General features: G+C 43.1%; 2 protein-coding genes across 10 annotated transcripts; one reads left to right on the top strand and one right to left on the bottom strand.

The window, feature by feature from the left end:
• Nucleotides 1–3406: 3406 nt before the first annotated feature.
• Nucleotides 3407–37347, top strand: RDX (radixin). 3 transcript variants are annotated; one of them, XM_081199364.1, is made up of 15 exons: nt 3407–3756; nt 10680–10796; nt 13700–13777; nt 20433–20516; nt 20887–20982; nt 23676–23950; nt 24823–24906; nt 25414–25560; nt 25841–25937; nt 26517–26680; nt 28342–28472; nt 30966–31126; nt 32274–32366; nt 33072–33317; nt 34749–37347. In XM_081199364.1, the coding sequence occupies exons 3-15, from the start codon at nt 13766–13768 to the stop codon at nt 34911–34913; spliced, it is 1755 nt and encodes a 584-aa protein (XP_081055490.1). In that variant the 5' UTR covers nt 3407–3756; nt 10680–10796; nt 13700–13765; the 3' UTR covers nt 34914–37347. The 3 variants fall into 3 exon arrangements, with proteins under 3 accessions (XP_081055490.1, XP_081055489.1, XP_081055491.1); XM_081199363.1 differs by lacking the exon at nt 10680–10796; XM_081199365.1 differs by lacking the exons at nt 3407–3756; nt 10680–10796; nt 13700–13777; nt 20433–20516 and adding an exon at nt 22583–22620 and having other exon boundaries at nt 20891–20982.
• Nucleotides 37348–44273: 6926 nt separating this feature from the next.
• On the bottom strand, nt 44274–93233 carry ZC3H12C (zinc finger CCCH-type containing 12C). Of its 7 annotated transcripts, none has more exons than XM_081199351.1 (7): nt 93160–93233; nt 85701–85863; nt 64547–65310; nt 53749–53888; nt 52370–52604; nt 50708–50814; nt 44274–50092 (listed from the first exon to the last, which is right to left on the bottom strand). In XM_081199351.1, exons 3-7 carry the CDS (start codon nt 65236–65238, stop codon nt 48696–48698), a joined length of 2571 nt encoding a protein of 856 aa, XP_081055477.1. In that variant the 5' UTR covers nt 65239–65310; nt 85701–85863; nt 93160–93233; the 3' UTR covers nt 44274–48695. The 7 variants fall into 7 exon arrangements, with proteins under 7 accessions (XP_081055477.1, XP_081055476.1, XP_081055478.1 ...); XM_081199350.1 differs by lacking the exon at nt 93160–93233 and adding an exon at nt 93072–93145; XM_081199352.1 differs by lacking the exon at nt 93160–93233 and adding an exon at nt 92929–93039.
• Between the last annotated feature and the right edge of the window lie 50946 nt (nt 93234–144179).

Here is a 144179-nt window from a genome sequence, read left to right on the forward strand (position 1 = left end):
GCAACCTCCAAGTTAGATTTGGTATGTGGCTTCCTGCATTGTCCTTGCTACTGCAGTCTTGCTTCAGTGACCCTATCTCCCTGTCCACATTCTTCTCCCCAACTTTTCATTTTCTGCATAAGGTCACACTGTAGGTCATTTGTGAATTGTGCCGATTAGGGTTGGACGGATCTGTCCCGTTTGATTTCCTTGTTTTTCTAATCTCTTGTTCTCCACATTTCTGCATCAGTTTATTTATTTATTTTGAAAAGGTCCTCTCAATTTCATGAATAAGGAAGCCCTAAATATATGGTTTAAAGTCCTTTACCATGGGAGTTTAATTCCCTTTTATTAGAGAAATGAAAAAGACTCATTAAAATGTCTAATATATACTTGCTCTCTCCACCCCTTTTGAGCATGCAAGCATCTTCATAGCCATAGCCACATATCTGTCAGTGATTTGCCCTGACTAATTTTAAATGACTTTAATTATGGAGACTGTGCAATTTCCCTAGGGACATTATTTCCATAACCGTATGCTTCCTCACAATGAGATTTTATTCCCCCCCCCCTGCCCCAATCACAGATCTTTTTCTTCTTGCTGCTTCTTTTAATTGGAAATTCTTCTCTGTTCTTCCCTCAGCCTTTAGAAGACTGCCAGGGGCAAGTTATATTAATAGCTCCTGCGTGTTTCAGAATGGGTAACTCAATTGGCTCACTCCTCCCTTCGTACTGAACTCTCTCTCTCCTGCTTGACTGTGACTTGAACTGTACTTTCATCCCAAACCAAAAGAAAACAAAAGGAAAAACTTGGCTTCCCCCTGTAGTACACTGCATCTGTGTGGTTGCTACCCCTGGGAAGAAAAAACAATACACAAAGGACAACATTCAACACTGGTTGTGTACAGAGTTTTAATTTTTCTGGTTCACGGGAAGTTTAGGTGACAGGGGAAATGAAGGGTGAAGCCTGCAACAACTCTTGTTTTATCTCTGTCCTGAGCAACAAGGAAAGGAGGGGAGTAAGAAAATTTCAGTAGCTATGTTGCATGGTCTGTACAGCATGCCTAGCCATACCACAATAAGTGGTGGCTACAAACACTATCTTCAGTTCTTGCACTCACAGGGGGTTGTACTGCATGACCTTTAAAGTTTCTATTAACTCTACAATTTATTTTGATTATTATGTATTGGATTTCTTAGCATATATCCAATTTCTTCACCATAATGTCCCAGGCCAGGTTACAACAAGCTTGTTCCCTCTTCCACGTGACAGGCCTTGAGATATTCATATCATATCTCCTCTCAGTCTCCACTTTTCCAAGCCAAACATATCCAGCTCCTTCAACTGTTCCTCATCAGGCTTGGTTTCCAGACCCTTGATCACCTTGCCTCTGCACACATTCCAGTTTGTCAACATCCTTCCTAAATTGTGGTGCCCAGAATTGGACGCAGTATTCCAGGTGCGATCTGACCAAGGCAGAATAAAGAAGGACTATTGTTTCCTTGAACTGAACACTATACTTCTGTTGATGCAGCCTAGAAAAGCATTAGCTTTTTTTTTTTTTTTGCTGCTGCATCACACTGTTGACTCATGTTAAGCTTGGGGTCCATCAAGATCCCTAGATCTTTTTCACATGTACTGCTAGTAAGCCAGGTGTTCCCCATATTTTATTTGTGCATCTGGTTTGTCCTCCCTAAGTGCAGAACCTTACTTTTGTCCCTATTGAAGCACTTTCAATTATAAAAATGCTGTTCTGGCTGTTTGTGTGCCAGTATTGGCACTTTCCTTAATGTGTCTGGGCTAATAGCTTTTTCTGATCCAGTTCTGTTAGCTCCACACGTTAAAGCTCTGCTAGTCAACACAATCCCATACTTTCAATCCTTTGTTATTGTATGTAGAGCTGTATTTATTGGTGGCTTTACCTAAGATAACCTTGTTCATGTAGAGAGTGATTGTTTTGATAATGGTTACTTGCCAGTGTTTCTTAATTTTGCTAGGACAAAATTATGTGCATCTAGCAGAATATTTCCTGACAGTTGGGGATCAAATGATTTGCATATCAAACATTTACATACTTGGCCATCTTTAATCACACAGATGTAAGACTGCTCACAAGGCAGCAATGTTCATCATGTGGAAATGGCTACAGGATTTGTACCCTTCTGATTTTATTTGTGTATAAATTTAAAAGACCCCTTTCTACAGCATATTTGAGGCAACATACAAATACAGTAGTACCTCTGGATGTGAACGGGATCCATTCCGGAGCCCCGTTCGCATCCTGAAACGAACGCAACCCACGTCTGTGCGTTGCGATTCGCCGCTTCTACACATGCGCATGACATCATTTTGAGCATCTGCGCATGAGCAAGCAGCAAAATCCGGAAGTAACGCATTCCGTTACTTCCAGGTCGCCCCGGAGCGTAACCTGAAAACGCACAACCTGAAGTGACTTCAACCCGAGGTATGACTGTAAACATACCCAACAGGAATAAAAATAATAAAACAATTAAGATGACAATAAAAAATGGAGGAAATCCATTGTGTCCAATGGACAGCAGAGTTCAGACATGATGGTAACCCATGATTAATCAAAAACAAATGAAATTTGTGTGCACGCCATCATCTAGCCTTTCTGCAACAGCTCCTGCCAACCTAGCAGTTCGAAAGCATGTCAAAGTGCAAGTAGATAAATAGGTACTGCTCCGGCAGGAAGATAAACGGCGTTTCCGTGCGCTGCTCTGGTTCGCCAGAAGCGGCTTAGTCATGCTGGCCACATGACCCGGAAGCTGTACGCCGGCTCCCTCGGCCAGTAAAGCGAGATGAGCGCTGCAACCCCAGAGTCGGCCACGACTGGACCTAATGGTCCCTTTACCTTTATGCATGTGTCCCTTAATGAAACATACAAGCTTTGCTTCTTGACTCTCCACAATTTTAGCCAAATCTTAGCATCCTGTAGCTTCCTGGAGCAACAGGTTAAGAAAGGCCAGGGTCCCCCTCCTCGGCTCCAGCAATTCAAGCACCGAGTTCTTTCCAACTTATCCACCGGTTACTTGGAAGCAATTCCCATTGAACCACGTGGGACTTAGCTCCTGAGTAAACATGCACAGGATCCGGGATGTATTGGTGTGTAGGTGGCTGCAGCCTTACAAAGCGGGACCCAAGACCCGCTCCCACGTGACCCTGAGCAACGGTCCTTCTCGCGCGCCGACCTTTACCGCCAGCCGTTACTCACACCATCCCTCCCCCCGTCGCGCGCGCGTCTCCTCTTCTCCCAAATTCAGCTCAGGGAAAACCAGCGGCTTCACCCTCGCGGAAGGCGCATGCTCCCCCGCTTCCGTCCGCGCATGCCCGGTAGGGAAGCGGAGGCGCCAAGAACTCTGATAGGGTGGGGAGGGGGAGGGAAAAGGAAAATTCTAAACCGACGGCCGCCGCCATATTGCGGAGCTGTCAGCGGCCACTTTCTGGCGCTTCTCCGGCAGCGAAGCTGTAGCAGCACCAGCGAGGCCCTGACGGAGAGGAGGAGGAGGGACGGGAGCGAGAGCGCGCACGAGTGCGCGCACCTCATCCACGCTCGGAGCGGCCCTGCAGCGCCTCCTGGCCGGCTGCGGAGGGGGCTGCGCGGGCGCCGTCGTGGTGGTGCGTGTGTGGCTCCCCGTCTCCCACCTCCGGCCCCGCCGCCGCTTGGGACCCAATCCTCTTTCCTGGAAGCAGAGAGGAAGAGGAAAGCGAAGAGTTCGCCGCCCCCGGGCTGCCTCAGCCTCCGCAGCCGCCAGGTGAGGGAGAACAGCGGGCTACTTTTCGGCCGACCCCGGCGGTGCTGCTTTGCCAGGCCTCGCCCTTTCCCTCTCGCGCTCCCTCGCTTCATCTTCACGCCTCACACCTGGGGGGCAGAAGCTGAGGGAAGACCCCCCCCCGGCGCGCACTGCCGGCTCCTGCGCAAGCTTAACGGGGATGTGGGCGGTGGGAATCGTAGTTCCGAAACACTGTTTATGTTTGTATCTGAGGGAGAGAGAAACTCTTCGCTTCCCTTCGCCCCCCTCAGCAGCGATTATTCCTCGTCTCTCTCTCGCCCGCCCCCCCACCCGACAGCGATTCAACTCACTCCCCGCCCCCCCAAAAGGTATTTCCTTCCGCGGGGACTCCCGACTCCTTCTCCGCTTCTCCGCCTTTTTCTCCTCCACCCGCCCACTCCCCTCAGCCCCTGAGGAAGGAAGGAAGGGCTGGCGTGAGAGGGTCACTGGTCCGGGAAGGCGTAATCGTTCCATATAAGTGTGTGTATATGTGTATGCATGTATATGTCTTTATATGCATATATATGCGTGCGCGCGCGCGCGTATATATGTGTGTGTGTACATACACAAACACAGAAGGTTAGTGTCATATGCTGCAGGCTGCCTCTAATGTTTACATTTCCAACTAACGGCATTTTACAAGACCACCTTCGCTGCTGCTGATTTATTTCCTTTGTTAGCAAAAAAAGGGAAAGGGCAGGCAGAGCAGCCCGGAGCGTGTTTACTCTGTAGTAACCTCCCGCTCCCACAAACGCACGCAATCTCAATAGGGTTTACGATCCCTGCCTGCTTAGCGCTGCTTGAGGGTTGCAGCCGAACAACCTGAACTTAAGCACGTTTGCGTGGAATTAATTTCTGTTGGATATGCTTGGTTTAAGGGCAGAATGTACAATCCGGAGCTGGGGAGAAAGTTGCATCTCGGAAGTCAGTTGTGGGATCGGGCTGCAAGTCTTTTAACACCCCAGGCTTAATGCACATCTGCTTGTAAGGAAGCTCTGTTGGAATTATTTGCGGGGCTTATTTCCCAGTTAAGCTTGTTTAGCAAATTGCTGTACGAGAATAATCGAGTGTCGTCGTCGTCTCCGTCCCCCCCCCCCCACCGCATGTGTAGTAATAGTGGTCGGTATTATTGGGGAGAGAATAGAAGAGATGGGGCGGAAATGGGGATTGAACTTGAAGCTTCTTCTGTCATGCGGCTCAGCTACTTGTTGCGAACGGGGACGAGTACATTTTTAACACGTTCCTCATGTCGGCAGCTGCCAAACTTCTACCCAACCCCTTGCCTGTCACCGTTTCAGGAGGAGGGGGAAAGTCCATAGAAGCATGCAGCAGCTGAAGGAAATGGTGACTGCTGGAGCGCTGCAGAGTCAGAAATGATCACCAGTCTCCATATGCCCCCCTTTGCCCCCCTTATTCTTCCCATTCTTCCCGGTACAGGTTGAAATTTGGATCCTAGAATCAGACCTCAGCTAGCTGCCAGTAGACCAAGAATCTGGAGAATTTGAAAGTATTCCAGATTGAAGTGGGGATGATGAAGCATTTTAAAAGTAATTAAATGCAAAAGTTCTGCAAAATCCAACACAAACAGAATTTTAGCCACAGTATAGCTCACCCATGCGCTAATCATGTGTTCATGATAAAAGCACCCATAATAGACAAATAAAGAATGACATCATATGAAACTGATCCAAAGACTGATGCTGTCCATTGTTGAAAACGAATCTACTTTTTCGTGTTTTTTTGCCTTTTTAATGTATTAATTTACATAACGAGCACAATAATTGTATTGTGAGTTATTTGGGTCAGTGTTTTATGCAAATCTCCTTTATGGTGGTAAGCTTATGAACAAAGTAATTAAAGTTAAAAGTTAAGGCTTGAGAACTTTGGCTGTAATTCTCCACATAGGCTGCCTAAGTCCCTTTGACTTCAAGTGCTTGCAGTGCTGCAGAGCTTTAAGACTGCAATTCCCTTATTAAGAACAAGTGAGCATCAGTACTGGATCAGATCATGGGCCAAAGTAGATGATATGGTGGCGCTGTGGGTTAAACCACAGAGCCTAGGACTTGCCGATCAGAAGGTCGGCGGTTCTAATCCCCGCGATGGGGTGAGCTCCCGTTGCTCGGTCCCTGCTCCTGCCAACCTAGCAGTCCGAAACCACATCAAAGTGCACGTAGATAAATCATAGAATCATAGAGTTGGAATAGACCACAAGGGCCATTGAGTCCAACCCCCTGCCAAGCACCATCAGAGCACTGCAGTCCGTGATCTAAGAATCCAAACTGTTCCTGTTTACACCATTTGCGAAGCCAGCTGTTCACTTCCACTATTTTCCCCTCTCTCCCTGGGCCACGTCGTTCAACTGGGAGGACAGATGAGATGACAATTTGTGCATTTAATTGCTTCAATTTCCTGCCCAGAGACTTGTAGTCTCTTTTGATCTTCTGGAGGCTATTGCTTGCAGTGTCATTGGTTCCCACATGAACCAAGAGGAAGGGGTATTTGTCAGTGGGTTTTATGATTCCTTGCAGTCGTTCAGTTACATCTTGGATCTTAGCCCCGGGGAGACAGCACACTTCCCGAGACATCTTGTCAGGCCCACAGATCACTGCTTCTGTTCCCCTCAGTAGGGAATCCCCTATCACCACTACACGCCTCCTCTTAGGTTTGGTCGGGGTTCTTCCGTGAGCTGTCCGTTCCAAGGTCGCCTGCACATTCCCTGAGGACTGACTTTGCTGCTCGTCTTCATATACCTGATCGGCTGTAATAGGGAGAGATCCTCAAATGGAGTCTGTTCTTCGTCTTCACTGCTAGGGGAGAGGACTTCAAAGCGATTGTGTATTTCTAAACAATCAGAGCGAACCCTGGGCCTCCTACTTCTTTGAGTCACGTTTCTCCATATATCTGGCACCTGTGTTGGTGAACTAGCCTCCTTCTCAGGGGTGTCCCCTGTCGTCTCCTTGGTGGAGACGGTGTTCTCTGTTGCTTCCAAGAAGAGCTCCAGCTCCTCCCACAGCTAATCACCTGACTCAGCAGAAACCCTGCCCCCTCTGACCTTTGCACAGGGAGAGCAGCTAATCAGCCGCAAAGAAACACACACACAAGAAAACCCTTTTGCTCCTCCTTCAGCTGCTGCCCTGCAAGCTCTGATAAGCTCCTCCCACCGCTAATCACCTGACTCAACAGAAACCCTGCCCCCTCTGACCTTTGCACAGGGAGAGCAGCTAATCAGCCACAAAGAACCTAGGATACCGCTCTGGCGGGAAGGTAAACGGCATTTCCGTGCGCTGCTCTGGTTTGCCAGAAGCAGCTTAGTCATGCTGGCCACATGACCCGGAAGCCGTACGCGGCAATAAAGCGAGATGAGCACTGCAACCCCAGAGTCAGCCACGACTGGACCTAATGGTCAGGGGTCCCTTTTGTTGTTTAGTCGTTTAGTCGTGTCCGACTCTTCGTGACCCCATGGACCAGAGCACGCCAGGCACTTCTGTCCTCCACTGCCTCCCGCAGTTTGATCAAACTCATGCTGGTAGCTTCAAGAACACCATCCAACCATCTCATTCTCTGTCGTCCCCTTCTCCTTGTGCCCTCCATCTTTCCCAACATCAGGGTCTTTTCCAGGGAGTCTTCTCTTCTCATGAGGTGGCCAAAGTATTGGAGCCTCAGCTTCACGATCTGTCCTTCCAGTGAGCGCTCAGGGCTGATTTCCTTCAGAATGGAGAGGTTTGATCTTCTTGCAGTCCATGGGACTCTCAAGCGTCTCCTCCAGCACCATAATTCAAAAGCATCAATTCTTCGGCGATCAGCCTTCTTTATGGTCCAGCTCTCACTTCCATACATCACTACTGGGAAAACCATGGCTTTTACTATACGGACCTTTGTTGGCAAGGTGATGTCTCTGCTTTTTAAGATGTTGTCTAGGTTTGCCATCGCCTTTCTCCCAAGGAGCAGGCGTCTTTTAATTTTGTGACTGCTGTCACCATCTGCACTGATCATGGAGCCCAAGAAGGTAAAATCTCTCACTGCCTCCATTTCTTCCCCTTCTATTTGCCAGGAGGTGATGGGCCCAGTGGCCATGATCTTCGTTTTTTTGATGTTGAGCTTCAGACCATATTTTGCGCTCTCCTCTTTCACCCTCATTAAAAGGTTCTTTAATTCCTCTTCACTTTCTGCCATCAAGGTTGTGTCATCTGCATATCTGAGGTTGTTGATATTTCTTCCGGCAATCTTAATTCCGGCTTGGGATTCATCCAGCCCAGCCTTTCGCATGATGAATTCTGCATATAAGTTAAATAAGCAGGGAGACAATATACAGCCTTGCCGTACTCCTTTCCCAATTTGGAACCAATCAGTTGTTCCATATCCAGTTCTAACTGTAGCTTCTTGTCCCACATAGAGATTTCTCAGGAGACAGATGAGGTGATCAGGCACTCCCATTTCTTTAAGAACTTGCCATAGTTTGCTGTGGTCAACACAGTCAAAGGCTTTTGCATAGTCAATGAAGCAGAAGTAGATGTCTTTCTGGAACTCTCTAGCTTTCTCCATAATCCAGCGCATGTTTGCAATTTGGTCTCTGGTTTCTCTGCCTCTTCTAAATCCAGCTTGCACTTCTGGGAGTTCTCGGTCCACATACTGCTTGAGCCTTCCTTGTAGAATTTTAAGCATAACCTTGCTAGCGTGTGAAATGAGTGCAATTGTGCGGTAGTTGGAGCATTCTTTGGAACTGCCTTTCTTTGGGATTGGGATGTAGACTGATCTTCTCCAATCCTCTGGCCACTGCTGAGTTTTCCAAACTTGCTGGCATATTGAGTGTAGCACCTTAACAGCATCATCTTTTAAAATTTTAAACAGTTCAGCTGGAATACCATCACTTCCACTGGCCTTGTTATTTGCAGTGCTTTCTAAGGCCCATTTGACTTCACTCTCCAGGATGTCTGGCTCAAGGTCAGCAACCACACTACCTGGGGTGTACGAGACATCCATATCTTTCTGGTATAATTCCTCTGTGTATTCTTACCAACTCTTCTTGATGTCTTCTGCTTCAGTTAGGTCTTTACCACTTTTGTCCTTTATTATGGTAATCTTTGTACGAAATGTTCCTTTCATATTTCCGATTTTCTTGAACAGATCTCTGGTTCTTCCCATTCTGTTGCTTTCCTCTGTTTCTTTGCATTGCTCGTTTAAGAAGGCCTTCTTGTCTCTCCTTGCTATTCTTTGGAAATCTGCATTCAATTTCTTGTATCTTTCATTATCTCCCTCGCATTTTGCTTGCCTTCTCTCCCCCGCTATTTGTAAGGCCTCGTTGGACAGCCACTTTGCTTTCTTGCATTTCTTTTTCATTGGGATGGTTTTAGTTGCTGCCTCCTGTATAATGTTGCGAGCCTCCACCCATAGTTCTTCAGGCACTCTGTCCAGCAAATCTAAATCCTTAAACCTGTTCCTCACTTCCACTGTGTATTCATAAGGGATTTGGTTTAGATTGTATCTTACCTGTCCAGTGGTTTTTCCTACTTTCTTCAGTTTAAGCTTGAATTTTGCTATAAGAAGCTGATGATCTGAGCCACAGTCAGCTCCAGGTCTTGTTTTTGCTGACTGTATAGAGCTTCTCCATCTTTGGCTGCAGAGAATATAATCAATCTGATTTCGATGTTGCCCATCTGGGGATGTACATGTGTAGAGTCGTCTCTTGTGTTGTTGGGAAAGCGTGTTTGTGATGACCAGCTTGTTCTCTTGGCAGAACTCTATTAGCCTTTGCCCTGCTTCGTTTTGATCTCCAAGGCCAAACTTGCCAGTTGTTCCTTTTATCTCTTGATTCCCTACTTTAGCATTCCAATCCCCTACAATGAGCAGAACATCCTTCTTTGGTGTCACTTCTATAAGGTCTTGTAATTCTTCATAGAATTGGTCAATTTCAGTTTCTTCAGCACCAGTAGTTGGTGCATAAACTTGGATTACTGTGATGTTAAAAGGTCTGCCTTGGATTTGTATCGAGATCATTCTATCATTTTTGAGACTGCATCCCAGTACAGCTTTCGCCACTCTTTTGTTGACTATGAGGGCCACTCCATTTCTTTTACGGGTTTCTTGCCCACAGTAGTAGATATGATAGTCATCCGAACTGAATTCGCCCATTCCCGTCCATTTTAGCTCACTGATGCCCAGGATGTCAATATTTATTCTCGCCATCTCATTTTTGACCACATCCAACTTACCCAGGTTCATGGTTCTTACATTCCAGGTTCCTATGCAATATTTTTCTTTACAGCATCAGACTTTCCTTTCGCTTCCATGCATATCCGCAACTGAGCGTCCTTTCGGCTTTGGCCCAGCCGCTTCATCAGCTCTGGATCTACTTGTACTTGTCCTCCGCTCTTCCCCAGTAGCATGTTGGACACCTTCCGACCTGAGGGGCTCATCTTCCAGCGTCATAACTTTTATATGCCTGTTGTCTTTGTCCATGGAGTTTTCTTGGCAGGGATACTGGAGTGGCTTGCCGGTTCCTACTCCAGGTGGATCACGTTTGGTCAAAACTCTCCACTATTTACCTTTACCTTTACTATATAGTGTGCCTGCTTTTGTTATTTAAATAGCAGTTGGGAGGAATGTAAGGATTGGTAAGTAAGCATGGAGTTTAAACCCTTTCCTCCTGTATCATGCCCCCCCACCAGCCCCTTCAACTGCTGTTGATACTTACATTGATTTATTTGTGAAGATCCCAGTTCAGATCCCATTAGTATTTATGTGTTTAGTGTATTTTGCCTCAGTACACCTCACTTTACAAATTGTTTTGCTATTTTGTTGCCCATTCACCCAGCTTGAAGAGATTGTTTTGGAGTTCCTCACTGACTGCTTGGTCTTCACTGTCCTGAGTTATTTGTTTTCACCTATAAATCTCTGTTTTCAAATAGCTTATGAATGTGTTAAATAGCACCAGTTCCAGTGCTTCTTGGGAGACCCCAGTGCTTGCTTCACTCCATTGTCTGATTTTTCCTGCCTTTGCTCTGAAGTTTACAAAGGCATCTTTGGTGAGGAACTTCAAAGCTTTGTAGAAGTCTTATAGTCTTGTTTACAAGACTACTCCTGGTCCCATGTTATTTATTATACTTCTTGCCTGCCCTTCACTGTGAGGTCCCAGGGCAAGTTACAACAATTTAACAACAGGATATTAAAAACAGCTAAAACAAATAACAGAAGAACAGTAAAAATAATAAGGGTGGATCTTAAAATAGATATATTGGATTTCAAAGGCCCAGGTAGACATACTAAAAGTATTCTAAAAGTCTGTCAGGCATGATTTTGTTTGCAGAAAGCTGATCCTTGTCAGTGTAATAAAGGTTTCTTCAGGGCACTTTGCATGTGGTGCCTCTGTAGAAGGTCTTAACAATTTTTGTTCTACATACCGTATTTACTCAAATCTAATGCTCACCTTTTTTTGGTCAAATTATGTTGCAAAAATTAAGGTGTGCATTAGATTTGATGGCACATTTACTTTTGCCAACAAATACGGTACTTTTTTGGGTTTCAAAGTTCAGAAAATTGAAGTAAAATTGGGAATATAAAATATTTTTCTTATTCTGGTTAAGAAAACATAGTTTGTAGGAGTCCAGAGTAAGGAATTGAAGAAAATGAGCTACCAGCACTAATTTGCTGAGTAGCCAAGTGATGCAGTCTTAATATGCTTAACCTTCTTCATTCATAAACAGAACCTGGTTTATAATTTTATATTATGTAACAGATTTTAATGAGCCTTTTGTGAAGTACTTTATCAATCTGAAGCTGGTTTGGAGAACCTTTTTCAACCTGAGAGCTGCTTTCAGGGGGACATGGGGGGGAGAGCTGCATTCCTGTGGTAGGTTTAGCCAGAGAGGTGAAAGTGGATGCAGCAATGGATGTGAGTCTGACCTTTGTACAGAGACCATCCTACAGGCAGGCATTGGCCAGAGGTTTATACACACCCACCCTTACGACAAAAGGGGGGGAAATTGCGGGCAAGGGTTCCCTTCCTGTGTACCTGGCCATTCTGAAGTTTGATTTTGTGTATCTGATGGCATATTTGGTATGAAGGCAGGAGTGTAAGTAGAATAAATACTAAAATAGAGAAGAAAACCATTTTGATCTAGTTCTTGGTTCTGATCCTGCCCATTTGTGACAGTGAGTGAGATTTACTGGATGTGTGTTGTCTGCTTTTTGAACCCAAGTCTGTAGCATGAGACAGAGCATCTTTCTTGTCCTTCCTGAAGGCAAGTTAGCAAAGTTTGCTGATGACACCAAGTTGTTTGGGGTAGTTGCAATCCTTCAAATACCACAAATTGCAAAAAGAACCAAATAAATTCTCTACATAAAGTTGTTCTCAAGTTTTTAAAATACAGGTTTTGGCAAACTACCCTCTCTGATTGAGTAAAAGAGGTTTGATTTCCCCCCCCTTTTGCTAGAATGAAACTGCAGTCACATCTCTTCTAGACTGTTTTTCCAGTGTATCTTCAGCTAGATCCCCCATCTTGTGTGTGTTTTTAAAAAAACACCTATAATAGTAATAATAATTTTATTATTTATACCCCGCCCATTTGGCTGGGTTTCCCCAACCACATTGGGTGGCTCCTAACAGAATATTAAAAACACGATAAAACATAGACATATTGTGGTGACCATAACAAAAAGGCGCCATTTGGTTTCTAGCTTTTATATTTCAGTTTCTAACATTGATTGTCGTTTTTATGGCAGGCAGTGCAACATCCATTTTTTAATGTTGTGTTTATTGTAGGTATGTGTTTGTTTTTTGCTTAAGATATTGTATGTCGCTTTGAGTTGCCATGACAAAAAAGTGATTAATAACTTTAATAAATAATAATACTAAAACAATTTATTAGCCTTCCCATGCTCATGAATATTTAAGATAAAAAAAGATTCAACAGACATAAAATGGTTGTCTTTTATAAATAATAGGCTTTTGGCAAACATTATTTGGAAATGTCTATTAAAAATAGCATTTTCTGTAGTTTGTAAAATGACAGCTGATGAAGAGTTCAAGGGCAGAGGAATGGATTTTCTGCCTTGATTATAAGATGCTGCATCCTTACATCCACAATGTGTAGTGGATTGAATACATATAATGTAGGTCACTCTTCCCCCAACCTGGTGCCCTCCTGATGTGTTGGTCTACAGTGACCATCAGCACCCCCATCAGCATGGCCATTGGGTAGGAATAATGGGAGTTGTAGATCAAAGCATCTTGCAGACATTAGGTTGTGGAAGGCTATGGTAGAGCAAGGCACATTGTACAAGCTGGATATAGACACTTGAATATGATGATGCACTAACTCAACAGTTTATTCCCATCACTTGTAAGACAGCTAAGACTGGGGTTGGGATGGGTGTGGTGGGGGAAGAAATCTGCTTCTATAGCCTGTCTGGCATAGTGGCTGTCAAAGTGTTTGGTACTGGATTTGTTTAGTTTTTATTAACATTAATTTGGAAGCTCCCTGTGTGATTTTCAAAACTGAAAGATGGCATATAAATGTTCTAAATAACTGCTATTATACTTAAGTAATAAGTAGATAGTGTAGATTTCCGGAAATACCATAGAATTCTTCCAGCAGCCTTTGCGTTTAATCTTTACGTGGATCTGTCCAGCTTCAAACAAAGAAATAATAATTTGTTTTGGTGCTCACAAGCAAAATGTTAGGACCAAGTGCCAACTGTAAAGACTAGAATTTTCTCTTTGTACATGTCTAATTAAGCACAGTCTTCTGAAATTTTCATGCACCAATTAGTTCCTCTCCTTCCATGTAAAATCAATGTAGCTATGCAAAGCAGATGCATATGTATATACTTAACAGCATATTGAACATTTATAGTATTAATGGGCCACTTATCTTATTAGTGAAATGTGAACTGCATGTAGTTATAAATAATTACTTTGTTTCAACAGAAAAGTACAAGGATTGTGGTACAGCAGATGATTTAACTGAACCAGAAACACAGAAAAGGGGGGAAAATGCCGAAACCAGTAAGTAATCTATTTCTTGTACTTGATTGGCTTTCAGCTCAGTGTGTTGTCTGCTACTCGTAGCAGATGTTTTTGTAAGGTAATAATCAGTGGTATTTTTCTAGAAAAAGAGGTGTCCGAACTCACAATGAACGCCTCCCTTATACAGTGGTACCTCTGGTTGCGAATGGGATCCATTCCGGAGGTCCATTCACAATGTGAAAAGCCCGCAACCTGAAGTGCCGTATCTGCGCAGGTGCGCGGTGCAATTTGGCTCTTTCGCGATTTAGCGCTACTGCGCATGCCCGAGCGACAAAACCCAGAAGTAACCCTTTCCCTTACTTCCAGGTTGCCGCGGCATGCAACCTGAAAAAAAGTAACGTGAAGCTAACATAAGATGAGGTATGACTGTAATGGCAATGGCACCCACCTGAGAAGTGCCAGAACTCAGCTCCAGTGAGTTCCGGGTGAAAAAAGCCCTGCTAATAATTACTATTAATTACTGCTGCTGCTATCTTTTCTCTCAGTTGATATATAGAAACATCATAGGAGACTTCCAAAGGGAGGCTGTAATCATAGAATTGTAGAATTGGAAGGTACCCTGAAGGTCTCCAGTCCAATCCCCTGCAATGCAGGAATCTCAGCTAGATCATACATGACAGATGGCTGCCCAACCTCTACTTAAAAAGCTCCACGGAAGGAGAGTCCACTACCTCTTGTGGGAATCTGTTCCATGGTCAAACAGCTCTTACTGTCAGAAAGTTCTTCTTGATGTTTAGTCGGAATCTCCTTTCTTGAAACTTACATCCATTGGTTCAGGTCCTAGCTTCTGGAGCAGGAGAAAACAAACTTGCTCCATCTTCCATGTGACAACCCTATAGATATAGGAGAAGAGCTATCATAGCTCCTCTCAGTCTCCTCTTTACCATGCTAAACATGCAGTCACAAACCAGATGACTATGGGAAGCCTGCGAGAAGGCACTGAACTTAATGATGCATGGATCTGTGTATGTTTTGTTTGGTTTTCTAAATGATTAGCTCTTGGTCAAGATTTGTGTTTGTGTGAGAGGGAAAATTATTATTTATTGAGACATAATTTTCTGTAGCTATGGGGTGGTGGTCAATTAAATCTTACTTAGGTCCATTAATTTCAATAGGTATACAGTACTAACTTAGTCACACTTATTTACTTTAATATGTCTGCCCCGTGTAAAACTTATTTTAATACCACACTATGTAATCTGATGAAAAACTACCGTACTACTTGGTATTTTGCAACTACTTCCTATGCTGCTTCTTGGCATTATTTCTGATACCTATTTTTTGTTTCTACGTTTGCTTACGTGCAAGTCTGGTTTGATAATATTCTTCCATGCCTATGGCCTTGAATAACTCATTCTGACTGCAGCTTCATTTTCTATATATTTAAAAGGCAGTTGAACAATATTATTGTCTGGGTGCCATAAAGGCACTTTTGTTCTAATCTGTAGCTATAAAGGAGTCTTGCTGTTGTGTAGAGTACAGTCTTGTTTTGTTTTCCTTATTTAAGCGTATATCCAAATATAGTGAGCTAGTTTAGAAAGACTTGTATTCAACCTGATGAACTGTAGTGATGATGCATGGATCTCTGATGAAGATTGCTGCAGTAAATGTGTAGCTTAGAGTGTAACACTAGTAGCACTGCCAGGGTGCAATGAAGTGTGCAGCTTTCATGAGTATGGTGGGTTGTAGCAGCTGTACATTTGATAATCTTTTACAGTTTGTGTGTGCCTGCATAAGATACAATCTTTTCCTGATCTGCTTTCCTACCTAGCATCATTTAGAGCTGGGGTGGGGGATATCTTTTGGTCTGAGGGCTGTATTCCCTTGTGGTCAACCATTCAGGGAGGGGACCCGTGCCAGTGGTAGGTAGGACAAGAAGCAAGAGCAGGTTAACTTTGTACTGTAGGCAGTGGTGATTGGTAACATTCTGACTTGGTAGGGCTGCAGTTTTTAACCTTGCTGTTTTCATCACAATGATTTTCAGACAAGAGTAACTCCATGCCTCTTGTTTAAAAATTAAGCCATACCACATAACATCAGTTTTTTTGATTCATGTAGATTACACCTACACATCCATTGTAGAAAACAATAAGACCTAAACACAGAAATATGTTAAAAATGCGAGGAGCGCTTGCTTTCAGTTGCATTCGGTTTCCTCCCAGTCAATTTAAGTTTTTCTCTAGATTAAAATAACACCTCTTCTCTAAATTAAAAGATCAAAGTATTAAATTAATAGACAAAAATGATGTGTTTCATTTGAGCCAGTGTACATAAGAATGTACCCTGTAATGCATGGCTCAGTTTTGAAAATATGAAGTAATAATCTCTGTTCAAGTGCTGAGTACATCACACCAGAGTAATCATAATCAGCCTCTTATATCTGACATTAGGGAGAATATCTTCCAGGTTTAGGAAATGAAGTGAAATCAGTGTGATATCCAGAGAGGCATAGAGCCCAAACCTTTCATTTTAGAAATACAGTGGTACCTTGGGTTACATACGCTTCAGGTTACATATGCTTCAGGTTACAGACTCCGCTAACCCAGAAATATTACCTCGGGTTAAGAACTTTGCTTCAGGATGAGAACAGAAGTTGTGCTCTGGCGGCGCAGCAGTAGTGGGAGGCCCCATTAGCTAAAGTGGTGCTTCAGGTTAAGAACAGTTTCAGGTTAAGAACGAACCTCCGGAATGAATTAAGTACTTAACCCGAGGTACCACTGTACACTGACAAACCCACAAAAAGCAAGCAAGAAATAATAGCAGTAGCATTTTCTTTCATTCTACATTCAAGCACATTTGTAATTATTGACAAATAATGTTTCTATTGCTATTAAAGGAGTATCAGGATCGAGGCTTGAAGGGCTCAATCTTACCTGGCACTATAAGTTAAATAAGTACTTCTGCATTTTTCAAAGGATTGTACTATTCAGTATATAACTTTTCTGTACTAATTCAAAGCAGAATGTTCAGAATCTAAATGTCCTACCACGTGTCTGCATTTTGTGTTTTGTCTGGTATGTTAATCATTTCCGTTTGAGTCTCAACCATACACAAAAAGAATATTTAAAGCGCACAGTGCCTTCTGGAATGCATGCATTTAAAATGAATTCGCATGCTCCTTAAATACATGCTAATTAAGTCAAACAACCCAGTTATTAAAATTAAAAATCCTTTTCAGCTTTAGCAGTGCATCTGTTTCCAAATACTATGTTACTTGTGCACATTAGATAAGTGTTTATATCAAAAAGCATTGCAATTAATGTAAGCCAACAATTAAATGCATCAGTTAATCTAGGATTTCTTATGAATCCTGAAGGCAGAATATCACTCTTTGATAAAATGAATTGTACTAGAAAGCAATAGTGCCAAATATGAAAGATTATTTCGTGTTATAAATATTAGCACACAAGTGTTCAAGGGAGAATCATTGGCCTGATTAACACATAACTATGGTTTATTAAGCAATGAGTAAGAGTTATGTCTCAGGCTAGCAGTTTAACTAAGGTTTATTAACTATGGTTAAAGGACATTCATTAATCAAGGTTTGTAATTGTGTTACAAACCTTAGTTAAATTTAACAGTAACTTATTGTTATGTTTGAATACATCCCACCTCTTAACTATGGTTAAGGATTCATCAGCGTTCCAAAGCTACAGAGCCGCAAGTGAAGGGTGACAAAGAATTCAAACCACTCTCAAGGTTCAGCTGCTCTTGTTGTTGCTTTTAACTTTTCTGTGTCACAATGAACCAAGGTTTAAGTGATCATCTGTCAGATACCTCAACTTTAACTATGGTTCCTGCAGTTGTCAATCTTTTTGTATCAGTGGGCACATTTTGAATTTTGAGAGCATGCTGTTGGCACTAGTCACAGAATGACTGGCCCAGAGGCATGTGATAACACAAAATAGCTGTCATGGTGGGCATGACATAAAACAAAATTAGAGAGTATAGTCATTGGGAAGTTTTCGGCTTAACTATTTCATGCTAGAAAGGGCTTTCCTTTTTGAATTTCTTACTTCACTTACAGAAGGGAGCAGCTAGCCTACCTCATTTAATATAGATTACTTATAAGGATATGTGCACATTCTGTTTCGTAACCTTCTTTTTAGGAGGTCTAGATACTTATTATTATTATTTTAAAATGAAAGCTCGGTGTCTGGGGGCCCTCTGCCCAGGGTTGCCAAGGGAGATCAACACAAGCCATGGTGCTTGTGGGTACTGCATTGGTGACCCTTGGTGTATATTAACTACAGGCAGTGACTATTTTAGGTGCGTCCAATTGACACATGAACTCTGACATGTGGGTCCTTTTAGACACGGAAGAGGGCAGAACGGGGGTGTGATGGGGCATAACAGAGGCGGGGCTCAGTGGGGTGAGTGAAGTGCTAAGAGAGATCCACAGCCACTCACTGTCTTAATTTGCACAGAGGCAGTTGCTCAATTTTAGTAGGTTGCAGGTGCAGTTTACTGGGCCCAGAAAATACTGTTGACACCTCATAGCTGTAAGCCCTGATTGCCAGTTTTATTTCCACCCCCCTCTGAACATTTGCCTAAATTTGAATCTGTATATGTATATTAGCTTAGCACATGAAAAAGTTTTTGTCATAGGTCTATGCTCCAAATGTGTTAGAAACAGCAATGCTTCTGTAAAGAGTAGATAGGTAGCCGTGTTGGTCTGCCATAGTCAAAATAAAAAAATTCCTTCCAGTAGCACCTTAAAGACCAACTAAGTTAGTTCTTGGTATGAGCTTTCGTGTGCATGCACACTTCTTCAGATACGTGGTATCTGAAGAAGTGTGCATGCACACGAAAGCTCATACCAAGAACTAACTTAGTTGGTCTTTAAGGTGCTACTGGAAGGAATTTTTTTATTTTGACTTCTGTAAAGAGTTCAGAATGGGAGAGCACAGTAGGGCTTTTCTGTGCCCTTCCACTGACTTGAATACAGCCTATGGCCTCTGATACATACAGCAAGAGGGTTGTAGTTAAAACCATGAAGGCTCTGAGGTATGCACAATAAAAGGTGTCTTTGGGTCCTGGTAGCAATACTGCTGGGTATTATAAGGTCAGCAAAAAATTCCTATGCTCCTGTCAGAATAGAACAAAATATTTATATCCTCATGACTGTTGTGAGACATTCTGTCGGGAAAGACAGTCAGCTTACAAAGCTTATGCTAGTCTGCCAAATTACGTATGACATTTCTGTGGTTGTCACTGAAGGAAACCTATTCCGATAACAACAACTGAGAACCATATTGGAGGCTGGGCTTAAAAACTCCCAACATGTTGCCATAGTTCAAAGAGACAATGTACGTACAGTGCATACATGCACCCTGCTAGATCATTAGAGACAAAGGCATCTAATTTACAATGGGGGCAGAACCTTGATGCTCTTTGTACAACACAAATGATCTGTTTAAGGCAAGCTTCTTTGACTTCTGCTCCTAGAAAGCAAGTCATCATTCTCAGCTAACTCTGAGGCAAGCTAATCCTGGAGTGCAGCGAACGTGGACTGTGCCACTTCTCTCTAGTCATTTACCACTCCATTATCCTTACTATTTTATCTCATTCACTGAATTGCCATTTTAACTAAAATGTATGGCTTGTGTATTTGCCTGTTTTTCAAGGCATAGAATGTCCTTTTTTAAAGTTATCTTTAAAATCTAAGCATCTTTTTCCAGATACTTTCTTGGGCTGCCATCTATCTCTTCAGAGATTAAAATTGGCTGTAAATCACTCCCTCAGAACGCAAAACAGAGATATTATTCACAATTTTTAAACTCTTCCAAGCATAAGATTTTGTGTTCAGTGCTTGTTGGAGTACCAGGGTTAATATCCCAAATGATATTATGATACAGCAATCTAGTTTATTGTCTACAATTAAAGCTTCTTTCAAGCTTAATTTCAGTGGTGGGAGGGGTGAGCAACCTGCAGGTAGCAAGAGTGACTGAGTTAGTGACTCATGCCACAGAGGATGTTCATTACAAATCTGAAAGAGTTGGGGCTATCCTTTAGAATGAGTTTGGATAGATCAAACAGATACAGTGAGTTTCCTGGTGACAATGGAATTTAATTGTTGCATACAGTGGTGCCTCGCAAGACGAAAAGAATCCGTTCTTTGATTCTCTTCGTCTAGCGTTTTTTTTGTCTTGCGAAGCAAGCCCATTGACGGATTAGCGGATTAGCGCTATTAGCGGCTTTTAGCGGCTTATCTGCTGATCGGATCAGCTGATAAGCGGCTTAGCGGCTTAGAAAGGGGGGGGGGAGGAAAAAACCCCAGCAGGAACTCGCAAGACATTGTCGTCTTGCGAAGCAAGCCCATAGGAAATTCGTTTTGCGAAGCACCTCCAAAACGGAAAACTCTTTCGTCTAGCGAGTTTTCCGTCTTGCGAGGCATTTGTCTTGCGGGGCACCACTGTATCAGGTTGCAATTTTTAACTCCTGGCAAAGGTCACAAAACTCTGTGTTGTTTTTAAAAAACTTTTCATTCTTACCAGTTCTTAGTTTGGTTGTTTAACTTTTTATTTAGTTACATGGAATGTGTAAGATGTTGTGTCAGTTTATAATTTGGCACAGTAATGCTGATCAAAGTATGAAATTCTATTTAGACTTAATACCTTCTTGTTCTATGCAGATTAATGTAAGAGTCACCACAATGGATGCAGAGCTGGAGTTTGCTATCCAGCCCAACACAACAGGAAAACAGCTTTTTGATCAGGTAATCGTCTTACTATGGGCTGATTCAAACATGACATAGCAAACTGTGACTTACACTTATTGTACAGCTAGTCATGGATCCTTGGCTGATAATGCTGCACCTGTAGGTACTAGTGTCCTGGTTTAGACGTGGCAGGCTTTTACAATGGGAAGTTGGGAGTCACATTTTAACCAGCACTTGCTGTTGCTATCTGCAACAAAATGGCTTACTGCTGTGGTCATTCTTGCCCTTTAAGAACCATATTGCTGTGAAGTTGGCCAGCCATTTGCTTATTTAGCTGTGGCAGAGCTTACTACCACTCCCCCCCTCATTGAAGGGTTAATCATGAAGCTTTATGTGACTAGTATTGATGTCATTCTTCTTTTTTAAGGTTGTAAAAACAGTTGGCCTACGGGAAGTTTGGTTTTTTGGACTACAGTATGTAGACAGCAAAGGATACTCAACTTGGTTGAAGTTGAACAAAAAGGTAATGTATAATTTGTTTTATTTAAAATAATTCAATTTGCAATGAAGGAATGGTAGGTGGTGTTAAAAAAGTATTCTAGTTTAGATTTCACTTTCATTTAGAATAAAGATGCATGTACGTCCTGTGATGTTAGTTGACCAATTTGACATCTTCAGTTTAGATTTATTTTTTCTATTTTTTCTTCAGTAGAATAAGGATTTTTAGTGATTGAACTGATGTACTCTGTTAAGACCATCTTACAAGTCAAGATAATCATATCAAGATTACAGTGGTGCCTCGCAAGACGAAATTAATCTGTTCCGCGAGTCTCTTCGTCTCGCGGTTTTTTCGTCTTGCGAAGCACGGCTATTAGCGGCTTAGCGGCTATTAGCGGCTTAGCGGCTTTAAGAAAAAGGAAACAAACTCACAAGAACTCGCAAGACGTTTCGTCTTGCAAAGCAAGCCCATAGGGAAATTCGTCTTGCGGAACGACTCAAAAAACGGAAAACTCTTTCATCTTGCGCGTTTTTCGTCTTGCGAGGCATTCGTCTTGCGAGGTACCACTGTAGCTTGACTTGTAAAATGGCCTTCACAGAGTACATCAGTTCAATCACTAAAAATCCTTATTCTATTGAAGAAAAAATTGAAAGTCAGATGCCCATTTTCTTTTCTTTCTTTTTATGGTGGCCAACTATAAACTATAAAGAAGCCCTGCTCTGAATGATTACATTTCTAAACTGATTGATCCATTTTTTTCTGTTTATATGGAGAATTTAGTTCATACTTGAAATCTTAAGAGGTTTCTGGATTTGTTTCCCATAGGGTGGTATTAATATTTGTGATGATGCACAACAGGGAATCAGTGTTAGAAACTGAGATATGAAAGCTTAGAGCTAAATGGCACCTGAAACCAAGGTTATGGACACAACAACGGAATGTCTAGGCGCACTTTTTATAACAAGAATACAAAGCTGAAAATGAATGAACTGCAGCTAAAATATTACATTCATTTTTCACATGGTCTAGTCCTTCCCCTGCCCACCCCGCTAATAATATTCTTAAGAGGGTCTCTTCACCAGTCTTCAGAGTGTAGCTGGAAGTGGGGAGGCAGAAAAAGATCCTCCTTTCCTTCTACTCTGCAGTTTTAATTTGAAATCTTAGGTGCAGTACTGTGCCCACAGCTCAGAAACAGCTTGTGCTAATGAAATTCCCAGTCACAAAATGTGCCTAGAACAATGGGAGTTTCGAACACTGCATGGAATACATTGGAAGTGGATAAGTTATAGAACCCACTTTCTTTGTCTCCTGTAGAAATGTTTTCATTCAGATCTTAGTCTTGCTGAGACTGACCCTGGGAATTTATCAGAGAGGGTGCAGCTTCACATCTGCCTGATGTGTCTCTGCAATCTGGAAGAGCTATGTTCTAATAAGTGTGGGATCAGTTTAATCAAATATTTCTCCCTGCAGTGAGAGGAGCTGAGGGTGGAAACAGAGTTTGGACAGGGATCTCCTGTGGGTGTGTTTGAAGCCAGGTAGAATAACGTCTGTTCAGGTTCTCTGAGTTCTTTCTACTTTGCTCTAAGGCAATAATTCTAGTTGTTTTTGTCTTTCAACTCATTAGTTCTTTTGAGGCACTTGAGATGGGGTGCAGCAAAAATGGTAAGAGAAGGGTTTGACATTCTTCTCTCATACGTTACAAATTATTCTAATGCAAACATCACTGGTTAGTGCTGACAGGATTGCAGCCCTGTGCAGGGGCTTCTGCGGGATTTTTTTTATAGAGGGAGGGGCAAACTGGCTGGTTTCTCACAGAAAATAAGAAGAATAGCTCCAGTACATTTTATCTCATGCCAGGTTCAAGTTGCTCTTTTTAAATGAAAGCAGAGAAATGTGAGGTGATAGCTCATTAAGTGTGGGGGGGACATTCCCCCTTGCTCCCCTCTAAAGATGAGCACTCTACTGAGAAAAACAGGATGGGAGGCATCCACTAGTTTGGAAGAACCCCAAAGTTTGCCATAGTTTTTTTTAAAGGAAAAGTTTGAACCGAGAACCCACTGATTGTCTTTTGGGGGGGGGGGGTTAGTGGAATGGGAAATCCTGATGTGCTATTTATGAAAAAGCAGACCACTTGAATATATACTGCAACTATTATTCCTTTTCTTGCATTGTTATCAAACATTAGGATTTAAAAAATCTTTTTGTGCAGTTCTTGGTAAACCTCTCAGATACACACAGACACACACACACACACACACACACACACACACACACCGAAGCTTGCCAGATATCAATTAGTGCACTTTACTTGAGAAATCTGGTGTACATGATGTTCATTAGCTCATCAATATCTGGCAATCCTGTGCAAGAGACTTTTTGCAGATAAACTTTTAAAACCACTGCTATGTTGTGTACATCTTTGAATGCAAGGTTGATTTTCCTAAATCAGCCTGCTGTGTAGGTCTTCAGAACTGAATTTGTATAATGAAAATTGGAGTAACACAGGGATACAATAAGGACTTTAAATGGCTTTATGTAGCCTCTGAAAGCTGTCATGTTTTCCTAATTCACAATTAATTATTTAGATGTCTGTGTGAATCACAAGTCCTTCAATGTTGTGCTTCCTAGAGTTGAATTACAGTATGTAACAACTGGTGACTAGATTGCTTTCCCAATACTCTCATATTCTCTTTACCCTTCTGCAAACTCCTTTTCAGGTAACACAGCAAGATGTAAGGAAAGAAAATCCTCTTCAGTTCAAATTCAGGGCAAAGTTTTTTCCTGAGGATGTGTCTGAAGAGTTGATTCAAGAAATAACCCAGAGACTGTTTTTTCTGCAAGTAAAAGAAGCCATCTTAAATGATGAAATCTATTGTCCTCCTGAAACGGCTGTTCTGCTAGCTTCTTATGCTGTTCAAGCCAAGTATGGAGATTACAATAAAGAGATACATAAGCTAGGATATTTGGCCAATGACAGACTTCTTCCCCAGCGGTAAGAAACTTATATGGTGCATCAAAAGTCTGGCAAATTCTATGGGTACAGCGTATAATTTTAATATGAAAGCTTGTCTGGTGGCCTACACCATTGGTCTTCAATTTGGAAATTTAAAAATATGCATCTCCATCCCAGAAACTGGGGGCAGTATCCAACTAAAGACTTCTGCTACTGCAAGGAATGTTGGCTGAGCCGTGGATGTTCCCCTTCTTCTCATCTCCCTGTGTGGCCTCTAAATATGTTCCTGGGGTTCTTATGACAATCCTGAGGAGATTTATGGGGTGTACAGGGAGAGGAGAGAGCAGGGAAATTCCATTGCACAGCTGAAACTCCTCACAATAGTGGAACTTGTTGCACTAGTTAGATACTACCTGATTTTCTTAACTAGCTTGACTAGTAGCATAAGTCAAAGTCCTGCCAAGCCAGTTGTCAGATGGGCAAGCCCCATTCTAGCATTCACACCTTAAGTACAGAGTTTATGATTTCTTTTGTTGTTGAAATTTGTTGGCATTTTTTAAGGAGTTGAATACAATTGGTGCTACACACATTGTTCTTGTTTACTGTTGCTGTTTATAATTAGTTTTGTTTCATTGTGGTCTTCAGTTTAGTATTTTAATTTACTTAACTGTTTTTTAATAGTTGTAAGCTTCCCTGCAGGCTGTGAATACAGGGAAAGGGCAGAGTATTGCAACATACTCGAATTTACTTCTTGTAAACCGCGTAGAGGTTTTGCTACAATCAAGTGGTGTATAAATTTTGTTAAATAAAAATAAATTTAAATCTAGAAAGGTGCCGCTGATTGTAACTTTTGTGTAAAAATAAAATAAATAGTAGGGTACTCTTTTCATGATTATTCTTTATTTTGACAGCGTTTTGGAACAGCATAAATTGACAAAAGAGCAGTGGGAAGAAAGAATACAAAACTGGCATGAAGAGCACAGAGGGATGTTAAGGTAAGTTCCCCGGTATAGTTAGCCCGTCTCTTTTGAATTTAGCTTGCTTTTAATTAATTAATATATCCTACAGACAGAAGAAGTGCTGGTAACTGAAACATATTACTCCAAAGAGCTGTTTTAGCTTACTTCTGTACATAACTAGCTTAACTTTTTGCTACTTTTCCCTGCTTCTGTTTTAAATCTATCACAAAAATATAAATAAAAGCACAGTGGGTCCAATCTATTATGTAGTAATCGACCTCTGTTAGGGCTACAGTTCTATCTGCATATACTTAGGGGTATGTCCCATTGAAATTGGTGGGACATCCAAATTATAATGTATAGAATTGGGCTGTAAATCCGATTGGAATCAATGGATGAAAGTGCACAGTTAACCCACTTCAGACTTAGTTGAGGATACAATTGGTAAGATTGGGCGCAGGATCCTTACTACTTCTGCCTATACAGTGACTATAGAAGTTTGCATTTTATCTGGTTATCAATTATGTTCTTTTCATTGATCAGGGAGGATTCTATGATGGAGTACCTCAAAATTGCACAAGATTTGGAAATGTATGGAGTCAACTATTTTGAAATAAAGAACAAAAAGGGAACTGAATTATGGCTTGGTGTCGATGCTTTGGGTTTAAATATTTATGAACATGATGATAAGTAAGTAATATTAAAACTGTTTCAGTATTCCTGAAGAACTGTTCATGGATCACCCTCCTTAATAGAGTTCGATGTACATTGTTTTTAATTGTGTGCTCTTCGGAAACTGAGCTGTAGATGTTATTGTGGGTAGAGAAAAACCTGTTAAATGAGTGGTCCTGCCTGTTGGACAGAGGTAGATAAAATTGCACACTGTCCTTTCACCCTATAACTTAAGTTTGTTTTACTGTGGTTGTTCACAAAGTGTGTGTGACTAAGGATTATTTTGTGTTTGCTAAAGGTTGACTCCCAAGATCGGCTTTCCTTGGAGTGAAATCAGAAATATTTCATTTAATGACAAAAAGTTTGTGATAAAACCCATTGACAAAAAGGCCCCTGTGAGTAAATATTTTTAATTCCTTTTTTAGACCTGAACTATCAATATAGGACACATCTGCAACCCCTTCCTCTCTAGCTCTTAACTCTCCAAAGTTTGGAGAGTAGTTTCTTGCTTAACTAATGTAATGTTTGCTAATATTTGTGTTGAAATTTCTCACTTACATTGTTTAATTGTTCGCTGTAGGGTTGGAGCTAATCCATGCCTGGAATTTTCTTTTCCCTGCCTCCAAAGTACATAACTTTCAAAATCCTGTTTGAGTTTCCTCTGCCAGCCTGTTACAGTCACCAAGTTCAAAAAACCTTTTAGAGTTTTTCCCTCTTTCGTTGGGATTTAATCATTCTTAATGCTTTGGTGTCAGTTCTTTCACTGATCACACCTAATTCCAAGTCATTTATTGATCGGTTCTGGAACAGCTAATGACTAGTCCCAAAGATTGCTTCATTGGAAGTGAAAGTGTTACGCTATCTATTTAAGAAGTTAGAATCTCATTAAGAAGAAGCTAAGAGTGTCCATATTCCTAACAAGCATGTGTTCCTAGAACATAAATGGGATTTCAATAACTTAATTTTTTTATTAGGATTTTGTGTTTTATGCACCACGTCTGAGAATTAATAAGCGGATATTGGCACTGTGTATGGGAAATCATGAGCTGTACATGAGGAGGAGAAAGCCAGATACAATTGAAGTTCAACAGATGAAGGCCCAGGCTAGGGAAGAAAAACACCAAAAACAGATGGAGAGGTATGATGTTGACAACTGGGTATGAACAGTAGTTGGAATTCTTTTGTCATTCATAACTTCAGACAGACAAACAAAAACACTCTAGTACATGTGACCTAGAGGCAGACTTAAGGAGGAAAAAGTATTAAGTTCTATTTTTGCCCTCATGGACAGAATTCTCTAAAAACAGATAGTACTCCTATTAAATCAGTGCCAGTGGTGGAAACTGTTGTTGTCTTGGTATCGTACTTTACACATGGATGCACACCAGTTCTAAGCAATGACAAATTGGTTTCATGAATTATATATAGAGAAAGAAAGGGTGTTTGTCAAAACCCCTGGTTTTCTTTAGCCCTGGGTAGTGTCTAGGAAAGCTCATGTCCTTATCCAGCTTTGTGTCACAATTGGATTTGTCCTCCAGCAAAGTTCACTGACAGCAGGCTGCCTGCTTAATTGGACTCTGCTAGAGTACTGATGCTTTGGGGAAAAACAAGCGGCATGTACTGGCATGTTTACCGCATGTTTCCACAGTGATTTCAGAAGATTTGCACTAAGTAAACTAAATAGTAACACTGCAGCTGCTGTTAGTGAATGCAGACAAATATGTAATTGCCACTTGGATGTTACCATGAGTTAGCTACTATATACTGCCAGTGTGCAAAGAGTCTAGGTAGAGGTGAGGAGCAGATACTTAAGCGTCACAGTTTTGGGTCAGTTTGTTTGTTGTCTTTTAAATTGTTTTGTGAAGTACCTAATATTGTGTTATCCTACGGGTTACTACCTGATAGATTGAAGTTTTGTAGGTACTTGATTGACGTGTAGAACATAAGCACCCTGGTGGATCAGACCAATGACTCCTCTAGTCCAGCATTATGTACTCACTCTGGCCAACTAGAGGCTCATGAGAAGCCTGCAGTTTAGAAGCCCCTTTATCACATACACAGCCCAACAGGACAGTGACAATAACCCACCAACAGCATACAAATCAATATGGCTAACCTGATCCAAAACACCCACCCACCTCACCCACACATGAAAACAAAGATCACCACAGCCAATCGCAAGCAAACAATCACACCCTAGGCCAACCTCAACCTCTCTCACCACCAAAGGAACATAAGTGAACAACACAAACAACGCTGACACCAAACTCTACATGCATTAAACATAATAGAAACACCGCCACCCGACCCCACCCCTATCCATCCTCCCTCCCTCCACCCCCCTCTCTTTTTTCTTTTTTCTTTTCTTCTCCCCCTAATGCCTCAGCAAACGAAACGGATCTGTAAAAATGTTACAGGGGGAAAAAAAAATACGAGGCACTACACTTCTGTAAAACAAGAAAATCCTGAATAAAATATATATTAAAAAAAAAAAGAAGCACCATCTTCCCCTACTTGATGCTGATCTTTAGCTAGATTGTTTGCCTATTTTGTTTCATTCCAGCTTTCACCTTGTTTTTTTTAGACACTTAGGATACAACTTTGAGATCATCTGCCAGAACAAACCTTTTATTTTTATTATTGCTGCAGGGCTTCCACCTAGCATATCATGTTGTGACTTGTATTGTGAGAATAAATTTGGCATGTTTGGGTAAATGGATTTTGATGGAGGCACTGTAAACTCAGAATGAAAATCACTTGCTCCTCTGCTATGTTGATGTTGGCATTTATTTAATTTAGGGCACAACTAGAAAATGAGAAAAGGAAAAGGGAAATAGCAGAAAAAGAGAAGGAAAGAATAGAGCGTGAAAAGGAAGAGTTGATGGAACGGCTAAGACAAATTGAAGAACAGACAATGAAGGCACAAAAAGGTGACCATGTTCATCACATCTATTTCCTTCAATAAATATTAAGTTTGTGTGTCTGTTAGGTTTATTATGTTACATTGCTTATTACACATCATGTAAGGAAGTTAGCAGCTAGCTTAACAATACACTAATTTAACTTGCATCATATTTTAAACTAGAGGCAACTCTCAAAATACGTGATTTTATGAAGCCAAAACCATGTATAGTCAAGACACATTGGGTTCAGTGGCGGGTGGGATTGCCAAAGTCTTTTTTCCCCTGAATGTCTGCCCCCCCCCCAAAAAAAAAACCATTGGCAAGCACATAAAACTGAATGCATGCAACTTAAGTGAACGTAAGTTGTGAGTTACCTGTACATTGTTGTGTCCCTTTTTCCTTTGGTTCCTTTTTGCTTGAGTGCAGTTTATGGACAGTGGCGCACAGACCTTATGTGACATTGTGAAGAGTACAAATTTGCAGTGTCTAAACCTTATTGCGGACCGTCACTTTATAAGAAATACCAGCTTAGATTAAAATCAAATTCAGTTATGTAGTGGTAAATCATTTATATTCTGCCACTAGGTGTGCAGTAAGCTTTAGTTTCAGAACTAGCTGTTGGCTCTGTCAGGAAAAACAGATAAAGGAAATGAAGGGAAGAAGCATGCAAAAAATGTAATAGATATAAACCCACTTCCATAGTGAGGTGTTCTATTTTACAGTCTGCTAGAAAAGTACAGTTAAATTGGATTTACTTCAGACGTGTTTCTGCTCTTTAAGGTTAAAGTCTTTATATCATTAAACATAATAGCTTTTGCAGGATTTTGCATAGATTTCTCTAGCGCAGCCAATTACTCTTTTTGTGCTTCACTTTCTGAATCATAGCACGGCTATTGAATGGAGTGACTTCTTGCAGTTCCTAACATTTTAATGTTCTTTCATCTCTTTTAATAGTTTGCATTAAGACACTGAAGGCAGTAATTCCCACACTGGGTGCTCTGTGAGAACTGCAGTGTGCTGCAACAAATAAATGATGTAGTGAATGCACCTGGGAACCCAAAGAACTCACCCACAAAAGCCAAATGCATACTATGGATGTGCCCAAACGATGTCAGGGAGGGGATCTGAGTGCCTAAGGCTTATACTTTGCACAGTGCAAGTCAGAATACTTGGGAAGATTACAAAAACCTAAGTCTCCCAAAAAAATGTAAATGAGAAAAACGCCAAATATCTTAAAGCTTTTTTCCAGAAGCATGTGCAAATCTAGGGCCTTTAAAATTAGACACAGACGCCTGAGAATGGGAACTTTTTTCACGCCAGACTAACTGTTCATTTAGCCTAGTACTGCGTATTTTGACTGATAATGGCACTCCAACATCCCAGAAAGAGGGCTTATCATCTGCTTCATTTGCCTGGGATTGACCCAGGGGCCTTCTTGTGTGCAAAGCATGTTCTCTGAGCTTTCGTCCTTACTGCTATGGTTTGTGTGCCTACTGAGCTATCACGGCTGCCATGTATTTGGGAAACTGGCTTGCATTTGAGCTTTCTTTGGCTTTTATACCTGATGCTTTTATAATTCCTCCTGAGAAAAATGTGAACAGTTTTGATGGTTAGTGGATTTGTATAAGAGCCAGTTCTTTCAGTCTGGACAGTAAAGTATTGCTCTGTTCTCTTGAATATCTATAAAAGAAATTAAGTGAAATGCATCCTTTTGCATCCTTTCACAGGAGTAAGTTCCTGCCAACGTGGTCAAGTGGAGTAAACATTGGAATATTCCATTACAGTGGTACCTCCAGTTGCGGACAGGATCCGTTCCGGAGCTCCGGTCGGGTCCCGAGGTTTCTGCAACCGGAGATGCCGCTTCTGCACATACTCACAGTGTGTAGAGCACTTCTGCCCATGTGCGCGCAGTGAAACCTGGAAAAATACTTCCGGGTTTGCCGTGTACGTATCCTGAAGGATACGTAACCGGAAGTAGAGGTACCACTGTACAATGTAAAATTGACATTAGATTATAATCTCATGTGTTGGATGGCCATCTTACATGCATGTTTTAGTTGAGATTCCTGCATTGCGGGGGGTTGGGTACCTTCCAACTTTACAATTCGATGATTCTATAATTCTGTGTATGAGTTGCAGTGTAAAAAAAGTTGGAAGACATGTAATCCTAGGTCTGTTGAACTGGGCACAAATCAGGATTGAACTCTCCTCTCCATTGGTTTATGGCTGGGAAATTCATTCCTGCTTGGTTACTACCTCCACCAAACTCTGCTGCGAACTGCCTCTCAGAGCTGATCCATGGGGTTTAAGATGAAGATCTGCCCACTGGGTCAAAAAGGTTTCCCACCCTTGTCCTAGGCAATCTCCATTGAAAGCAATTGAGACCTTCCGTTCTTATTCTTAGAAAAATAACAGAGAACTCTTTAATATTCAGTGTTGGAAATATTTAGTTTTATTGACTTGGTGTAACACAGTCTGGCTGCCTTTTATTTATCTGATCTTTTCTAAACTTCTGCATAGAATTGGAAGAACAGACGAGAAGAGCCCTAGAGCTGGATCAGGAGAGGAAGAAAGCAAAAGAGGAAGCAGAGCGCCTGGAAAAGGATCGGAGAGCTGCAGAAGAGGCAAAAGCTGCTCTGGCGAAACAGGCTGCTGACCAAATGAAAAATCAGGAGCAGCTGGTAAGACGTTGCATGTGCCTGATTATGTTAGGATGTATTGTTTTCAAGGAGTTTGTTAAAATTCTGGCATCCAAAAAGGAAACGGTATTAAGAAAACCATGCAGGTTCATAATTGCATGATGTCATCTAAGTACAGTGGTGCCTCGCAAGACGAAATTAATCCGCTCCGCGAGTCTCTTCGTCTTGCGAAGCACGGCTATTAGCGGCTTAGCGGCTATTAACGGCTTAGCGGCTTTAAGAAAAAGGAAACAAACTCACAAGAACTTGCAAGACGTTTCGTCTTGCGAAGCAAGCCCATAGGGAAATTCGTCTTGCGGAACGACTCAAAAAACGGAAAACTCTTTCGTCTTGCACGTTTTTCGTCTTGCGAGGCATTCGTCTTGCGAGGTACCACTGCACAAAAAAGGTAGATGCATGTACTTTCTCTCCCCGTATAGCTATGTACTGTGCTGTGGGGAGAGAAAGGTGTATATTGCATTTTGAGTCAACAATCCACTAGGTTGCATCCAAACCAAAGCACACATAACAGGGCAGGTAGAAGCTGACTTCTCTCCACTCACCAAGGTTGCCTCTCTCATTTTGGGGATCCCCTCAACCCTTCTTGCTATAGCCCACCACTTTTGGCAAAGTACCCCGACCTTAGGGGAACCTCTCCGACCAGGTTGTGGGGGGGACTGAGGAAGTCTGCTTCCACCAACTCCATTACATGTCTCTGGATCCATTCTACCATCTTGTTAATATTAAGTTCAGATATTCCTTAAACCACCACCATTCAAATGGTGGCACTATCCTTATGAAATACTTTCTCCAAAGGATGCCCTCATAACTATTTTTTCCCCAAGTTTTGGAGTCACATGATAACCAGGCTCATTTTTTTAAAATTTATTTTTATTATATTGCTCTTGGTGAATTAACTGGTCAGTATTAAGGGAATATTAAGTGGCTTGGTTAATAAGAAAATAACCAAACCACCAAAGTGGTTTGGTTATTTTCTTATTTGTCTAGCTATTTTAGTTTTGAACGGTTGCCTGTTCGTTATACAAAGCTTATGAAAAGGTGACTAAGATTTCTTTACAGCTTCATCTTTAATGCAGACCAATACATGATGTTGCATTAGAGCTAATAACTTTTTCTTCTTACTTCCTAGGCGGCAGAACTTGCGGAATTCACTGCTAAGATTGCACTTTTGGAGGAGGCCAAGAAGAAGAAAGAAGAAGAAGCTTCAGAATGGCAGCACAAAGTAATTATTTTTAATGTACTAAAGCTGGGATTTGTGAATGGGCAAAGCATTCTGAACTGCATGCCAGAGCTGAGAACAAGGCATTTCCCAGCATCGGGTGCCAAATTCTCTGCTGGAAAATGCTTTTTAAAATCTTCTGCATGCTTACAATACTCCTTGCCCCAGTGTGAGATGAGAGCAATACTTGGACTCGCATATGTCCTGTGCTTTCTACTTATCTCTGGCTAGAAGGCAGATTGACTTGATGGAATATAGATTCATCCAACCCCAGGAGGTAAACAAATGTCTTCATGAGCTTATCTGTACCTACTTCTTATGCTTTTCTGAAATCTCATCCTAAATAGGTATCCTACTTTTCTCCTAGAGACAGGGAAAGCTGTTAAGAGTCTTCTGAAAATGCTGTTTGGGCTAATCATTTTAATGAGTACTTGGGGTCTAGGGATGTATCACAGTTCCTTTATATTAGTTGACTGCAGCTGACTTGGTATTCAGAAAGGGGTGCGGAGCTGCTTGAGTTGACTTCTGGTCTTCTCTTGAGACTTTCAAAGTAATTTTAAGCATATATTCTGTGGCCCGTAAACATGTTAAAGGAATGACAGGCTAAGTTGGTTCAATCTCATTGACACCAATCTCATTAAAGTATAAGGCTGGGAGATTTTGGTTGTTTGCGGAGCGAGTTGACTAATCCTCATGACTACCTTTTAGGCCTTTGCAGCCCAAGAAGATCTGGAGAAGACCAAAGAAGAGCTGAAGACTGTGATGTCTGCTCCTCCGCCACCTCCTCCGCCTCCCCCTGTAATTCCTCCCACGGAAAATGAACATGATGAACAGGATGAGAATAATGCAGAGGCCAGTGCTGAATTGGCTTCTGATGGCGTTGTGAATCACAGGAGTGAGGAAGAGCGTGTAACAGAAACGCAGAAGAATGAACGTGTAAAGAAACAGCTCCAGGTAATGAAGAATTACAGAGGCATATAACATAGGCCACAAACCAAAAAGCTCTCTGCTGGTTTGAGCATGCTCAACTTTGCTTTGCACTGTAGTCCCCTGCAAAGCTTTTGAAATGACTCCTATTGATCCCATCTTGGTGTGGGTGTGAGGGGACGTTCCTGCTCAACTTGCAGAGGAAGTCATTTGGTTCAGTGGGCCCTGGGCACAGTACATACTGCTTTGCAAAAATTCATAATATATCCCTCCACACATCTAGACATTCTCCTTCCGATTAAAAGAAACATATTTTTGTGGTGTGGCCTGTATTTTGGAAAATGCAGTCGGGAGAACAGTGTCGTTCAGTTTGTCTCTTGTGCTGCTTTACAAATTTTGTTTTGGAACTAGGTACTGCAGCCCCATGTGAAAATAACAAAATGCTCATAATGCCCAACACAAGCAAGTTCCTTTATATGCAAATTCATACCACAGAGCGCAAATGTTGCTTTTATTCTCTTTGGATTTTGAGCATTAAGCTAGTTAACACAGCATTTTGAAAGCTAAGATCAGATTCCATCTTAATTGAAGCTCTTGGAGGGGGCCATTCTGCTGAGCTTCCTTTCCAGCGGCCTTTAGGCCCCTTTAATAATGCATGAAGAGACCATTTACTTTGGAAGGCAATCAGAACCAGTAAGTGAGTTTCCTGGCAATGCTGTTGTACAGATCATCATTCTGAAGGCTAAATCCATACAATACAGAAGCAGATGATTCCTTCATCTGATAGGTAAATAAGTTAGTTTAGTAGAGCATGATGGGTAGTCAACTAAGGTGTCCCATCAGAGCAAGAATTTCTACTTCTGTAACAAGACTCCCTCCCCCCTTTGCAGTCTCCCTTCCCAAATTTGTGCCAGAGGATATGGGGAACTTCTAGAACAGATTTTGGGACACACAGGAGGATTGGGGGGGGGGATGCTTTGTTGTGCAAGTAGAAATCTTTGCACTAACAGAATGTTCACTAAACCCAATGTAATTTAAAAAAATAAAAAAAGCTTAACCTGCCTATGTTTTGCTGTATCATAGGTTGGCCTGAGCAGTGAATCTGGCAAACAGTGAACACAAAAGTTAATGCAATATGTCTGCTTCTCTGTACCACGTTATGTCCCCTTCTGTTGCAATTCTTTCTAAGAATATGTGATTGAGGAGCTATACATGAGAGACTGATAACTGTTCTCCAGAAAAAAATATTCCAAACCTTGTTTTAAGTTGAATTTACTGAAAATAATCCACTAAAGGAACAAGAATATATCATCTCCCATTTTGCACATGTATACCCCTTTGTTTTATGTATGTATACATTCTGGCTGTTTGGTTGGAAGATTAATCCTGTACCGCAAATGAAATGTTGAACTTGACAGAACTGGCAGCGTCTAAACTGGCAATCCTTTTGTTCCACAGGCCCTGAGTTCCGAGCTGGCCCAAGCCAGAGACGACACCAAGAAGACCCAGAACGATGTCCTTCATGCGGAGAACGTTAAAGCCGGCCGCGATAAATACAAGACTCTTCGACAGATCCGGCAAGGCAATACGAAGCAGCGCATTGATGAATTTGAAGCAATGTGAGAGCTGTTACTTTGCATATATGTTCTTCATTAAGCTTGAACCACCAGCAGAGAAATGCAGGCCTTTCTGAAAGGAACACACCCCACCTTGCCAAAGCATTTATACCAGTTTGTGGTTAAAACTCATTTCATGAAAGCCGTTCAACAATAAGGCAGCCTGTCCGCTCTGGCTCTCTGGGAGAGGTGGTGGTCACATCTCCATGATCTCATATCATGTGGTTTTTTTTATTCTTTGTCCTCTGGAGGAGTAGCACCATCTTATTCTGACAAAGCTGTTAACCTAAACAGGAATGATTTGAAAGAACACTAGCTTTTACCTTATAACTGGCCACAGTTTTTGGCATGGGTGCACTTTGGATTTTTCTTTTCTTTTTTCACTTTAGTGAATTTGCAAGAACTTGCTTAATTTATCAGGGGTTACGGGGTGTTGTTTTTCTTCTGTTAGGTGGAGTTCTTTGGTGTTTCACGTCCTGTCATCATTGATGGTTTTCTTTGCCTGCCTGTTCACAAAGGTCTAGATGGCAGGTAGCTGTTCCAGCATACCTTTTTTTCCCCTTAAAAAAAAAGTGGAACATTAAGTCTTTTGCTTATAGGTCTGTTTTGCTGAAGTCTTCAGTTTTTCAGATAAAAGTAGGAAAATCGAGACACTCTTTAAGACAGGGATAGGTAACCTTTGGCCCTCCAGATGAACTACAACTCTCATCAGCCCCAGCAAGCATGGCTAGGAAAGATGGGAGCTGCTTAGTTCAATAGCATCTGGAGGGCTCAGGTCCCCCACCCCTGCTCTGGGTTCTCCTTGCATTTTGTAAGCTGTCATATGAATTGCAATGTGGGAAACCTGGACCTTTCTGGCAAGGGAGCATATGAAAACATCAGTCCCATGGAGGGGACACTAGCCTACCTCACTACGATATGCATGATGACTGGTCTTTCAAACACCATATAGAAACGCAAACTGCATTATGCTAGGTTTCTGCATAGCTAAACACTACACAAATCTAGGAGCCTTTACTCTTTAAATATTTTGTTCTATTGCAGCATAGATTTGTAGTATTCAAACGGTGTTCAGCTGCCTTTTTGTTGAGTAAAATTCTGCACCATGTATCTTCCATTTTTTTTAAAAAGTAACCTGGAACTGGTATATGATCCACTCAGAGGGTGTGAAACATTTGAGCATGTTTTCTGGGTCTTGGGTTCCTTTGTACTAAATTAACGTTGCTCTGAGGCTCGTTTCTTAATGAAGTCTGCATAAAACAATGCTGCCTTGTACTTGCTTTGAGGGCCCACTTCCACATCAAGGTTGTTCCTTCCATGATAACTGAAGATGCAAGGGAATTGCGCATATATATATATATATATATATATATATATATATGCGCTTTTCAGGGAGTCCAGTCATAGGAATTGTGGCAGAACAGGGGCAGATGAGTTGTATGAACAAACATTTAGGCTGAAGTTCAGCATACAGTCAGGGAATATTGAATGTATGTTTAGAACCATTGCTGAATCACCCTTATCTAATGCTCTTTGGGATGATTAGTTGGCATGTTGACTTTTGAGGACCATGTTTATGAATGAAATTACGCACCATTTTTATAACTCTTTAATTAGTAGTTGGGAGAAAGCCCTGCTTTCCCTGAGGATGGTTCAGCTAACCTTTTGGTATTATGCACTCAAAATTTACACTTCCCTATTAAAAATTGCCATTTTATTAAATATCCTTTAATAAGGATTCCTTATTGAACCTTCTTGAGGGTTGTCCCCCACCCCACCCTTAAATTTAAGGGAGATCTTGGAGAGAGGACATCATGAAAGGAACACAGAGACACTGGTAGCTGATTTTCCTTGCACGGGTGTGCAAAAGCTGTGCACATGCTCAAATGTTTGCCCTGGGCACTTTTGCTTGCAGTCAGAGAAATTGGGCAGATGCCTTGCACATTTTCATGCAGCAAATCATGAGACCTATATGTCCAAAGTGTTCAAAATATTTTGCCATAGCAAATGGAATGGAGTGTATGGCTCTTCCCTGAAATGTGTGTTCGTGCATTGACAATGCCAGACTATCAGTGTAAGGGGGGGAAATACGAGTTAGATTTGCTGTTCATAATATACAATGTATAGATTAGAGTTTAAAATGGATCTAATCCATATATAAAACTGTGTGACTTTTTTCTAAGCAACCAGGAATTAACATCTGTAATGAGGTTTTTCACTGTGAACCAAGTGATGGTGATGGTTGTCACCAACTGTTGAGGAAACACATATTGATGCAGAGGCATTAAGAAAATAACTTGGTGAAGGAATTTTCAACACGCTTCCCCTCTTCTTCCCCTCCCCTTCTTAGCATCTTTTGTGTTGTAAAATTAAGCTACAGTTAATAACACCTATTATTTTGGATAACATTCATTGGCTAACAATAAAGAGACTACAGTTCATTCTTCTGAGATCCATTGTTGTTATTTAATCTCATCTTTCCAGAGAAAAATTGTTTGGTTTTGCTGGGGGGGAAAATCACAATTTGCTTAAGACTAGTGAATGGATGTCTGGAACACAGATGACAAATCTTATAATGGAAATTATTTAAAATGTAAGCAGAAATGACACTCCTATGGAGGGAGGGGGCACTAACTGCTCACTACAGATTGAAGGGAAAAGGGTGATTGCAGGTTCAAAAAAGAGGAATCACTGGCACAGAATTGCTGTTGAGGACAAAGAGCTTATTTAGGCAACAGGTGCTCATATGACAAAAATTGAGGTTTTTTCCTAGCTGTATGCTCCAGCTTTGTGACATGGAGTTGCATGAGTAGCGTAAGATCTCACAGCTAGCATCACACACAGATTTGAGAGGGAGCTCATTTGAATATCATTGACTTAATGTTGCATATAAAATGGGACTTCACTTGTTCGTTGTTTTTTTAAGCCGTGTAATTTGAGAAATCAAGAATGCCCAAAATATTTTTTCCTTTTCATATATGCAAGCCGGTCTGGAACATAGGAAGTTGCCTTGTACTTACTCTGACCATTGGTCCATCCTGCTCAGTATTTTCTACACTGGCTTTGCAGAGCACTGTCCTAGTTGCAGAGCACTGTCCTAGTTGGAGATTGAACTTGGAACCTTCTGCATGCAAAGCAGATGCTCTATCACTGATCTGTGTCCCGTCTCATGCTCGTCTGTTTTGTAATACATCAACAATTCTCAAGTCCTTGCAGTCCAAGTGCACAAATTAAAGCTGTTCACCATAGTTGTGACTTAATTCTGTTCCCCAGGTAGTGTGCAGGAGGACTCCAAAGTAGGATTTTTCCACTGCCTAGGAGATGCAGGGGGAGCACAGGATGTAAAGCTGAATACTAGGAAGTTCCCTAAGGCTGCTCCAGTCCTGTCCTCCCCCCTGCTTGTTTGCAGAACAAGCAGTCCATTTGGCTGTCCTGCACTGATCACTGAGCTAGCCAAGGCATTGGCTTTTATAGCTGAGACTCATCTTGGATTCATTGTAGTTCACTGCCAGGGCCCCGGCTGGTGGCCAGCAGTAGCAAGGCAACTATTTGGCTCAGTCATTGGACAAGAGAGAAGAAATAAATGAGGCTGAAGATAATGGTGATGATGGAGGTTGTAGCACTAGACTAGGTTTTCCACAGGTCGTCTTCAAACAGAAAATCACTACACATACAAAACAGGCATGCATACATTTTTATGGCCCTTTGTGCAATGTATTTGTTGTTTATCATTGTGGACTGTTGTGTGTAGGTTTTCGTTGTTCAGATCCTGGCTCGTCAACCATACACTGCATTTCACACACGTTTTCCACCTAATGGGATAAGATGCATGTTCTCTGCCCCCCTTTCCTCGCCGAAATAGAATCAAGGTAAGGCTGAAGAAATGTCCAATGTATATTTTATGTTCTGAGTTTCAGAAGCCCTTTCTTTGGGCGGAATAAATATTCTGAATCCACTAGGCGCTTTCCTACTGTTTATATTTTGAGGTGGAAAAGTCACATTAAGATGACTTCTCCCACTATTCCCAGGGGGAAGCAAAAAAAGAGGGCGGGCGATGTCAATTCATTACCAGGAAAAGACAAGAGGTGAAAAAAAATGATTTATTCATAAAACAATGCTGATTTTCTGTTTTGCCTGGTGTGTGCAGTTGGTTACTCGTAGTTGCTTTGCTGGACAGGGATATGCAAAATAATCTGTGGGCAAAGCATACATCCCACTCCATTTTCAGTCCTGCTGGCTCTGTGTTGGACCTCTGCTCTGTTTTCCCTTGGGGGCCATTTCTTGCAGTGTGGATGTGCTTTCACAAAGCCCCTTGCCTTATTGAAAGCAGCAGGGATCGGCTTTGTCTGCAGTGCACCCCTTCTATTTCCATAATGATGCCCACCCCATGCATCATTTGTCTTCTTTTCTTTTCTTTTTTGGCCATCGTACAGAGACGCACCTGCTTTTCAGTCCACAGGATGCCTTGTTGTAACACTCGGCATCCATTACATCAGTTTTAAGCCCTCAACATATAGTAGGTCTTTCGGGAGAGAGACATTAAAGTGAAGCAGCAATATGCAGCTCTCTATGCGTAATATAAATATAACCGTGCTTTCCACCTATTAAAGTATGCACAGTCTTTTGTGCTAGCAGTGTTTCCATACAGCTGCTACAGTGTTTAAGAGGAAACACAGCAAACGATAACCAGCAGATATTCAGCAGGTATTCAGCCCCACCACTAAGGAGGAAAAATCCTTTTCACATTCAGGTGGTCTCCAATGTGTTGCTTCCACGTGCCAGGATACTAGTGTTAAGAGACTGTGGCTCTTCAAAATGCCGTTTTAAAATCACTTTTCATAGGGCCTTTAGGAAAGCAGACGTGTTCTTATAGAGCTGTGTCCAAGAGATGTTGTGCAGGCAAAATGGAGCTCTGGACAGGGCATAGCGATCAGTACATTGGTATGACTGATAGGGTGCTGATGTCATGAACTAGCACCAGAAGCTGCTATATCTTGGTGCCCCTTTACCAGCCAATTGCTGCCATCAACAGAAACAGCAGAGCTTTTGAGAAACGGGGCAGAGTCAACAATGATCTGATTGTCAAACTGAACTTTTTTTTAGGCAATAAGGAAAGTGGAAAACAAAAGGGTGAGTACTAAAAGAATAGTTATGGAAGGCCTCAAAACTTACCAAACTTACTCTGTCATATTTAGCTTTTTGCCTGCCCATAGCTCGATCAGTGTTTTTGTTGCATTTATAAGGTTCGAGGTTCAATCTGAGTTCTGCCTTTTTTAAAAAAGGGTTTTGAAAACTGGAAAATACCCTGAATAACAACTGTCAGCATACCAAACTGCTAGCTAACCTTCAAGGCACTTTAAATATTTGGCAAGGACAGTCAACTGTTGGTTTGTGTGCTAGTATAGCACCCTATTCAGGTTTTTCAAAAACTTTTGGAGGGGGTCCAGGGCTGTAAGTGCCCACCCCACCCCCAAATCCCCACTGGCTCTGCTGCCAACTGTTGCACATTGAGGTCAATGTGGTTGGTCTTTGAGCGTGTTTAGACTCCTCTGCAACAGAGTTTTCTGCACCACTGGGGCCCTGATCTCCGGGAGGCTTCTAAGGGCATTTTCCTGAATGCTTGAAGAATCCCCTTTGAGACCTTTGGATTCAACTCACAGAGGTTAGAGGTGAAGCTGGTGCATTCTTTGAACATGTGAGTAGGGCTTATGGTAGCTCCTTGCGCTCATTAGGCTAGTCAAAGCATAGGAGAGCCTTCCAAAAGTCACACTTTTATTGTTAGTAGTATTGCTGATGTTTGGCTGCATGCCAAGTCAATGCACATTTTAGCTGGAATGCAGTGTCAATTTGTGAGCTCTGACACCCTCTTGATTTCAATGGGACGCCCAAGTGCATGCAGAGTTGCCACTGCTGCCAGATAGGCCTCACAGTCTAAACTTCTTCACTCTTCTTCTGAAAAGCAAAATTTGAATTTCTTTTGGAAACAACCCCTCTCTTTTCATTCTAGGCGCTTCTGCAGCTATAAATGTGGTGGGTGTGGCTCTTTTCTGTTTCCTTATTAAATCTGCTTGGTTTTTCTTCTGTGTCTTTGTGCAGGTTACAAAAGTACGATCTCTTGCAACCCTTAGGATAGAAACTTATTCAGGAACAGCTGAAGAACCGGAGGTCTATCCAGGCCTGCCTCTGTTATTTGGGAAAGTTTACAATCCTTTAAACACACAAGAGGTGCAAAGTATATGTCAACTTTCTTGACTGAGAGCAACTCACGCTTTGGAGATCTCTTGGTTCAGTTCTCGTAACTGGTTTTTTTCCTAAGCGTTGGATCGGGGGCTTGTTTTCCCCCCCTAAAATATGGCTGTGACTATTTCTTCAAAGGCTGAAGAATCAGAACCTTTGTTTACTATGCAGCTATAATGCAAATCAATATAGCAGACGGCAAACTGTTCTTTAAAAGTGGGATCTTTTAAATATTCTCTGCATGAACCCTGGCAGAATCAGAAATGTAAAAGTAACTGCTGTTTCTCTTGCCTTTACATTATTCATTTTTACACATTTTATATTAAGCCTTGATGGCATATAAAAACCTAAATCAACATAATTTGTCAAAGGCAAAGGAATTTTTTTAGAGTTTTCCTCTTAAGGTGCTACAGCCGATTGATTCCCTTCCTCACTATCGCTCAAATGGGCATTATATGCATATTGCAAATTGTCTCTACCTATGTACTTGAATAAATGCATCTTTGATGCTTGTGTGCCTGCTTGGTGACTTTAATTCTTCCTTATCTGTAGCTATTGTGCCAGGAGTGGGAAACCTACAGCCCTTCAGATGTTGTACCCCAACTCCCACCAGTCCTAGCCAGGGATGTGGGGTTCGTTCATCAACATTGAGAGGGCCCCACGTGACCCATTCCTGTTACGCAGTTGCTGGAAACCTTGCTGTGTATAATTGTCCAAACCTCAGCAAGTGACAAGAGGCAAGGAGATGACTCAGCTTGTAACATTCACTTTCGGCCTCTGCTTGTGAATGGTCTGCCCCTACGCGAAGGAGTACAATTACATGAGAGCCAGAGCGGTGCAGCAGCGTACAGATTGAAATGGCTTTTTGAGCAGAAATCTCTGGCCTGCCAATCTCTCCAGGGAGTGAATCATTTGTCTTCAGCTTTGTTTCCTCCAATATGAATACCTCGGCATCCTTCAGGCAAGCCACAGGCACAACCACAGTGCTAGAATATATTCCAGCCACACAAAAACATTGGGTGGCTGGCAGGGTGTGTGTGTGTGTGTGTGTGTGTGTGTGTGTGTGTGTGTGTGTGTGTGTGTGTGTTAAGGAGCAAGGCTGCAGAGGATGTAGGGACAATCCTGAGGCCACTGGGCCTTAGATTCCTCACCCCTGCTGAAGAAAAAGCATAGCTTGCTCCAAGGTCACACAATGAGTCCATGATATAGTGCACTTCATATATGTCAGCAGCACACAAGAATGAAAAAGTGATCTCTCTAGCCTAAGGTGCTCATATAGGATCTCCTACTGCATAGTTCACCTCTCATCTGAAATGCTAGGATATACTTTTTGCTACTAAAGAAGGGGTGGGGAGAGGCTGAGTGAACGTGTCAAAGAATTTGACCTTAAAATGATCCAACTTTCTACTAATATCATGTAAAGTGTTTAAAATCCTTTTAACTCTGTGGAATTTCTCTGAGACAACTCAAGCAAATAGTTCTTACGATTTCATGCTGTTCTGGAGAGAGCATCAGTATGAAATAAGGAGAGTCTAACCATGAAGGGAGGGGGAAGCTAATTTTTAAAATATTTTTGTAGAATCCATATACATGCTTTGCAATTTTTTTTATTTTTGTCCAAGAATAGAATTCATGTACATGCTTTGTTTATTTTTGTAATGCCCATGTACTGCTTTATTTGATGTGAATAGCCACAGTTTAAGAACAGCCAGTGAAGAGTACACAATTGCTGCACCAAACTTTTCATAGACATGTTGATCCTCTTTTTTTACAGATATGAGTTTCCAAATAGACAAGATCCCACCAGTTCAAATTGAAGGGAATATGCAGGGACGACAATGACGATGACCCCCACCCAACCCCCCCCTTAAGAACACTTGTAACTAAAACATCTCATCATCACCAGAAGCAATTCCTTACATTTAGCTCCAGGATAATTGCAAAATGCCCATCCAACTAGGAATACAAGTAGATGGAAAGAAAATTCAAACTACTGCTATACCACATAGTTAAGTATTTTAAAGCTGTACAAATACAAAACTTCAGTAAGTGCGAAGGCTATTATTTTGTAATCTTGGGGAACTTTGTTGGGCTTTCTTCTAAACATTATCTCCCCCCCCCCCCAGGCACACAACATGTACATTCCTAAGGTCACAAAATGTTCTCCCATAAGCGTATGCTATAGCCAATGCCCCAAATGTGAATACTGTTGATAATCGTGAAGGAATTCTGATAAATATCACATGCCTCTGAAAGTCCAGTAAATGTTGGTAAACATCCAAAGGTCTCGAGTTATCAACACCTCAGTAGTGCAATTCCATAATTCTGAACGACGATGTTTCAAGTCTAATTAAAGCTCTATTATCAAGCAAAGTTTCATTTAGAACTGATGAATGCAGATCAATCTGCACTCAGAATAAGGGGTGTGGGTGCGTGCGATATCGTGAACATTTCTGTCATTTACAAAGCATGAAAAATGCAAATCACTTTTTGGGTTTTAACCCTTTTAAGATGTTTGGCCAAAAAGGTTTGTTTTAAAACCGTCTATTAAAATATGTACTTCCTTTCTGCTCTTCCCCCAGTTTTAAAACAGAAGACCAAGTTCTCCCATTATTCTCCCTCAAAATGTTAGGATCAATAAATTTCCCAGATAAATACACACAATATATCAAAATAAATATTCCCAAAAGCTATTTTTAAAATACAGATGAACAATCCGATTAACATACTGGATAGTTACCATTCCAATACTACTAAGAAATATCCACTCAGATTTATCCAGATAGTTTCAAAAACTTAAACTGTATCTTCTCTAGGAAGGTGGGTTCAGAGGCCACAGCAGTGGTTGGCAGCGAATACTCTTATTTGAGACGCAAAGGGGCAGAAAGATCTCCCAAGAGAGGATGGATATGGGGCAAAAAGAAAGTCAAATCCTTATGGGAAGCAGGCACGAAGAGGCAGGAAAAAAGAATGTGGAAAGACTGAAAAGGAAAACAGAGGAATGAAAAGTCTGAGAGTAATAAAAACAGCAAAAGCCATAAAGACAGAGAAACAGCAGGAGGTGAAAGAAATGGTAGGAAGGGGGAAATTTAAATAAAAGGCAGAATAAAGGCACACAAGGAATGAGTCCTTAATCACGTTCCATTTTAATTTACACTTAAAATGCAATATAACACATACAACCTTTGTGTTGTCTCTCAGAAGAGACTTGGGAAGGATTTAAACTTGCTAACTCACCAGGTGGTGTAATCATGGATGCTGCAGAAATTGCCACAGTCTCCAAAGATGCCACAAACCCCCTTATTTTGAAAATTCACATAGTGTATATTCTCATTTCTTCTGAAAAGAAAAACTACTGTCTTTTAGACTGGGAGAAGACAGCAGGACTGGAAAACGAAGGGCTCCACTTTCAGAAATGAAGCCCATGGACCTATTCATAGTGTCAGAATTTGCTAAACACGCACACGCAAAACCAAAAGGAGTTAAACTCTCGTAACTTTGGAGTCATTTTAGAAGGTAAAAATAAAATAAAATAGCCAGACGTTCCAAACATGTTAATGAGATGCATGCACAAAATGGCAAGGAGTTTAACCTTGCCATCATAGGTAGATCTAAAAGGGGTTTCTATGTGGTTGAGCATGATATAAGTACACTGTTTAATTGCATTCATGCACACACATGATTTTGCCCATAAAGCCAAAACCCTGAAATGTTTCCAGGTAAATTTTCCATCCCTTCTGTTAAGTACTTCCAAACAATAGTGATGATAACAATGGCATAAAACTCAGCTCAAATCTGGACTGAGCGAACCAATGTCTGTATGTTGCAATAAATTAAAACAAAGCAGGTATTTGACCTCCTAAGATCATATATCACATATTTTAACTTCACAGTTATAACACCCTCTGCACATGGGTGCTCTGCTTGCTTTCCAGTTCCATCACCATCCCCTGAAGACGCCTTCCCCAAAGAGCAAAATGCCTCTGCCAGTGTTGTCCCTTCCCCCATATACGAGTAGACATGCTTTTTCACTTACACTTGGTGTGCAAATTTGGATCCAACCCAAAAGTTGCATCAATAAATCAGCATAAAACAGACCTGACATCTTCCTAGCATTTCCCTTTTCCATGTTGTCCTACAGTTGCTGCAAACTATTACCATATATATTCTACAGAAAACCATCCCAGGAGGGGGAGGGTGGCTGCGGGTCCCGAGTTTTGGAACATCAAAGGAGAAAGAGAGCAACTTAGAAGAGCCAAGGTTCACAGGAGGTGGTGTGCATAAAGCAACGTGGTTAAAATGCGAAGCAGCCGTGCTGCTGCCTGCATGTAAGAGCTGCCCAATGACTCCAGTTCTTTTGGTGTGTGCAAAACAACATGCTGCTCCCTGGAGAAGCAGATAAGCAGTTTCTGAATCCAGAAAGGCTTGGCTACCGGTCATAGTCAAATCGACGGAGACAAGTTAAGTATCCGCTTCAGAGATGGCACAGCTGTGGATATACCTGGCCAACCATTTGCTTTCAGGGAAAGGACATACGGAGGACAGGAGCTTTGAGTCCTCCAAAGCCTGGGAGCTCCTTGTAAGGTAAAAAAGCACACATGCAAAGTTCTTGCAGCAGAAAACAGTGCGTTTTTGTTTTTTACATCAGCTTTTAATGGAGCCCTAGGAAGGCCACAATAACAAAAGACCAGATATCAACACTGAAGGAAGATGCTGAAACAGAGCTTCCAGGAGTTCTGGGATCTTCAGCCCAGCAAAAGTCACAAGCTGCACCACACATTCACGGAGGACGCTCACTTCACATTGTAGTATACAGTGCAGGATCAGGCTCCACGCCGCAGTCAGACATAAACATGTAAAATACGGTAAGCCGGCCAACAATAAATACGAAATGGTGCCATTCCAGAAGACAGGAGTTCTGCATTCTGCAGACACTGGGTCAGGAAGCCACCGATACTTCAGAAGGAATATAGAAAGTCAATACAAGTTCAAGGTTACAGTATAAGCTATAAACAACACACAAAATGCATGTGGAAACTGTCCACCGGAAGCCCACCGCGATGAACGAGATCTGCTTTGATGCAAACCACATTCGTTTAATGGAGGGCTTACGCAGGAAGAAGTATGCAGCGTACAACCCTCTCCATTTAAAACACATTCCGTATAGACAAGAAACAGTGGAAGAAAACAGACAGGGCAAGAAGTTCTCCCCAAGGGGAGACGGAGGGAGTGTTAAGACAGTACCCAGAGGAGGGCAGCTGAATTGACAGAACTGAGATCCTGTCTCACTAGTCAACAGTGAAAGCTGTGTAGAAGAACAGTTCCTGAATTAAAGTAGCTGAACATGGTTCAGATTATTGGATACATCTATAAGCACAATGCTTTGCAGGAGCATTTACTGTATACCAAAATCCTACTTCTCGCAACACACGGTGTTGCACGAGTAGTGAAAAATGTTTTCCTATTCAAAAGGTGCTTGGATATTCTTTTCAGGCAGCATTTTATCATTATTTTTTTATATATGATCTCATTCAACGTGGTTTAAGAGGAGGAGGAGGAGGAGGAGGAGGAGGAGGAGGAGGAGGAGGAGAAGAAGAAGAAGAAGAAGAAGAAGAAGAAGAAGAAGAAGAAGAAGAAGAGGAGGTATATTTAAATAGGTGGGTGGGGAAGAGAGAATATTGTTTACAATAAGAACCCAACTAATTGCCTATATGACTGTTTAGGATTTGAAATCTACAGGGGTTTTCCCCCCTCTCATTTAAATAAGGAATAAAATGTTGCCCAAAGTCTAAAATTATCTTTACACATTTGTGCGTGGTTTTTCCTTTTCCTTTTTTTTTAAAGTTAGATCTATAAATCAAAATAATTATCATAGTTAAAGATACAATTTGTATCAACAGTAAAAGGTAACTTTCTGGTTCTAGAGGGTCTTCAAGTTGCAGCTGTGCGCCTGGTTTATCAGCAATAAGATGATAAACTAGAGCAGCCTTTGCAAAGATGGTGCCTTGCAGATGTTTTGGACGTGCTGGCTGGGGCTGGAAGTACAAAACATCTGGAAGGGGCCAGGTTGCTGAAGGCTGAAGTAGGGAAACATCACATTAGGTCACTCTGCAGGGAATCCTAGTGTGTAAGATTACGCTCACTATGTATAAGTTACTGCCTGCAAGATCTACTACTATTCTATCTATGCAAGATTACATTTTAGAAGAGCTAGCAGAACCCACGACTTAAAAACCAGAAATCTCCCTTACTAATACTAGAAGAGACGGTTCTGTCTGCTTCTAAATCTATGTTGTTTGCAGAAAGAGCCATGCCTGCACAATACAGCAGGCCAGACAAACTAACTTTGAGAACATCTACAGTATTTTACAAAAAGGATGGACTGTTCTCAGTTACAATGCTATATTATACTATAGTGCAGTTTATAAAAAAAATGTTGCATATCGTCAACACAACATAAAACCTTCTCAGGCCAGCCTTGATAAATAGCATGAAAAATACACAGTATCTTATATACAAAAAAAAATTGCATTGAGAACAATTAGTTTCATTTAAAAACAGGTATGAAAAAAACCAACACATTTTGTCCAGTATACCTGTGCATTAATCAGAAGAGCAAGAGACACGACAAAAACAAATCTCAGTTTCTGGCTCATGAAAGTGTGGATAAGTTGCCTAAACTGATATATTGGTAGCCTAATTCTAGACAGTGTGAGTTGGATGAGCGCAACATCTTCAAAATCTGCATCTAAGGCTTTTGCCTTCTACATAATAAATTAATCATGGCAGATTTCTCCACCAGTGATTGCTTTTGCGTGCACCAAAAATTAACAGTGATAAACAAATAATGTCACTTAAAACCAAAAACCAACAAAAAAGTGCCATACTATAAAGTACTAATAATAATACACTGTTACCCATTTCAACATTAAAACTGGTAACTCAAAACATTGTTTAAAAAAATAGTCAGTGCTGTAAAAGACCTTTGTTTTCTATAAATAAAATGATTATAGCAAAAAGATCACACAATAAAATAACTTAATTGCAATTTTTAAAAAGTTCATAATAAGCTTAGCTTGGGGGAAAAACCATTTGCTGGGTGCATAAAATCCTCTTTAGTTTTCTGCAGCTTTTTTTTTTTTAAGAAAACTTTTTTTGCACTCTGAAGGACAAAAACACCCATTAATTTAATAAACACGTAACGACGTTATAAAAAGTGCTGCATATAAAACCCCCCGATGCACCAAAGAAACCTATTAAGAGACCACAGATATAATAATATATTAAACTGGAAGGATTCTTATCCAGTCATGAAATATTCTTCAAAAATAAAAAATAAAATCCAAGTGAGAATTTAAATTAAAACCTGCCGTTTCCAACATACGGGGTTGCACATACAGATTCCATGGCACAGTTATTTCACATAAATGGATTACTATATAACCTCCTTGCTGAGAAGGAGATCACACGTGCTATTGTAGCAAACCTCCCTCAGCGTTACAGCTGAAACGGAACTATTAAGACACCGCAAAGATGCATCTTCCTCATGTCCTCAATAACCGAGCTGAGATTTCTCCACCAAAATGGCGGCAGCGAGTTGCTGAGCGTCCGTCATGTGAGGGTTCCTCTTCATGACGATCCTCACAAGGTCGGGAGGGAAAATGTTGCACAGGTTGATGTAGACCTTCTCTCGGTTGTCCTGGTACCGCGGCGGGTCCGGGGGGATCCCGCAGTACGGGATCCGCCAAGGCTGATCCTGCTGCTCAGGCAAGCTTTGGAAGGCAAACTGCTCATAACACGGCTGGCTGGGGTTGGTGGGCAAGGAGTAAGTTTGGCGGTAGCCGTACGCGTCAACCCCGTAGCCTTGCCTGTCCCAGCTGCCGAGTCCGTCTTGGCCGGAGTACGTTTTCCGTTGCCTCAGCGGGGAATTATCGTACAGACGCGAGTCCGAGATGCTGTCTACTCGGGTGGACACGAGGGCTCTCCCCAGGTGCCTGCCCTTGGAGCGGGGCGAGCTCTGGGGAGCCGGGTAATCACCGGGGCAGCTGGACCGAGCGCCGACGGCGGGATGCTGGAGGTGGACCGCCATGTAGGGAAGCGGAGATTTGTGGTGGTGCTTTGGTTCTTCGTGACTGTAGCTCTGCACCCTGGTCAGCGTCTCGTGGTAGCCCTGCAGGAAGGGCTGCGAGCTCAGGTGGCCGTGGGGGTGCATGTGCTGGCACTTCAAGTTCTCTTCCAGCTGGGGGTCGGGAGAGCTCATGTAGGACCGGTCGCTGTAGCCCATGTAGGAATCGCTACTGCCGCAGCTGGTGCTCCCTTCGCTGCTGCAGTCGGAAGCTACCGAGCTAATCCTGTAATCGGTGTCCAAAGAGAAACGCCTTTCGGGACTTCGCGGGCCAGAGATGCTTAGGTTGGAGTATGCGTTCAGCATGGAGTAGTAGCCGGCGTCCACAGGGGAGTCACATTTGGGATACTGCTCATAAGGCATTGGCGTTCCGTGGTTTTTGGTTGCCATCAACACTGGAGGATACGGCCCCTGCGCTCTTTGATCCTGAGGTGAGAAATGAACTCCGGAGGGAAGGCCGTTGCTCAAAGGTGCAAGACTTTGGGGTTTTGCAGCAGCAGAGTTCGGTATACTAACTAGGGAAGGTACAGACCTGGTTTCCAACTTGTTTTTGGTGGGAAGCTTTTCCTCCAAGTCTTGGTAGACCTGAGTCCTTATGCTAGGATCCGACTGCCTCTTTGGAGTGGCTCGCTTGAGATCCGAAGTGCTATCTATCTTAGTGCTGCAAGGGACGCTGTTGCTCTTCACCAGACCTCCTTCGCTAGCAGCTTTGGCAGCTGTGCTCCTGGACATGGCGCGAAGCTCGTCCGCTACTGACCTCTGAGGCTGATTTCCTCTTTCCGGGTGGTAGTATTTGCATTTGTGTCCATAAGTGCATTTCTTCCCTGCAAATTTGACGTTTGGAGATTTAAGTGAGCAAGTGGGGGGGGGGGGAGAAAGAGATAATGTGATTCTACACCAGCATGAAGACAAAAGCGACTGAAAATAACACTGAATCACAGGTCAAGGATGCTTTCAGGATAGTTAAACGTTCTGCAGTTAGATAAGATGTGTCATCAATAATACCAGCTGAACACAGAGTGTGTGTGTTTATACACACATGTACACAATTTCGCAGCAGCACCATAAAGCATATGCTGGTCTGTTTGTGGTTTATTATTCTGATTTCTAACTATGTAGCCACTATATTGCAGGCTACTATTATTCTCCCATTTTCAAAATGAGGAACTCATGTTGTCTTGATCAGGCAGGGATTTAAATTTAGGTCTGGGGAATATTATACGCTCATGATCACAATGCCACAGTTCCAGAAATATGCATTCCAACTCTGGGAATGTCTTTCAGCAAAGCCAACAGGACAGGAACCTATTATTGAAAGGAAGTTGTAACAAAATTCTGCAGCAACGTTTTACAAAGACACGTTTTACACAGACCCAAACAAGCAATTGGGTCTTGTTTCTTAGAATATAATTAGTGTTTAGTAAGGAAAAAAAAGTTACCATATGGACATGGTTGCTTCTTATGTTCTGGTACAATAGGTTTCTTCCTCAGAAAATTATCCAGGCTTGGGCCATGGCGGCCAAGGGGGTCATCAGGAGGCATAAATCTATCAAGATATATACATATTTAATAATTAAATGAACAAGGCATTCAGTAACCCACATTCTCGGTCTTAACATCTGAAAAGAATACCACTTTCTATTTCTAAATAGGATATTAAGTATTCCCAGATTATTTCAGATGCATTCCATATATTGTTCTGGAAAACAAAACAGCCTTGTAAACTAAAGCTGCAATCCTAACTCAATTTACCCGGGAGTAAGCCACACTGAACTCAATAGGACTTATTTCCGGGTAGACATGATTAAGACTATGTTTTAAGACTGAAACTCTAGCCTCACTCAATTAATTCACAAAGCCAGGCTACTCTAGCTGCTAGCGTCATAGCATTACATATTTCCCCCTTAAACTCAGCTCCAGCTTGTGGATCTCTACGCAGAAGACTTTTCAAACGGTTAGTTTTCAAACCAAATGTCAAATGTTAAGGTTACTTAAAAAACCTAACCAGTCAGCACTATTTAGAAATCTTTAAAACAGAGGAAGCAGTACTTGAGTCGAATGTCATAGCAACCTACATTCATGAAGCCTCAGAAGGAGAAAAGGTCTCATCAGTTTGAGAAATTGTTTTCCAAGACAGCCTTTGCTAACTTGGTGCAGTCCACATTTTTTGGTCTGGAGGGCGAGGCTGGCAAAGGGTGTTCTAAGACATTGATCCTATCTTTGTTTTAGAAGCAGCCATGAACATAGAGTCATAAAACTAACATTTACACTGTAGACCCATTGAAATTAATGGACCTAGTGTAGTTACGTTCATTAATTTCAACGGGTCTGTTCTGAGCAGGTAATCGTTGAATAAAAGTAAAGGGTAAAGGGACATCTGACCATTAGGTCCAGTCGTGGCTGACTCTGGGGTTGCGGCGCTCATCTCGCTTTACTGGCCAAGGGAGCCGGTGTACAGCTTCCGGGTCATGTGGCCAGCATGACTAAGCCGCTTCTGGCAAACCAGAGCAGCGCACGGAAACGCTGTTTACCTTCCCGCTGGAGCGGTACCTATTTATCTACTTGCACTTTGACGTGCTTTCAAACTGCTAAGTTGGCAGGAGCAGGGACCGAGCAATGGGAACTTACCCCATCGCGGGGATTCGAACCGCCGACCTTCTGATCGGCAAGTCCTAGGCTCTGTGGTTGAACCCACAGTGCCACCCGTGTCCCTTGTTGAATACATGAATGCAACTATTTGCCAGGGGGAAAAGGGCTGCTTTGGTTCATGTATCAAAAGACCACTTGCTCATACCACAGTAAAGAAGTGATTTGAATTGGAATAGGTGAAGAAAGATTAGAGCTGCAACTCTATATGTAGCTACAGAAATTTTCAGTGGGACAGGGGTCTCATCAATGCTCTGCATGAAAGGAGAGCAGGCTGCATTTTTATTATTGGAAAAAGCTGACCACCACCAAAGCACAAGATCCATTAAGCTTATTGCATGTGCAGAAATGTTACCAGGTGTGCATGTATGCCTATAAAATCCAGTATATGCTCCAAGTCCTGAGGTCAATTATTTTCCAGCAAGATTTTTTTAAATAAAAAAACTACAACTTACTTGTCATTTACAAATGAATACATCAGCAGCCGTTCATCAATGAACTTCTTCCATTCTGGCTTTTCATTTGCAAGATCCCTGTAGTTATCGTTTGACACAATTATGCCATCCGACTCAAAGGCCAACTTCACTATGAACCGGTCGTCATAGCACACCACCCTTCTCCCCTGAACACGGCGGGATGGGGTGAACACCAAAATTTTCTCTTTCTCTAATTTACGCAGGATTTCTTGGTCTAGTTATAGTAAAGGGAGGAAAGCAGAGCACTGAGGTCAATGCTTTATTCGGCCTACAACTGAGCTCTGTTACAAGAGAGCAGATGTTCAGAGAAGAATGACTTAACAAAAGCACTTCTGAGTCTGCTGGAAGAAGATGACTAATATTCAGCAACACATTAAAAATATATAAACATAAATTACATTTGCCAGGATCTACAGTCATGCTTACACTTAGGAGCAAGGAATACTGAAGTTAATTCTAGTAACACATATTAAACAGGGGTTCTTGATTTCAAAGATACTTAACAGAAGAACAGAAAAAAGTTTCCCATTTAAAATATAATTAAGCACAAGCTATGTTTTTAAAACATATAATTAAGCACAAGCTATGTTTTTAAACCAAATGTCTATCAAAATCAGGATTTCAGCATCTTCCCTCTCCCAATAATACAATCTTCCCAGAAAAATGCATGCTAAAGAATCTTTGCTCACCTTGTGTATACTGAGTGTTAAAGGGAGGAGTCTAAAATGTATTGGCATTATGTGCATACCCTTTTCCAAGGATTTATGATTCATAATCATGATTTAATGAAACTCAAATACAAGAAACAGAATAGAATCCTAGGACTAGAATATAAGGCTTTTCATTCAAACTTTGGAAGCAAACTGAAAATAAGATGGCCCAACTCTGAAAAATGTTCAAAAGGACTTGGACAAGGTTTCAGTGCAAGGGCCTTACATAATTAACAAGCAGCTTTTGAGAGGCTCTACAACCCTGCACAGACTCATTCATATGAATTTTTCTCTGTACAAGCAATATGTTACAGCCATAAGGAGAATGAATTATTGGCCACTTTACATGTTTATTTATTAGCCTCGCAGTACTTTAGCAGGGAGGCAAATCGCAGGATCAGAAGCAAGGTAGTGATATTATTTCATATGGTGTCTGGATTATAACTCACAGCTCTATGGCAAAATGTATGAGGCCAGCCTGATGTGTATTCCATGCAAAATACTGTGCACTCTGGAGTCCCACAGCGTTGCACTCAACTTTTATTCAGAGCAGACTCACTGAAATTAATGGTTAGTCTACTCTGAGTAAAAGTTGGTTGACCAGCAAACCTTTTCAAATCAAGCTGCTGAAGGCAGAGCAAAGTATACCTGTGATGAGAGCATCCGGTCGGGACTGTTCCTTCCTCCATGCCGGCACAAACACCGTGACATCTTTGTGGCCTCTTTCCAAAAACCAGTCCACCGCCAGTTTGATCCCCCGACAAGAGAATACTTCTTTGTTTCCATGGCTGAAATAAACATCCCCAAAATCACCGTCCTCCTGTATTACAACCTTCACTTTTTCCATATGAATATGAATGGAATATACCAAATACATGGGATTATTATGTTTGTTTTATTAATTTACGAATTGCCTTTTGCTTAAGTCCCAAGGGGATTTGCAATCATACAATAACACCAGCTAAAAATAGGTTTAAGAACTGTATAAATAACCACCCAAGGCATAGAACGTCCAGATGGAAAAGCCTGATGAAACAAAAATGTTTCCAGTTGCTTCTGGAAACTATAAACAGTGGCTGCATTTTGTATCTGTTGGAAGAAAGCAGGGGCAGCCACAATGCAGTTCCTGCTCCAAGATGCTGTGGAGGACTCTCCTGCCCAAAGCAGTGACCTCTTGGATACTTAAAGGATAAGGTGGGTCTCTCAAGTAACCCAGCCACAAGCTGTATCGAACCTGTACAAGACAGCTGAATGGCTTGTAAACAATAAGTAGTGTACATACTGCACAGCCAATAATATTAACCCGTAACAACTGGCCTTTTCATTTCAAAGTACCTGGAAAATGTGTCTCCCCAAAAAGCAGCTCAATTATCTAATAAAGACTATGCTGCTTACACAACAGATACTAAAGCTCTGAATGTCAGCGTATGCAGAGCCCAAGTCACCTTGACTAGCCACAGATATCTGAAAATGGGACACATTTACCTCTCATGTTAAACCAGAAACATGAAGCCTATTTCACACCAGCTGGTAACAACTCAGAAAGAGAGCAAACCAAGCCACACACGCGCGAGTTCCTCTCACACAGCTGCACCAACTTGGAATTAAAACAGAAAGCAGGGAGTCCGGCGGCGGTCAGGAACATACATATGCTTGCAGAACAAACTATATTTATTAGAATCCAATAAATTTTATTTTGATCTTATGTCCTCAATATTCAAATCTGAAAAGATGACATCTGAGTGTTGCACAAAGTTACATTTACCTCACGGTACAGCCATAGCTTTTGTGAACTGCAGCCACGACCTGCAATTACCAAGGTGACGTGGTCGGTGGCAACTCTCACAGAAAGGGCAGAAATGCTGTGTAGCTGCAAACCCCTGCAACAGTTTTATCAGGATATTCCTCTATGATCACATATTTCAATATGGCTAAAATCTGGTTTGGATACTTCCAAGCGATTATGCAAGTTTGTCCTAATAAAACCTGGGGTACAGCTATATTAGAGCCATTTATAAGTGGGTTATGGGTTGCCCTTGGGAGAATACTGTGCCCTTGGGGGGGGGGGAAATGCCTTGCTAGTACGAAAGAGAGCCAGGGCAGTGTAGTGGTTAGAGTGTTGGACTAGGACCTGCCAGACCAGGGTTTGAATCCTCACTTGGCCACCAAGCTCACAGGGTGACCTTGGGCCAATCACTGCCTCTCAGCCTAACCTACCTCATAGGGCTGATGCAAGGATAAAAACAGGGAGGAGAACAATGTGTATCACCTTGAGCTCCTTGGAAGGAAAGATGGGGTAGAAATGTGATTAATAGTAAATAAATGAATACTAACATCTTGGTGGTCTTTTTTCCAGAGCCAGCTCATTGGCAGTTCATATCCCAACAGGATCATTCCTCATTTCCAGGGACGAAATATTTACAAGAGTCTTTCCGTGACCCGGCTGCCATCCTTCACCTCCCTCAAGGAAGAGTGTGGCTTTCCCCTCAGCACCAGAAGTCAAGGAGCAGGCCTTAACAAGTTAAGAGAAAGGGCTGCAGCTCACTGGTACAGAACACACTTTGAATGAGGAAAGGCCCAGGGTCCAGTGGCTTCAGACAGGGCTTGGAGACTGAAATATACTTGGAGTCGAGAGTTCTGAATCCTATTGTTCTAGGACCAATCAGACTGCTGCATTTTGGATCCTATTCAACTCAGTACATAACAGAGTCTCTTGTCTGAAATCCTGCAGAACCATTGCCAGCCAATATTGAGCTAGATGCAGAAATAGTCCCTGTGTTCCCACAAAAATAGTAAAGGTGGCATTTTCAAGAGTTGCTTATATGTCTTTGGACAGCTCAAAGAGCAAATAATGGAATATATACTACCTGTGCATGTTTCTGAGAGAAGACTCGCATACCTCAGAACAGCTCCTCTTTGAAGCAGGTGTGCACTTCACAACTCCAATATTTCATATACTTCTTCAGAAACAGCCATGCTTACCAGAAGCACACTTCTATCCTTGGAAAGTGAATGTGAGAAGCATCCTTGCAAACAGAGGTTCTTACGGATTTGGGTGTTTTGGAAAAAATAGCAGGATGTAATACACAGAATTCCTTTTTAAGACAACATTCAGCCAGTATATGGAAGACAATCTTACTCGGCTACAAGTGATCGCCGAAGAAGAAGAAGAAGAAGAAGAAGAAGAAGAAGAAGAAGAAGAAGAAGAAGAAGGTGGCATAAGCGCTCTGTTCCCTTACAAAGTATTTACTCAGGCTTCAGTTAATTTCTTCTTTCTAGTTTAATGACACATCAGTTTAAATGATCTCTCTTGTTGAAGTCACTTTCCAGTCCACACATACAAATTCTGAAATCGGGAAGAGCGGCAGGACTGGGTTCCTTGATGTGGGGGCCACACATCATTAGAAAAAGTCAGAAGTATATAAAAAGTTATTTATCAAGACAACACCAACAATACATTCCCAAAAGCAACCATGCTTTAAGTTTGGAAACATCTTTAGTGTACACAGAACAGGGATGTTGTTTTACTCCCTTTGTAAGTTTATTCCTTTCAACCAACATATCAGAAAAGAGAACTCAGCAAGCCAATTGCTAATAACTGCTAGCAGGATATCTCAAATGTTATTCATGCTACCCAGGCTCTTCAAAAGGAAACTTCCCATTAAAATTATGGGATCAGAAAAAAGCTGGGATGTGTGCTAACTTTAAAGCACCCATCCAAAGTAGTTAGAAAGGTACAGCTTAAAATCCTAAAAGATCTGTTCTGAAATGCAGTCTATGATCATCCCAATATGTGCTAATATATGTCTACTTTATATTGACCATAAAGTTCTCATTTGGGAGGAGTTCAAGCAATATCAACTATGCAAGACTTCGCCAAACTCCAAAGAATAAGGGACCAAGCTGGCTTTTTTATCATTTGAAGGGGAAGTTTTATTTTCAAGGAATCATCAGATAGTTCTGTGCTAGAATACATGAAGCAACTATATCATCTGCACACCAGAGAAGCCTACCAATTACTCCATTCCCATTGGCAAACACCAATAATTTATTACAAAAAAAACTTTATTCAGATCCACTATTTTTTGGATTTTCACTTTGCTGTGAATTTTCTTTTGGGTTTTATAGTTGCTTCAGGTTTAAAGGTGCTGATTTGATTTATATGGTAATTATAAAGGGTGTTCCACTTTACTCAGGGTACACCCACTGAATTTAATGGACTTAGTCACGTTCATTAATTTCAATGGGTTTACTCTTGAGTAAAATTTAGTTGACTACCACCCGAATTAATTCTAAACCCTTCTTAAAAATGCTTCATTGTAACACCCATGGAACCAAAACCATTCCTTCAGAAAACATAGGGCATAACCCAAAACAAAGTCCACATACTTTGAAATGAATGCACTATTCCTGTAAAGGCTGCATAGTGAGTTTTGGTCCTACGTTTCCTTTTTAAAACCCGCTACTTAGTTCTAGCTTTCATAAAGTACAAAACCTAATCTGATTGATACAGTATTATGACTGTAAAACAGTGGTTGTCTAAGGACATGGGGAGCCACACGGGTGTGGCAGGAAGATTCATGGACAACCAAAGAAACGTTTGAACATTTCAGTGTAGTAAAGGTAAAGGGACCCCTGACCATTAGGTCCAGTCATGGACGACTCTGGGGTTGTGGCACTCATCTCGCTTTATTGGCCGAGGGAGCCGGCGTACAGCTTCCGGGTCATGTGGCCAGCATGACTAAGCCGCTTCTGGCAAACCAGAGCAGTGCACGGAAACTCCATTTACCTTCCCGCCAGTGGTGCCTCGCAAGACGAAATTAATTCGTTCCGCGAGTTTTTTCGTCTAGTGAATTTTTCATCTTGCGAAGCACGGTGTCAGAAAAGTTTTGGAAAAGCTTCAAAAATCGCCAAAAACCTCAAAAAAGGCTACCACACCGCGTTCTATGAGTTGCTCCTCGAAGTCAAGTCGCAACTGTATTAAGGGTGTTAAGACGTTCTCGTCTTGCGAAGCAAGCCCATAGGGAAATTCGTCTTGCGAAGCAGCTCAAAAACCGCAAAACCCTTTCGTCTAGCGAGTTTTTCGTCTTGCGGGGCACCACTGTACCTATTTATCTACTTGCACTTTGATGTGCTTTCGAACTGCTAGGTTGGCAGGAGCAGGGACCAAGCAATGGGAGCTCACCCCGTCACCTGGAGTCGAACCACCGACCTTCTGATCGGCAAGTCCTAGGCTCTGTGATTTAACCCACAGCACCACCCGCGTCCCTATTTCAGTGTAGTACTGTATTACCATGTATTACCAACATGGTTTTTTTTTATTTGTAGACTTTTCAAAATGAGAGCAAAAGCATCAAGCGATATTGAGGACAATCCTAGCTGTGATCCAGAATCATCTTTCAACAGAGTGCTGGAGAATATCTTGACTATTCTTCTACAGTTCTCCATGCCATGTTGTTGTGAACAAGGATTTTCAACTCTTGACAAATATGAAAGATCAGAAAAGAGAAAGGCTCCTTTGTGTTGATGAGGTGAATTTGTTTGTTTCAAATTAGGCCTAATATAAATGAGATTACCTGGCAAAAGCAAGCTCACGCCTCTCATTTGAGTTTGTGTGCATACTTAAGGGACACAAGAGGCTTGTTTATAATTTTATTTTTGGAATGAATATTGTAGCTGCATTGTTTTATACTTTCTAGATCACATTATAAAGCAGTTGTGTTCTATGTTACCAATCAAGCACTGCAAGGAATTGTTTCTTTTTTGTTTTCCAGTGTATTTCTTATCAATAAGAAATTTGGTGTGGGGCGAGCATATTGTTATTCTGAAAGCGCGGCTCGGAGGGAGAAGTTTGAGAATCACTGCTGAAAAGCCTTGCTGGCTTAGAGCTGGAACTGAAGTCAAGGCTCTTGCAAAAATCACATCAGTGATGAGTCACCCTCGTTCTTTGTATCCAGCAAAATGCACAATTACTTTGAATTCATGCAATTAAGTGTCAGTCATCTGCAGCTGTAAAGAGAAAGTATACCTGAACGGCGAGCAGCTTAGCTCTGAAATATATTGCCACTGATTTTATATCTGTGTTTCCCCCATGACTTGTACCTATGAGATGTTATGGCAAAGTCACGATTATTTGGGCGGGGGGCGGGGAGTTATTCTTTTGGCAGCAATGGGAACAAAAGGCCCTTCTTTGTACCCTGAGCTAGGAAAACAAATGTCATGGGGATGTAAAAGTCGATTACTTTAGCCACCAGCAGCTTCTTGGAAATGGGAACATGTCACTTGACATAATTGGATGTACTTTTAAAAACAAGCTTAGCGTGGTTCAGTACTCCGAAGGCAGCTATAAGGTCAGCTCAACGAAAGCCTGATTCCATTAAAGGCAGTGGGGAGTCTGCAATTACCTTCACTAGGATCTTAAGATCAGTTCTTTATCCTTACTACAGGGCTTACTAAAAAAATAATTTGGTTGTATCAGCTTCAGCATTCCGGCTAAATGTCAACTATACATTCAATTCACATAAAATTGTCCTTTTAGCAGATAAAAGATATTGGGTTACCGTATTTTTCGCCCTATAAGACGCACTTTTTCCCCTCCAAAAATGAAGGGGAAATGTGGGTGCGTCTTATGGGGCGAATGCAGGCTTTCGCTGAAGCCTGGAGAGCGAGAGCGGTAGGTGCGCACCAACCCCTCTCGCTCTCCAGGCTTCGCGGACCTCTCCTCAAGCAGCGGGAACGTTCCCACTGCTTGGGGAGAGTTGCCGGCATCCCGAAGCCTGCAAGCGCTGATCCCAGCACGTGCAGGCTTCGCGGATCTCTCCCCAAGCAGCGGGAACGTTCCCACTGCTTGGGGAGAGTTGCAGGCATCCCGAAGCCTGCAAGCGCTGATCCCAGCACGTGCAGGCTTCGCGGATCTCTCCCCAAGCAGCGGGAACGTTCCCACTGCTTGGGGAGAGTTGCAGGCATCCCGAAGCCTGCAAGCGCTGATCCCAGCACGTGCAGGCTTCGCGGATCTCTCCCCAAGCAGCGGGAACGTTCCCACTGCTTGGGGAGAGTTGCAGGCATCCCGAAGCCTGCGCGCGCTGATCCCAGCACGTGCAGGCTTCGCGGATCTCTCCCCAAGCAGCGGGAACGTTCCCACTGCTTGGGGAGAGTTGCCGGCATCCCGAAGCCTGCAAGCGCTGATCCCAGCACGTGCAGGCTTCGCGGATCTCTCCCCAAGCAGCGGGAACGTTCCCACTGCTTGGGGAGAGTTGCAGGCATCCCGAAGCCTGCAAGCGCTGATCCCAGCACGTGCAGGCTTCGCGGATCTCTCCCCAAGCAGCAGGAACGTTCCCACTGCTTGGGGAGAGTTGCAGGCATCCCGAAGCCTGCGCGCGCTGATCCCAGCACGTGCAGGCTTCGCGGATCTCTCCCCAAGCAGCGGGAACGTTCCCACTGCTTGGGGAGAGTTGCAGGCATCCCGAAGCCTGCGCGCGCTGATCCCAGCACGCGCAGGCTTCGCGGATCTCTCCCCAAGCAGCGGGAACGTTCCCACTGCTTGGGGAGAGTTGCAGGCATCCCGAAGCCTGCAAGCACTGATCCCAGCACGCGCAGGCTTCGCGGATCTCTCCCCAAGCAGCGGGAACGTTCCCACTGCTTGGGGAGAGTTGCAGGCATCCCGAAGCCTGCAAGCGCTGATCCCAGCACGTGCAGGCTTCGCGGATCTCTCCTCAAGCAGCGGGAACCACCGCTGGGCTCCCACGGCTTGCAGAGAGCTGCCTGTTTGGGGGCTGGGGTCGGGGGAAGCTCGGGCTGCCCCAGCCCCGCGCCTGGGGGGGGGAAAATAATTTTTTCCCTTTATTTCCCCCCCAAAAAACTAGGTGCGTCTTATGGGCCGGAGCGTCTTATGGGGCGCAAAATACGGTATATTCGGGAGTGGTTCTGCATGTTGGAGTACCCAATTTATGCCAATTCGCCTCAACTAGTTACGCCCCCCTCCCAAGGCTGTTTCGGGGGTGGGGGTAGAATGCCAAACAGCTTTTCCCAACATGCTGCCCTCAGATGTTTTAGCTTACAGCTTCCATCAGTCTTGGCTCCAGTATGGCGGATCATCAGATAAGGGAGATTGTAATCCAGGCATCTGAAAAGGACCAAGTTGGAAAAGGATACTCCAGAACATAGCAGGAGGGTCACAGTGGAGAGTTACAGCAGGTAGGTGGGAGCGGTGAAAACTGGGTGCCCCAACTTGCCAAAGCACTTTCCATCTGGGCAAATCCACCAGTGGATGCCATCCAGTATTTCATTAGTGGTTCTTTGAGCCGTTCCAATAAATTAAGAGGCAGGCTAGATCAATTTGGTGGTGGTGGGGAGTGAAGTTTTCTAGTTATATATAGTACGTAGCTTTTCAGAAAGAGTGTCAATTAACATTCTGCTTCATCTACCAGATCCTGGAATTCCTTAGGGAACTGTGCATAGTCAAGGTTGCCATGCTACAGGGTGAAGAAACCTGAATTAAGCACCACAGGTGCTGGGGGGAACGACATATATGAAACCAGGAGTTGGTGTCTGAACATTTGGATTCTAAAACACAATATGCTTCTGCATAATGTCTATATCTACCAGTGTATTATGGGACAAAATTACTATGAGAAGAGCTGTAGGCCAATACACCTGCTTGGGAACTCTCCAAGTTTCCTAAGCTGTCCTCCTTTCCTAACCTCTTGATGTTCCTTCAGTGTGAGACTTGCAGCTGCTGACCTGACCTCACTGCCTCTTTTCCTTCATGCCTCCCTCAAGACAGAATACACTCTCAAATCTCTCTTCACCTGAGCTGCAAGAGCAAGCAGAGCTCAAGCCATCTCCACCTTAGTTACAAGGAACTGGGGATGTTTCCTATCAACCACATATTTGCCAGTAATAGATGTAGCTTTCCCATTTTACCAAGTCAGAATCTCAGTTTGATTGTCAAGCATGCTCTCCCTGCAGGAAGTCTGCACCAAACTCATCTCTGCTGAGCTTTTAAACGCCAAATAAAATCCAAGAAGAATATGGAAACAGTCACAAGTGATTAGTTCAGTACAGTCTAATATAATACTTTGAATACATTATATGTCATAAAAACAGACTGGGGACACTTTTGTGATGTATAAATTGGATCTGCTATATTCATCTATCATCCTATCATCGTATTTCCTGACATTTCACATTCTGTTTTGCACATCCCAATAGTGGTATAAGGAGCTTTGTTGAGCCAACATGGTTAGCTCAATATTTATACGTGCGCACGTACATTTTCCCTTCTGTATTCGCCCTTGCAGTACTGTTAAAAAGGTAAACGGACCCCTGACCATTAGGTCCAGTCGTGGCCGACTCGGGGATTGCAGTGCTCATCTCACTTTATTGGCCGAGGGAGCCGGCGTTCAGCTTCCGGGTCATGTGGCCAGCATGACTAAGCCGCTTCTGGCGAACCAGAGCAGCGCACGGAAACACCATTTACCTTCCCACTGGAGTGGTACCTATTTATCTACTTGCACTTTGACGTGCTTCCGAATTGCTAGGTTGGCAGGAGCAGGGACCGAGCAACGGGAGCTCACCCCGTCGTGGGGATTCGAACCGCCGACCTTCTGATTGGCAAGTCCGAGGCTCTGTGGTTTAACCCACAGCGCCACCCGCGTCCCTACTGAATATCTGCCATTACTTTGGATAATCTTGTGCATGCAAAGAATCTTAGTTCGGTTTTCATTCTATTAAATTTCTGCTCTCCCTGTTAAAATACAGAAAACCCCACACGGAACGTGAGACAAGTCTGCTGAATCAAGCAAATGGCCCATTTTGCTCAGCCTCCTGTTCTCAGAGGGGCCAACCAGCTGCCTGTGGGAAGTCTGCAAAGCTGGACATGAGTGAAACGGCCCTACACCCAACTGCAATTTCCAAACTTGTATTAAGAGACATATTGCCGCAGACGGTGGAGGCAGAACATAGCCATTGTGGCTAGTAAATGTTGATAGCGAATAGCACTGCCCTCTTTGAATTTGCCTACTCCTCTTTTAAAGCATTTGAGTTGAGAGCTACTTCATAGCTTAAGGTGCACTGTGTACAGAAGTACACAATTTTATCTGCCTTAAGTTGTCCAACAGTCAGCTTCATTGAATGCCCAAGAGTTCTAATGTTGAAACCAAGGGAATCTCTTCCTCAGTTCTGAATACACTTTTGCATGGAAAGGCAAAGAAAGCTCTCATGTACGGCTTTCCAACACAAGGGGGATTCAAAATAACCATCTCCGAGAGAATGCCTACTCTCTATAGTGAAATATAGCTTTCCTTATGCTTTCTCAAGTGGTATATATCTCCAGCCATTAACCATTCAGGCATTTTTCACAGTGCAACTCTATACATGTCCACCCAGAAGTAAGTTGCGCTGAATTAAATGGGGCCTGCTCCCAGGTAAGTGAGAAAATGATTGCAGTCTAAGTCTTGTGAATGTTTTAGAGGCCCTTGGTAGTTTAGGAGGTAGGTTTCCCCCCCAAAATGAGTATAGGATTGAGTTTTATTGCTACTTTTGTGTTTTTGGACTAATCTTGTGTGATAACAGTAATGAAATTTATATTTTTCCCTTCTACAGAACGTGTGTATGGTCTAAATGTTTGAGGATGTCTCCTGTGCACTGCTAATACTATGCTTTACACCAAGCTTTTGTTTGCTACTGTGACACTGAAGTTGATGAAGGACTCAATAACCTCTCATATTTTTCAGCAAGTTTTATCGTTGGAATTTTAAACTCTTTTTAACAGGTTGTAGCTCAAGTTCATGAAGTAATGGTGCATATTGCGATTTAGCAATGTAAATGTCTGCTTACTATTCTGTTTGTTTCTTACTTGATGGGGGAACTATTTTGAGTAGATTATACTCTACCTATAGATAAAAGTAAAAAAGGCAAAGGACCCCTGGACGGTTAAGTTCAATCAAAGGCGACTATGGGGTGTGGTGCTCATCTCGCTTTCAGGCTGAGGGAGCCGGTATTTGTCCACAGACAGCTTTCTGGGTCATGTGGCGAGCATGACTCAACGCTTCTGGTGCAATGGAACACCGTGATGGAAGCCAGAGCGCATGGAAACATCATTTACCTTCCTGCCACAGTGGTACCTATTTATCTACTTGCACTAGTGTGCTTTCAAACTGCTAGGCTGGCAGTCTACCTATATGCAGGGGTGGCCAAAGCAGTGCAGATGTTGGAATCAGAGCTGGAAGAAGGGATCCGCGTTTGTCAGAGCACCAACTCCCATCAATCCTGGTTAGCATGGCTGATCGTCTGGGATGAGGGGAACTGTAATCCAACACCATTTGGAAAGCATCACATTGATTATCCCTGATCATGTAACGTCACGAGTAACAGAAGGGCAGTAATATGCTCACCTGTTACAACTCAAACCCCAAAAGACAACGGCTATCACTCCACTGTAACATACCTCATTGCCACATTGCTGCCATCAATAACTATAGGTCTGAGGTTATCACCATCCACTGGCACATCTTCCGGAAGCGGGGAGTCAGATCTCTGAGACTCAACAGAATATGCTTCTCGCATTATGCTAGCGTTAATGTTACTTACACTCTGATCCGTCTCAGTTTTATTTCCAAGTTTGACAAGTTCTCCCAATATATCATTGATTAAAGCATCAGTACCAAGCTTATTCAGGACAAGTTGAACCTGTTCCTCAGAATAACCTAACTTAAGTGCAAACTCCAGTTTGGTTTGATACTCTTTCACCACGTCAGGAGGTTTCTTCAGTTCTTTAGACCCTATCTGAGCTTCCTCCAGCTTAAGGTCTTGCAAGATTTCATTGCGCTTTAATATATGCGGTTCTAAACAAGGAGACCTGCACAGTGGTCTGTGAGTCTTAGGTAAGAAGCATGATTCTGGTCCAATTATAGCTGGTCGTTCCAATTCATTATCGGAATTTGTGCTCTCCTCAGAATCACAACTGGAGCTTCCAGTTTCTTCAGAAGTCTCCTTGTTAGTATCCTCCTTCCTAGAGTTAACTTTATCCATGGTTGGTTTCTCTACCATTGACCAAGGTGCAATGGCACTTATTTGAGTCTCAGTGCTGTCCTCATAGAGGTGGCCTAGGTCATGCCTCAGGTGATCCTTCAAGCCCATGAAGCTGCTGCATGTACTTGACTCCACTTTGTTGGTTTTCCTGTATTCCGGGATATAAAGTATCCTGTATTCCTAAAGAAGAAATAATAACGTTAGAACTAGGGATTTTCTTTCCATTTGGAACTTGTCTTAAGATTTAGATTTTTGCCTTCCTAAAGGGAGATTCAAATCACTCTCTTTTAATCACCTCCTGGTGAGATCTATTTGGAACTCAGCTCTGTGAAAGGTCCAATACATACTTGTATCACAGGCAAATATTAAATTGTCAAGGTTCCAAAATGAGTTTGGCCAAACTAGTGCTGGCCTTTGACCCTTGTAAAGGTTTTCAAGCAGATGTCAAGGCCCCAAGTCAATAAAGCTCTTTTGTTTCAACAATGAGACAGCTCAATCATACTGTACTTTAAATCAAGAGGACTCAAAATCCTTACGACATATTACCAGTGAGACAGAATTTACTAAACATTTAGATTATTATAGTGCAGCATAAATGTCCAAATACATATTTATCGGCAAATATGAATTTTCAGTGCTTGTCTGAGTTATTATCAAGTCATATCAATTCCCGTCACACAGTTTTAACTGCCATTACAGGACTGCAAATATGTGACATTCAATGTTTACCACCATTCAGGTTAGGAACTCTGGCACACTATATCACTCTCATCTATAAATAAGCTGGGAGTCTACCTCACCCATTTTTTCCTATTTAGCATTTTCTATAAATCTTCTGATATGGATGTGAATTATACCAATTTCCAGTGTCCGGCCAAGATTCTTAGGAGCAAAACCCAGGATGTTCATCAATTGTCTGCTCTTAGTTTTTATGGAGTGTTGAAGTTATTTCAAGCATTCATGCTATATTAACTGACAAGATCTAGACTATGGTGCAGGAGAAAACAAGAGGCACAAGAGTAGAGCAGGCAAAACTACAGGTGGAATATCAAGGATGCCAAGTGTTCACAAAATTCCAGAAGTCTGACGCCACAAAGCAAGGAAACAAGACATTTTACCTGTATTTTTTTTAAAAAAAATGGTTTGTTTGTTTTTAAGTAAGAATTCTAATACAAAAGCAGAACAATTACCACTGTCAGAAAAATACTGCCTTCCGCAGTAAGTCAACATTTGATGATTTAAACACACCAGGAAGTCTAAGCCTACAGCACTTCAAGCAGGGAATATTTGGGAATAAAGCTAAACCAGTGGTTAAGAAGGCTGCAATTCCAAGAGCTGCTGTGAAATCTTCATTTATTTTAGCAAGTAGTCAACAAAAGGCTTCAACTCTGTACACAAGATGGAACAGGACTGCAGACATCAAGACACCGTGTGCCCATCCCACCTGATACAACGGGTGGGATGTTTGAATACACAAGCATCTATGCACACTGATTGCTTTAAAATGGACCCTGTTTAAACGTATAATGCCATTTATGTGGCTGAACATTTAGATAAAAGAAATGCTTTAAAGACATCTGTCTCAATCCAGAAATGGCAATAAGTGCAAAGGAAGTTTGGACTTGGTGAATACTCTTCCAGATGAAGTCCCATGTGCTGTGTGGAGAAAATCCTTGTAACCAGAGCTCTCTCTCTCTCTCTCTCTCTATATATATATATATTAGTGTGAGTGAGTGAGAGAGCAAGGGCAACAGTACTTATTCCAGGAACTCCCTCTCTCCTCAACAGGTGACTAACACTTCCGTGCTTGATAGTACCTACCATCTGTTTGGCACAGGAAATCGTCACATACAACAGCCTGTGGATTGAGGCCAATAATAGAGAAGAAATATATTTTTATTATCATAACACAAAGTTAGGAAATTGCTGTCTAAAAATGAGTTCCAAAGGATGACATATTTTTAAAGGTATAGCCCATCTTCTGAAAACTCAGGATGGGTAACAGTAATTTTTAAACCACCATACATTTCTGTCCCCAAAGGACTAACAATCTATGTAATTTAGAGGATTTTTTTAAGGGGGGGATCCAAACAGTTATAATTAAAATATTGATTTGGTTAAAGTTAACAAGATGCACAATTTGTTCTCATTTCAGAATTCATTTTTACCCCCAATATTTCTTTGTCCCCTCTCCTCTCAAAGTCATAGGTGCTTCTCACTAGCTTTTAAAAATTAGTTCTAAAAGCTGCATCATGATGCAAAGTTAATATACCTAAAGCAAAAGTTAATATACCTAAAGCAAAGTTTTCCATCCTAAATATACAGTTTCTCATTTAAAAAGACAAAAGCATTTTTACTGTCCAATCTGTTTTAATCTTACAAAAATAACTTTTTTCCATTTTCTTGGAATTCTTAATTTTGTTTAATGGATGCACAACTGCAGTAATACCTGTTAAGAGGATATCAATGTTAGTAAGCCCTAACAGGCTTGATTTTATAAAAATAACGATCTCCATGTTCATTCAGACAGTGCTGCAGTACAAATACATGGTGAATTCAGGAAGCCGAGCTGAACAACGTTGTGATTTACTAACTGCTGCAATTCACTCGTAGCCCCATCGCCACTAACAAATCACAACAGTATCCTAATGAAAGAATACAGTTCAAAACCCACACTTTGGCGGCCTTCATAAAACTACCACCAAAAAGTATCTTAAACAAGAAAAACCTATGGAAAGCTATGTTGCTTAGCAACCAGCCTTTCGTTGCTAGGATGCACTCCTTTAACAAGCCATCATGAATGCTAGCAGAGTGCAAGAATAATTTGGTATGAACAAAGCCTACAAAAAAAAGACGGGGACTTAAGTGCGTCTGGTATACCCTCGGAGAACAATGCAGCTGCCAAACCAATCTGGAAGCTCCGACATCATTGTTCCATAAACCCTGCAATCTGCTCTGACTGGAGGAAGTATATTTAATGGGCAACACTTTTAAGATTGGCTGGAAAAAAGTTTAGGTTGGCTCATGTATCGCAATAGTAATACACTGAGATAATGGCTCACTCGCCAAACCCATGCGCTGCAAAATGCTTCCTGGGCACTGAAAATAACATCACCTGGAAGCAACTACCATTGGTTTCCATTGCAACCCATTTAAGGTGTAAGCATTTTTCATCTGATCCAGAGTAAAGTCAGTTAAGAGATGCGGACCAGAAAAGCCTATTTTAGAAATAAACTTTCACTGGAATTTTCAGCGTTCGGAAACTTTCTAAGACAATGTGAAATGGCTACTAAATGAGGAAAGAGCATGGCATTTACAAATTCAGCCATTGCATACAAGTCATATATCTCCACCCAGGCATTACAAAGAGGGCTTTTTATAATTAACGTGCAACTGTACGCTTAATATACCTCAAAGTCATACTAGTAACACATTTGACAACAGAACTTAAGGAAATGTAATGGACAACATGCTTGTACTCAGACACTTCGGAACATTTTTTTGAGGAGATAAGTACTGATTAACAGCTAACAAACCAACACAAATAGAAAAGCATAGCATTTTATTCAGACATTAAGAACAACCCCTTTTTGTGCAGCAGAAGCCTGCACATGTTTACTCAGAAGTATGCTCCACTGATTTCAATGGGATTTACTAGGAAGTGCTAAGTATTATAGCCTTAAGGTAGTTATCTATTGAGAGTCCACTGCAAATAAAACTTAATGATGCCATGGCTTCTATTTCCCAAACAGCAATCCCACTGGTACATCTCTATTCCACAGCTGTGTATTTTATCTCTTCCAAGAAATCTGCAGCTGTAACTTTACACAAGAAATTTGCAGCTGCACATCCACAAGATGTTAGTCTTTGGAAACAATTTCTGATGCATTCTGTGATATATATGTATGTACATTGCCTCCAATGAAACCTTAAGTCACAAATGAATGCAGTGGGGTCAATTACCCATATACTGAAAAGAGGGGGAGCACTTGTCCAGTCATGTCTTGAAAGTGGCCTTATTGGGATTAACTGAAATCCTGACTTGAATTCACAGGGATGTGCACTAAAATGATTACTTAAAATTTAAGCCCAGTTACCAGGTTTTATTTACATTTTTGCCTCTTGAGTCAAGAAAGGCAAGTGCTAATCAGTATGTTGGAAAGTAACAACATCAAGTAAGTTCATGGATATATGTGCCATAACTGCCTGGCTTGTCTATTGCTTTTCAGTAGTAAATGTTCCCACTAATCAACAACGCTAAGAATATTAGTATACTTTAAATGACATGTTTTGCTGGGGAAAGGAGGGATCGCTCAGGTTATGCATGATTAAAATAGCCAAGACATTGTAACAATGCAAATCAAAATAATAAATATGTAATAAATATCTGCTGCAGGACTTTATGTATTTAATTACCATTGTATTTCAGAGAGTGATGCAGACAACAGCTCTCACTCTAACAAAGGAAGGATGTCCCGTTGAACAGATTGGTTAATGCTCTAGGGCAACAGATGTCTACTGGAACTGCAGGAGACCAGCAACTGGTGGCCTGCCCATCTTCTGAAAACTTTCAATAGACTTATGCATATGTTCACACAATAGGGCATTTGGTAGAAATGCAAACTCTTTTTAACCCTTTCAGGTGTCCCCTCCCAGAAAGATATCTCTCCCCCCCCCCCCCGAGGAACTCTGGCATTGGCTCAAAGATTAAAGTGTTAAAAGTGTTCTTCAGCCTAGTATCTGAGCCCAAAATATAAAACAGCCTGAACAGCAAATCAAAACCACCTGAAAAAAATCAACACACACACACACACACTATATATATGACACTTACACATACACATACTCTACATCCTCCCTGCACCTTCATGAAGCTGGACTAAATTCTTTGACCATAAAATAATTTATGTTGTCACATGAAGGTTAATTTAATTTATCACAAAACCATCCTTTCAACACAGGTAACTGGTGTTCTTCCAGCTGCTCATTTTTACTAAGGATAATGTTTATCGAGTCAGCAAAATGCTACCAAAAAAATAATCAAATTCACTTCTAATGAAATTTTTTTATTGCCCATTAGCTATGTACAAGCTTCTGGTAATGTGTCACTCTTGTTTCTCTTACATTTCTTCACTTGAATGAATGAGATTTAAAATAACACATTTTTTAAATGCCAATTTTTTTGAAGGGGGGATTGCAGCTTTTACAGCTCCCCCCCAAAAAAAAATCCCTTACACATATTATGCTTCTTTTATTTAGGAACATACTGATGGGTCAAAAGGAGTAAAAGCGTTTAATCCCTGGCAAAGACAAGTCCAAATACTTACGTTAACTGGAAAGTACAGAGATATTGAGGCGGGCAATATTATTTTTTTTGCAGCAGGTCCAGAAGCAACTCCTTAACACGATTTCAGCTGCAAACTTCCAGGCAGGCAAGCAGAACAATGAATGGTTGACCAGATGGAATAGCAATGTCTTTGCTTAACCTATTACCGAGCAGAACAGCAACCAATCGGAGGCCAGGAAAGGCTGACAATTAGTTGGCCAGGCAGATGCAAGGAAAAGCCTCCCCACCCTACGTCAGGTTTGTAGGTTTCTAAGAGAAGCAAGTTGATGTCATTCTCAGGGTCTGCCCCGGGCAGCATGTGTATTAACGAGGGGTGTGCAGCAACAATAGGCCATACAAAAGAGACTAGCAGGCAGCTGCTGTATGAGAGGCAGAGTCATTAGGGAGCAGGCTGCCAACAAGAAACACCTGGCCTGGGCAGACTTCAGCTTTTCCTCATTGTTTCTAATTCACGAAACAAAGAAAGGGAATTATTTTTTATATAGTAAAAGTTGCAAGGTTCGACTAGAAGAGCTCAAAACAAAAAACACAGCCCACGCCGATCATAAAGGACTTTTCGCTTCTATTATTGGGGGAGGGGGAGCGCAACAGTACCCAGAACAGCGGCACAATTATACCTGCATTCTTCTCCGGCTTAAAAAAAGAAAAGAAAGTAAAAAAGTAAAAGTAAACTCAAACAGGCAGTGGGAAAAGCACTCAGAGTATTTACGTGCGGAATTAGTGTTCGATTTCCTGAAGCATTTGTTTCTGTGGTTTCTTGAAAAGCCTACATAACTGCAACGCACAAGGGGCTAGGTGCATCTGAGTAGCAATGGAACCAGGAGCTGACAAACGTGAAAACCAAGCGCCACTTTTTGCAGTCTCTATGTTGGGAAATTTCTAACAGCATGTGGAAATAAAGAAATATTCGAGGAGGGGGAGATAATACTACAGTGAGTTTGCTTAGTGGGCTTCATAACATTTAATGGGTTTTATCCAACATTGTCTCCTCCAATTTGATCCAGGGGAGGTTTCAGACAGCGGAAGGAGGAAAGAGGCAATTTTTTGCTTATTCCCTCTTCCCCTCACCACCTCCCGTGGGTCCCCAAACCTTATGGAAAAGATGGAGGGCTTGCACAGGGGGCTGCGAGGAGAAGTGGGAATTTGCAAAAATTACCCCCGCCTTTGATGACAGAAGTACCGTTCGTAAATGGAAGGGCACCGTTGGTTAAAATCCTCTCTGCCTGTAAGAGAAATAACAGTCAAAATTCAACATGCTGTTTTGATGTGACCGTCTACTCGTTTTTGACATTCAGAACGTGTGAATGACAAGGGCAATGACAAATACAGCAACTCCTTCAAGGGGAGTTTTGTTCTAAAGAACCTTGTAGTTTACCCTCCTGCATAGGATTTAAGAAGACACTATGCTACAGAGAGATGAATTCTGAAAATTGTAAATAACCTTTTGCTTATTCCTGCAGGCATAGGAGATTAACAGAAAAATAATGATTGGTGCTTAACTGAAAGATAAAATGATATATTTTTTTACTGTGAGGTCCGGTTCATTAAAATCAGTTAAATGTTAAATCATAAAAAATTCAAAATAAAAATATGAATTATTGCATATACAATGCATATATGCAACTCTTCCATTTCTTCACAGTTATAGATCTTAAACTTCAGAATCCATTCTATAGGCACTGCTGTATGTACTCTCTCTGGTAGTAGTGGTGGCAGTGAACAAATTCACAACTAACCAACCAATATATTTTAAATGATCCAGGAAAAGAAAATCGCCCAGATCCTGAGACTGTCATTCACTATTTGGAGGTTTTCAATCAGGAGCAGGAGTCCCCCTCTCTAATTTCTGCCACTATGGATACAAAGAATAAGAGAATACTACCTCAAACCACAGCAGGAAGCCTGGTCGCCAGCACTGGATTAAGCTTCTTTGCAAACAGCAAATAAAGGCAGTGATCTGAAAAAGCTAATCAGTCCCTGCTGTGGTATTTAGACTACCTCAGTTACTGGTATTGGATAATGTTAAGCGTATTAAAAACATCTGTAGGTGAAATGAGGGATCCCAGTCTGTTTTACCTAGCTGCAAAAACTTTGTCCTAGCAGAATCACTGTTCTGGTGTAGCTGTTTCTAGTTGCTTTTCATAGGGCTGCGCACCTCTCCATGTGTGCAGCGTGTGAACAACAGAACAGTTCAACAGTGCTCTTAGAAACTAAAGGAAGTGTGTTTTGCACCTGAGAAAATGCAGCATATCCAGTTATTGGGAGGAATTCAATATCACGGTCTTTTGCAGGTTCCATTACTGCAAGCAATTCTGCTTCTTAGGGTATCACAGGGTTCTTTCCCGGGCTCATTGTTGTTCAACATCTTTACAAAAGACTTGGATGCAGGAATTGAGGGGATGCTCATCAAATTTGCAGATGACACCAAACCGGGGGGGGGGGGGGTAGCCAATGCCACAGAAGACAGAATCAGGATTCAAGATATCCTTAAGAGATTGGGCCAAAACTAACAAAATTTATTTCAGTGGGCACAAATGTAAGGTTCTACACTAAGGAAGGAAGAACCAGATGCACAAATATAAGATGGGGGCCACCTGGATTGCCAATGGTACATGTGAAAAGGATCTAGGGGCCTTAGTAGACAACAAGCTTAACATGATTCAACAGTGTGGTGCAGCAGTAAAAGAAGCTAATGCTATTCTAGGCTGCATTCTATCTGCATTGTGTCCAGATAAAGGGAAGTAATAGTACCACTCTATTCTGCCTTGGTCAGACCACACCTTGAATACTGTGTCCAGTTCTGGGCACCACAATTTAAGAAGGATATTGACAAGCTGGAATGAGTGCAGAGGAGAGCAACCAAGATGATCAAGGGTCTGGAAACCAAGCCCTACGAGGAACAGATGAAGGAGCTGGGTATGTTTAGCCTGGAAAAGAGAAGACTGAGGAGAGAGATGATAGTCATCTTCCTAAACTGAAGGGCTGTCACACAGAGGATGAAGCAAACTTGTTTTCTCTTGGACTTGAACCAACGGATTCAAGTTACAAGAAATCAGATCCCGACTAAACATCAGGAAGAACTTTCTGACAGTAAGAGCTGTTCAACTGTGGAACAGTCTCCTTTGGGAGGTTGTGGACTCTGCTTTCTTGGGAGTTTTTAAGCAGAGGTTGGATGGCCATCTGTCATGCATGATCTAGCTGAGATCCCTGTATTGCAGAGGGTTGGACTAGATGACTTCCAGGGTCCCTTCCAATTCTATGAATTTGAGGGAGCTGTGGGTGCTTGGCGTGGGCGGCGGGGGGGGGGAGCCCTACTGTGCTAGCAGAAGCTCTTACACTGCCCTCTGCTAGTGCGCTGGGTCAGCTGAATCTGGGCCATTGTTATTCTTTTTGCCTATATTTTGTGGTGTTTAAATTATTGAAAACCACCCTGGGAATTATATTCAAGGGGAGCGAGGGAAGAAGTACCGTACTTAAAATAACATAAAATTGATGAACTGCTTACTTTGGCGTGATGGAAAGGCTGACAGACAAGCATAGTGGTTAGACCTGCGAGAGTGGGTTCGAATCCTTGCTCAGCTCTGAATCACACTGGTGACCTTGGGTCCCTCACCATCTTCCAGTCTAACCTACCTCCCAGGGTTGAAGATAAAATGGGGAGGGGGGAGAACCATCTTGAGCTCCTTGAAGAAAAGGCTTGACAGAAATATAATGAATAAATCTTGTCAGCTGCAAAGACATCTGGGAGTATACTTTAAAAAATAAAATAAAATTAGATTGCATTTTTATATACATACACTACCTCTGGGAGTATACTTAAAGACTCAATGAAATATATTTACACACATTCATCCTTGTATAGATTGAATACAAAGTTAATCATGCACAGAAATCATTCCTTTTACTATTATTCCACACGTGTGCATATCTGATTCATTGCATCTTACAGACTGGGCTCTAGACCACTGCATCTTAATGTGACAATAAATATATGCATCTTTAAGATGCCACAGGACTCTTGTAAACAGCATTTTGCAGAGATTATGTATCTTTTACAAAAATAAATTAAAATATAGCTTTATTTATTTATGCTTGATTTAAGTTACTGGAAATGTTTGTCATGCAACTCTAATAACTACTGGAGTGGTGGTGGTTCTAAAAGCACTTCAGTTACAGGATTCCAAATGCTTCATTCTAAAACAATCATAGTTCACAAGATTATTCTAGTGATGAGCTCCCCTTGATTTACCTTCTAATTAGCATTACTTTCCAAACAAACAAACAGCAACTCAGGGTCTGTTTAAGGGCTCTTTAAAAGCCCAGTGAGACAAAGGCCCAGGAGATTTCACCCTCTGCCTTCCTGCCCATCCTACCCCAAGCAAATTTACTTTATGAGAGGCAGAAATGACTGGATAGTAACAGTAGCTTTGAAGACCAATTTTCTGCATAGAACAGTAAACTTCTAACTTTTCAGACCCAGAACCCACTCTTAACCCAAACATGAATTTGGAGACCCACCTTGGATCAAGGCTGAAGACCAGTGACCCAACCCACTGTTGCCATACAGTGACTCTCATTAGTGTCTTTTGTGCCACAGGCTAATCAATTACCTTTTTAACTAAAGATGGTGGGGACTGAACCTGGGACCGTATGCCTGCGAAGTATGCACCCTACCGCTAAGCTATGGTCCCTCTCCAATTCCCTGAACACAAGGCTGCACAGGAAACTGTATTTCCCATTCAGCAATGGACATGCTTGATCCTGCTCTGGTGACCGCTGGCCTTGATGGTGAGGCTTATAAGATCTCAGTCATGCCTCCAATTGCTTGTTCCACTCCCTTTGTCAATTAACTAAATGGTTGGATGGTATAAGCCCATTACAAGATGAGCCCAAACTTCCAAACGGGATTTCAGTCCCAGCTCTTCAAGATCCCAGGAATTGCAAATTGAGGAAATCAGAAGGAAAGAAGCAGTTCATAGTTCAACATTTTTATTGCCTTTGGGTATGTAATGCCATGTTGGATCAAATTCGGAACGTTTCAGCCAGTGGCTCCTTTTGTGCAAAGCAATATAAAATCTTGCAACTACAGGCTGGAGATTACAGATATGCATGCAGGCTCATGCATCCTGCCTTTCCCCTTCCTCCATGGTTCGTGATAACTATACTTTGCCATGACATCTAAACTGTGCAAGCTACACTGAAGGGCTAAATGAGGCTGCATCAAAAGTATGGTTTCAAGCCCAATTCAAACCATGATTGGGAGGAAATTCTAAAGCTAACACATACCGCTGTTTCGTTTTGAGTCAGGTGTTGCAGGAAACGAAGATTAACACAAGCCATGGAAACAACAATGAACTTTCACACGAAAGGGGAGGAAGGAGAGAAAGCACATGCTTCATGATCTCCACAACATGGTTCTCCAATTGGGTACTGTAACATCTTAACTGAGCAGTATGTGGGTGGGTGATTTACAATCAGCACACTCGCGCATATGACAAAGTTAACAAACCATATTGCTACTATATTATTTAGATGTGTCTTGATAGCTTTCTCTGAGTCATTTCTAAATTCTTCCTAGAGAGATCCTGGACATTGGCCAACACACACACACACAAATGTTAGTGCAATTTTATTAAATCATGCTGTAAAAGCGTTCATGTTAAGAGTTTTAACTAGTATACTAGATTTCCTACTGGAAACATCAAGGACAACAAAGAAACCTAAGCAGGAAACAATGTGGGTCTCTTGTCACATTGGTGGCAGGGTATAATGGCATTACCAGAAAGTACACAGAGCAGATGGAACAAAGAAAGCTCCAGTTCTGCACCAAAGCCTTCCGATCCAGCAAACTGAGCAGTCTAGCCATTATCCCACTGCTATATTTAAAACACAATGCTGAAATGCAAGAGGTTACTCCAGGTCATCGGGAAAAGTGGCCTGCAGAGTGGATATGCACACTTCTGCAAGGGACCAGAGATTCTCCTCTGTTTGTTTTTCCTGGGACAATCAGACAAAACAAAGAAACTGAAAAATATATACATCAGCTTGCATCTTCTGTCCTGAATTACATTGGGATGTAAGTATAAGAATAATAAAGATTTTAATACACCACCTAAGAATTTGATAACTCAGTCTAAGGTCCACTCAATCTAGTATTCATCTCTGAGAATGGCTACTAGTCAGATAACATAGGAGGCTATTAAGTCAGTGATCAGCACTGGTTGTTTTTTGTCCCTAGAGATTCCATGCCTATGATTGTGGGCCTCCATTTTTAGCTATCATAGTTACTAGCTATTTCATTCTCTAATCATGATAAAGATTGTGTGTATATGTTGGGGGATCCAACATGTATAAATACTGGCACTTGTCAGTCGTATCTGAGAAATGCATTTCCACCAAAGGAGCCATCAGGAACTATTTTTTCACATAGGCACACACATGGTAAAACATCTAAATGCCTGACACTGATAATACAGTTATAGGCAGCAAACTGTTTTGTAGGTATAGAAAATAGCTTACAATCCAGGTGGAAACTTTAGTCGCACATGACCCACATTCTACAAAGCTATCTGCCCCTTGATATCCCCCGCTCCCAAATCATAGTTAGAAGACTGCTAAAAGGATGTGTATCCACAAGTCGTTTGAGTGACCACCACTCACACATGCACCCTGGGCCAGTGCCCCTTCCCTGAACACTTAGAGAATGTGGGAGTTGAGATATTTGCGCTATTTACTGCAGAGAACTTGGGTAAGAGGTGGACAGTTTCTCTGCACTTGAACACGGAAAGGAAAGGAGTGGTTTCTCTGTCTGTGGGCTGGGCTTTTGCAAAAGGTACAAGCAGTGCTTTGCTGCCTCCCTCCTGCAACAGCCTAGCATAAAGGCAGAGATCCCTCCCATCTCCTGAATTGCAGAGAACTCAGAGGGGCACAGTTCTTTTTATTATTACTGCAAGGGGAGGGGTAAGTGGACGCCAAAAATAATGGCAGGTTATGACGAGAAAATAAGCAACTTGGGTTCCTACTTATAGGCTGCACCAGTTGATTGGCAATGTAGGAAGAACATTTATATTATGACGTCAGCTTGTGACACTGCTGGTGCAGCAGCTGATGGACCCCAGTTTAAGTGATTCTTTGTTGCTGCAACAATTTTAGGATTGGATCAGTAAGTCTCAGCAAGTTCAGCAGGGCTAATCTGATTTATACACAAATATGGCAGCGTTAAATGGTTTCTAGATAATACCCTTATGTTTAACAGTGTGCTTTTAATTTATAGCGTGAGGAATTCAAATTGTATTCTCTGTTGAGAACACTGGGCAGCCAGTCGCCAAATGGACTTCCAGCAAATTCAAATTTCCATGCAAAACAGTCAAAAGCCTCGCCAGGTATTTAAACAAGCAAGTTTTGGCCTAGATTAAATTATTAGGCGCGCATGTTGTTGTTTTTTGACAAAGACTGAATCTTAAAGTTAACACAAGAGGGACACGCCAAATCAATTTACAATTTAACAACCACAGAGAAAGACACAAACCTGCTCTCTAGAAGCAAAGCAGCAAGTGTCACTTGGTAGATTTCAATTATTTCAGTAAGTGGCACTGCAAACGCAGCACAAGCAACATTCACATCTAATCCAATATTATGCTTCTCACAATAGCCAGAGCAGATTGCCTTAGGAGAAACCTTAATACTCTCCCCTCCCCTCCCCTCCCTGGCCCCACTGCCTTTTTAGTATTATGCAGGGAGCTAGATTTTCTATGACATCAGCTTTTATCAACAGGCCCCGAGGCAAAACTACTGTTCACCTCTGCGACCATCCTCTAGTTGGAGGAAGGCACACTTCTTATTCAAGCCCATCTAACGGAAGCTTGCAAAACCCAAAGAGCTGAACAGTAATTAAGGCTGAGAGTTTTACCTATGTAACAAAATCACTAGTGGAAAAAATATTTTAAAATTCTTAAGTTGCTTTTGGTTGCAGAAAGAATATTTGGCTGTATCCAATGGGATTCTGCTTCCATGACTCCCATTCTCTCTTGTCCTAATGTCCTCCTGCCACATTTGCTGCAGAAGGTCTCTCCCTGAAGGCAAATTTGAGGTGAACAGGGTAGGAGGCTGCAAACATAACTATGCATAATTTCTAGTCAGTGCATGAAGTGGCTAAGAACCACATGGTTGTATTTGCTAGATAGACATAGTTAGATCATGCCCCCTCTCCTCTGGAGAGAAAGTGAAGCTTCTTTCTCCTTCCTCTCTCTCTTCTCTCTGCATCATGTAAGCCATGAGAAGGACATGTCTGTGCTTATTCCCAAGCACAGACTGCATGTTTGAAGTGACTTTTCTATCCAATGCTATTCTGCCTGTATTATCCTTGCTGTTGCACGGAACAATGTAGGATACAGATCTTGAATCTGTAAGTAAAGAATTTTAAACTTACTTAACAGTGTGGTTTGCTCGCTGCAAGAGGTAGAAAGAGATTGGCTGTTGTGTGCAGCTGAACAGGTTAAAAAGGCTTAACAACCTATATTCCCAATGCTGTCCTGTGTTGCTTATTTTTATGAGGTTAATACCCTGATACTGGGGCTCTCTGTGTGCTTGCCCTGCATTTTGAATCCAGGCATCCAGCCGGTTCTTCTGTTGTTCACCCACACATGTGGGTCCATAGGGGTTCATATACAGATTCTCCATCATATCCCAAGCCCTGTTGGCTTGCACTAGCCAGGACAGAATGAGGATAACGACTTACCTCCTCCCCATCATGCAGAGATACCCCCCTTTATTCTCCTCTTGCCACTGGTTGCAATGGAGCGGGGGATTATTTGCACCTGCACCAGGCTTGAGAGAATCCAAAACCTGACTGTTCCACCCCTGTTCAGTTCTCAGAACTCTCCATTTCAGGCTCTAGTGCTTGCTACTGGCAGGGCCTGATAGTAGCGGCAGAGCTGTCTGTGCCAAACTTTATTGACTGAAAGTTCTGGACGTTTACATTCCCCAATCCTAGCCTTGTTTACTTGAAAATACTTCAAAGTGAGCGCATAAGTTTGCAGCCTTAGCCTTATCTTACTTTGATTGCTTACATGTGCACAAGGATAGGCAAACAAATGCCTCTCTGGGTTTCTACGCCAGTATTATTCTGCAAAGCATGTCTAAGGTTTCAGGTTATGATCTGAGGTTGTAGAAGTCGTATTTAGCGCAAACTAATCACTTTAAGGGTTACAATATCCATCAGTATAGATGCTCGTTCAGGAAACAGAGATTTCAACATGGAAAAAAAATAACACTTTGTAATAATGTTACAATAATATTTGTAAGTGTTCAAGCCCACAGCAAGAGCTGAGTTTTGAAGGAAGGTCTAGCAAACCAAAATTCAACACACCGTCTGCTACGCTGGACCTGTTCTGAACATACACTGGTGAAAGTATATATTGTTTATTTTTATTTATAATTTTCATTTATATACAGTCATGCCTCGGGTTGAAGTAGCTTCAGCATAAATATTTTCGGGTTGCGCTCCGTGGCGACCCGGAAGTAACGGAGCGCGTTACTTCCGGGTTTCGGCGCTTGCGCATGCACAGACGCTCAAAATGACATCGCGCGCATGCGCAGAAGCAGCGAAACGTGACCCGCGCTGTCGCGTCTTACGTTTACTTCAGGATGCGAACGGGGCTCCGGAACAGATCCCGTTCGAATCCAGAGGTACCACTGTACGTTACAACCATTATTTAACCATAATTTTAACATTTTCAATTTCAACTCCCTTCCCCTTTCTGCATTTCCTTACATTTGTTTTCGACCTATCCTGCATACTCCAAATTGCCTTAACTTATTCTTTTAATCATCTATTCTCTTATATACATTTTTGAAACTGCATGTTTTTTTACAATAATCCTGCCAATGTCTTGATCTGTTTACAGTTTGCTTGTAACCTACTGTTTCTACATTCTATAAATGTAGCAGCGACCATTTCTCAACCAAGGGTTGTCTCAGAGGTCCAATGAGATACGAAGTCAGTCCTTTAGATCAGGGCAAAACTGTCAGACAACTGTCAAGGCATTCCTCCAAGTAAGCTCGCCTCAGCAAACAAATGTGAAAAATATATTCGGTGACCCTTTATAATCAACATGTACTTTTACTTTTGAGTAGAAAATATCCTTTGAAATAAATTCAGATTTAAGCTTTCTGATGTCTAGAAATACCTTCACCAAACCCAGACTTAAAGTGGTGGGGAAGACGCACATTTTTCTGAATTATACATATGCCCCCTGCCATTCTAATACTTCAAATGACTATAAATGGGAGATTATACAAAAAGCCTCTTTGTTAAAGTTTACTTTATGCATAATGATCAGTTTCTATTAAAGAAAATAATAGATCATCTGCAAAATCTCTGCTGATTTATTCAGATTCCCAAACTTTATCCTGCTATTTTCCATCACAAAATAGAATATGAAGAGTGTATATTAATTAGGGTGAGAGCCCTTCAATAAAGTATTTCTTGTACGCCACTTAAACATGCACAGACATTGCCCTGCCAACTTGTGTTCAAACCTCACAACTTCTGTCAGGGCTTCTCTCCCCTCAATCCCAGCTGTCCTTTTCTCTTCCTCTCTTATGAATAGGAATGCAAAATCATATATTTATGACTGTAGGCAACAACACAAAAACATTCAGCTCGGTGGGACTGGCTCGTGAATTAACATGCATTGGATTGTGCTGTTAAAATCTAAATAATGTAGTGTATGCTACTGAGATGCTATATTTTAATTTTTTTTTACAAGCATTCCAAAATGAGTAATTTCCATGTACAAGTCTGAATACAACACTCGAACCATACAAGGTTCACTTTCAGAGCAATCCTAAGTGGAGTTTGGAGAAGCACTTTTTCTTGTCATTTTCACTATACCAGATCCAGCTTGGTGTAGCTGCGGAGTCTTCAGAGGTTTGAACCCCGTCTATCCAAGGCGACTGGCACCACAACCCCAATGGGCAACCCTTGTCTCAACGACAGCAGTAAATCACCAACACACCTTCATAACCCCTTCAGTCATTCACATGGGGAGGTCATGACTGCACTCCTAACTGAACTGATTGGATACAGAAAATATTTCAGTTTCACTATTTTAGCTATGAGAAGATATTTCAGAAACTTATACAGCACATAAAATTAATATGCTTTTTTGTTCTCGTTATTAAATATGGTCAAACATGCTAAAATATTCTCAATTAATGTAGGAAATTAGAATTTTTTCTGATTCAAATTTTGCCTGAAGACCTAGATAATTGATTTTTGCTGCTTTAGCATTGTATTTATGCTGCTTCTAATAGTCAAAAAATTATCTCAACCAAAATTGATTTGAAGATCAATTTACCCAACATATTTAAGATTACATGGAATCTTTCTTGTCTTGTTGAATAATCTGTTTACTGTCAGCACATCACAAAGTTTCTCTGCAGAAAACTGAGCACGCAAAATCACATTCAGAATATTTATTAGATATTTGCATTTATGTACACCTTCTATTCCTCTCTCTTCTGTTCTCGACTCAACCGTACTTCTTAAAAAGTTCACACTTGCCAGCTTCCTGACAATGATAAATGCATTTGGAAACCATTCCCCCAAAACTAGAAATGGCAATTCAATTAACATCAATATATATTAATTTTTACAACATCTTGCATTGCAGAGAGATGACATTCAAGCGTTTCTTTACTCTACCAATCCCGACTATCAACAGATGGTTGGTGGACCAGTGTTAATAAAAGCTGTTTCTTATAAAAGAAGGGGGAGTTCAGTGGGTTTTTTTAAAAAAAAAACTTACCCATTTTTCTGTACCCATGGGAGAAACCTACACATTTCTGAGTGCTCTTCAGCTGCACTGAGATAAACACTGTAAGTGCTAAATGAACAGCATGGCGTGTAGATCTTATCAAGATTTTAAGAGTACTTATCACCAGAAGCTGATGGGCTGTCTTTTTTCACAGGCAAATGAAATATAACTGTAAATGAGCTATAGCTAATGGTATATGCAATATATTGCAGGTAGTTCCTTCGATTCTGATCTAAAACTTCTAACTATTGCATTCCTTTTCTGTCATATTTCTGAAAGCTAAGATAATAGCACTGCCACCTCATTGCAAGACACTTCACTAAACAACCGTCTCTTTTAGTATCCCAAGTTAAGAGTTCAGCATCAGTATCAAATATGAAGTCAGTCTGTAGTGGGCTGTGCCACCCTCTCCAATGTTTAATAATGGCTTGTATCTAATCTAGTGCTCAGGATGTCCATTTCCCCTAAATCTCTTCTGGGGTTTCCCCCAAGCCCTTCAGAGCAGGTTTGGGGAGGATGCCTGGTGCACCCAGGGAGAGAACGGGGAAAGTCCCATTGTACAAGTGGAACTCCTTGCACTGATGGGGCGATTATGTAGCGTGGCACTGGATTCAAGCCAATGCTTCCCGTTATCAAATAACAGTCTGTTTTAGGCTTTATTCAGGTTCGCAGCTAATCTAAAACTGGTTTTTGTCAAGGTGTGGTTCTGCAAAATGAGGACCTGCCTTTTGCACACACTCCCTCCTGCCCTCTCAAAAGCAATTTCCCCTTCCACCCCCTTCCCAATATTAATGTGTCTTTTTTTAACCAGATGAAATTCACCATTTACAAACAAAACAAAAAAAAGGAGGGGGGGGAGGTTCTGCATAACCATGGCTTGCAAACCCAATTCAAACTTTGGTTTCAACCCCTGGTTTACATAGCATAGCTGGTTTTACTTATGGTTTGTGTCAGTGGTCATTTAGTGAGTGGGTAGTTGAATATGGCCATCTTCTTTCTTTTGTATCATGTCTTGTGGATTGCGTAAAGGTAAAGGGACCCCTGACCATTTGGTCTAGTCGTAGCCAACTCTGGGGTTGCGGCGCTCATCTCGCTTTATTGGCTGAGGGAGCCGGCGTACAGCTTCCGGGTTATGACTAAACCGCTTCTGGCGAACCAGAGCAGCGCACGAAAATGCCGTTTACCTTCCTGCCGGAGCGGTACCTATGACGTGCTTTTGAACTGCTAGGTTGGCAGGAGCAGGGACCGAGCAACGGGAGCCCCCCCCCCCGTTGTGGGGCTTTGAACCGTTGTCCTTCTGATCGGCAAGTCCTAGGATCTGTGGTTTAACCCACAGCACCACCTGCGTCCCTGTGGATTGCATACCCCTATGTAAATCGTGTTTTGGCAGAATGCACCTGCGAGTAGAGCATGTGCAATGTTTTCTATGGGGCTCTCTGTGTTTGCAAGCGTCTGAAAAAACACATGTTCCTTGTCTCCATAAATGCTTGTCTTAACTGACTTCTGCACACATTTGGCTCTCTGCAAGGTGGTATTCTGCTTTCCTGCTTTGTTTTTAAAAAAGGACAGACAGCAGGCAGGCTAGTAATTTTGTGTGCGTTTTTTGCAAGGTTGTCCTAAGATAGAACTCAGGGGAGCTTAACTGAATCCGTTTGGCAGGCTGGATTCTCATGCGTCCAGCTGCCTCAGGCCATGCTGACAGGATGTGGGGCAGTCCATCTGGCAGTCACCTGATACTACAATGCCTGTCGGGTGAAGCACTTCCTTTGCAACAGTGTTTGCTCCACCTGAGGTTTCCTAAGCGGCGTTGATCCCATACAGGGCTTGTACTTGGCATCAAACTTTTAGAGGAACAACCAGGAGCACAGCTTAAGGCTCTCAATTGTTGCTTTGCAGCTGAGGCTTTACCTGCCCCACACCTAACATAATTATAATAGCTTTGCAGGCCAAATAGGACCCCTGTCATGGGTAATTTGGTCCATGGACAGGTTCCCCATGCCTGATACAATGGGTATAAGCATTATCATCAGCAGAAGCAAAAGCAGCAACTTCAAATATGCCCAGAAGCATAAAATGCTACAATCCTGTATTTGTTTACTTGGAAGTAAGTTAACTGAGCTCAATATGCCTTCCTTATGGTGAGAGATGCACTGCATTGCACTGAAAGAGCTTTATGGACTAGATGACTCTGCAACTTAGGATAGTAACAACATGATGGGAAATGTTCTCCATTAAGGTGTTAACACCCAAGATAGCAGACTGCCCTAAGTTATCATTCAAGGATTTCAGGTAAAACATAACAAGTAGACATGCCTAAGATTGGGATGTTAATGTACTTTCTGTTGTACTGGCTGCTAGCTGGCTTCTGGACATATTTCAAGGAGGAAATCTGACTCTTTAATTGGGGCCTTAACAAGAGATTAAGGCTTCTTTGTAGACTATAAATGAAGATTTTATATGACCTATGTTATTACTGTCCCTTTAAAAACTTTGGAATGTTTTCTCGTGGTCAGATTTATTTCCCCAATTCTTTACAATAGAAAGCTTCTAAAAGGTTAGTCTCAAGGAACCATCAATCATATTCATTTCTCATTACTGAAAATTTAGATTTAGGCAAGTGCCAAAAGGAGAAATTTGGAGCATTAATTTTACTTGCAAAGAAACAGAAAACAATTCTTTCAATTCCCCATATTCTACTGAAATCCTTTAAAGCACAAAATCCTCCATAGTTTGAGTTTCCAACATCACCTGCTTATACAGATATCCCTTTCGAACAACATAAACAATCAAATTTGGTTTCTCTGTGAACTAAATAGAAATGATAATAGTTTCCATCAACTCAGCTGAACCATTAATTTTTACTTAAATAGTCTAAGCATTACAATTAACAAGTAACCCAGTGAAATTCTAGAATTTATAAAGCAACTGAGTCGCAGCCCCTTGATCACAGTAGAAATACACACATTTGTTAGGAAACGGTTCTCAGTTGTGTGTTCTAGCCAAGAGCTGTGGATGAAAGAAAGAAAACTCAACATGCTTGTGGTGAATTTATTTATGGAGCTGTTTTCTGCATGCTCTTAGTTGTTGGGTTCATATAGAAATCTTTTCTAATAACATCTGAAGGACTAGCTATTCAGCTGACATTAGGGACTGCCAAAATGAATTAGAAAATACAGTCAGAATAACTAATTGCATTTTTTAAGCATCTTGGTAAACAGCAGGCCCACTGCTGTAAATACTTGTCAACTCAGGGCTTAAACCACTTAGATCACCACTGTATAAACCACAAAGATACTGGGTTTTTCCCATCACCAGCACAGCTATATTTACATATTAATTTTGCACATACAGTGCTTTTCAAGACCAGCATGGGTCCCTTCCTGCCACATCTCAGATGTTCTTACCTAGCTGAATGGATTTCAGGACAAACGGACCACCATACTGGATGCTAGGATCTCGTTCTCTGGAATTCCATCCCATTGAACTTGCAAGAATCGTCTTGTGAGAAAATGTGGGCTACTGATCACCATATGGAAAACACAGCGTAGGTTGTGCATATGAATATTCCTGTAAAAGAATAAACCACAAGGAAATAAGGTAGTTGATATGCTTTCGCTGAAGCTTATGCAAAATACCTTGGTTTCGTCTTCAGTTATGCAGGGGAGGAAATTGAAATTCTACCGCAAATAAAAATAACCTTGATGACACAAAGTACGAATCCACTTAACTTTCACAATGGTTTTTTGCCTTGATCAAAAAGTTTAAAATAGAAAACAAGTATCCTGGACAATAAGTTCTTACACCTCAAACACTAACTCTGATGTAGCCATTCCATCGAGCTATAACAGAGGGAGAGGAGCTAGTGCAGGGCCTCTTCATTGGCTCAGCTGAGGGTCCATCAACTTTGGATCCTCCTCTCTTTGATTTTTTCTGTTTATACAGGAACCCCCTAAGAGCTAGTACTTGGATTTGCTTTGTTTTCCTCCTCCCTTCCAATCACTTGTGCCATGTATTTTAGATTGGAAGCCCAAGGGCAGGTTTTTATTACTGATATTTGTAAGCCTGGGAGCCTTTTGTCTTTAGGGTGAAGTGTGTATACTTCAATAAATAAAAGAAAAACCTTGCCCCATGCCCTTTCCTCTCTATCTGGGGAAATACCGTATTTTTTGCTCTATAAGACTCACTTTTTTCCTCCTAAAAAGTAAGGGGAAATATGTGTGTGTGTTATGGAGCGAATGCAGGCTGCGCAGCTATCCCAGAAGCCAGAACAGCAAGAGGGATTGCTGCTTTCATTGTGCAGCGATCCCTCTTGCTGTTCTGGCTTCTGAGATTCAGAATATTTTTTTCCCTTGTTTTCCTCCTCCAAGTCTTGTGGTCTGGTGCGTCTTATAGAGTGAAAAATATGGTATATGTTTCACATATTATAGTTTCACCATGTTATACAAAGTGAAGATGTCAGGGAATAAGAAGGATTTTTTCCAAACAACAACAACAACAACAACAACAACAATTTAATAAGATTTATTGTACCTTGCCCATCTGACTGGGTTGGGGCAACCAAAGAGGCAGTGTTTAAAGAACTGATCATCACTTGCCAATTCCCAATTACATAAGCAGTGGCCAAACATGTTTAGGATTGCAGAATCACAACCTGGTCATCAGGTTATAACAGAGAGACAGATGAGACTTCTGAGCCAACACAATCGGGATAGGGTTGCAAGTTTTAAGTTGCCAGACCCTCAAAATGTACACGTAGGATCAGGCCATATTACAGATGAACATATGAAGCTGCCTATATGGCTCAGAATATATGGCTCCTCCTCTCTGGCAGGACTTCAAAAAGTCTTGGAGACAGAAGGGCTCAGGAAGATCTATCCAATGATGCTCAAGGTCTTATGCTTGCATGCACGCATAATATGCATACTCTTATCGAGCCATGGGCTTTCCCTTTAGCTATCACATTTCTAACCACTGAGGATACTTGCATGTTGCAGATTCAGATAAACATTTGAGGCAGTTACTGAAACAGTACAGTTGCACCTTGGTTCCCAAACGCTGAAAACCCGGAAGCAGGTGTTCCAGTTTTCAAACGTTTTTCGGAAGCTGAATGTCCGATGCGGCTGTTGGCTATTGTTTCCAGGGCACCTGCACCAATCAGAAGCTGTGCCTCGGTTTTTTGAACATTTTGGAAGTCAAATGGACTTCCAGAACGGATTAAGTTTGGCGCTTTTGTTTTTGCTGTTTATTTTGCATTTTTGTTTTTGAGGCTTTTTTGGTTAATTTGTTTTTGTGACTGTGTGGAACCCTGTTCAGCTACCGATTGGTTGGTTGGTTGGTTGGTTGGTTGGTTGGTTGACTGTGGAAAGGGATAAAAGCTCCCCATCCAAACAGTGACTATCATTAGTGCAGGTAAGATTTTTTTTTATCATCTACAATACTGTCTTGTTTATTTTATGAATCAGTGGTCTCGTTAGATAGTAAAATTCATGTTAAATTGCTGTTTTAGGGGTTGCTTTTAAAAGTCTGGAACAGATTTGCATTACTTTCTATGGGTAAGGACGACTTGGTTTTGGAACGCTTTGGTTTTGGAATGGACTTCCAGAACAGATTAAGTTTGAGAACCAAGGTAACACTATAATTTGAGGCAGGAGGGATGATCACAAGTTTGAACACAGTGACCCAAAACAGACACGTGGAGAAACTGACACCCTTCAACTCCTGGCTCAAATGAAATGTCATTTGTTTCCCTACAGGTGGAGACCCATGTTGATCCCACCCCGGAGCAAAATGCAAAAATGCTTTTTATAATAATAATAATAATCATCATCATCATTATTATTATTATTTATACCCTGACCATCTGGCTGGGTTTCCCCAGCCACTCTGGGTGGCCTCCAGCAAAAAATATTAAAAATACAATAAAACATCAAGCATTAAAAACATCTCTAAACAGGTCTGCTGCCTTTAGATGTCTTTTAAAAGTCAGATATTGACTTTTGATGGGAGGGCATTCCACAGGGAAGGTGCCATTACTAAGAAGGCCCTCTGCCTAGTTCCCTGTAACTTGGCTTATCGCAGTGAGTGAACCGGCAGAAGGCCCTTGGCGCTGGACCTCAGTGTCCGGGCAGAACAATGTGGGTGGAGATGCTCCTTCAAGTATACTGGGTCGAAGCCATTTAGGGCTTTAAAGGTCAGCACCAACACTTTGAATTGTGCTCGGAAATGTACTGGGAGCCAATGTAGGTCTTTCAGGACTGGTGTTATATGGTCTCGGCGGCCACTCCCAGTCACCAGTCTAGCTGCTGCATTCTGGATTAGTTGTAGTTTCTGGGTCACCTTCAAAGGTAGCCCCATGTAGAGCGCATTGCAATAGTGCAAGCAGGAGATAGAGCGTGCACCACTCTAGTGAGACAGTCTGTGGGCAGGTAGGGTCTCAGCCAGTGTACCAGATGGAGCTTGGACACAGAATTGACCTGCGCCTCCATGGACAGCTGTGAGTCCAAAACAACTCCCAGGCTGCACACCTGGGGCACAGCAACCCCATTCAGGACCAGGGAGTCCTCCACACCTGCCCTCCCCCTATCCCCCCAAAACAGTACTTCTATCTTCAACCTTAATCTGTTAGCTGTCATCCATCCTCCAACTGCCTCCAGACACTCACACAGGACCTTCACCGCCTTCACTGGTTCTGATTTAAAAGAGAGGTAGAGCTGGGTATCATCCGCATACTGATGAACACCCAGCCCAAATCCCCGATGATCTCTCCCAGCAGCTTCATATAGATGTTAAAAAGCATGCGGGAGAGGACAGAACCCTGAGGCACCCTACAAGTGAGAGCCCAGGGGTCTGAACACTCATCCCCCCCACCACTTTCTGCACATGGCCTAGGAGGAAGGAGCGGAACCACTGTATAACAGTGCCCCCAGCTCCTCGAAACGGTCCAGAAGGGTGTTATAGTCGATGGTATCAAAGGCCACTGAGAGATCCAGCAGAACTAGGAAACAGCTTTCACCTTCATCCCTAGCCCACCGGAGATTATCAACCAGCGCGACCAAGGCAGTTTCAGTCTCATGATGAAGCCTGAATCCCGATTGGAAGGGATCCAAATGGTCTGCATCCTCCAGGCGTGCCTGGAATTGTTCAGCAACCACCAGCTCAATCCTCTTACCCAAGAATGGAATATTTGAGACTGGGCAATAGTTGGCCATATAAGTAGATTTGGGGTAGGGCAGTAAATATGAAGAAAGATAGTGATTGTATTGTATTTGGGTAGTTATATTTGGTGCAGAAAAACTGACTGACCTTACAAAACCACCATTCGCCACACTGACTTTCATCCATCAAACCAGCTCTGATGTTGAATCAGTGGAAACAGAGTTTATTTCATAAGGTATGTGAAAGAATAAGCTCATCTAGCTCAGCCTTACACTTTCTAAAAGCATTTGCCTCTACCTAAACATGCAACAGCTGGGCAGTCAATCCTGAAAAGGGGAAAAAATACATGTGCCACAGGGCTAATTAAGTAAGTAATGCATGTCTACTTGTATGCTCAGATAGCACAAAAAACCCAGATCGATCTCCTGTTTAGATTTCTGCCATCTGCTCATGATTGCAATGAATCACCCAGCTACTTCACCGCCTGTTTAAAGCAGTTTGATTCTGGTAGGCATATACAATAAATCTGGATGCCTTGTTTCTGGATTCCACATGAGGTATCAAGATCTGTAAAACTAAAATTACGGTAATAGCTAATATAATTATGAAAATGCTTGCAAGATCCCAAGACCCAATGCAGATTGTGAACAAACAAAACCACAGTAACCCTGGGCTGATTTTTAAAAAGTTCTCTTAGATATATACTTTCCCAACAACAACAGAACTGGGAGAAATAAAATTCTGTCCCTTGAGCTCCAAATGAAGCTATCTGAAGGGTTTTTACTGCACAGAAGAAAGTAAAAAAAGACAAATAAAGAAACTATCCAATTATGTTGAGTAATTATTGACAATTAAACAACAGCAGAACATGAACTTTGGGGATTCATCACAGTTGTCGTTTTTTAAACCTAAGGAACATACCTTTTTAAAGACAAAAGACTAGAGGCACTACAGTTGAAAGAAATATTTATGAGAAAACCTTTCAGCTCAAATCATGAAATATTTACAATAATTGCAGATGCAGTTCTCACCAACTTAACTGAAATTCATTATACAGTATTGAACTTTTATCCATACAAAAAGTATCAGCAAATGGCATCTCAAATATTTGAGAGTCCTGTATATAATTTCACAAGATGAGACTTCCAATTATCATTCAGAACAGCAAGCAACTCTCAAAAACTGCATAAATACAATGTTTAATAGTGCTATTAATCAGTTGGATACATATTTTTACTATTGATTTTTACTCCTAAAATAGTCACACTTTAAAATAGTATATACATTAGCCTCAAAAGAACTTGTTAAAAATATTGAGTAGTGTTATACTTTTTATTCAGAGTAGACCTACTGAAATTAATGGAACGAACTTAGTCATGTTTGTTAATATCAACGTGTAGCACAGCTAGCCATTGAGTTAGAATCATATTTGCCACATTCCAACTCTCTCAGAACTAGATACCAATTAAGACTGTGGTTCTATACACAAACCTATCTAAGAGTAAGTCCCACTGAAGTCAATGGAGTTTACTTCTGAGTAAATATGTATGGACTGCATTGATCACCTGTGTGTTCTGTGTATGAAGAAACACTAATCATTCTGTTTTAGTTCTTGAAAGGGGATGGAATGTTGAAATATAATCTATTTATTCAATAATTCTGTCATTTAGATACTGGGTCCCCCTGATTTTCACACAGCCACAGAGGAAATACGGTTGTGGGCAGAATGTTGTGCTGGCTAAGGAAATTCAAGACTTCAGTTATGAGTTTGCTAGGTGGCTTTGAACAAGTTATACTCTCTCGGGTCTGATTCACAATTTGCATTCTGCCACAATATCAACACATGTGCACCAAATCAGTGCATGCACATTTACAAATACTGTTTTATCACATTGTAAATGGAAACACTAGCTTTTTATCCTACCCTTCCTCCAAGAAGCTCAGGTTGATTTATCTGTTCCCTCACCTCTATTATCCTCACAACAAACCTATGAAGTAATTCAGAATGAGATGGGCTGCAAAATCCCACATTGAATTTCAGGGCTGAGTGAGGTTTTAAAAATGGATTCCCCAAACCAACTACTGTCACCTGCACCTCACTGATTATCAGTAGGAAAATATACCCAAGGTATCCAAGAGGAAAAAGTTGAGTGTGACCTACTTTGCAGGATAGCTGTGTGCCCCTAACAGCCCAATTTAATAATGAATTCAATAGGGCTTACTTCCAAGTATGTGAACATTCAGGATTTCTGCCCACCAGTACAATCCTATAACCAGACTCACTAAGAAGAAAATTAATAATAATAATAATAATAATAATAATAATAATAATAATAATAATGTAAATGATGATGATAATAACAATAACAACTTCATTGTGACATACTCCTATCCAAATACTGTTTAGGCTTATACTATAAAACACAGTTCCTTGGTGGAGAGGCGAGCAAGTCCTCAAATAAAGGAATCAAAGGACTTAAGAAGCGGGAGCGGGGGGAAAGCAAATAAATTCATTTTGAAGCGAAATAGCCTGACCGGGAGGAGGGGGCCTGGGAAAATCCTAGGAAAGAAAAAAACCAAAACCCTAAAAACTTTCCGGGGGAGCTGAAGGGGTGGGAAATGCCGGTTAGCGGGTGGCGGAGAAAAAAAGAGGGAAGGCTTCATTGTCCAGTCCCTGAGCTAAATATGAGAGGCTCGGGAAACGGTCTCTCACCTTCCTCAAATTCAAGGCGAAGCGGCCCTTTCCCCCTCCTCTTCCTCCCCGCCCCCCGGAGGGGCTGCAACCCGGCCTCTGTCCGCGCCACGACCTTTCGCGGCCGGGGGTCCGGGGAAAGCTCCCCTACGCGACCCCGAGGAGTCGCCGGCGCTCGCCTCGGCCTTGCGAAACCACCGGCGCTCTCCCGGCTGGGCCTCCGCAGGACCGCCTCCCGCCTGCCCAGTCGCAACGGGAAGAGTCTCCCGGCGGCCTCGGCTTTCACTCGCCACCCGGACAGGGTCACCCGGGGAAGGGGAAGCCCGCGGCCTCCTCGGCTCCAGACGCCGCCCCCGTCGCCAGGGCCTCGTTCGCCCCACAGGAGCAGCAGCGGCGGCGGCGGCCTTCCTCGGCCAGACACCTCCCCGCGGAGCCACCTGCTAGGAAGGGGGCAGCTATAATAAACCAGGGGGAAGGGCCCCATGGCGTCCGCCTCCCTCTCCTCTCTTGCTCTCGCCATGGGGGCTTTCAGTGGAGCGCTCCCCATGTAAAGTGCCCCAAACCCCCACAAAAAGTGAGCCACGGTCCTAGGCGCGGTGGGAGGGGGGTACACACACAACAACATTTGTGGTGGTGACCCAAGCGTTGGTGTGGTTGAGGCACTCTCTGCACATGCTCCAAGGCCAGGGGGCTGAGCTCTGGCACATGCAGCCCATCCCTTGTTTGCCACACGTACAGACTCCAGTGACACACCAAGAATGAATGAAGCAACCCAGCATTACTACCCTCTGAGACTGCACTCTGAAATTACTGGCGGAGATCATATATTCTTATTCTTATTATGCTTAGGGCATGGTTTGAAAGCCCACTCGCCCTGCCTGTCCACACCACTACACTCATTCACCCAATGTTGGGTGCGCGCCCTTACCCGCCGACGGCCACACACTCCCTGCCACCCAGCCCATGCCTTGCCCTTCTCTGCTGCCCGCCTTCAGGATCCCAAATGTTGCTTTTACCCTATAACCCGTCACGCGCCAGAAGATTCCTTTGCATTCCCACGAACTGGATCCCTGGAAGCTTTTAGATTTCCCTCTGCCGAACCTTCCCCCCCCCCGCCTGATCTCCGTCCACGTCCAGGACTTCCCCCACATTTTCTGTACGCCCCAGCCTGCCAGAAAAAACTTCAGTCTCCCCACTGATCTCTCAAAGCACACAGACCCACCCCATAAGCAGGCTTCTAAATCACCTCACCAGCCCCCTCGCCCCAAACTTATCCAGCCCCAGCAATTCTGCCCCCCTCTCCTACCTTGCTGTACGCCCCCACCTCCAAACAGCTCCCCTTACCTATGGGTCTCTCTGCTTCCATCATCCTCTTCCCTTGGATTCTCATGGGAGTCGTCCAGCCCTTCGATCCTTTCTGCCAGTGCTCGAATTACATACGGCGGACCTCTTGTGGGGATGCTTTTTTTTAAAAAAGCTATGGGAGGGTCGGGATTTGGTTAAAATTTGGAAGAATAAAGAGGTGGGGCTTGCAGACGGAGCACCCCGCACCCCTCACGGCACCTGCCCCCATCCCAATAATTCCTCATCCCGCTCTTATCCGAAAAAAAGCCCAAAGCGAGTCCTTACTGAACGTGGGAACCCAAACTGGCTCGTGTCAGCAGCAGATTCCGGGGGACCTTTTTAAATGCTCTCTCCTGTAGCGCCCAGAGCTCTGGGACAAGCCTCTCTCCTTCTTCCCTGCGAGGCATCATGCTGGCTTCTTTGCTTCCTCTCATGCCGCCGTTTAGTAAAAGGAGGCTTCCTCTTTGCCAAGGAAAGGCAGTGCTCAAAAGCTGCTCTCTCAGCTCAGTGCTAAACCTCCTCCTGCTGGAGGGAGGTTGGTAAGAATTGCATCCCAACACAAATGCTGACAAAGTGACAACATAGCGGGGTGCCTGGCGTAGGGTGGGGTGTGGGGTGGGGAGAGACTGGCACCCTAAGACGTCTGTGGCGGCTTGTTAGAGCTAAAGCCCATCATTTGTTTTTAGCATCAGTGCTCACTTACGGATTGCAAGAGAAAAGAAACTGCTTTTCTTTCTGCATTAACAAATCCTCTTCTTTCCCTAGGGCTGGATGACCCTCAGGGGCATCACTGTCAACTTTCTCCTTTTTTAAAGGGAAATTCCCTTCTTCCCAATAGGATTCCTCACGAGAAAAGGGAAAAGTTGACAGCTATGCTCGGGGGTACCTTCCAATTCTACAATCTATGAAACCGGTCCCTCAAAGCTGGAAGTAAGAAGAGCACAGCTCTAGATCAGAGGGCGTGTCGTCCAAGTAGCATTGAGCCAGGTCGAGCTCAGCTCACGCATATAGCAAAGGGATCAGGCAGCTGGACCCACCAGAGCAGCAGATCCCAATGTTGATTTTTCTTTACCGCCTCCCCCCCCCCCCTGCGATCTTCCCTCACCCTTTTTTCTCTGGCAGGCAAGGGGTCACCATTTTGGGGTCCACCTCAGATGCCGAAATGCCTTGGGCCAGCCCGGCCTTGACCTCTGGAGGGTTTTCATTGCAGAAATTTATTTATTATATTTGTAGGCCGCCCTTCATCCATAAATCTCAGGAAGGTTCAGCAACAACGTTAGGCCAGCTGCCTTAGTTAATTCAAAGTGTTAATGTCTCGTTTATGGGACTGTTTATGCCCATCAGTACACTTTAAATTACCAAAATGCTTAACATCTGTTGAAAAGCAGAATATGATTTGGATGGGTGTATTCATCCAAGTCATTCAGCTGGTTCACACGGCTACAACATTTATGTTTGGAGTCACTGAATTATGGAGGAAAAAGTAGGATGGGTGGGTTACTTTATTATTATTAGTGTACAGGTGGCAACCATTTTGTGTGGTGGTTCCCCTGCATGCGTTTGCCCCCATTCTGCCCTCTTTCGGGTCCCAAAGGACCCATGTGTCGGCAGTCGTGCATCAATTAGACGTGAGCAAAATGGTTGCCTCCTGTATTTAATATTCAAGGTGGTTCTTAACACTTTTAAAAAAGGGAGTCTACAGGAACAATTTCAAAACTGGCTTGAATTCAGTGGCATCCAGGTGTGAATGGAACAGAATTCTCTTTGCAGCTGCCCCCCCCACCATCAAGTAAATAAATAAAAATACTTACCTGACGGATTGCATCACAGATAACTTGGTTATGCGCTCCGCAACATAAAGCTTGCCACCCACTAAAATAAATCTGGCTACACCATGCCTGCACACCTCCCAGAAATTTTCATGAGGGTTGGGGGCGTCCTCTGGAGCAGATTTGAGGACTGCGACGGGAAGAAGGGGAAGGAGAAGACCTGTTGTGCAAGTAGAAGTCTGCTCACATGAAGTTGGATATCACCCTGAAAGAAGAATAAGCAGCAACAACATAAAAGACACACAAATAATTAAAGACATATATTTGAATTGTTGTATGCTTGACATTTTGCCAACCACCACATGTACCCAAAGAGTGCAATTTCAGAGGTGCCAAGTGCAACAGCCACATACAGACAATCAGACGTACACACTATTCCTTTAAAGCACTCTTTAAAGTCTGGTCATTGTGGTTTACCCATCCCAGAATTACAATTCCTAGCACAAAATTCTTTGAGAGGGGAAATGTGCTTTAAAGGTATAGTGGGTATGTACCATAGCTTCAGTTTGAAATCTCGAGATATGAGCAATCTTTTTGGCTTTGTGTGCAGCCGCCTTGTTCTTCTCTTTGCGTGAGTCAGCAAATAAGGAAATCTTTCATTTACAATGTAAGCAACAAACCATAGTTTCTCATTTTGTCTGAACTGGGAAGCTATGGTCAGCAGCTTTGGAACAAGCCATAATACTAGCCCAACTCAAACCATGGCATAATATCTTGGCTTGTTCAGAAGCCATTAACCATACTTTCCCCATTTAGATGACATGGGAAGCTGTATTAATTGAAGACCTGGTGGTTATAGTTAACTGAAGACTCCCCTCACCAGGGCTTGTCTGGGACGTTTTGCCACTTGAGACAACCTCCTGTCTCTGGGTTATTTTCAGAATGTGGGAATAATTATACTATAATCTTAAAGCAGGCTGCTACTGCATTTCTGTGTTCCTTGTCAAGGTAGATAGCTCATCTATCAAAACACCCTACAATTACTGTCCCTTGTGTATCAATGAAACCAGCATCAAATAATAAAATGTTCTTTGTTAGAAAAAAGCAAACATCTGCTGACAGCATTAGAAAAGCACAAATTAGAGCGCTTAAACTCATGCCAGGAATGGGAAATAAATCTTAAATTAATGAAAGTATTTGTTTCTCTGGTTTTGGTTGTCATGGATGAAAGGTGACAGTGATCTGAGTGTGTTGCAAAGCAACCCATTCTATATAATTTCCAGTGGCAATCTCTTACACGAATACTTGCACAGAGCTGTATTTTGAGGACTATGAAATACACTTAATAGCCTCTGTACTCTAAGCCCTTGCAATTCTGTCCCTTTATACTGAGTGACAGCATGTGACACTTGTGCTAAAACAGGGGTCAGCAACCCGCGGCTCCCGAGCCGCATGTGGCTCTTTTACACCTTTGCCGCGGCTCCGGGGCGGATACTAGCGAGGGGAGGAGGCGCATTGTGCGCCCCGACACTCCCCACTGTGGCAGGCGCTGTACTGGCTGTGACGTTGCATGGGGGCGGTGCGTGCGTTAGTCACGCACCGTCCCGACGTCACCTTCCCGCCCGCTGTCAGATCGGAGGGCAGTGGCACGCATGCTTTAAATGTCGCGATGGTTTTGCGGCTCCCAGGTTTTTTTTCTTCGGAAAAGGGTCCAAGTGGCTCTTTTTGTCTTAAAGGTTGCAGACCCCTGTGCTAAAACATCTGTATTAGCTGCCCATATCCTACCAGGACTGGTTCAATGTTCTTGTATTCATACACAAAGCTCCGGACAACTCAAGCCCAGTTCAATCACTGAGAGGAGCACTCTGTCACCCATGTTACAGAGGCCCAAATGGCCTCAATGAGAAGTCTGGCTTTTAGTGTCACCAGCCCCATGTTGTGAAACACTCTCTTCCAGCACAGATTTGTTGGTGACATCTGCTCTAATGTATATTCTTGGGATGCATGAAAGCATTTGCTTCAGTGTACACCACTGAATTAGTGTGATTAGAGAGTGCCATTGTTTTATTATCACATTGTACTTCCATGAAGTTCAGGGTCCCATAGTATAGATGCAATCCAACCAAATTTCAACACTATCCATTTCATGGCAGGCCTAAGAAGATCCAGGTAACTACTGACTGGGGAGCTTGACATTGACACCAGGAAAGGTCCTAGAACAGATAATTAAGCAGTCAGTCTGTGAACACTTAGAAAAGGATGTTGTGATTACTAGGACCCAGAATAGGTTTTGTTAGATAGTGGGGTGGGTTGACATAGCAGCCGGCACAGCGATTTCTCCAAGAAGCTCTTTATTAAGATAAGCTGGAATAGAACTGACTGCGAACAGCTCAGCCGGCCTGTATTTATAGGCAGCCGGCTGTCAACATTGTAACCACAACAGCTCAGAGTTCCCGCCTAAACTAACTGCCGCGGACCTGAGTGAAAACTATCTACAGACCTGAGTGAAAACTATATACAGTATCCCCCTGTTGGCCCAGGGTGAAACTACACTACATAACACCCCTCCCCACCGAGATAAGGCGTTAGTTACAATCGTAATGGTTTCCTTATATACAGCACTACGCGTAATGGTTCAATTAGGCACAAAAGCATATCGGTTACATTTCCCATACTTAGACCAACAGTGATACCTGTCCAACAACGTAGTCCTTTAAATGAGTTGGGCGCTTGGAAACTCTGCCAGACCGCCGGGGACTGGTAGCCAAGTCCGGAGGGCCACACAGTTCTCGCTGAGGCTGTGGTGCGACCCTAGGTGGCGTTGGAACCAACTCCCCTGGATCCGCTGCTGTGGGTGGAGCCTCCGCAAGTGGAGTGGTCTGAGTCTGTTTTGAGACGGCTTGATTCGGCTCCACGCTGGCAGTTTGCGAGGGAGGTGTAGGTGGGGCCTCGCCATCTGTACGTGTCTCTTCTGGAGCCGCAAGCGCAGTTGGGGGCACCTCGGTAGTGTCTAAGTCGCCAACCCTGCGCCTAAGCTGGTCTATGTGCCGTCGCCACAAACGTCCGTCTTCGAGTGCCACCTGGTACGAGCGAGGTCCAGTGACTCCCACTACCGTGGCTGGCACCCAAGGAATGTCCCCCACATAGTTCCGGGCAAAGACCTGGTTTCCTGGGACAAATGACCGTGGTGCGTTGGCACAGCCTGGGGGTTCAGCCACGGCAAAGTCTGGGTGTAGCCGATCGAGCGGTGACCTGAGGCGGCGGCCCATAAGCAGTTCAGCAGGACTCCTCCCTGTGGCCGCATGAGGAGTGATGTGCTGCACGAACAAGTATTTGGCGACCCGCTCATGCCAGTCTCCCCGGTCCAGACGCGCCAGTGCCTCTTTTGTCGAGCGCACCATTCTTTCCGCTCGCCCGTTGCTGGATGGATGAAAAGGTGCCGTTAGGGCATGGCGGATGCCCAGTCCCAAAAGATACCGCTCAAACGTGCCTGACGTGAACTGCGGTCCGTTGTCAGAGACAAGGACATCAGGACACCCATGCGTTGCAAACAGGCCTCGCAGCACCTGGATGACAGCTTCGGTAGTGGTGGAGGGCATCAGGGCGACCTCCAGCCATTTGGAATAGGCGTCCACCACTACCATAAAGGTCCGGCCGTGAAAGGGGCCAGCCAGATCGATGTGCACCCTCGACCAGGGTGTCTTTGGCGTCTCCCAGGTGTGTCCCTTAGCTGCCGGTGGTGCAGGCCTCGACTCTTGGCACGCTTGACAGGCGGATACCCAGGCAGTGATGGCATCGTCCATATTAGGCCACCAGACGTAACACCGAGCCAACGCCTTCATTTTGACAATTCCCGGGTGGCCAGCGTGCAGAGCCTCCAGGACGCGCTGACGGAGTCCCTGGGGAATCACGACGCGGTCTCCCCACAGCAGACAGCCGCGATGAGCTGAGAGTTCATGTTGTCTGGTTGCGAAGGGCTGGAACTCCGATGCAAAAGGCCCTTGTGGCCACCCCCTCCACACCCAGTTGAGCACCCGGCTGATGGTGCGATCCTGGGCAGACGCGGAGGCCACAGTGGCAGCCGATACAGGCGCTGCCGGAAGATCCTCAATCAGAAGGAGCGATGAAGCTGGAGCCGGGTCTTCCACAAATGCTGGAAGAGGGCAACGGCTGAGGGCGTCGGCATGGCCCATCGATTTCCCCGGGCGATGGATGAGCCGGTAGTGGTAGGCAGCCAGGAAAACAGTCCATCGCAGCATGCGTGGTGAGAGGACCGGTGGAGTCGGACGATCACCGGCGAGGAGGCCCAGGAGTGGCTTGTGGTCAGTGATGAGGTCAAAAGTCCTGCCATAGAGGTATTCATGGAACCTCTTCACTCCAGCCACAAGTGCCAATGCCTCCTTGTCGAGCTGGCTGTAATTCCGTTCCGTCGGAGATAGTGTCCTGGAAAAGTAGGCGAGCGGTGCTTCTCTTCCATCTGGGAAACGGTGACTAAGGACAGCACCGATGCCAAAAGGTGAGGCGTCGCAGGCAAGGACCAGCGGCCTGGATTCACTGTACTGTACCAGCACACTGTCTGAAGAAAGGAGAGCCTTGACCGCGTTGAAGGCCGCCGTCTCTCGATGACCCCAGGCCCAAGGCGTCTTAGTGCTAAGGAGTCGGTGAAGAGGCTCAGCCACAGTGGCTTTGTGGGGCAGGAACATGTTATAAAAGTTCAGCAGCCCCAGGAATGCCTGCAACTCCGTTTTGTCCTTTGAGGTGGGGGCCTGCTGGATAGCGCGGATCTTGGATGTGGTTGGATGAAGGCCGGAGGCATCGATAAGATAGCCCAGGAACTCTACCTGTGGAACGGCAATCAGGCACTTCTCCCTCTTTACCTTGAGCCCGGCCTCCTGGAACCTGGTCAGCACGGCACGGAGGCACTCGAACAGCTGCTGGTGTGATTCTGCAGACACCAAGACGTCATCAAAATATGGTACCACGCCCGGAAGCCCTTGCAGGAGACGCTCCATAAGGCTTTGGAAGATGCCAGGAGCCACACTCACCCCGAACTGCAACCGGCGGCAACGGAATGCCCCCCGGTGGGTGACGATCGTCTGGGCTTCAGCAGTGGCATCATCGACTGGCAGTTGTTGATAGGCTTGGGCAAGGTCCAGCTTAGCGAAGACCTTACCCTCACCCAGGGAATGCAGCAGGTGTTGGACAACAGGAACCGGATAAGCGTGCTGCTGAAGTGCCTTGTTGATTGTGCACTTGTAGTCAGCGCAGATTCTCACCGACCCATCTGGCTTGACAGGCGTGACGATGGGGGTTTCCCACTTTGCGTGGTCAACGGGCTCCAAAACTCCTTGGGCGATCAGTTTGTCCAGTTGTTCGTCCACCTTAGCCTTGAGAGCAAAGGGAACCCGGCGTGGCTTGAGCTTGATGGGGGCGACTTGTGGATCAAGGCTAAAGGAGATGGGCGTACCAGTATATTGTCCCAAGGTGCCGTCAAAAACCTCGGCAAAGTCTTTGACCAGACCCTCAGTCTCTGCGTTAGAGATGCAGTTGATGCCGGTGACTTCCAGGCCGAGGGCATCAAACCAGTCTAGCCCTAGGAGGCTTGGCCGCTGACCTTCGACCACCACCAACTGGAGCAGGCCCGAAAAATCCTTGAAGGCGATCCGGAACCGGCCAACGCCTACCACGGGAATGTCGTTTCCCTGGTAGTCTCTCAGGTGTACGCGGTGAGAGTCGAGTTGCCTTTTGGATACTCTGGGTACCAGTCTTTTGATAGTGCTCCATGACACGACGGACAGGGCAGACCCGGTGTCGATCTCCATGTCACATGGAGCTCCTTCAATGAGCACCGTGACGTTCAGCTTGCGTCGCGTAGACGAGTCGGTTTGGCCAATCGTGGTTCCAGACGGGCAGCGGCAGTTGGTGAGAGCGAAACAACTTTCCTTGGCAGACTGGAGTGAAGACTTGAACTTGCGAGTCGATGAAGGGGGGGTGTCAGACGGAGCCGATCGGCAGACCTTAGCGATGTGGCCCCTTCTGGAACACCTCCTACAGATGGCGTCTCTGAATCGACACTTGGCACGGGAATGGTCGCCTCCGCAGCCAGCACATTCCGGTTGGCCCTTGGACTTCTGTTGGAGCTTCCTGCGCTCCCGCTTTGTCTGGTGCACGTCATCGTCTTCACTGGAGGATGCCTCATCACTGCTGGCCTCTTCATGATGCACCGGAATTGGCCCCCTAGCAAGACGCGGGCTGCTGGACTTGCGGATCTCCTGGGCGGAGCGTTCAGCAGCTTCTGAGGCCACAGCCTCCTCAATGGCTTTCTGTAGCGTGAGGTCTGGCTTGGCTAGGAGACGCCGTTGCAGATGGATGTCCCGGACCCCGCAGACGATTCGATCCATCAGGGCATCGTCTAAGTCTCGGAACTCACAGTGCATTGCAGCCTGTCGCAGGGCGGTGGCGTAGTTGTTGATTGACTCCCCCTCTGCCTGGTTCCGGTGGTAGAACGCATGGCGGGCAGCAATCTTGGACGGCTTTGGTGCGTAGTGGTTGCGGAGCTTCTCTTGGATCGTGTCCCATGGTGTTGCCTGGACTGCTTCAGGCGCAACCAATGCCCGGGCCGTCTCAAACACCTCAGGCCCACAGAGGCTGAGGAATAGGCCCCGCTTCCGATCCACTGATACTGCTGTCAGCTCGTTGGCTTGGAGGTAGCAGTCGAACCGAGCGAGGTAGGAGTCCCAGGACTCAGAGGCTGGCGCAAACGGCGGTAGAGGCACAAATGAAGCCATGATTCCGATGCCGGCGTGAAGGGCGATGGATGGAACACAGTGCTCTAGCCAGAACAGTCAGCTCTGAATTGGTTCTGCCCAGTGATTTCGCTCAGTGATTTCGCTCAGTGATTTCGCTCTGTGATTCAGCTCAGTTCAGAGGCTGGCCGCATCTGGCTGTGCTCTGATGTCCATCCAATCCCATCCTCGTCGCCAGTGTTAGATAGTGGGTTGACATAGCAACCGGCACAGCGATTTCTTCAAGAAGCTCTTTATTAAGATAAGCTGGAATAGAACTGACTGCGAACAGCTCAGCCGGCCTGTATTTATAGGCAGCCGGCTGTCAACATTGTAACCACAACAGCTCAGAGTTCCCGCCTAAACTAACTGCCGCGGACCTGAGTGAAAACTATCTACAGACCTGAGTGAAAACTATATACAGTATCCCCCTGTTGGCCCAGGGTGAAACTACACTACATAACAGGTTTCTCAAAAACAAGTCATGCAAGACAAATCTTCCTTCCTTCCTTTTCGAGCTACAAGCTTGGTGGATCAGGGGAATGCTGTGGATGTGGTGTATCTTGATTTCACAAAGGCCCCCCATGATATTCTTGCGGAGAAGCTGGTCAAATGTGGGCTGGATAAGGTAATGGTTAGGTGGATTTGTAGCTGGCTGGCTGAACAAACACAAAGAGTGCTGACTAATGGTTGCTTGTCCTCCTGGAAAAAAGTGACAAGTGGTGGTTGGCACAGGGGTCTATCCTAGGCTCGTTGTTGTTCAACATCTTTATAAATTGAAATACTTTATTGTCACTTGTACAACTTGTATACAGTGAGATTACACAAGCACCCCCCACTCAGCTCTCTTAGTCTTAATTTCCCTTGTTTACAGACGCACACCCACCAAACCCGAAAGTCAGTTGCCCTGTTGTCATCTTTTCATTCAGCAGCCTAACAGTCCACGGATAGAAGCTGTTCTTTACCCTGTTGGTGCGACTAATCATGCTTCTGTATCTTCTGCCTGAGGGCAGGAGATCAAGAAAGTGCCGGCCAGGGTGTGAATCATCCCTGAGAATTTTCCTCACTCTCCTGAGGCAACTTTCTTCCGCTATTTCATCCAGCGGATTCACAGCCCATAATATCTTATGCTGTATTCATCACCCTCTATAGGCACTTCCTATCAGATTATGTAAATGATGTAGATGAAGGAATTGAAGGGATTCTCATCAGGAGACTGTGAGGAGATATGATAGGCATCTTCAACGATCTAAAGGACTGTCACATGGAAGGGAGAGCAAGCTTGTTTTCTCCTGCTCTGGAAGGTAGGACTCAAACCAATGGTTTCAAGTTACAAGAAAGGAGATTCCGACTAAACATCAGGAAGAACTTTCTGACAGTAAGAGCTGTTCAAACAGTGGAATGGACTCCCTTGGGACTCTCCTTCCTGGGAGATTTTAAAGCTGCGCTTGGTTGGTCATCTGTCATGTATGATCTAGTTGAGATTCCTGCATTGCGAGAGTTGGACTAGATGACTCTTGAGGTCCCTTCCAACTCTACAACTCTATGGTTCTATATGCTCCAGCTGAAATCAAAGGGATTTGAAAGTGCTGAACTTTGGTTGATTTGTTGCAGTTGTGCATCAAATGTAAAGTTGTGTAACGACAGATATGTAAGAGCGTCCAGTCAGCTGGCTATTTGGAAAGGATATTATATGCTGCGCTTGACCCTGACACAGAGTATATTCATTTTTCACAACAGCAGCCTTCCTGTGAGCAGAATATCTCTCATCCCTGTTTACGTATTCTGCACATTAATAATTCTAACACTTTCCCCTCATGAGTTCCTGGAAGGCTCCATAAGCCATGAATAATTTGGTTCCTGGATGCAATGGTTTCCTCTTTTATGCAGGACCAGAGGCCTGCCTCGTTTTTCTTTTTCTAAAGAGTTTCTGTTGCAATCATATTGCAAAATATGATTAGAAAGATTTCAAACTGGAACCTTTGTTTTAAACAGCAACACTTTTCCCACAGCCTCTAGCTGCAGCACACTGTGTGGTCTGTGTGTGTGGTTTGGGAGCTGCACGGTCAGGGAAAAAACCAATGCTGTCCAGGGTTGTAAAGACTGCAGAGAGAATAATTGGGTGCGCTCTTCCCACCTTGGATCAAATCTATGCTTCCAGGTGCCATAAGAAAGCTGCAGAGATAGCGCAGGATAGTACACACCCCAGAAATTATCTCTCTCAGCTTCTGCCTTCTGGAAGAAGGTACAGGGTTATAAAGACTAGGACTAGCCGCCTCAGAAACAGTTTCTATCCAAATGCAATTTTGGTTTTAAACACAGTGTAAGGTAGTCTCTGTGGGAGTATATTGTGTTTAATTATGGGGTATCAGAGTTTTTAGGGGGTTAACCAGGCTGGGATAGCTGGGATAGCAGGCTTGTTGGTTTTTGAATGTCTGATGTAGATTTTTTTTCAATTTCGTTGTTCTGTGTGGGACAATGACAATAAAGATTATTGTATTGTATTGTATTGTATTGTATTGTATTGTATTGTATTGTATTGTATTGTATTGTATCATGCATGCATTTAGAAGGTGGAAAGATTTAGGGAGCGGCATAAGATGGATGGGAAGAGCAGGTGTTTAGCATCTCTGCCTCTCTACTCACAAGTGCCCCTACCAATACTGTTTCTGTTCCCATTTCTTCTCTCTCTCTCTCTCTCTCTCTCTCTCTCTTAAAGAGCTGTGGTGCAGTCCCATGCCAAAGGTGCATCTCCAAGACACCGTGAAACCGATTGGCTCCCTGCCCATTCCAGGGGACCTTCCCTTCCGATGTGGATGCTCCTTGGAGTGAAATAAGACTTGCATTAATAATTGGAATTTTGTTCATTTTCTTTTTCCTGTTTATGTCTAGATTATCCCTTCATTGCAGGGGGTTGGGCGAGATACGAAACGGTACGATATATTTATTGTCATTGTCCCATGCAGAACAATGAAATTGAAAAATCTACAAAAGACATTCAAAAACCCCTGAAAACTCTGAAACCCCATTTTAAAATACAATATACTATAGAGACTCATTATACTGCGTTTAGAACCAGAATTGCATTGGGGTAGAAACTGCTTCTCAGGCGGCTAGTCCTGGTCTTTATAACCCTATATCTTCTTCCAGAAGGCAGAAGCTGAAAGAGATCATTTCCGGGGCCCTTCCAACTCTACAATTCTATGATTCCCTTTGCAACACCGAGTTTATACTCTGTTTGCCGAATTGTTGACCTTCGTCCTGTTTGAGTTTATTGGTTTTATGTCTTGCAAACTTACTTCTCTCCCCCCCCCCGCCCTGCCCTGCCCCCAGTTCCAACACTTTGAACTTTGATAAGTGGATCTTGGTTGTAAATGTTTTGGGTTGATAGGCGGCATATAATTAAACTCAGTCAATCACTCAGTATATTGGGAATGAAAAAATGTGAGGACAAGTGTATATTCTGTTCCTGCTTCAATTCTCTTGGATCTCAGTGAAAAAATGGCTTGACAAAAACCCATAAAATAGAACCCTTTTCAAAATAAGTACCCTAATAGCTTTTTTTTAAGAGTACATGGAAAGATTGCATGAAACTGATTACTTATTTTAAAAAACAGCTTGTTCCAGTTCTTTTTTTTTTTTAAGGTAGCTATTCTACTTGGTAATCTATAAATGTGGTAAGATAGTCAGCGTTCTATTCAAGCAAAGCAAGCGTGTGAGCCCTATGTTTTTGTGCCTGTGTTTTATAGATGAGTCAGGTTTAATCGCCCTGCCTGAGTTTAAAAAGGGGAAATCAGCAGGAGGGGAAAATCACCAAAAGAAAGCCTTATAGACACTCAGATCTAATCAATGTCATTACTTCTGGGAAGAAACATTGTTATCAGTGAATAATCATGTCAGAGGAGATTGTAACATCTGCAGGGGATAGCAACCCTTTAAAAACCGTGTTCTACAACTTTGATCTCTTTCAGACATAATCTGAACTATATAAAGAACAGATACCAATTGATTTTTATATCCTTTTATGATTACAGCCTCCCCAGGATGCACATTAGGCTGAAAGCAAGAAAACCTAAGGTTTGTCCAAGCCAGAGTTTCCTGTGTGTTTGCTGCTGTTTGTGTTTCCATTTAATTTGTGTAGTCCACATGACGTTAGCTCTCAGATGACACCAATTTTAATGCTTTCCCTCTGTAAACTCGGGTTTATCTGATATGGGGATAATCCCAAAAGCTGGGGAAAATTGGGATCCAAACTGTTCCATTTAGGGTGACAGATTATTTGTTTTGATGGTTTTTGATGAGTGGATCAATTGTCACTTTCTGCTACTTTCTTTTCCACACTCACTCCCTTCTTAGTGTATTTCTGAGAAAGTCCATGTACAGTGGTATCTCGGTTAACATACACTTCAGGTTACATACGCTTCAGGTTACAGACTCCGCTAACGCAGAAATAGTACCTCGGGTTAAGAAGTTTGCTTCAGGATGAGAACAGAAATTGTGCTCCAGCAGCGTGGCAGCAGCAGGAGGCCCGATTAGCTAAAGTGGTGCTTCAGGTTAAGAACAGTTTCAGGTTAAGAACGGACCTCTGGAACGAGTTAAGTACTTAACCTGAGGTACCACTGTATTTCTGAGATTCAAAAGTACATATGGCCCAGAGCCAAGACCACCTCTCTTCTCTCTTTTCTTGGTGGATCTATAGAACTTCATTATTTTCAAATAATGAAATATTTATTTGCTGGAACACCTGGTGAGGTGAAATGCTGGAGGAGGACTAGTTGTTCAGAGCCAACATCGCCTCCTTTCCCTCAAGTAGCTCCACTTCTCTTTAAGAGAGCCTCATATGTATGGGATTTGTCACTCATCACACACACACACACACACACACACACACACACACACACACACAACATAAACGCTGGCTATGTTAATGGACTTCATGAGACGTCCATATTTTCCCACGGAAGAAGTGCCAGGATGTTTCTTTCAGGGAAAAGAATAACAACTTATACCATGGTGGGGCGGGGGGATAGGCATAACTACATAGTAGTCATAACTTCTTTCACTTGTTCAGTTAAAAGCCCCTATCGTTCATGAGTTCATAGAAGATCTGATGAACAAGATCCATGAAACAAAGGGGAATGATGAGCTAAATTTCCATATCTTCTGCCCCCACACTGAGTGGGAGAGTGTACCTGCCATTCACAAGTAATTGTCATCAATTTTCTGCTTGCTTTTATGGGAGCTTTTAAGCCCCATTTTGGGGCTTGTCATTTCAATAGATGGTTGGTTTTAAGATCCTGGAGTCTTAGTTGTGAAGGCCAAAGGCAATGCATTGTATTTTTCTGCCACACACTCCCCACCCCCCAACAAACTGTTCCTTTCTTAGACATACATCCCAGAGTCTTCATTATGAGTAGAAAACTACCTGGTTTTCCTATTTTAAAAGGAGTTTTTAACATTCCTATTTGGGTTCCGGAACTTGGCTGCATTTTTGTTCAAATTCTTTTTAGCAATAAAAGATGCGTATTCTTCTAAATCTTCTAAAGCCAGTGTGGTGTAGTGGTTAAGAGCGGTAGACTCGTAATCTGGTGAACTGGGTTCACATCTCCGCTCCTCCGCCTGCAGCTGCTGGGTGACCTTAGGCTAGTCACACTTCTCTGAAGTCTCTCAGCCCCACTCATCTCACAGAGTGTTTGTAGTGGGGGAGGAAGGGAAAGGAGAATGTTAGCTGCTTTGAGACTCCTTCGGGTAGTGATAAAGCGGGATATCAAATCCAAACTCTTCTCTTCTTCTACTTCTTGCTAACTCCCCCTCTTTTTTAAAGGGCATTTGCTCTTCCTTTCCTTATTCTTTCTACCCTCTTTGGCATGCATTCTGATGGCTGTTGAAACTTGAGCCCTGTTGAAACTTGATCCCCCACATGTGGCTCCACAAGGGGTGGGAAATGTACAGGACAATCATAGAATCATAGAGTTGGAAGAGACCACAAGGGCCATCGAGTCCAACCCCCTGCCAAGCAGGAAACACCATCAGAGCACTCCTGACATATGGTTGTCAAGCCTCTGCTTAAAGACCTCCAAAGAAGGAGACTCCACCACACTCCTTGGCAGCAAATTCCACTGTCAAACAGCTCTTACTGTCAGGAAGTTCTTCCTAATGTTTAGGTGGAATCTTCTTTCTTGTAGTTTGGATCCATTGCTCCGTGTCCGCTTCTCTGGAGCAGCAGAAAACAACCTTCATCCAAGTCGTTGATAAAGATGTTGAATAAGACCGGGCCCAAGACAGAACCCTGTGGCACCCCACTGGTCACTCTTCTCCAGGATGAAGAGGAACCATTGATGAGCACCCTTTGGGTTCGGTCAGTCAGCCAGTTACAAATCCACTGAGTGGTAGCATAGTCAAGACCGCATTTTACCAGCTTCTTTACAAGAATATCATGGGGCACCTTGTCGAATGCCTTGCTGAAATCAAGGTAGGCTACATCCACTGCATTCCCTTCATCTACCAGGCTTGTAATTCTGTCAAAAAACGAGATCAGGTTAGTCTGACATGACTTATTTTTCAGAAATCCATGCTGACTATTGGTGATCACAGCATTCCTTTCTAGGTGCTCACAGACTGTTTGCTTAATGATCTGCTCCAGAATCTTCCCTGGTATTGATGTCAGACTGACTGGGCGGTAATTATTTGGGTCCTCTCTTTCCCCCCTTTTGAAAACAGGGACAACATTTGCCCTCTTCCAGTCTGCCGGGACTTCGCCTGTTCTCCAGGAATTCTCAAAGATGACTGCCAGTGGTTCTGAGATCACATCTGCCAGTTCTTTTAATACTCTTGGATGCAGTTCATCTGGCCCTGGAGACTTGAATACATCTAAACTAGCCAAGTATTCTTGTACTATCTCCTTAGTTATTCTGGGCTGTGTTTCCTTTGCTGAATCATTTGCTCCAAATTCTTCAGGTCAGGCATTGTTTTCTTTATCGGAGAAGACTGAGGCAAAGAAGGCATTGAGGAGTTCGGCCCTTTCTGTGTCCCCTGTTTGCATTTCACCATCTTCTCTTCTGAGTGACCCCACTGTTTCTTTGTTCTTCCTTTTCCTACGGACATACCCATAAAAGCCTTTTTTGTTGCTTTTAACCTCTCTAGCAAGCCTGAGTTCATTCCCACAATCATAACCACATCTACTCAGAAGTCCCAGCTAGATTGCAGCCCTAGATATCGAGATCTAAAACAACTTCTTGCCAGAACTCGTCAACTCAACACAGAGTCTACAAACAGCACAATCAGTTACCATACCTTTCCCTGGAATATGCAAGTTTAAATAGTATAATGGTGTGTTTATTAGTTCATATTTTAATGTTCCCCTGTGAAAGACAATCCTACACCTAGAAAATCAGCATGTTAAGGAGAAGGATTCAGAATGCTTTTCTCCTTGATGTGCTTGTTTGCTGGGTGCAAAGGATTTTTGGGGGGTTTTTTGTGTGATTGGGAGCATTCAGGCATGCAACCCAAAAGAAAGGTTGCAGTTTTTGAGACTTTCTAGTTTAGGGGAAAGGTGAGCGAGAGGTGACATGACAGAAATGTATAAAATTATGCCTGGCATGGATAAATTAGATAGAGCAAAGCTTTCTTCTCCCTCTCTCATAACACTAGCATTCATATGTTGAAAGATTCAGGACAGATAAAAGAAAATTCTTCTTTTTCTTTTGAGTTTTATTTATTTATTAATGCTCTTATGTTACATCGGTAAACCTTATCATATTACATTACAAGGCTTATTATAATATAATTTTCAGCATGTATACAAAGTTTATATACAAAGTTTATGTACCTAAATAAAAAAAAAACAAGAACAAAAAACTATTCCAAAATCATATATGTACCAACACTTTGGACTTCCTGTTTATCCCGTTGTATATCCCCTTTTTTACAAATGAATGTACTCTTATTATTGTATATTTTTTTACATTTTATCTAATACATTCCTATATCAATATGTACCCTTGGTCTTATTTCTCAACTCAGTCTCTCTCCAACGCTAATCGAATGCTAGCATAGATAGCGAACCTTTACTGTATTTTTGAACGTATATCTTATATCTATCCCACTTTTCCATAATTTTTCGTTTTGAATTGACAAATAGTTGACAAATAGCCTGAGAGGCAATTCAAAAGAAAGTACTTCTTCACACAGCACATGGTGGAACTGTCGAACTCTCTCCTACAAGAAGCAGTGAGAGCTACCAACTTGTATGACTAAAAACAGGATTGGACAAATTCATGGAAGATAAGGCTATCAACATCTACTGGCCATGATGACTATGCCCCACCTCCACAGTTGGAACCAGCAATGTTTCTGAATACCAGTTGCTGGAAACCACAGAAGGGTAGAGTGCTCTTGTTCTCAGGTCCTGCTTAAGGTTTCCCATAGGCTTCTGGGTGGCCACTGTGAAAATAGGCCACTGGACTACATGGGCTACTGGTCTGATCTAGCAGACTCTTCCTATGTTCTTAACAACCTAGACCTTAATATCAGCAAGGCAAAGGAGATGGTGTTGGACCATCAGAGGAAGAGAGGAGAACTAGTCCCGCTGTACATCGGGGAGGAGAGTTCCTAGGAGTTTATCTCAGTGAAGACCTTACTTGGAAAATCAATACAACCCAGGTGGTTAAGAAAGCCCAACAGACACTCCATCTCCTCAGAGTATTGCGAAAGAACGATGTCAATCAACATTTGATGATCTCCTTCTACCGGTCCACTATAGAAAGTGTCCTTTCATACTGCATCACAGTGTGGTATGCTGGTTTGACATCAACTGATAGGAAGTGCCTGCAGAGATTGGTGAATACAGCACAAGATATTGAGATCTAGCGCCGAGGGCCTTCTGGCGGTTCCCTCATTGTGAGAAGTGAGGTTACAGGGAACCAGACAGAGGGCCTTCTCGGTAGTGGCGTCCACCCTGTGGAACACCCTCCCTTCAGATGTGAAGGAAATAAGCAGCTATCCTATCTTTAAAAGACATCTGAAGGCAGCCCTGTTTAGGGAAGTTTTTAATATTTAATGCTGTACTGTTTTTAACACCTGATTGGGAGCCACCCAGAGTGGCTGGGGAAACTCAGCCAGATGGGTGGGGTGTAAATTATTATTTTATTATTATTATTATTATTATTATTATTATTATTATTATTATGGTCTGTCCCATGAATACGCTGGATGACATCGTGGAAGAACGTTGCCTCAGGAGAGTGAGGAAAATTCTCAGGGATGATTCACACCCTGGCCGGCACTTTCTTGATCTCCTGCCCTTGGGCAGAAGATACAGAAGATATAGAAGATATAGAAGCATCATTAGTTGCACCAACAGGGTGCACCAACAGGGTAAAGAACAGCTTCTATCCGTGGGCTGTTAGGCTGCTGAATGAAAAGATAACTTCAGGGCAACTGACTTTCGGGTTTGGTGGGTGTGCGTCAGTAAACGAGGGAAATTAAGACTAAGAGAGCTGAGTGGGGGGTGCTCGTGTAATCTCACTGTATACAAGTTGTACAAGTGACAATAAAGTAGTTTTTAAAAAAACAACAACATCCACCCCCACTTTTCTGCTGCTTGCCTGCATAGGCTTCCGGTGTTTGAATGGACAACATTAAAAGCATTATTTTCTTTTCTTCTCGCTTTCAGCAAACAAGTCATTCAGCAAACAACGTCATTGCTATGCTGGGAAAACAGGAAGGGTGCATTACAAGAGCATATCAGTCAGCGGCCTTGCAAAGTGTTGTTGTTCATGAAACAATAACAAGGAAGGGGTAACATTGCTTTGCAGATCTGTGGCTTCTAGGCTTTGCCTGCTTACTGGATTTCCCTGGCAGGCAGGCAGAGATGGGTTATATCAATATGACAGCGCCACCTGCTCCCTCTTCAGCTTGCTGTCGGCAGTTTGATTCTGCGTGACAGGATGAGCTCCCGTTGCTCTGTCCCACCTTCTGCCAACCTAACACCAGGAGAAAAATAGGTACTGCTGTGACGGGAAGGTAAACAGAGTTTCCATGCGTTCTGCCTTCCGTCAAGGTATTCCATTACGCCAGAAGCAGTTTAGTCATGATGGCCACATGACCCAGAAAGCTGTCTGTGGACAAACGCTGGCTCCCTTGGCCTGAAGCAAGATGAGTGCCACACCTCATAGTCGCCTTTGACTAGACTTAACCATCCAGGAGTCCTTTACCTTTTACCTTTACCAATATGACATCTTAGTAAAATCCTAGCAGAGCCTGAAATGATGAGTAACCACATCCTTTTGAGAACATAAATAAAATGTTCTCATTAGAAAGGCACTTGGAGAAGTGCATGAATTGATTCCAAGTTCCTCTGAGTGGACTCTGAACATTAAGCATTAACTTAAAAACAGGCTGTCATCATATTCAATAATCACATGAATATACTGAGAAGAAGTCAAATTCTCTAGAGAGAGCTTGTTGTTTTCAACGGAAAGGATTTTCAAACCCAACAGGATGGATTCAGCTACATACCTGTAGTTGCACCACTCTTTGAAGTGTTGGTCTCATCTGTGACACTGACAAGGGAGCAGATTTCACCAGTTGCCTCTTGGTTGCTGCCATTTAATTTTCCCAGCATGCACTGGACTTTGCACATTGCCCCATTCTGGGACATTTGGAGTGGGACATGAAGTGGCCGCCACACACACAAAATGTTAGTACACTCAACATATGCCACCAGTCCTGTTGTTTCAATTAATCATCATAGCTGTACCAGTTTGATTTCTGTAATATGGATGCCAAATGCAGAGTCAAAGTGTTTGAAGATTGAGACAAGGAAAAAGAAAATTCCTGCCTTCTTCAAGAAGTCTCGAAAAATGTGTAATGTGTAGTGTTTTTTTTCTTTTAACAATCATTATTTATTGATTCCCCCCAATGTTTTATTGATGTTGTAATTCGTATGCTGCATACTGCCTTGCTGCATTTTTATGAAAGCTTAAATATTTCAAAAAATAAAGAAGATATGGCGGGTTTGGCTTAAAAAGGGTGAATGGGACTCGTGGCAGCCTCACTTTGGGGATTCCTCAGCTGCATTGAGACCAAGCTATCCACCATCCAATTAACACAGAATGGGCTAGATCAGGCCTGTCCAACTGGTCGATCGCTACCCACCGGTCGATCGCAGGCTGTCCCTGGTCGATCACGTGATCTCCATTGATTCCCCCCATATTTTTTTTGAAAAAATAAAAATAAAAGAGCTCAACAACTTTGGCTCATCCTCCCCCCAAAAGCTCAACAACTCTGGTCTCTCCCCCTAAAAATAGCTCAACAAGTTTGGTGAAGCCTCCCCGCAAAAAGCTCAACAACTATGGTCAATCCAATGGGTAGAGCACTGACACTTCTTTTATAGTGATAGTAGATCACATCAATAGAAGAATTGATGCTTTTGAATTATGGTGCTGGAGGAGACTCTTGAGAGTCCCATGGACTGCAAGAAGATCAAACCGATCCATTCTGAAGGAAATCAGCCCTGAGTGCTCACTGGAAGGACAGATCGTGAAGCTGAGGCTCCAATACTTTGGCCACCTCATGAAAAGAGAAGACTCCCTGGAAAAGACCCTGATGTTGGGAAACATGGAGGGTACAAGGAGAAGCGGACGACAGAGGACGAGATGGTTGGACAGTGTTCTCGAAGCTACCAGCATGAGTTTGACCAAACTGTGGGAGGCAGTGGAAGACAGAAGTGCCTGGTGTCCTCTGGTCCATGGGGCCACGAAGAGCTGGACACGACTAAACGACTGAACAACAACAACAAGAAGTAGATCACAGTCTCTTGGACACCCCTGGGCTAGATTGCTGCTTCTATGATAAAACTGAAAACAGACCCTACTAAAGAAAAAAGAATTTTTGAAAATGAAGGGAGCCTTCTCACTTTTGCTCAATGGATAACAAATTAAGGCATAAGCAAGATCAGATGAAACGGTTGTTAAGTACGCTTGATCTCAATAGGAGAATATAGCATCTGCTCAAAATCTCTCCTGTTGAAATCAGTTTTGTTCTCAAGAGCTTCATTTGCCTGGACTCTGCCCATTTTCAACAGCAAACTTGTAGGGTTTTAAGGGAGGTGGAGGAGTAAATGCAACTCGAGCTGCCATTTCACTTGTTTTTGCTTCTCTAAGCTTATGGGATGGTGTCCTCTAGTGGGTAGTCATGAGTATTTCTGATAACTACTAACAATAGAAATGTTAACAGTATCGGTTCTGTAAGCATCTTTGGGACTATCCAAGCTGGGGGTTGTGCATGTTTACTCTGAAGTAGGTCCCAATATATTCAACAGGGCTTGCTTCCAGAAAAGAATGTATAAGATTGCAGTCTTAAATAGCACTACTGAGATTAATTTTCTTTGTTTTCTTTAAGGGATTACTTCTCTGCACAAAACTGCTCACAACATGTTTTAATAGCAGAGATTGTGCTCAATTTGATTTGTTGTAAGCACGAGCCACAGAATAGATACCTGTATCCCACCCTGAAACCCCAGTGTTTGCATATCTCTGCATATAAGACCTCTGCATAACCTCCTCCTCCCTCCCTTTGGACTTCCCTCAACTTCCATTTCTGATTTATTATCCTCATTATTATATTCTGATGTTTTTTTAAAGGAGACTCCTATTCTCCCCCCATTTCTGCAATTCCCAGAGTTCCCTGGGACAAGGGTTGACTGTTAAACTGCTCTGAGAGCAGTTCCAGGTGGGGACTAGGGGGTCTTATTTGGATGCAGCTTGGCCAAGGTTGGGACTGTGTTGACATACTGACAGGGTCACAGGATTGGCTCCAGCACTCGGTCACACCAAGTATGCTGCAGTTAGTGCTGGTGTTCAAACCACCCGTAAGCTGCTATTGGTTGCTTATTAGACTGCTTCCTTCAAAAATGGAGGAACATTTCAATGAGGGAAATATTTTTTAAAAGACATCCATGCCGCTCAAAGCAAATAGATTTGGTGGCCTTTTATTAAATATACTAATGACAATCATGGGGCAGACCAATTATCACCCATTCAAAGACAGATATGGCTATCATAGCATCAATGTATGAGCATCAAATAGCATCACGAGAACAGGTTGTTGGTCTTCTTCTGTATCTGTTAGAATTCCTGCTCCATGATTGCAGTCATGGGATTGTTGTCTATCACATGACAGTATATGTTTTGACTCCACAAAGTGGGAAGTGACGGAGACAGGATGTTTGTGTTACTGTGTTCTGTGATGTGGGACTATTGTCCTTTGTCCTTTTGCTGTCTGATGCTAGAGAGAGAGAGAGCCATGTTGCAGTGCTCCATGTGTGTTTATATGTAAATAAAGTAGATTAGCCAAAATGCTGAGTTGCTGAGGTCTGTCACGCAAGCTGTGAAGACTCTACGGATGTCTGTTGGCATTGGTCGCTGTGATGTTCAGGCTGAAGAAAGCTAATGAAGCTCCCGAACAATTGATCAAGAGGGAAAGAACATGCCAGTCGGGCATGTGTCTCGGCCAAGGTCCTACTCGAGTGTAGGACAATCTCCTGACAATCTCCACTGCAACGGAGAAACGAAACTCCACCCAGACTCCTTCCGATGACTCCAAGTAACGAAACAAAACCAAGAGCCTAATAATTATTAAGTAACTTGTAATTTAACTGTATGACTGCGGGCTAGGGAGGTGAGGGGTGGGGATTATGGGATGCTTCTTTTTCTGTTACGTCTTATTTTCATTTTTAGCTTCATAAAATTATAAAACACAATAAAAAGAAAGAGACCTGTCTCATGCTTAAGCCCCACCCAACCCCCCGAGGCAGCGGCAGCAAAAATACCTTCTCTTCCTTTAGCTGAGATTCCTGCATTGCAGGGGGTTAGACTTTATGACCATCGGGGCTCTCTTCCAACTCTATGATTCCTTGTCAGGTGCTTCAAAGATCACCCAATCCATTCCCTGCTCCATGGCCTGCGAAGGAATCTTCTACTACTACGTACCTGAGAGCTGGGCAGGCAGCCTTCTGCTTTAAAAACCTCTATGAAGGAGACTTCACCACCTTCCAAGGCAGAGAAATCCCTTTTGCCTCAAAAGGTTGTGATACACAGTAAGGCAGAGGAAATACTGTATAGAAGGAAAATATTTTGCTCTTAGGAAGGCACTAGAGGGCACTGTGGCAAGTTTCTAGGACAGCAGCCTATGTATCCTTGGATGAAGGGTACGGGAGTAGAAAAATTAAAAATCACATTTCTGCCTTCAGTAATGATGGAGAGCTCAGAAAACAAGCCAGAGAAAGGGAGGAGGAGGAGGAGGAGGAGGAGGAGGAGGAGGAGGAGGAGAAGAAGAAGAAGAAGAAGAAGAAGAAGAAGAAGAAGAAGAAGAAGAAGAAGAAGAAGAATATATTTGGCAGAGGACAGCAAAAAATCTACAGGTTCTGCTCCTATCCTCATTCATCTTATCGCCAAATAATCCTACAGTGGAAAAGTCTCGTGAGTAAGGGTGAGCAAAGCTGTCAATGTCCGTTTCTCTTCCTTTCTCATTTTTTTAATCTTCCAAGTTCACATTTTGACAACACTCTACAACTCTTTGAAAGGCCTCTCATCAGTATTTCAGTGTGAATTCCTTATACTATTTTTGCACGCCAACCACAGTGCGAGACTCCAGGGGTTTCCAAACGCTTTGCCCAAGGTTCGTGTTTCCTTTTGGAAATGAGGCATAGCGGAGACTGTGGTCTTTGGTTTATTTACACATATATACAACCTGAGCCTACAGAGGAGGGGTTCACAGCATTAACACCCCAAGAGTGTCTTGTTTCTTCCATAGGTGCCGTGATAGATTCAAACAGACCCCAGTCATTGTGCACTTGCAGACCCTCCAAGTGTCCCTATTTTCCAGAGATGTCCCTGAAAAGGGAGTGCCTGATCACCTCACCTGTCTCCTGAGAAATCTCTATGTGGGACACGAAGCTACAGTTAGAACTGGATATAGAACAACTGATTGGTTCAAAATTGGGAAAGGAGTACGACAAGGCTGTATATTGTCTCCCTGATTATTTAACTTACACGCAGAATTCATCATGCGAAAGGCTGGGCTGGATGAATCCCAAGCCGGAATTAAGATTGCTGGAAGAAATATCAACAACCTCAGATATACAGATGATACAACATTGATGGCAGAAAGTGAGGAGGAATTAAAGAACCTTTTAATGAGGGTGAAAGAGGAGAGCGCAAAATATGGTCTAAAGCTCAACATCAAAAAAACGAAGATCATGGCCACTGATCCCATCACCTACTGGCAAATAGAAGGGAAAGAAACGGAGGCAGTGAGAGATTTTACTTTCTTGGGCTCCATGATCACTGCAGATGGTGACAGCAGTCACGAAATTAAAAGACGCCTGCTCCTTGGGAGAAAGGCGATGGCAAACCTAGACAGCATCTTTAAAAGCAGAGACATCACCTTGCCAACAAAGGTCTGTATGGTTAAAGCTATGGTTTTCCCAGTAGTGATGTATGGAAGTGAGAGCTGGACCATAAAGAAGGCCGATCACTGAAGAATTGATGCTTTTGAATTATGTTGCTGGAGGAGACTCTTGAGAGTCCCATGGACTGCAAGAAGATCAAACCTATCCATTCTGAAGGAAATCAGCCCTGAGTGCTCACTGGAAGAACTGATCCTGAAGCTGAGGCTCCAATACTTTGGCCACCTCATGAGAAGAGAAGACTCCCTGGAAAAGACCCTGATGTTGGGAAAGATGGAGGGCACAAGGAGAAGGGGACGACAGAGGACAAGATGGTTGGATAGTGTTCTCGAAGCTACCAGCATGAGTTTGACCAAACTGCGGGAGGCAGTGGAAGACAGGAGTGCCTGGCATGCTCTGGTTCATGGGGTCATGAAGAGTTGGATACGACTAAACAACAAATTTTCATTGGAGAAATGTTGGAGGGTATGGAGTTATCTGACACCCCCCCCCCCAGCAGTCTGAAGGCGATTCTGCATAGGGAAGTTTTTTAAAATGTTTATTTTATTTTATTTATTTATTATTTTCATTTCTATACCACTTTATATTTTTAAGAAAAATCTCAAAGCGGTTTACAGCATATTAAACATCAATAAAACAATCCAGGATCAAACACTTCTGAAGAAAGTCAAATATAAAGTATACAGTCAAGGCAACATAAGTCACAGGAAACTAAAATATTATCTTAAAGATTTCAAAATAAAACATTACAAAGGACAAGAGAATAAAATATTATCATAAACATGTCACGACTGTTTAACATTTTATTATGTTTTTATATATGTTGGAAGCTCTCCAGAGTGGCTGGGGCAACCCAGTAAGATGTGTGGGGCATAAATAGTAAAATTATCATTATGGAATGGGACGTCCCTATTTTCGTTGGAGAATATGCAGCTGTGTTTTTCCCACTGTCCCAGTAAATGGTGATCTGTGGGTACAAAAATGGCTCAGACATTAACTGTTGCCGGAGGCAGAGACAACTACAGGTGGGACTAATTAAAAGCACTCTTTCTCTCTCTCTTTCTCTCTCCCCCTGCAAATAGGAGATCAGTCCTGTCAAAGCTGATAGAATAGTCCATCTGCTAAGCTGGAAGCTCTTTGCCCTCTGAAGCAACCACAAAGCTCACTGCCACACATAAGAATGTTTGGACAAAGGCCAATGAGAATACAAAAACTAACCAGTTAGGTTGGCAGTTCAAGTTTCTTCATTTTCCAGTGACTTGGTAGGGAAATAGGAAGTTTGTTTAATACCAGTTTAGAGGGCCTGGTCTGCAGGATAAGCTGCAGGCCAGAACTGTGTGCTCTTGGATTAAAGAGGAAGGAAGAGACTCCTATTGTTGTTGCTGTTGGATTTCTATCGCACTCTTCAGGCAAAAAGGGCTCCCAGAGCAGCTTACAATGTAAAAAGACATGACACCAAAGGAAAATGGATCAGGAGGGAGGAGGAAATAAGCAGAGTCAAGTAGTTGTTAATGACATGTTCATTTTTTGACCAGCTGGGGTGGAAAAAGCTGAAGGCCTTTCAGGTGACTGGGCTGGAAAGCTCTGGAAGGTTGGAGGGGAGCCCCCAGAACAGATTTAGGGGGCAAGAGGCAGGAGGAGATGGGAGAAAGTTCCAGGAAAATCCTTGCACTGCTGGAATATTCTCTTTAGTGCTACTTTGAATACAAACCATTATGCCTCCCTCCCCTTTAAAAGAAAGTCTGTTGATTTTATTTGCATTTTCTTTTGAATGTTTCGTATTATTTTATGTTAAGCACACACGTCTCATTAACGGGTTTATAACTTTGGTTAAATAAAAATCATAATGCTACATGCTTTTTATTCTTGAAGGTGCATGAAGGCAGAGCTTGCAAAGGGGTGCAGAATGCTTCTCAACAGCCTACTAAAGCGTGCATTGTTGTGTGCTAGTGAAGAAATGGAAAAAGTTGCACACGGTGATAGTGATTATCATTGCTGCCACATGCAAATGAAGTTAGGATCTCCCACAATCCTTTGGCCCCCTTCTCCCCAAGCGGGCTGTGGTATCCAGCCAGATGGGTGCCATTTGTACTGGGGAGGGCAGTTTCTCTTGATAAGAAAGAACTTCACGTCCAGCTGCCCATCTGCTAGTTATCCGCACTCCTCTGAAATGAAGTGGCCTTTGCATATTTATACTTTTGCTCTGCCTGCTGCTCTGCGAGAAACAATTAAACAATCACTCAGGCGTTTCTCTCCCCTCAGGCCATTAGAATGAAATTAGAAGGCATGAGAGGGGATTGTATTTTCTGACACACATAGATTGCTGTGAGTTCTGCAAAGGAGTAAGGGTAGAGACAGATGCAGGAGAACAGCAGTCACAGTTTGCACAACAGACAGACGCACCGATGACTAAAGCTGAGCAAATATGTCAGTTTTGGTTTCTCATTTCCCCACCCTTCACTTCTCCACATTTCAGCATCCGTTTGTGAACATACATAATTTTGCAAAGCAGTTTTCCCCAGTATAATGCTTTTTGGCACACGTGTTCCCAAAATGATATTGCTGTTCACGTTGCAAAATTAGGAGACGTGTGAATTTCAGAGGGTGGCTGCATTTCAATTTGCAAATTGATTTGGTTCTCTGCATTACAAATCTTGGTGTCCATTCAAGAGAGAGTGAGAAAAAGAAACTCTTACCTGGACCAGAATAAACACACCTGTTTGCAAAAAGCAGGAAAACATCGTTGATACTACCAAAGTCTTTGCAGGTTTTGGTGTCTTCGGGTGTCTTCCCGTGTAAGAGTTGGGGTGTCTAGGCGACGTTTCGACGAGGTCTCACTCGTCATCTTCAGGCTGGTGCTTTCGGCTTCTTGTTACTGGAACAGGGCAGGATCTCAGTGTTTGAGTTCCTATAAATACTGTTGAGGGGGTGTGGTGTATAGCCTCCAACGTTCTGGGCAGAGAGGAAGTTCCCAGGTTAGTGTGTCTTTTCTTCTTTTGTTCATTAATTACTTGAGGGATATCTTGAGTGATTTCTTGAGTGATATTCTGAGTACCACTTAGGAGGGTCATTAGGTGTGGATTAGTTGCTAAAGCTTTCGTGTCTTGACCTCTTGACCTTGTGAAGAGTTTTTTCTGAGAAGATGGCTGTACTGCACTTAGTTGTGCTCTGGCTTGGCTTCGTGTATAGGGGCGAGCTGTGGTTTTGTGCCCTGTGCCAGCCAGATCTGTGTAGGGATTGCAGGGGGGTGCAGCATCCGGAGGTGCCACTATGGTTTGGCTACTGGATGGTGTCTGTAATTTATCTGTGGAGAGGGTCTGGGTTTGGGTCTGGTGTGGTTGATTGGAGATGGCGTTCTGTGTGCCTCTGGTTCTGGTGTCGGTTTTTGTGGGGAGGGCTATTTTCCAGATGTCTGGCAGGCGGGACGTATCGTCACGCTTGTTCATGTTGTGAGGGTGTTTCTCTATCTCGATGGCTTCCATGATTATTCTCTTGTGGTGGTGTTCCATGTTAAAGAGCAATTTGGAATCTGAAAAATTAATTTCGTGTCCTGTTTCTTTCATGTGTTGGTAAAGAGAGGAAGTTTTTTCTTCTTTTTTGACGGCATTCTTGTGTTCTGCGATACGTGCATTTATTCGTCTGTTTGTTTGTCCAATGTACGTGGCTGGGCAGACTTTGCAGGGTATTTCATAGACCCCTTGGTTTTCTAACTGGATTTTATCTTTGGGGTTTCTGAGGATATTGGCTATTTTTTGGTTGGTGCAAAAGGCTGTTTTGATATTGTGTTTATGGAGGATTTTGCTAATTTTATCTGTAGTGCCCTTGATATAAGGAAGGAGGGCCATGCCATTGTTTTCTTCTGTGTCTTGCTTTTTGGGGGGTGTTTCTTTTTGGATTAGCTTCGTAACCCTGTTTTGCTGGTATCCGTTGGCGATTAACACATTTGAAAGATTCTGTAACTCAGTTGTCAAGTGGTCTTTGTCAGCCAGGCGTTTGGTTCTGGAGATGAGAGTCTTGGCTACGGAGTTTATTTGTGCAGGGTGGTGGTGTGATTGTGCATGTAAGTAGCGGTTGGTGTGTGTTTTTTTCCGGTAGATAGTGTGTCCTAGGGAGCCATCAGGTTTTTTGTAGATTAGGACGTCAAGGAAGGGAAGTTGGTTGTTGGCTTCTATTTCCATAGTGAATTGTATTTTGGGGTGTAGGCTGTTGAGATGTGTGAGGAAGCTATCTAGTTTTTTCTTCCCGTGTGGCCAAATTACAAAGGTGTCGTCAACATACCTGAGCCAAAGTTTGGGTTTGTGTTCTGACTTGTCTAAAGCATTGGTTTCAAAGTGTTCCATGTACAGATTTGCGATGACCGGTGAGAGGGGTGATCCCATAGGTGCTCCTTCTATCTGTTTGTATCTTTGTCCATTGTGGATGAAGTACGTGTTGGTTAGGCAGTGGTTGGTCAGGTCCAGGATGTATTCGGGGGGATTGTATTTGTTTTGAATGGCTGTCAAGGCTTCATTAATGGGCACTTGTGTGAAGAGAGATACAACATCGAAGCTCACAAGTAGGTCGTCGGGATGTAGGTTTTGCTTCTTTATTGTTTCTATGAACTGGAAGGAGTTTGTAACGTGTGAAGCGATAGATTCTGCATAGGGCTGAAGTTGCTTAGCGAGAAATTTAGCGAGATTTTGTAGAGGTGAGCCTATGGAGCTGACTATTGGTCTGAGTGGTGTTCCTTGCTGCAACAAAACCTGTAAATTATCTTTGCCATTCACATCCCCACTGGTGAGTTTCCCATCAGCTTCACTGCAGTCTATATGTTTACCTGCCAAACTCTAGGACAAAGTGTCTCTTTGACCAGGATATCAGTGATTCAGATATCCATGATTTTTCCCCCTCCCTGCTGCTACATGCCTGCTGCGAGACACTGCATCCTTGCAAGCATATCTATTTCAGATCTGGATCTTTACAGAAAAACAACATTCATTTGTTCCGAGCCTTGTCTGTTTTATTGGTGGGGACACCATTTTAAGAAGGATGTTGACAAGTTACAAGGGGAGAACTTTGAGGATTCTGAAAGGGTTAGAAGACAAATCACTCCTTGGTCTGTTTAGTCTAGAGAACAGATGAGCGTAGGGGAAATATGTTGACAGTTCTAAAATATTTACAAGGATGTTGGAAAGAAGTGAGGGAACAAATGTTCGCACTCTCCACTGAAGACAGGAGACGAAGCCACAAGTTTGAACTATTTGGAACCTTCAGCGAGTCTTCTAACTTTAATTCCATTTAGCACGGGAGTTTGATGTTAATCACTAACACACACACGTAGATTGCACCAACCTGGTGATTGTGAAAATTTGAAACGGGGGTGGGGGTGGGGTGGGGAGGAAATTGGAAAGTAAAGAGGAGGCATATTAGCACATAAGCATAGGCTGGATGGCCATGGATGCTTTAGCCGGCATTCCTGTATTGGGGTCTCTTCTAACCCTACAATCTAGACACTGACTGTGAGGCTGATGACAGAGGAGGAATGGAGAAGCCATAGGGATTAAATGTTTCGCAGATGTGGTTATACGTACCTAGGCTTCATTTCAGCAATGTATGAAGACTAATTCATCATTATAGCCATATGGTAGGGTGCACAGGGACATTATAAATATCAAGGTTGAGCCGTGGCAGAGAGAACTGTTAACTTCTGTACAGGAGCAAGCAAGTGGAATCAAACTAAATTCTGATGTGAGTTACGATCCCCCCTCACTCATCCCCACTAGACCCAGCTAGGCCAGTCCTCTTCCTATCAACATTTTGCTGGAAATGTTTCAAAAAGAGAAAAGGTGCAGATGATGGAGAAATGTATCTGGAAAGAGAGGACCTCAGGGTTACACCTGTCTCTGTACATCAGGATCCTTTTCAGCCCAGTGGGTTGGATTCTTAACTCCCTCTCACCCTTGGGGAGCCACTTTGAGAGGTGGGCTGAGCCTCCGACTGTGATGCTAGGTGACCCTTCCCACCCCTGCCACCCAATTTGCAGCATGGCTTGAGTTCGAGTCATGCTGCAAAGGAAGACCTCAGCTAATGAAACCAGGGCTTGAAATCATGGTTTGGATCAGCAGCGCTCTTTTTTAAAAAAACCACATATTTTTTATTAAAGATTTATTGGTTTACAAAAGTATGTGCAATGTCTCTTTTTTCAAGTTACATTTTCTACATACCTGTATCACAACATCTTCCAAGAGAATAATGCCCACTCTCGTCATAAAGAGCTCATAACCACCTACTCTCAGCAGACAGAAACATCATAGCCAGACACTGGAGAGATCTATCAGGAGCAAGCAATGGTACCAAATAGTGTGGGAAACAGCCTTATTAGAAAAACTAACCAATAAACTGAAACTGACACGGGGACAAATAGAAGAAGGCGCCTTCACCTCGCCATGGCTCCCCTTTATCACATACACAGCCCAACAAGATGACGACAATAATCCACCAACAGTATACGAATCAATATGTGTAACCGGATTCAAAAACACCCACCCACCCCACTCACACATGAAAACAAAGTTCGCCGCAACCAATCACAAACAAACAACCACACCCTGGGCCAACCCCAACCTCTCTCACCACCAAAGGAACACAAGCGAATACAGTCATACCTCATGTTACGTTTGCTTCATGTTACATTTTTTCAGGTTGCGTCCCACGGCGACCCGGAAAGGGTTACTTCTGAGTTTCGCCGCTTGTGCATGCGCAGACATGCAAAATGATGTCATGCGCATGCGCAGAAGCGACAAATCGCGCGCTGCTGCGGGTTGCATTCCTTTCATGTTGCGAATGGGCTTCCAGAACGGATCCCATTCGCAACCAGAGGTACCACTGTAGTAAAGAGAACCTGCACGAGCAACGCTGACACAAAACGCCACACATACATCAGCTGCGCTCTTGAGTTCTTGATTAGAGAACCCAAGGAGGCTTAAAAAAGAGCTAATTGGCTGATTAGCGCTGACTTTGCTCCCTGCTGTTCATCAGAGATTGGAGCCACTCAGGAGCTCTGATTGGGAGGTGAAACCGGTCCCAGGAGCACGGCATTGGATGCCAAATTCAACAGATGCTGAACCCAAGTGCCACTTGCTAGGAGCAAGCCGGAGCTCTTTCTAAGGCTCCGGACTGTTCCTACACAGTTGTGTCTTTACCTGCCCCGAATCTGACATCATTCTAGATTCAGGTAGGTAGCCATGTTGGTCTGACATAGTCGAAATAAAAATAAAAATAATAAAAATTGTCCAGTAGCACCTTATATAGACCAGCTAAGTTTGTTCTGGTAAAAGCTTTCATGTGCATGCACACTTCTTCAAAGCTTATACCAGAACAAACTTTGTTGGTCTATAAGGTGCTACTGGACAATTTTCTTTTAAAGTTTTTTTTTTATTTCGATGTGTATATGATGTTAGATGTTGGGTGTGGCTTGGGGGAAATGGCCTCATGAGCCAAATTAGGACCCCTGCTGCGCCTACTGAGGCCCCCAAAGCCACCAAAATCTCTACCACTGCCATACATCTCTCTCTCTCTCTCTCTCCTCCTTAGCTTCTGCTCTTTTATATTTTGTAAACAATATGTATTGCTTTGTAGAATTTTATTTCATTGGTTTCAGACTGATGCATTTTTCAAGCAATTTTTTTGTAAAAAAAAATTGTACTCGACACACCTTGCGGTATTTTGTTCTACATGAAATATCTCTGTTGCTTTTGAATGGCACCCGCTCTGGGACCGTCACTTAAGACTCCGCGTTCCAAATATCTTATTTCCGACAAGGAGAAAAGAAATGATAATGAAAGCAACAGGAGCAGAAAACGTGAACTATAAAGATCTCTACAGGGCCTAGGCGGTGCACCGAGCCTGAAACCCTGCAGGATTCCATTGATATCTGCATTATTATGACGCAGCTTTTCCAACTGCCTTCTCGGCTGGCGGGATGCGTTGCATCAACGGCGCAGACAACGGCACGGCAATGCTCCATTGCCCTTCTCATGCGCTAGCCGCATGATTTGTAGTATGGTGCAAGTGAAGCCTTATTTACCTAGGGATCCATTAGCCACGCCATCCCCTGGACCTCGGAGGGAACAAAAGTACCAGGAAAGCAAAATCTTCTTTGGAGAAAAAGAGTTTATTGAGATCTGAGCACAGAGTTATTCTGTACTCAGAGACAGCCAGCTAGATAGTTCCTAAAAATACACTGGCTGTAAAGCAAGACACTTCAGCAGACTTTCTTATACCCCCAGACTTCCCCAATCGGCTAGTAAATATTGCTTGTTAAACACATTTTATTGCTTGCTAAACATTCCTGTCTTTCTGCTAAGCCAAGCACTCCCTCCCACCTCCTTGTACACGTGTCTTCTTTTGCTAACTAAGCATTCCCTTCGTATCTCTTCTTATTCTTGCATTACTAAGCAGAAGTAAAGCAGGAAACATCTTGCTAGTGGTTTTTAGTTAACAGCAGTTTCTGGCTAGGCAGGAAGCGACCTTCTGACCTGTAGCTAGCATCAGCAGTTTCAAGTAGCTGGTTAGGCAGAAAACGACCTCCTGACCTGTCTGTTTTAGACTTTTGCAAGCTACTGCAATTTTGGGCTGTTTTAACCATCCTAGCAGAGTGCAGGAATTTACTATGTGTAGATAATATTTGAGAGCAACAGAATAAAATATTGAGAGAAACCTTTCCCATCTCCCTTTACAAGTCTGTGGAGCAATGGTTACTTTCGCAGTGGCAAACACAGCCGGTATCAGAAAATGATAAAAATTAATAGTTTAGCAATAGGGTGCTTTAGTTGAGATTCCAAGCATTGCAGGGGGTTGGACTTGATGACCCCATGGCTCACTTCCAACTTTGCAATTCTACAAATCTATGATTCTAATACGCAAAACTCTGCCAGGATATTTCCTTCCAACCCTAATGGCTGTACAAGTTGTTGACGTCCATCTGTGTCGGGCATAGGCACCAGCTCCTGGGGCAAAGGGTGTTTCAGCCCCCACAATAAAATATTTGAGGGGTGTGCGTGCACCGTGTCATGTGATTGATTATGTGGAGCGAGGCTTACCTCCCCACCCCCATATTTTATTTGTTGGCACCCCTGGTCTCAGGAGACAACAGAGGAGTGCGCCTTTGGAGGTGAAGTCAAACTTTTGGCACCTGCTGTGGCTGTAGACGCCAATGAAGGAGAGACATGTTTTAATAATAATAATAATAATAATAATAATAATAATAATAATAATAATAAATTTATATCCCGCCTATCTGGCTGGGTTTACCCAGCCACTTTGATTGGTTGGCTTACAACATACATATATATATATATATATGTGTGTGTGTGTGTGTGTGTGTGTGTGTATAAACATCAAACATTAAAAACAAAATCTCCTATACAAGCAACAAACCAAGAAACCAATAGAAACCAACAACAATAATAACAGTAATAACAACAATAACAATAATAATACTACACAGTTTACAGTTATACCCAAATTAAAGTAACCGCCAACCCCAACTAAACATTTAACCAACACTAACCCAACAAAAACGAAACAGAGAAAGCAAAATGGGAACCGTTTAAAACATTTTAAAACATTTTAGCCAGTTGCCCCAACCACGAGTTGTTCCAGCAATGTCCCATTGCCCTCTCAGGGCTGTTCAAGATGAGTGTGGGCCCCGCCCCCTAGGCCAGGTAGAAGTGAGCTTTGCAGCTGGGGCAGATGAAGGCGTCCGGTTGCACTGCTGCCGATGCAGCATGGCGTTTCTTCTCTCTACGGGGTGCTTGCTCTGCCAGCCTCCCTCCCTCTTTACCTTAGGTGCCAGCCAGGTACCTGACTCTTCTTTGCTTGTTGCCACTGACCAGTCATGCTTGCCAGTGTTCTGGTTGCAACCATGATCTTTTTTTTTTTGGGGGGGGGTGGCCCCCTGAGGGGACTGGGCCTCCAGAGGAAAATTATTGCCAGGGCCCAAGGCATGCCTGCCTGGTGGTCATTCTTCCTCTGCCCCTTTTGTGCGGGCTTTACTGTCGAATGATATTTTAGGATTAGAAATGTAAGAAGCTGCCTTATACTGATTCCAGCCCCTTGTCCATCTAGGTCAGTGCTTTCTACACTGACTGTCAGCAGCTCTCCATCCATTCAGGCAGGAGTCTCTCTCAGTCGTGTCTGCAGATGCTGTCTCACGGAGCTACAGCCCAACCCAAAGTTACAAAGAATGGGTTAGAGTAATGCAGAATGACTGATGGGAGTGAGCTGGCAGTAAAACATACCAAGTAAATTGGAGTTAATGCTTTATTAGCAAAAACAGGATCTGCACAAGAGTATCAGGCCTAATGAGCATAGCAACTTCTCTCCGGTAGGTCTTGCCTTCATGAAGCAGCTGCTGAGACTGAATGTCCTCATCTCCCCACAGCTGCCTAAGTCTCCTCTCCAGGGTTTTCCCCAAGCAGTTGGAGACTGTGTCTGCATGAAGCTAACTTCTCCACCCTCTTCACACCTCTCCTGGTTCTGGGAGACCAGGGGGAGGGGAGCTTGTCACAGCAGGAAGGGGAGACACCTGTGACTCTTCACCAGTTGAGACTCATCTCTGCTCTTGGCCTCCCTCCTCTCCAGCCTCTGCTTCTGCCTCTGATTCTGGACTGCTCTCTGCCACAGACTCCCCCTGCTCACTAAGCCCTGTTACCTCTCCAGCTTCCTTTTCTGTCTTCTCCCTCTGACCACTCATCAACGTCCAACCACCAATCCACAGTCTTGGGGGTTTCCCAGCTGGTTCTTTGCACCATTTCTCTGAGTCCAACCAGTCCAGGACAATAAGCTGATTTTTACATTTACAGTGGTACCTCGGGTTACATACGCTTCAGGTTACATACGCTTCAGGTTACAGAGTCCGCTAACCCAAAAATAGTGCTTTAGGTTAAGAACTTTGCTTCAGGATGAGAACAGAAATCTTGTTCCAGAGGCGCAGCAGCAGCGGGAGGCCCCATTAGCTAAAGTGGTGCTTCAAGTTAAGAACAGTTTCCGGTTAAGAACAGACCTCCGGAATGAATTAAATACTTAACCCGAGGTACCACTGTACATTTAATAAAGTACAATGCATTTAAAAAGCCACACACACAAATGATTTGACTCTACTGTACTTACTGAACAGTTGGCACCTCACCACTGCTTAGGAGAAATGGACACCTGATGTCAAAGTGTCATGGTTTGAAAACCCACGCTTGTTAATACTGTATATCACAAAGAGATTGCAGGCACTCATCACTACTGCCTACATGACTCCCTTTTCTTGTTTTTATCTCTACCACCAAATCTTGTAGAATTTCCTGAATGGGAAGCGCCGCATCATTTTCGGTAACGATGATTTGGGAACAGAAGAATTTGCATTGGAGATGTGCAATGCTTTCACTTGGGAGCCTCTTTTAATTACGGGCCTGCGTTTCACATTCATTTTGCTCGACCATTAGAAGAGAGATAAAAAATCATTACCAATAATTAATGGCATTCTTTGGCTTTTTCTTCTTTTCAAAGGACAGCATTTGTTTTCAATAAAAGGAAAAAAAAAACGCTTCTAATTGCATTACTGTGATTAAAATGCGGTGTGGAGTTTCAACCAACCTTGCCATCATTGTAGTGCCTCTTGATTCAGCACAAACTTATTAATTCTTTTCTGGAGATTATCCTTAATTATATTGGACAAATTACAATTTATGCCTGCTGTTAATGTGCACTACACTCACATCACAGAGCACAAAAGGAAAGATGTGCTCTGGATTCCGGCTTCCAAGAGCATTGCCAAGTCACTGTTAAAGCTTGGATCATAAATCACCACCAGGATTTCACCTATGGCAGAAAAAAAATCACTTTGGTACATTGTTCCGTGGTGCTGCTTCACAGAAGAAACAGAAGCTGTGATATAAAAGCAAGGAGTAGATCTTTTAAACCTTGCAATTTAATGCTTTAGCTATCTAATCTAACTAACTGCGTCATCTAATCCTGTTCAGAGCAAGTTGATGACTTGGGAAAGGCACCTCTCCTCTTCTAAGGTTATTTGAAAAATCTTTACTAAAGAAGCAACATTTAATTGAACCATTGGTCAGAGATTAATAGATTCAAAAGTACTGAATCTGCTAAAATATTACACAAAAATACTTTTAAAAGTTTTGTTTAAAAGCTAGACTGGCTGCATTTGCATGTAATGCTGAACTGTGGTTTGCTTTAACTATGATTTGTTGCACAAACCAGGATTAGGCTTGCAGAGTAAGTAATCATAGCTTGTTTTGCCTAATGTCGGTTTCATTTTCATACTGCCCCTGCTTCATTCCTTTGCAGCCATATGGGCAGCAGGGATGAGGCGCTGACAGCAAGCAGGATTAAGTTTAGTGGCTTCAGACATACCGAGGTTTTTAAAAGTATATTATTATTATTATTATTATTATTATTATTATTATTATTATTGGTTTGTTGCTGTAAATATAAATATTCCATTCCATTGATTAATTATCGGCTTTGGAATTATACCTGATGGTTACTCTTTGCCGCATAAGCATGTAATATTATTCTGAGATGTCACTGCAGTCTCAAAGTCACGTCTCCTTGATAATAGAAAAGGAAAAAAAAGGTAAAGGACCCCTGGATGGTTAAGTCCAGTCAAAGACGACTGTGGGGTTGTGGTGCCCATCTCGCTTTCAGGCCGAGGGAGCCGGCGTTAGTCCACAGATAGCTTTCTTGGTCATGTGGCCAGCAGGACTAAACCACCTCTGGCACAACGGGACACAGTGACGGAAACCAGAGCACACAGAAACGCAGCTTACCTTCCCGCTACAGCAGTACCTGTTTATCTACTTGCACTGGCATGCTTTCAGACTGCTAGGTTGGCAGGAGCTGGGACCGAGCTATGGGGGCTCACTCTGTCAAGGGGATTCGAACCGCTGACCTTCTGATTGATAAGCCCAAGAGGCTCAGTGGTTTAGACCGCAGCGCCACCCGCGTCCCTCTTCGATAATAGTAATATTTTGTGGAAGAAGTCAGATCGCTGAATGGAGGCATAGGTCCTACTTCTGCCCAGCTGAAGTCAAACCTTCTGCTAAAAACTAAGGAGAAATATGAGTCACCTTTCTTTGACTCGCTACCATAATCTGAATGGTTATGTTTCATTTATTATTCAGCAATATGCTTTCCCTTTTACTCGTGTTACTTTTCTCCAAAGCTTCTGAGTGATTAGATTCAAAATTGTTGTTTTGCAGGCCAAAATAATAATCGATAGCTTCTCATACAGCAGCAGCCGCTCACATTTGAGGGCAAATAGGATGCATTAATAAAGTATTAGGTTGGAGCACATTCTAAAAAAATATCAGTGGGACTGTGGCTGGGCACATACCTGAGAGCTGCACTGTGCATAAGAATATCGAAAGAACATTGCTGCATGAAACCAAAGACCTGTCTAGTCCAGCATCCTTTTCCCTTTAGTGGCCAACGAGATGTCTCTGGGGAAGCCCATAAGCAGGACATAAGAGCAATAACTCTTTCCTGTGTAGGTATCTGGAGGTGGTTGGAGGTTGGATGGCAGTCAACGGATGGAGGTGAATCTGTTGTACTGTTTCTGGGGGACAGGGTGTGGGCAGGTGTGGGGGACTCCCTGGTTCTGAATGGGGTAACTGTGCCTCTAAAGGACCAGGTGTGCAGCCTGGGAGTCATTTTGGACTCACAGCTGTCCATGGAGGCACAGGTAATTCTGTGTCCAGGGCGGTTGTCTACCAGCTCCATCTGCTACGTCAGCTGAGACCCTCCAAGTGTTCCTGTTTTCCAGGGACAGTTCCGGATTGACAGAAGCTGCCCCGGTTTCTGATTTGATCCCAGAATGTCCCACTTTTCCTCAGGATGTCCCTATTTTCATTGGATAAATGTTGGGGGTATAGAGTTATGCAACCTCCAAGCCAAGGAGATAAGTAACTATACAGCCTTTAGAAGACATCTTAAGGTAGCCCCCAATAGGGAAGTTTTTTATGTTTAATGTTTTATTATGTTTTTATATATGTTGGAAGCTGCCCAGAGTAGCTGGGGCAACTCAGCCAGATGGGTGGGGTATAAATAATAAAATGATGACGACGACAATGGAATAGGACATCACTATTTTCATCAGAGAAATGTTGGAGGGTATGTGAGACCCTAACTGCCCACGCACTGTTTCGACAGAGGGGTACACGCTCTAGTTATCTCCCACTTGGACTACTGCAATGTGCTCTATGTGGGGCTACCTTTGAAGGCGTCTTGGAAACTACAAGCACAACAGGCCTTTGCTGCTGTTATTTGATTAGCCAACCACATTAATGATTCTTTTGCACTGTTTTTTAACAGCGTTTTTTTTGGGGGGGGTGGAAGAAGATTGGAAAAAGTTCAAAGATTATTTACAGAAACATTGTAAAATTAATGAATGTTAGAATGAGGTTGGATAGAAACTAAGTGGTCTTTTGCTGTAATGCTATAAGGGAATATGAGGAAATGGTTATTAACAGGTAAAAAAAAATTAATGTTATAATATTTAAAAATTGAAGACTAAGATGAATGAAGAGGGGAGGGATTTGCTGAATTAACAATTGGAACTGGAATACAGAAAAGGAAGGCATGAGGAGGTCCGGGAAATAAGCAAATGAAAAATATGTGATAGAAAGATTGAACTGTTTTTTTTAACTATTTTTATTTTGTATTTTGTATTTTGTATTTTTCTTTTTTCTTTTTCTTTTTCCTTTTATTCTGTAACTTTTCTGAAAATCTTAATAAATATCTTATAAAAAAAATATTAACAGCGTTTTTTGTTTTCTTATGCTATATACCTCTCTAATATTTTATGAGAGGGTGGCAAATAAATACTTTTATGAAATAGATAATAAATAGCTGCAGTCTTCCATAGTAAGAACTCGATCAAACTTAGGATCACCCAGTCCAGCATTATGATTCTAGGAACAGTTTTCGCACCCACACCTGCTGTTCGTATACAAAGCGCAGACACAATGCTCTTGGGTGAATTCCTTATCCATAATTTGTTAATTCACAGAGAGCGCCGCATATAAACAAGCAGCTGAAGAAATTCCCCTAGCCAGGCCACAAGCAATAAATCAATCAAGCCCAGGCAGTGCATGAATGTATTACATAAGCAGGTAAATAAACAAGCACTGTAAACTGTAAAATACTGTAGCCATTTTCACCTTGTCAGCCTGAGACATTGCAGTGCAATCAATACAGTGTGTAAGAAAGGTCACCTGCTACTACCTGAATAAATCCTTTCTAAAAATAAGGCCCAAATGGCGTACTTGGGTATGAGAAAGGAAAGGCATGACCTTTTTGTGGGATGGCAAGAACCAAACAACTACGAGGAGCAATCCTGTGCAATGGCTGGGAGGCTCACAGACAAAATTTAGGGATAGGAATCATTTAAATATAGGGTTGAGTCTTGGTTTTCTTTGTCAAATGTTTGGGAAAGATATTTATGGGGTAGAATGGAGGATGAGCACACCAAAATGATCCTAAATTATGAATTACTATATATTTAGGAAAGTTGTGTGTTCGTTATGCATTGTAAATCTTAGGCTATAATTACGTTTTGCATGATGGTTAACAACAACAACAACAACAACAACAACAACAACAACAACAACAACAACAAATTTATATCCCGCCCATCTGGCTGGGTTTCCCCAGCCACTCTTCCTAAGATCAAGGAGGAGGTTTTCGTCTATGTCTGAATATATTTGGATGCCATTTTGATTCAAGATGGCAGATTGAACCTATCAAAACTGCTCTGATTTTAACCACTGATTTAAAAGCTGCTCTGAAATCTTTTGGTTTCTTAGAATTCCCAAGCAACTGGTAACTTCATTCCTAGAGTTTTGATCATGGGCAACACTCTGTGTTTATCACCTGCTCAAGATTGTTGATTGATTTAGGAACCTGTTGTTTTTGCGCAGGCCATTCTGTCCTTGTGGTGGTTTTTTTGGGCAGGAAAGCTCAATTCAACAGCACTCTCTGCCTTTGTTTTTGCCGTTTCCATTGACGGACTGGTGGAGATGAGGAAGTGTTGTGGGACCATGTACACTTGCACTTCCAGCTTTCAAGGAGTGGAATATGAGACAGAAGCAGTGAAAATGAATGCAATGGGGAATGGAAAACAGTAGCTCTTTCATACCCTCCAACATTTCTCAGATGAAAATAGGGATGTCCCATTCCATAACGATAATTTTACTATTTATATCCCACAAATCTTACTGGGTTTTCCCTGCCACTCTGGGCAGCTTCCAACATATAAAAAAAATAATAAAACATTAAACATGAAAAAACCCTTCCCTATACAGGATTGCCTTCAGACAGCTTGGGAGTCCAATAACTCCATACCCTCCAGCATTTCTCCAATGAAAATAGGGACATCCTACAGAAAAGTGGGACATTCTGGGATCAAATCAGAAACTGGGACGGCTTCCCTAAATCAGCAAAGTCCCTGGAAAATAGAGACACTTGGAAGGTGTGCTTTAGGACCTTGGTGATTCTTACCACCTGGTGTCCAAACATCTCACTTGTCAATCACAACTCTGACTTCACTTATTGGCTAAAAACACTGAAAGGTAGAAGCAGCAAGACTGGCACATTTCACAGAAAGTTACCTGCACATTTTGCTTCATATTTTTCTTTCTAGGAGGGCAACAGACTTACTCTTTTTAAGAATGAAAGCTTCGTGTCTCAGGTCCACTGCTGTCCTTAGGCCTGGTACACTAGTACCTTCTGGACCTGCCTCTTGGCTGCCCTGTTGAGAGCCAATCTTCTTATTTCCTAAAAACATGGAATGAAAGAGTTGAAAGGGTCCATGAGGGTCATCTAGTCCAACCCCTGCAGTGCAGGAATCGTTTGTCCAACCAGGGGCTTGAACCCACAACCCTGAGATCATCAGCCTCATGTTGTACTGACTAAGCTATCCCATCTTATTTTGAAGATTTTATACCTTGCCTTTCAGTTAAATGATTCTGAAGGCAGCTTACAAGGAGCTCATACTAATAATAACACACACAACATACATTTTAGCCCTCTGAATGATGGATGGAAACAACATGTATTACAGACTAAGAATAAGCTGGCCTTTGGCAAGGATGGGAGCTTCCCACTCCCAGCAGCTATTCCTTCTCAGGCCAGTAGATGGGGTCAGGGGAGTCTTTCCCTTGCTGCGATGTTCTGCCTTTAGCGCAGCAGGACCTGCCTTATGGAACTGAGTGCAGGAAGCAGGAGGTACAATCTTCCAGTGGTTCAAGGTCACCTGGCTTAAATGTTTCTCTTTAGCAAATTGGGCCTCTGTGGAAGACTGTGAGATGGGGGACTGCAGTCTTTCTGTTCTTCTTTCCAGATTTGTGTTTGGCTCTGCAGAGCTTTGGAGGTCTCGGTGGTGCTGAAGTGAGATGATTTTTGAGTATGCTCTCCGATGGTTTATGGTCTGTTTCCAGCGGGACGAGGTGGCCATGAAAGGTCTAGCACCAAATGTTGGCTGTTGCAACTTAGCTACTGATTCTGGCTTCACACACATGTTATATAATAAAACAAGTTAATTTAATAGGGTCGTATGCAATCCCCCAGCAGGACTCTAAGGTACAGACCAATAGAAGGGTTTCTACTAGACCAGAAGGAAAGAGAGAAGCCAGAGTCTAGGTTGTTTTGACAGGGATAGTGTACAATTAATTCACTACACCCTAAATCTGTTGTTGTTGTTGTTGTTGTTGCTGCTGCTGCTGCTGCTGCTAGATCTACCTGTCTCTTCCTAGCTCAGTCAGTAGAGCATGATACTTTTAATCTCAGAGTTAATAATAATAATAATAATAATAATAATAATAATAATAATAATAATAATAATAATTTATTTATACCCCGCCCATCTGGCTGGGTTTCCCCAGCCACTCTGGGCGGCTTCCAACAAAGTATTAAAATACTTTGTTAAACATTAAAAGCTTCCCTAAACAGGGCTGCCTTCAGATGTCTTCTAAAAGTCTGGTAGTTGTTCTTTTCTTTGACATCTGGTGGGATGGCGTTCCACAGGGTGGGTGCCACTACCGAGAAGGCCCTCTGCCTGGTTCCCTGTAACTTGGCTTCTCGCAGTGAGGGAACTGCCAGAAGGCCCTCGGCATTGGACCTCAGTGTCTGGGCTGAATGATGGGGTTGGAGACGCTCCTTCAGGTATACTGGGCCAAGGCCATTTAGGGCTTGAAAGGTCAGCACCAACACTTTGAATTGTGCTTGGAAATGTACTGGGAGCCAATGTAGATCTTTCAAGACTGGTGTTATGTGGTCTCGGCGGCCGCTCCCAGTCACCAGTCTAGCTGCCGCATTCTGGATTAGTTTTCGAGTCATAGGCTTGAATCCCACATTGGGCAAAAGATTTCTGCATTGGGGGGTTAGACCAGATGACCCTCAGGGTCTCTTTCAACTCTACAGTTCCATGATTCTATGATTCTACCATGTTATTGTTTTTCACTGTTTGTAAGCCACTTTGGGGTTTGAATGAGAAGCGATATAGAAATATAATAAATCAAATCAAGAAGCCTAGGCAGGATTGTGACTGGTCCTTTTAAAGGCCGCCGCACAATCCTGCCAGGCTGCATGAAATGCAGGGCCTGCTGAGATCTTGCAAAAGGATCACCCCTCGCCTCCAACTACAGCAGTCATTGCCCTTCCTCGCAAGCCAACAGGCAGCTTCAACAGGCTCCCCAGGCTGTAAGTTTTGAGATCCTTTCTAAAGGCCAGCCAGAGGGATCTTTTATTTCCTGCCCAAGCACCAAGCACTAGAGATGCCCTTTGCCTGCTCCTTACAAGTAAAAAAAGCACCATTTCCCCTTACGCCCAGCCCGGCACCAGAGACGGGGGCAGTTGCAAATGCTGCTTTTATAACTTTGCACAGATCCTTCTGTACCAAGTGACAAATTGGTGGTGCATCATTTCCTGCTAGATCTAAAAGATGTACTGTGCCTAAAATGTTGGCTTTCTGTTGCCACCAATAACTAGGATATAAATAATGCACCGTGTGGCCGTGGCGAAGCTCCTGTCTCTGAGATTATTTTGTACACTTTTCCTGAACAGCTGTCAGTTGTGACTGATACTCCGGAATGCTGTTATCCAATGAGGTGCCAAACTGTCAGCATTTCATTAAGATATGCAGTGGGGAGCAACACAGGCAGTTACTTAGCATGCCGGAAGCGTAAGCTGCACCAACATATTTCCTGGGTCCTTAATGTCCTTAAATGCTGCATGAAGTGGTTGCTCTGGAGTGATCAATCCCCTCTTCCTGGGAGGAATAGGCCTGCAGGTACCACGGTGCGGCCATTTTTATTTTATTTTTTTAAGTTGTGGCAGTGAGGAGCGTGTGTGCAGACAAACTTCCCGCAGCAAGGGCGAATGAGATCTCGGCTCAAAGAACCTCCACAGGATCTCTCTGCGTTTGGCAGAGTTGATATATTATTTTGAAAATAAAAGAAGCGGTAACCTTTGTGCCTAAAGCTAAACATTGTGCATGTTCTGCAGAGGTCATGACAACAACACATGATGAAGCCAAACAAAAGCCAGTCACTGCAACTGTTTATCAACTTCATCAAATGGGGAAAGATGCATCCATGTGCCAATGCAAATTCTTGAGCCAGAAACGACCGAGACGGGTCCAGCAATCCTTGTCCTCTGCTTGAATATGGGGGTGTGTTTTATCATCAGTTTACTAGATGTCAGCAATTATTATTTACTTAATATTAATAGAATAATTTATATGCCCTCTTCCATTTCAGGAAGAAAGACCCAGGCAGTTCACGAACAAATGAAAGCAACCTTGTCATGTGGGTTCCAGGAAGGAACCTTCTTCTTTTCTGGCGATCACTCGTAGCTGAGTAAGATTGTCGTCCATGAACACAGTCTTAACAGTGAGTCCCTAAGTGATTGTGGAGGCCAGTTCTGGATCAACACGTCCTTCCACGGTGGGGAAATAGGTTTCTGGGCAGGAGTTGATCATGGTGAGGGTTTGCCAAGCGTGCCTTCCTCTTAGCACGTTTCACCCTTTCGTCCTGAGTTCGAGTGTCTTCAAAGCCCATGACACCTTTGGTAAAGGCTGTTCTCCAACTGGAGCGCTCGCAGGCCAGTGTTTCCCAGTTGTTGGTGTTTATACTACATTTTTTAGATTTGCCTTGAGAGAGTCTTTAAACCTTTTTTGCTGACCACCAGCATTACACTTTCCATTTTTATGTTCAGAATAGAGTAGTTGCTTTGGAAGACGATAATCAGGCATCTGCACAGCATGACCGGTCAAACAAAGTTGAATGCTTGTTGTTGGCGGACGGTGTAACTTGAATGCAGGCTATGCACAGTTGTTACTAACTTCTGCACAGGGCTCCCAACACAGGCATTGGGGGTAAGAGAGAGATGAAAGTCTGAGGTTTTGACTGCGCTCCAACACATGCAGAAAGCGACTCTTATTGGTAAGTATGGGAGAGAATTTTATTCAGTCAAGTAATGGTAGAGGCTCAGCAGCTGACACAAGCTGCACTCACATGACAGTCCCCCCCCCCATTTTAATGATGTTTCTCTGATTTAAATAAATACACCCCCAATAACTGCTGTTCCATTTCTAGGTTATTTATAATGAGAACAGTTAGCCATGCTAACCTAAAGGTTTGGTAAAAATTGCCTCAGTAATATCTCTCAGGCTTAAATAGGTGACAATTTTGCAAGCAAAATAACACAACAAACGTCATTTTCATGAATATATTGAATTTTATGCACAATTCCCTCTGATATGTGTTTTTTTTTGGGGGGGTAAAAATTCTTTGATTGGAGTACTATATTGTAATATTTTCATATAAGCAAATTTTGAAGGTTGGCCACGGTTCTGTCTTCAAATTGTTTCAGGAAGTTTGAACTTGACCGATTTGTCTTTAAATGTAACCTGAATTGAATTTATCCCCAGCTCCTATCTCAGACTATTACCGTGGCCCAGCCCTGACATATTGATAGTTCAGCCCAGAAAAATACATGGGCAGCATCCCTTACCAGGCACATTTCCACTGGTTGGATTGGGGCAAATGTTTTCAGCCTGATGCTAAACAAAAAGCTCAAAGCTGAACAATCAGAGCCATATTTTATTTTTAAAGAATGCAAATCCCGTCCTCTGTGGAAGCGGGAAGAAGAGGGGTGGGAGAGAGTTAAATTAATGGTTTTACCCTTAGCTCTTTGACAGAAGGACAATCTATATCCTACCAGAGACTTCAGTAAGATGAGGGTACGGCAGCAATTTATTGCAAATTAATCCTCGATAAATGTTTTCCAGGATGAATGGCGCATTGAGAAGATATGAGGAGGGACAACGGAAGCACCCTGAGAAGGATTATAGGAAGTAAACAATAGCTGCCTGGGCAGTGGCAGAGCCAGGTTGGGAGTAGGGAAAGCTTACAAATCAGAAACTCATTAGGCAGAAGCAGGGAAGGAATATTAATGTGCTCAAATGAATAATATCATAATGTGTAACTTGAATGTCTCCATTATGATGGACAGCCTAGACATTCCTTAGTGACAGTGACATGGAAGGCAGACTGAGCATTGCAAAGCTGGTGGAAAAGTGGAAGTGAGTTGACAAAAGCCCACCTTGAATCCCTTGGTGGGATCTTTCAAAGGAGCAAGTCCATCCTCTTTGAAGGATTGGTGTATATTTCATGGAAGCAGATTGTCCTATGGAACAGAGGAAACAAAGGAAGAAGGGAGCTTGTTCTCATTGAGGGCTGTGCCACTAGAGGCTGAGCTTTGATTGATGGGTGAGTCGAAGCACCCGTTTCTGTAACTTGATGCTCTTGTGTGGAAATCAGGGAAGAGGAGCAGAGGAGGATTTTAGGGCTGAATCCAATATTGGTTGTACTCAGAGTTGACCCATTGAAATGAATGAACGCGGCCAACTTAGGTCTATTACTTTCAATGGGTCGACTCTGAGCAGGATGAGCATTGGGTACAACCCTTATTCTGCTCAGGATTGCACCCAGTGGATGAGCAGACACATGTGTGCATTCAGGACACAGTTTGTTAAGAGTGCAAAGCACCATTTCTAAGTTGTGACGTGAGAGAAATTCCAGGGGAATATGGTGAGGTTAAACTTAGGAGCAGCTTGGCTTGGCTTGTGGGTTTCATGCCATTTCCCCATAGTTCAAGTCCTCGTAGAGTTCGACGTTGTCCTTCCCATTAATAAATACGGTGGTGGCACGGGGGATATTCACTAAGAAGAAAGGAACTTTTCTTGGCAACCCCCCTTTCCATGGCATTCTTGTGTCCATTTTGTCCTTTATTAAAATAACCTTGGCTATAACCTCTACTTACTGTGCAAGTCTCTGTAGGACATCTTGCTGTTTAATTAATGCACTCTTACTGTCTGTCATTGGCTTAAGCTTCCACAACAAATCCCCTTCTCTCCTAAATATCATGCTGAGAACTATTAACATTTTGCAGAGGATCCTTGGTACTTAACTCTGTCGTGCTCTTTCCACTTACTCCTAGGATTTCCTCTGGTGATTTCCAAACTTCTCAAAGAGAAGGCTAAAACAACAAAGGAGAGATCAAGTACAGATGACAGGTTTTTGAGGATTGGGGTGATAGAGGTGTCCATTGTGTGCATATCCACTTTTTAAAAAAATCTCAACATGGTCTCCAGTAAAGCTGGTCTTTGATTTTGCTCCGTTCCACTGCCCATCATTGGAGCAGAAACCAACACGGTAAAAATACAAAGACAGAGAGGGCTTCTCAGGACTGAAATCCTCTTTCTGTGTTTGGGGCAAGCATTTCTTCTTCTTCTTCCTCCTCCTCCTCCTCCTCCTCCTCCTCCTCCTCCTCCTCTTCTTCTTCTTCTTCTTTAAATTTGTATACTGCCCTAGATCTCAGGGTGGTTCAAGATTTGTGTTCCTAGACCAGGAGTGACCAAGTCTGGCTAATGTTTATGTTAACATATACTTTAATTAACATAGCAGATAAAAGTTTTATTGGAGCATTTTCAAAATTAAACAGTCCCCAGCACCTTGCTTCTATGTTTTGGATTCAGTTTGTTTCCTCTCCTTTTTGAGCCTAGTATTATCCCTTGCCTGTTGACTTTGTCCATGGAGTTTTCTTGGCAGGGATGCTGGAGTGGCTTGCCGGTTCCTGCTCCAGGTGGATCACGTTTGGTCAAAACTCTCCACTATGACCTGTCCATCTTGGGTGTCCCTGCACGGCATAGCTCATAGCTTCTCTGAGTTATTCAAGCCCCTTCGCCATGGCAAGGCAGTGATCCATGAAGGGGCAGTGATCTTGCCAACAAAGGTCCATATAGTTAAAGCTATGGTTTTCCCAGTAGTGATGTATGGAAGTGAGAGCTGGACCATAAAGAAGGCTGGTCGCCGAAGAATTGATGCTTTTGAATTATGGTGCTGGAAGAGACTCTTGAGAGTCCCATGGACTGCAAGAAGATCAAACCTCTCCATTCTTAAGGAAATCAGTCCTGAGTGCTCACTGGAAGGACAGATTGTGAAGCTGAGGCTCCAATACTTTGGCCACCTCATGAGAAGAGAAGACTCCCTGGAAAAGGCCCTGATGTTGGGAAAGATGGAGGGCACAAGGAAAAGGGGCGACAGAGGATGAGATGGTTGGACAGTGTTCTCGAAGCTACCAGCATGAGTTTGACCAAACTGCAGGAGGCAGTGGAAGACAGGAGTGCCTGGCGTGCTCTGGTCCATGGGGTCACGAAGAGTCAGACACGACTAAACAACAACATTATCCCTTGGCCTGCCTTCAATAGCATTATATTATATTATATTTGTTATATTATAATGTTAATGGGAGTTCCTTGCTTGCAGCGCTTGCAATGGTAGGGTGAGTTTGTGTGTGAGAGAGAAGCTGGAAATGGACACCCACTGAGCTGAATGAGCTCCCTGACCCAATTTTGCAGTTCTAGAAAAAGCTTTGCCGCTTGATTCTGCTGAATGAACAAACCAGCCTTTAAACAGCAACAATTCAAAGGAGAAACCCAGCAGCCTCCTGTAATACACTCATAATTCAATCCTAGCAGAACCATAGATCAACTGCTGAGCCAAGACAGAAGATGGCAGTGTTCCATTCTACCCAGGGCTGTTCGCTTCGACTTCCTTCGGCCGGTGATGAATATGATTGCTCTCGTCTCTGTAGAACAGAAGGTCATACTTACTTAATGTGAATTACATTCTTTCGGTTTGGCAATTGCCACTGAGTTGCACGTGCACAGAGAAAGCTATGCCTGGAAGAGCCAAAGATATAGCATTGGTAAAAATTAATAATCCCAAAATGTTTATGGGACAAAATTGCAGTGTTAGGCACAGCAGGGCGGTTTCTCTGGGAGTCCGCGCACAACTGCGTCACAAAATGCAACAAAGGATACTTTCAGTGGTTACCGGAGAGAAGCTGTTAAAGCTACTTCCTTGTGGAAATAATTCTGGAATTCTTTCATGCCTATCAGCTGCCATAGGCTATTCCTATGTCAACTAAGTGCATCCTTCTCTCCACCTCAGAGGGGTGTCAGTGCCCTAATCCTGACAGAGAAATGAAGACACTGATCTCGTTCTGAAAGATGCATCCATTCTGTATCCAGGGCAGCTGTCTACCAGCTCCACCTGGTACGCAGGCTGAGACCCTACCTGCCCGCAGACTGTCTCGCCAGAGTGGTGCATGCTCTGGTTATCTCTCGCTTGGACTACTGCAATGCGCTCTACATGGGGCTACCTTTGAAGGTGACCCGGAAACTGCAACTAATCCACAATGTGGCAGCTAGACTGGTGACTGAGAGTGGCCGCCGAGACCACATAACACTGGTCTTGAAAGACCTACATTGGCTCCCAGTACGTTTCCGAGCTCAATTGGTGTTGGTGTTGACCTTAAAAGCCCTAAACGGCCTCGACGAAATGTTAGAGACTTCAGAATACAGACCAGAATGGAAAAATCCAGGCAGCAATATTTTAATTACAAAAGTTTTATTGACTTTGGTTTATTTGTCAGACAAGCAAAGCAAAGGGGTGCATTCAGCTGCCAAAATGAGAGAAAATGCCCCCCGAACACCAGGGGCAAACAGTTTTTATCCCCTTAGGCAAAACAATGGTTCAACCCTTGACCCAGCCCTCAAACATTCCCCTTTATGCATATTCATTGAAGCTCAACCAATTAAATAATTGATGTTGGTCTTTCGGTTCCAAACTGCATTATACACTAGGTGGCGCTGCGAGTTTAAAATCTTTCTGACCCCTTTTACTGGTTCCAGTAAATGCTCCTTGACCCCCTCCTCTTTTGTGGTTTTAACAGGTTGCTCGGCTTAGAACCTTGTGGTGGGCTAGACATCCTGGGCAAACGAACAGTTTCTCAGAACAGCTCCAAAATCCCCTGACCGCATCCTCTTGCAAACTCGCTGTGTTGCAAAAATATTGTTTTTGCAAGCAGGGGCAAGCAGGGGAGAGAGAAATGTCTTTTTTAGCTTTCAGCTTATTCCAAAGTGGACCCAGGTGGACCCCTGGTCCTCACTCCTTCATTCCCCCCTTTCCATCATGAAAATGCCGACCGATTATGGTTCTGCATTTTCATTTTGATGGACCTATAGGTACCACATCATAGAGAGCCAGGGCATGCGTACATGTAGCTGCATTGACCAATGCTCGGTTGTGAATGGCGGAACGGTTAAGTGGCAGTGGGAGGAGTGGTAGTCCACTCGTGGCATCTGTTGGGGTGACTTATTGGCAGAATGGGTTACCACTTCAGCCACTTGTAAACACCTAGTGTAGGGGTTATGGACACCCCACTCAGTCATTAGACAGGAAAAGTTGGCAGGGGAGACCAGGGAACTCTTTCCCGCTTTGGCCAATGCCAGCAAAAATACAGGAGTATCCAAAGAAGTAGGGCAGTACATACCACGCCTACCCACCAACCCCAATATTTCCATAGTTCCTCCCACCAATACTCGGGGGCCATTCCTAATGTTCTTTTACTGCTGAAGGGCCCACTGATATTCGTATTCAATTATTCGCTGGGCCTCAGGGGTGACTCTCCACCTTTTTGCTGAGGCACCCACTATATGGAGCAATTTCCCTATAATCCCTTGTGGGTGGACTGGGCCCTCGTGTTGTCTCCTCAAGAGATTATACCCAAAAGGGGCTTCCCCCTCTTCATATATCACCATGCACCCACAAGAATATATCCACCCCTGCAACGGCCTGACACACGGGGTGACTATATCAAGGGGTTCTGGTCCCAATACCAAAAGTCCTAGTGGTGCCTCTAAATTTGCTGGAGAGCAAGTTTCTACGTTGGGGACCCTGCCCGCGGGCACCCCTCCCATCCAATTCTTCCGGAACTAGGTGCCCTGTCTGTCTACTGGGCGGCAACTCTTATGCAGCCACAAGAATACCCTGCCACATTCAAGGGTATTAGGTGTGGAGTTACCAGGCCCAGTAGTTCAGGTAGTATTCTGGGATTTTGGGAGGCTTGAGCCACCACGACAACCACAGGTGGGGCTGCAGAAGTTACAGGCACCTGTTCAGTAATTTTAATGTGCACCTGATTATCAAATGGGGTTGGTACAGTGCTCTACCCTGCAACCAGCAGGCTATTCTCCCACAACCACAAGAGCG

The sequence above is a fragment of the Podarcis bocagei genome (genome assembly GCF_964188305.1).
Source record: "Podarcis bocagei genome assembly, chromosome: 6".
In the NCBI taxonomy this organism is placed as follows: Eukaryota; Metazoa; Chordata; class Lepidosauria; order Squamata; family Lacertidae; genus Podarcis; species Podarcis bocagei.

Excerpts from the sequence above, each read along its gene's own strand:
- ZC3H12C (XM_081199351.1), bottom strand. The coding sequence starts at position 65,238 with ATGGGCTTGAAGGATCACCTGAGGCATGACCTAGGCCACCTCTATGAG. Across the intron at positions 52,605-53,748 it reads ACCGGATGCTCTCATCACAG|ACCAAGAAATCCTGCGTAAA; the intron begins GTATACTTTGCT and ends TACTATAACTAG. Across the intron at positions 50,815-52,369 it reads TATTCATTTGTAAATGACAA|ATTTATGCCTCCTGATGACC; the intron begins GTAAGTTGTAGT and ends ATATCTTGATAG.
- RDX (XM_081199364.1), top strand. Across the intron at positions 24,907-25,413 it reads GAGCACAGAGGGATGTTAAG|GGAGGATTCTATGATGGAGT; the intron begins GTAAGTTCCCCG and ends TTCATTGATCAG. Across the intron at positions 25,938-26,516 it reads CCATTGACAAAAAGGCCCCT|GATTTTGTGTTTTATGCACC; the intron begins GTGAGTAAATAT and ends TTTTTTTATTAG.